This window comes from Nuphar pumila, chromosome 12 (genome assembly GCF_984573655.1).
Source record: "Nuphar pumila chromosome 12, dmNupPumi1.hap1.1, whole genome shotgun sequence".
Classification (NCBI taxonomy): domain Eukaryota; kingdom Viridiplantae; phylum Streptophyta; class Magnoliopsida; order Nymphaeales; family Nymphaeaceae; genus Nuphar; species Nuphar pumila.
This window is the reverse complement of record NC_143260.1, coordinates 90,063,028-90,207,206: the sequence shown is the minus strand read 5'-3', so window position 1 is coordinate 90,207,206 and position 144,179 is coordinate 90,063,028. Positions and strand designations below refer to the sequence as shown.

Sequence of the window (144,179 nt, the reverse complement as noted above, 5' to 3'; positions counted from 1 at the left end):
AATATTGTCAATCAAATAACGATTTGTTGAAGAAGTGCTACAACAGTCATGATATGGGGGCCAAAATGAGAACATTTATAAAATCTGGATACAAGATTCTGTTATTTAATCAAAATAAAATATTAATTGACCATGAAAAAATCTGAAAATTTACAGGGATGAACTAGACACATAAACGAAGAGAACCCGTTTTACAGAATTGAAAAATGATCTTCCATTAGGAAAATAAAATTCAAACAAAATGGATCAAAATCTGAGCCGTTAAAATGACATAGGGTGACAGGGTTATGGTTTTTTACCCAAAACTGGTACTAAAACACCATAGAAATCGCTGAAATTTGGTATGAACAAACTAGATTCAATTTAGAAAATAACCCTTTTTACGGATTGGAAAGATCATCTCTGGTTAGGGAGAAATCACTTCCGCAAGTTGGTCCTGATTCTGCTAAAATCCTGACGGTGCAAAATAACAGGTTTTTAATCTCGATTTTTAAAGTGGGTCAAACAAACTCAGAATGATCTGATTTTTGGTGGAGAGCATGAAGACATATGCATGAAGTTGCAGTAAAATTTTAAAATTAAAATGAGCTCTGGTTACATACAAATCGATAGATCTAAAATGCATAAGAATTCAAAGTATAATCTAGAAAGCAACTGAACATGATGAAAGCAAATTGCACATGCGTGGATGTTCAAACATGAGATCTAATGCCTTAAAATATGAATGGGTAAAAACTTTGAATCAGACTCCACAACTCTTCAAGTTGAATGATGCTACCCACGTTGGGAGGAGCCCCCAGACCCCTCTCCTATAAGGGTAAAAACTCTGAATCAGGATCTACAACTCATTTAGTTGAATGATGCTACCCACGCTGGGATGAACCCCCGGACCCCCCTCCTGTAAGGGCAAAAACTCTAAATCAGGCACATAAGTAGAGAGAGAAGGGAGAGAGAGTGAGAGGGTTGGTGTTCATGGCCTTCTCCAGGAGGAACCCTTTACCTCCCTTGATTTCTTCTCTAGAGAAAGAGAGGGTTTTACAGTGTTTTACGAAGAAGGAAGAAGAAGAAGATGACGATGGAGCAATGTAGGATCGTCTGTTGGATGTGCACAGAAGTAGAGAGAGAAGAGAGAGAGAGTGAGAGGGTTGTTGTTCATGGCCTTCTCCAGGAAGAACTCTTTGTTTCCCTTGATTTCTTCTCTAGAGAGAGAGAGGGTTTTACAGTGTTTTACGGAGAAAGAAAAAGAAGACATGTTTGTCCTTTTTTTGAACAGAAAAAGAAGAAGACTTTGAAGAGTCAACATCATCCTCGACTTTCTGGATGGAGGACATGTTTGTCCTTTTTTTGAACTGTTTGTTTTTTCTTTTTTGAATGAAGGGTATTTTTGTCATTTTCTCAAACCATCACTTTATGAGAAAAATAGCAAGAAAGGGTACTTAAGTCTTTGCAACAACACCAGAGTCCGATGCAAAGTTATGTCAACATACACGGAAATACGAGCCCCATGTGCTTGTATACGTGGTGCTCATTCAAAGCCCCGAACACAGACGTGGGATTCAGTGAATCATCGGGGGCGAACATACACAACCCTCTCGTGTTATATTATTTCCCAAGGTAAATCTCTCGGAACAATAAACAACAAAAAAAGGGAAAAGAAATTTGTTAGCCCTCTGAAACCTAGAAAATGACACAATGGTTAAGGCAAGTCAGGCCCGTCACTACGTCATTCACTCACCAACGATAAAAAAAGGATGACACAAGTGGATGGTTGTTTTGTAAATGACCAGTGATTGATGAAATATCTGGCCACTTGTGTTTTGACTCTTCTAATGTCCATTTCAAATCATAATGCTATTCTGCTTATGCTTAATCAACGCTCCTCTGTTCCTCGGCCATTCAAATTCTTTTCTGCGTGGGCCTCTATTGCTTGTAGGGAAGTGGTGTCTCAGGCATGGTCGATTTGTGTTCCGTCTGGTGTCAAAATTGGCCCATGTTCGTAGACAACTTAAGATTTTGGAGGAGGTCTATAGTTGGGGATCTGTCTAATCGTAAAGATGACATCAATGATGAAATTGCTCAGTTACAAGTCTAAGCGGACATGTGGAATCATGCCGCTATAGAACGAGAAGGTTTGTTACAGGAGGCCCTTGCTGAAATTCTTTGTATTGAGGAAGCCAATTGGCATCAGAAGTCGTGTTATCTGTGGCTGAAGGAGGGAGACAAGAATTCACACTATTTCCATTTCCATGTGTTGGCGAATAAGAACATTCAGCGTAAACATATTGGATGGTTGCAGAGAGAGTTTGGGACGTGTGTCAGATCCGTGACTCTTTTTTGTGAAGCTTCTGAATTTTTCCCTAGCTTTTTACCAAGATTGTCATTGATTTTCAAGGATTTGATGGCCCTATGAACCCTGTTGTGAATGCAAAAGAGAATCGGTTGTTGACGAGGTGAGGAAGTGACTAAAAGAGCGTTTGATCTGGATGGTGACAGCACTCATGTCCCAGATAGCTTTTCAGGTAAGTCCTTTGCATCTTTTGGTCCATTATTAATAAATATTTTTTCTGCAAAAGGAAACTTCTATCTACAGTTGGGTTGCGCGTATAGTTTTTAATCCTAAGGAAGAAGAAAAGCTCATACATTTACTAAATCTCGTACAATTAGAGTATGTTTGATTTGATGAAATGAACAAAAAAGACAAGTGCAACGTTTGTTTTGTTGTGTTGCAAAATGTCCGCTGATTGATAATGATACGTGGACAACTTGAACTGTCATAGATAATGGGTCGGATTACTTCATTTTGGATCGTATCACCCATCATTTTAAATAAAAAACATTTAAAATATAAAATATCAGATCTGATCTAAAAAATAAAAAATGTTTAAAACTGTTCAAAAAAGATATATTAAAATATTTAAAAACATGGTTAATATTTAAAAACCAAATGCTATTAAATAATTTTTTTAGGGGATGCAATAAATTTCTAAAAGAAATCAAGTTGATTACAGAGATTTTTTTTTTTTTACGGAATGAACCCTCCACTCAAAGAAAAATTCAATCTTTTGAAATCTTTCAACAATTCAACAAGAGAAAATTCATGAATGTTCCAAATTCATCAAAACTGAGCAAAAAAGATCAAGCCAAAAACCAACTCTATTTTATACATACTACTATCATACTCAACATAAAACAAACGAGTTCTCATATTTACCCTCAATTCACCCCTTACTAGCAAATCATTTGCTTTGATTTTTGTCTTCATACAGAAGCATGTCCCCTCTTACTAGCAAATCACAACATACTGTGATTTCAGGCCTGCATGGGGATTCAACCTTAGCTCATTTCAATTGTTAAACAATACATTTTTGGTAGAAGGTTATTCGGTGATTTGCATCAAGCTGGAAAAGCTCATTGCCAATATTTCACATGCTAAGCATCTTTATACACCACATTGCATTAGCTATTTGGAAAATACACCAAATTTAATCTCTTAAAAGGATTATTTGCAGAATGCTTCTTATTTCTAGGCAGAAAAAAAATGACAGCAGTACTCCCATTCTGCTAATATATAAATCTTTACAGACTCTAGGTACAACTAACACACAATTATACAAACAATAAAGCCAACCTAATATAATCATCACAACATAATCTCCCTTTTGGCTTCATTTGGACCTTCTCAATCAAAATTTAAAACATAAAAGATAATACATGATGCAAAAGACGGTGCAAGAACATCCAAATGCTTTAGAACAAAGAGGTAACTTTGTATTCTTCTAACATTACAGCCAATTTCAAAGAAGTCATCTCAAAACAAAAATTTGTGATAAAACGGATGAAATTCCTTACAAAAGCAATTGATCGAACAAATGGTGTGCATAGGTAGGTGATAGGTGAAAAAAATTGAAACAATTGAAAAACAAAAACAACCGGTATTTTGCCTTTCGAGTTGGCTTCAAATTTCACCACCAGGGACCTTGCCTTCCAAGTTGGCTTCCATGAACCTGAGCACCCAATTCCAAAACATTAATCAAATCCATTCCTTTCCCCAAAAACACTAAATAAAGGATTCAAAAATGAGCAAATGTCTCATTTAATTTGAGATCAGAAACACACCAATCGGACTTATGGTCGAAATCTATCAGTGTCATGTCGTAGGAGAGATTTTTCTCTTCGAGCATCTACTAGACTCTCTGCCTGAAAGGGTTTGAAATCAACAAACTTTTTAAGTTCTATCAACTCTCTCTCTCTCTCGCTCATTAAGTGGTAGCAAAGGGAGAAGAAGCGTACAGTCAGCACGTTTGGATGAGGAGGAGGACTAGAGGAAAGTGGAGAAGGAGAGGGAGGCCATGCACACCACCGACATCCTCTCTGCATCTTTCACGACGGAGAAGACATGCAGGTGCCCTTTCCTACAATAGAGAGGGTGTGTTCGTCGAGGCAACTTTGTTTTTCAGGACCCTGTTCATTTTGTAACAGAGGTGAGGGTGAAACGAAAATAACACAGGTACATGGACGCGACGAACGACGTTTCACGCGTTCGCTGCATCCAATGTTTGTTAAAAATATATCTTCAGCATCTTTTTGTCTCGCACGACGACGCGGGAGATATTCCATCAAATATACCATTAGGATATATTTTTTTGACAAGGTAGAAAAAGTTAGAAAAAATAAGAGGTATATCTTATCTCATAAGCAAGTGCTATGTATATAACGTGTAAACACTTTAAAAAAACTTAAGGAAAGAAGACTTTGTTTTTCTGTGGACGTAGGCAGTATTGTCGAACCATATATATCGTGTGACTCTCTCTCTTGATTATTTATCATTTTTACTAATCATCGATTGACTTTTAAATTTATTTAGTTTGTTTATGATTTTGCCATTTTTATTATTAATAATATTCACTTTAGGATAACCTTCTTTAGTACTCAATTTTTTTTTGTCATTAAGATAAGTCTTCTCTTCAATTCAGATATTCTTAAAAAGATCATTTAAAGTAATTTTTTTATTTTTATGTTTTAGGTGATTCCTATATTCTTTTCAAAAATCATGTAGTTTTTCAATTATGATTGCAACTTGAAAGGCATCATCAAGATAAATACATTCTCTCTTAATCTTATAAACCAACATTTGCATCTCATGAATTTGATTAAATATAAACATATTGGTTTACAATGAACCTTTTATTTTCAGCATCTTCTTTATTGTACTTGATCTTAAGAGCATTCCACAACTTCTTAGCCGACTCTAAAGAAGAATACATGTTAAACAAGTAATTGGTTAAAGTGTTCAGAATATACCATTTACATCGGTAGTTGTTTGTATGTCATTTTTCTCTCTTTCTTCTATTCTTTTGTCTCAACTTCTCTAACCGCAATAATGAGACCTGACTTTTTGAGGACATAGTCGATGTACAACTCAGACAATAAGAAGAAAAACTCTGATTGTTATCGCTTGAAGTTTGACTTATCAAATCGATCAAACTTATCAAGGTCACGACTTAACAGATTAATGGAGTTGGATGTGAAACCAAAGGCCATATTGAAGCAACTCGAACAATAAAAATAAAACTTTCGAGCTACTGGTTGAAGTTTGACTCATCAAATCGATCGAGCTTCTCAAGGTCATGACTTAACATATTAATGAAGTTGGATGTCAAACCAGAAATTATATTGAAGTTCTAAAATTGTTGAAACAAGTGATGACCATAAACAAGATTTAAAGAAATTGAGATCACAAACCTAAAGATAGGTTCTTAAGACTGCTATCTTTAGAACTTCAATCATTTACTTTATCATTCTAACCAAATGGATGCTTGAAGTGGTGGCATCGAGGGACATTCCTATCACATATTTGGGTATGCCTCTTTTTCTACAAAGAATGCTTGGTAGATATTGTGATGGGTTGGTGTCTAGTACAAGAGGCTATCATAGGGTTGGAGTTGTCGGATGTTATCGAGGGTTGGTCTTTTTTATTCCCATCAAGTCGGTGTTAGCCTCATTTTCATGTATTGGATGTGCTTCATGTTACCTAGATCAGTGTCATAATGAAGCAATTTCTTTGGGATGACTCCTCAAATCATGATCATATTCATCTCATTGCTTGGGATAAAGTTTTTAGGGATAAAGTAACACCATTATCCAAGAGCGGCTATTGATGCAGGATGTCCACCGCAGTCTATTATAATAATGTAACAAATTTGGTTCTCTAGAAAATATCGACAGCATGAATCTTCCAATAAAACAAAATATATTATTTTATGGAAAACCATGAGAAAATACTTTTCATACATAAAACTAAAGAAATATAAACCATATACAATTCTAAAAAAAATATCATAACAATATAAAAAAGGTGTAGTTAATTATCATGTTAATATCAGGATATATAGAAGCATGATAATTGCAAAATGTGCTATTATGATTTATAAAATATCCTTATTTTATGGCATTGGCTTTGTAAACATCACGATAAATGTTTTATATTTCCAAAATATCGCCGATATTATATTGTGAAAGCTTATACCCACCTGTTGGAAGTGACAAGCACACACGTCAACAGAAATCCCTATATCACTTCTGGGTTCAGAGCTTGGATACATTCTAGCTGAGCTGGTCAATAATAGTACTAGACTACTTGGAAACATACATTCTAGCTGTGTTGTGACAACAAGAGTTCTATCTATATTACCTGCAATCACACCTTTCTTGAACGAACCTAGCACATTGAGATGAACTCCTATTATGTTCGTGATGAGTTCCTCCGAGGCACTATTCACTTGCCATATGTTCCTACCGAATACCAGTTGGCGGACTTCTTCACCAAAGCTTTGCCATCGCCTCGCTTTTACTTTCTTCTCAACAAACTCTCGATGATCTCCCCCGTGTGTTTGAGGGAGGGTGTTAAAATATGATTGTATATATATATAGATCATGACACATACACATATATATATACATCTATATATGTCTATGTGTCTATCTACATGTATAAATATATATATTTATATATTTCCTTTGTAATACCCACTAGGGGTAAAATAATCTTTTTACCATTTCACGCCATGTATATTTTTCTCCTTTCTTTTTTCTCTTTTCCTTTTTTCTTTTCTTTTTTCCTTTTTTCTTTCTCCTTTTTCTTTTTTCCTTTTACCTTGGAAAAGCCCCCCTTAGGGATGTTGGAGCCTCCAACAGTCACATTTGTGACTGTTGGAAGGGCTCCAATGTCTCTTAAGAGCCCTTCCAAGGGTCCTCTTCTTGTGCCTATAAATAAAGGGGTTCTCTCCCATTGTATGTAAGCTTCTTTGAAGCCCTCTTGAGTGGAATATATTTTTTCACTTTATTTTGTGTGTTTTTACCACTTTTGTGATTTGTTATATTTTTGCTCATTAGTGGCTACTTGTCTATGTGTGTGTTTTGCTCTCGGAGATATCGCTTCACTCATTTGGCACTTCATTACACCGTCTACATCGCATTTCTCCGTTTCATGGGAGATGATAGTGAGGCCAAGAACTATAGTTACAGTCTAGAGGTTGGAGCTAATGGAAGGAAGATGGTGTGGCAAGATGTTCCTAGAAGCATCAGAGACAACCATAGGAAAGTTAAAGATAGTTATGATGGCTTGATTATACAGAGAAACATGGCTCTTTTCTTCTCGGGTGGCGATAGGAAGGAACTGAAGCTCAGAGTAACAGGTAGGATATGAAAAGAACAGTGAACAACCAATTGCATATTCACATTGGTTATCCTGCTTGTCCCGTGATATGGTCATCTTTATGTAATCTTAACACTGAAAGCAAACTCTATTTTTTCAGGTGACCATATATATATATATATATATATATATATATATATGTTATATGTTTCGTCAATGAAGTGGGACGCATGCGATTCATGCATTTGAACATCAACTTTGTACACAATATTAAAGACTTGTTCTTTTTAATTTTTGTGTGCATCTTAAGTGTCCATGTTGGTAGCAAATGTTTGTTGTTTGAGCAGCATCTCAACTGGGTAAAATTAGCTATTCATGTTCATGTGTGTGTGAGAGTGCATGCATATTCACCTGCATATGTGCGCATATCTGCTGCTTGTGTTGTGGACATGCTACAACTATAAGTTATTTCTGTCAGTCTGTGGTTAACAGATGTTTGTGGTTGTCCTGTTGATAAGTATGGATTGGAAGGCACCTACTCGGGTTGGCTGAGTGGTTTGTGGCCTTGGGAGAAGGTGCTGACCCCTTCATCCCAGGTTGATTCCCACGTGGAGTTTACCCACGGTGAACTTCATCATTATATATATATATATATATATATATATATATATATATATATATATATATATATATATATATATATATATATATATGGATTGGAAAGATTGGCGCTGTTTATAAACCAAAGAAACCACACCCGACACAATGATCTGTTCGCTCTGGTTCAGCCTGTCATACCTATAGTTGTCCCTTCCAGTATGTACCCGACACAAAGATCATTGTGTTGTCACCCTCTGCTAATGTCATAACAGGAAACACAAGTGGAGCAGTGTCTTTCTTGAATCCTAAGAACAAATGCACTGGCACCATACATCAAGTAGTTGCAATCATTGATCCTAAGAAGTAATCAAGTCGCGACCCATTTGATATTGCTCAACTGAAGCAGATGGTTTGGTGACTTGGGATGTGATTTACGTGGTGTTTGAATACCTTGGTTCTGAAATTGGTGATAAAGGTAACTGCGTTGTGTAAGATGTGAATCTAAGAACCTTATTTTGGTGTGCATTTGAGATTCAATGTTTGTTTATTTGCATGGGCCTCATGCCAAATTCAATACGTGAATTCTAAATCTAAGGTATTTATGCATCATGAGCTATGTGATCCAAGCAAAGTATGTCAGTGGACTTTCCGCAAGTCCAATGCACAGTGTGTAGTAGGGACGCAAACGGATTGGATTTCGGATCCCAAAATACGTTGGGAAGTCGGATAGGTTCAGATCCGGGACACCCAATTTTGCAAATTTGGCTTCCTGAATCCGAGATGTTTGCAACCCTAGTGTGTAGCCTTTTTCATTTATTACACGGAAAAACCACACCCTGGGTTGGAAACCTGGCTGTGCTGGTTTTAGCCTGCTGTACATATGGTCGTTGTTTTGGCGTTTTAAAATTCTGGGGGTACAGATCCAGAAGGCCTCATGGTGGCCCGAGAACATGTTATACGGTTTCTTTGTAATTCGGAGGAGGCCACAACAGTTCGGTGGAGGCACCTGTGCTATTGGGTCTCTCGCAAACCAGGGTGAACTCAAGTTATCAGCATCCACAACCTTATGGGGGCGCTGGCTGCTTCTTGGAAGGCAGCTTATCGGAGAAGGAATAGTGCAGATGGACCAGCATTCTCAAGTATGTGGGACCCAACTCGAGAGTCATTTTGAAGAGTGAAAGGGTAGATTTGGTGTCCAAAATCCGCCATCTTTTTTATGTTTAGCTTCTCCCACCACCCCTCCTTCGGAATTATGTAGTATTATGTATAGATTTGACAGGTTTTGTATTAAGGATGGCAGTGGACCGGGGCGGGAGCGGGGGACAAGGTCTCCACTCCCGCCCCGTCTCAAAATCCTGCTCTCCATCTCCACACGGGTTTTGATTTTAACCTCCATCCCCATTTCATGTCCTCCATCCCCCGGTCCAAACGGGGCGAGGCAGGACGAGACCCCATTTCCCCTCAGTCCAGTGCCATCCCTAAAGAAGGATTAGGGATGGGGCAGGGCGGGGCAAGGAGGAGATCGGGGCGATCATTAAAACTATGATGGCAGGTTAAAAGAACAAAAAAAAGGGATTTTCTGTTGATCCACACTAGGATCCATTAAGCATCAGTAAAGGCCAAATGCAGACCAGGACCTGTTTAGTGTTTACAGATTAAGGCTTTATCAAAGCTTAGTTCAAGTCCACTAAGTGATTTCAGCCTCTTTGATTAGGCCTGGATCCACATATATTCCAACCTTCAACAGCTCAGGTCCAATGGAAATAGTGCAAATTCTTTCATTGAGTTGGGCTCATGTTTGGCTGGTAAAGAGCTCGATCAAAGTTGTAAAATAGGCTTGGCAAGCTCGAGCATGAACAACAAATGTTAGGCTCAGCACAACTCGTTTAAACTTATTAATTAATAATCAATGTATTTTATATATATTCTATATCATAGATGAAGTCAGTCCACTGTTTTGCTAAGTTTAAAGTTCAAATCCTAATAAATTTGAAACAACTATTAGTTTGTAAATGAGCCAGTTTGAGCTTTGGCTTAGTAGGCTTGAGGCCCAGATTCTATTATTTTCAACTATGGCAAAATGTATATATTTTGTAAATTGAGAATTGTACAATAGAACAAACAACATTTTGTCAGTTCTGCACTGGATCCAGGTCAGATGAGAATACTGGATAAGGATCCTACTGAAGACATACATGTCTTGTTGGGGACCTGGGCCCACCAAAAGAAACCTAAACGGATCTAGCACATTGATTCACCCCCATTATGGAGAGGGTGAGGCTTATCCTCATCCACCACGAGGCTCTATAAATAGCCCTCACGGTGAGTTTCCCTGTCTCACTGAACAATGAGATTGTGAGATAGTTTGAAAGAGCAAGGAAGAGGAAGGAAGCCGCCGACGGCCACCAGAGGTAAACCCTCCCCCTGTTTTCCTTTTTCCTATTGTCTTTCTGTTTTTTGAGAGCCGACGTATTTGAAATGAGAAGAGGTTGCCGGCGTGTTTGAATAGAAGAGGCTGCCGGCGTGTTTGAATAGAAGAGTCTGGCAACCATGGTTGTTTGAGAGAGAGAGAGAGAGAGAGCGCAACCTGTGGTAAATGTTGCTCCAATAGATTATTGATATTTTTGAATAATATTTGCCTTTCAAAATAGAAGGCACATTGAGGGTCAAACTGTCAAGAAACTTTCACTTTCGCCATAGAAACCTGTGTTCTAGTTCGCATGCCCCCTACCCCCCCAAAAAAGATAAAGCCTGAACTCCATTTTCGGTGATAGGAGCATGTAAGATAAGTGGCGACCCAGTTTCGGAGGATGAGAGAGAGAGAGAGAGTCATTTCTACACATTCACTGTCTTCCATGTAGGGATATGCTCATGGCTCACCTTGGCTTGGCTCATCACGAGCTTGAGCTGAGGTGTCTTCGCTTGACTAATGACGAAAGGGAGCTGGGCTATAACATAAACATTTCAAGCTTGTAGGGATGCAAACAATTTGGATCCAGAACAACTAAATACATGGGGATTCAAATCGGATTCAGATTAGAACAACCATAAATTACAAAACCCCCATCTTGGATCCGACCCATTTGCATACCTAAGCTTGGCTCATTTGCCAGCACTTTCATCTTGAGACGACCAATTCATCATAGCGCTGTCTAAAAGCTATGCTGCTTCAATAGGCCAAGATTGGCTCATTTTACCCATATATGAGTTGATTGCTATAATAGTATTTGAAAAGTGTGAAGTACTCCAAAAGAAATATCTACGATAGAATGGACAGTGCAAGACCAATGTCTAACACTAACTACAAAACAGGCTACCCCAATGGTATTGTGCAATATTGTTTCTCAAAGTGCAATAGAATGGAACTACATGAGCATGAACTGGGACGGTTGGTTCACAAGTTTATTGAAAAATGAAGGCTCTCAAGCAGGTAGTAGTGGCGGACTTTTCGCAGAAAGTTGCTGTGAAACATCACGCATAGTGGGCCGAGTCTTTGGATTCACTTGTATGCACATGAGCGCGAGTGTTGCTGCATGGGTCACTTTCTCTGCAACTTCACCCACTGGGGGCAAAATGCGTTGATCCAAAATATCTCCAAGCCTTAATTCTTGTTGATTTAATATGGATGATATGAGTTCCCCTGGATGATGTCCCATTAAGACCTCAAGTGCCACCACCCCAAAGCTGTAGACATCACATTTCTCCGTTATGCTCATGGTATATGCGATCTCTGCGAAAGCAAACATCATCTTTGATTAATGAATCAATACATTCTTATCAAATTACTTATGCTTCAATTACATTTTGATGATGGCTATCAGTATGAAAACACTGGTTTTAAACCCTACAGCTATTGTTACATGCAAATGCTAAATGGTTAGAACCATGTTTAGTCAAGGCGTGGTTAGGTGATCAGGCCCGACACACAAAACACAGAAAATCCATGTAAATGCAATTTTCTGTGTAAAATACAAACACAGAAAGTTGCTACCAGCGTTAGCGATTTTCTATGTAAAACACAAAACACAACAAATTGCTACATTAATATCGATTTTCTAGACAAAATACTCGAGCCCAATCACTGGATCTGCTCCCTTTCTTAGTCTGTGTGAGCAGATCCAGTGTTTGGGGCAGAACACTTTGTAAGTGTTCTGACTTACCGAGGGGAGCCATGCAGTGGTTGTCCCCTTCCATAAAAAGAGGCGGGGGATGGGGGGGCACTGCACATTTGTGATGCCTGAGCACCCTCCATCTTTCCCATATACCTAGGGGTGTCAACGGGTTGGGTTTACTCAGACCCGACATGGATCAAACCCTATAGGGTCCGGGTATGGTGACAAATAAGAAGACCCAATTAAGATTCTGGTTTGGACCCAATGATCCGATTAATACATGGACCCAGGTATAGTTTGTGAAATTTTATACCAAACCCGGGCCTCACCCAAGTTCCGATTAAGACCTGCAATTTTTCAATGTAAAAATGATAAAAAATATTATTTAGTTCATATCGGGTTCGAGTATGGTTTCTCTTATAGTAGACCCGCTGGGTTCCGACCTGTTACCATACCTGAAAATGTAGTCCAAGTCTGGTTCCACCTGGGTCCAAACCAAACCCGACCCATTGACACCCTTACATATACCCAGTCAGTTGTGGGGCCCAACAACAAAAAGATTAGTAGCTCGGGAATCTGGAAGGGTTGGATTAAATTACTTGATGATTTTCTACAGGCGATCCAGCTTCAAATAGGCAATGGGGGGCTTATATCTTTTTGTTAAGACCTATGGTTTGAGGATATTATTCTTCAAGAGAATTATGAAGCTCTATACCTGGTGCAATGTAGCCATAGGTTCCTGCAGCCCTGGTCCTGTGAGATGTGTCAGTCTTCAACAACCTTGCAATTCCAAAATCAGATATGCAAGGTTCAAAATCTGAGTGGAGCAGAATGTTGTTGCATGAGATGTCACGATGAACGATTGGTTCCAAGTGATCATGGTGCATGTAGGCTAAGGCATGGGAGACACTTTTTATAATATTCACTCTCTTAGCCCAGTCTAATTCCACAGCTCGTTCATCACAACATAACATGCTTGCCAAACTCCCCCTTTCAACGTACTCGTACACCAAAAACATGTTTCTAACATGCCAACAGAATCCATGTAACTTTACTATATTCCGATGACGAATTTCCAACAATGTTCTGATCTCATTTATGAAACTTTCATCTCCTTCAGATTGATCAACTTTCTTAATCGCCAAAGTTTGACCTGTTTCAAGGTTTGCCCTGTAAACCGTTCCAAACCCACCTCTTCCAATGATATACTTGTCCTCGAAATTCTCTGTGGCCTTTATGATATCCTCATAAACAAGTCTTCCATCATAACTCCATATCGAAAACAAGTCCCCACCATTAATCTCTCTTGGGTAGCTTCCTTCTTCTTTCTTAACATGAGCTCTACAACATTTGGCATAAATCCCAATGCAAACAAGCACAAGTGTGCTTGCAACAGGAAAAAGAACTATCTTGAGCACTCGAAGAAATCTTGCTTTCTTTCGATCATTCATGTCTATGAAAGACTTGCAAGGGGGTAAGCCTTGTTTGGCTTCTCCACATAGACCATGGTTTCCTTCAAATGCCTCTGGTGGAGCCTGCAAGAACGCTTTGTTGCTTGGTAGAGGACCTTCGAGGTCATTATACGAGAGATCAACTGACGTCAAACTGACCATTCCATCCAAAGATGAGGGAATTACACCTGAGAGTCTATTATGAGAGAGGTTTAAGTTCATCAGCTTTATTAGTTTCCCGAACTGTGCGGGTATTTGTCCACTAAGTGCATTCCCGCTAAGGTCTAATAAACTTTGTAGAGATGGTAGATTCCCAATTTGAAATGGAATTGTTCCACTTAACTCATTGTGACTCAGATTCACACTGATTAAGTTGGCACAACTTCCAAGTTGTTGTGGTATGTCTCCACTAAGGTTATTCATTGACAAATCAAGCCATTGTAGCATGACTAACCTTCCTATCTCAGGTGGTATTCTCCCAGAAAGTCGGTTGTTGCCAAAGTTCAGCTTATAAAGCGATTTCAATGCGCCTATGTCTGCAGGAATTTCACCATTCAAAAAATTGGAAGAAAGTTGTAGATCCTGTAGCTGAGCCATATGCACAATTGATGATGGAATGATACCAGTTAAATGATTGCTAGAGATATCCAAGTGTGTGAGATTGTGACATCCTCCCCAATCTGCTGACAGCTCACCAAAGAATTGGTTGTCATACAAATCAACATATGCTAGGCTTGGAAGTGCCCCAAAAGCTTTTGTTATGTTATACCTGATTTGGTTCCCATTCAATCTCAGCCTCCATAAGCTTTTGCAATTTGTTAAGCCTCTTGGTCCAAGCCCCGAAAACTTGTTGTTCAAAGCAGAAAATTTATATAGCCGCCCACAATTGCATATTTCTGATGGTATGGATCCTGACAGATGATTATTACTTAATTCAAAAATTTGAAGGTTAAAAAGGTTTCCTATTTCTGGAGGGATGGGTCCATCTAAACTATTTTGTAGAAGGTTCAAAGTCACAAGATTGGACAAGTTTCCTATAGAGGCAGGTATTAGACCTGTCAAAGAGTTAAAAGCTAACTCTAAATCAGTGAGACGCTTCAAGTTTCCTATTTCTGGAGGGATGGGTCCAGTCAAATTGTTGTAATAAAAGTACAAAGTCACAAGATTGGATAAGTTTCCTATAGAGGAAGGTATTAGACCAGTAAGAGAATTACTATATAACGATAAACCAGTGAGACGCTTCAAGTTTCCTATTTCTGGAGGGATGGGTCCAGTCAAATTGTTTTGAAAGAAGGACAAAGTCACAAGATTGGATAAGTTTCCTATAGAGGCAGGTATTAGACCCGTAAGAGAGTTACCAGATAACTCTAAATCAGTGAGACGCTTCAAGTTTCCTATTTCTGGAGGGATGGGTCCAGTCAAATTGTTGTAATAAAAGTACAAAGTCACAAGATTGGATAAGTTTCCTATAGAGGAAGGTATTAGACCAGTAAGAGAATTACTATATAACGATAAACCAGTGAGACGCTTCAAGTTTCCTATTTCTGGAGGGATGGGTCCAGTCAAATTGTTGTAATAAAAGTACAAAGTCACAAGATTGGATAAGTTTCCTATAGAGGAAGGTATTAGACCAGTAAGAGAATTACTATATAACGATAAACCAGTGAGACGCCTCAAGTTTCCTATTTCTGGAGGGATGGGTCCAGTCAAATTGTTGTAATAAAAGTACAAAGTCACAAGATTGGATAAGTTTCCTATAGAGGAAGGTATTAGACCAGTAAGAGAATTACTATATAACGATAAACCAGTGAGACGCTTCAAGTTTCCTATTTCTGGAGGGATGGGTCCAGTCAAATTGTTTTGAAAGAAGGACAAAGTCACAAGATTGGATAAGTTTCCTATAGAGGCAGGTATTAGACCCGTAAGAGAGTTACCAGATAACTCTAAATCAGTGAGACGCTTCAAGTTTCCTATTTCTGGAGGGATGGGTCCAGTCAAATTGTTGTAATAAAAGTACAAAGTCACAAGATTGGATAAGTTTCCTATAGAGGAAGGTATTAGACCAGTAAGAGAATTACTATATAACGATAAACCAGTGAGACGCTTCAAGTTTCCTATTTCTGGAGGGATGGGTCCAGTCAAATTGTTTTGAAAGAAGGACAAAGTCACAAGATTGGATAAGTTTCCTATAGAGGCAGGTATTAGACCCGTAAGAGAGTTACCAGATAACTCTAAATCAGTGAGACGCTTCAAGTTTCCTATTTCTGGAGGGATGGGTCCAGTCAAATTGTTGTAATAAAAGTACAAAGTCACAAGATTGGATAAGTTTCCTATAGAGGAAGGTATTAGACCAGTAAGAGAATTACTATATAACGATAAACCAGTGAGACGCTTCAAGTTTCCTATTTCTGGAGGGATGGGTCCAGTCAAATTGTTTTGAAAGAAGGACAAAGTCACAAGATTGGATAAGTTTCCTATAGAGGCAGGTATTAGACCCGTAAGAGAGTTACCAGATAACTCTAAATCAGTGAGACGCTTCAAGTTTCCTATTTCTGGAGGGATGGGTCCAGTCAAATTGTTGTAATAAAAGTACAAAGTCACAAGATTGGATAAGTTTCCTATAGAGGAAGGTATTAGACCAGTAAGAGAATTACTATATAACGATAAACCAGTGAGACGCTTCAAGTTTCCTATTTCTGGAGGGATGGGTCCAGTCAAATTGTTGTAATAAAAGTACAAAGTCACAAGATTGGATAAGTTTCCTATAGAGGAAGGTATTAGACCAGTAAGAGAATTACTATATAACGATAAACCAGTGAGACGCCTCAAGTTTCCTATTTCTGGAGGGATGGGTCCAGTCAAATTGTTGTAATAAAAGTACAAAGTCACAAGATTGGATAAGTTTCCTATAGAGGAAGGTATTAGACCAGTAAGAGAATTACTATATAACGATAAACCAGTGAGACGCCTCAAGTTTCCTATTTCTGGAGGGATGGGTCCAGTCAAATTGTTGTAATAAAAGTACAAAGTCACAAGATTGGATAAGTTTCCTATAGAGGAAGGTATTAGACCAGTAAGAGAATTACTATATAACGATAAACCAGTGAGACGCTTCAAGTTTCCTATTTCTGGAGGGATGGGTCCAGTCAAATTGTTTTGAAAGAAGGACAAAGTCACAAGATTGGATAAGTTTCCTATAGAGGCAGGTATTAGACCCGTAAGAGAGTTACCAGATAACTCTAAATCAGTGAGACGCTTCAAGTTTCCTATTTCTGGAGGGATGGGTCCAGTCAAATTGTTGTAATAAAAGTACAAAGTCACAAGATTGGATAAGTTTCCTATAGAGGAAGGAATTAGACCAGTAAGAGAATTACTATATAACGATAAACCAGTGAGACGCTTCAAGTTTCCTATTTCTGGAGGGATGGGTCCAGTCAAATTGTTTTGAAAGAAGGACAAAGTCACAAGATTGGATAAGTTTCCTATAGAGGCAGGTATTAGACCCGTAAGAGAGTTACCAGATAACTCTAAATCAGTGAGACGCTTCAAGTTTCCTATTTCTGGAGGGATGGGTCCAGTCAAATTGTTGTAATAAAAGTACAAAGTCACAAGATTGGATAAGTTTCCTATAGAGGAAGGTATTAGACCAGTAAGAGAATTACTATATAACGATAAACCAGTGAGACGCTTCAAGTTTCCTATTTCTGGAGGAATGGGTCCAGTCAAATTGTTTTGAAAGAAGGACAAAGTCACAAGATTGGATAAGTTTCCTATAGAGGCAGGTATTAGACCCGTAAGAGAGTTACCAGATAACTCTAAATCAGTGAGACGCTTCAAGTTTCCTATTTCTGGAGGGATGGGTCCAGTCAAATTGTTGTAATAAAAGTACAAAGTCACAAGATTGGATAAGTTTCCTATAGAGGAAGGTATTAGACCAGTAAGAGAATTACTATATAACGATAAACCAGTGAGACGCTTCAAGTTTCCTATTTCTGGAGGGATGGGTCCAGTCAAATTGTTGTAATAAAAGTACAAAGTCACAAGATTGGACAAGTTTCCTATAGAGGCAGGTATTAGACCAGTAAGAGAATTACTATATAACGATAAACCAGTGAGACGCCTCAAGTTTCCTATTTCTGGAGGGATGGGTCCAGTCAAATTGTTGTAATAAAAGTACAAAGTCACAAGATTGGATAAGTTTCCTATAGAGGAAGGTATTAGACCAGTAAGAGAATTACTATATAACGATAAACCAGTGAGACGCTTCAAGTTTCCTATTTCTGGAGGGATGGGTCCAGTCAAATTGTTTTGAAAGAAGGACAAAGTCACAAGATTGGATAAGTTTCCTATAGAGGCAGGTATTAGACCCGTAAGAGAGTTACCAGATAACTCTAAATCAGTGAGACGCTTCAAGTTTCCTATTTCTGGAGGGATGGGTCCAGTCAAATTGTTGTAATAAAAGTACAAAGTCACAAGATTGGATAAGTTTCCTATAGAGGAAGGTATTAGACCAGTAAGAGAATTACTATATAACGATAAACCAGTGAGACGCTTCAAGTTTCCTATTTCTGGAGGATGGGTCCAGTCAAATTGTTTTGAAAGAAGGACAAAGTCACAAGATTGGATAAGTTTCCTATAGAGGCAGGTATTAGACCCGTAAGAGAGTTACCAGATAACTCTAAATCAGTGAGACGCTTCAAGTTTCCTATTTCTGGAGGGATGGGTCCAGTCAAATTGTTGTAATAAAAGTACAAAGTCACAAGATTGGATAAGTTTCCTATAGAGGAAGGTATTAGACCAGTAAGAGAATTACTATATAACGATAAAACAGTGAGACGCTTCAAGTTTCCTATTTCTGGAGGGATGGGTCCAGTCAAATTGTTTTGAAAGAAGGACAAAGTCACAAGATTGGATAAGTTTCCTATAGAGGCAGGTATTAGACCCGTAAGAGAGTTACCAGATAACTCTAAATCAGTGAGACGCTTCAAGTTTCCTATTTCTGGAGGGATGGGTCCAGTCAAATTGTTGTAATAAAAGTACAAAGTCACAAGATTGGATAAGTTTCCTATAGAGGAAGGTATTAGACCAGTAAGAGAATTACTATATAACGATAAACCAGTGAGACGCTTCAAGTTTCCTATTTCTGGAGGATGGGTCCAGTCAAATTGTTTTGAAAGAAGGACAAAGTCACAAGATTGGATAAGTTTCCTATAGAGGCAGGTATTAGACCCGTAAGAGAGTTACCAGATAACTCTAAATCAGTGAGACGCTTCAAGTTTCCTATTTCTGGAGGGATGGGTCCAGTCAAATTGTTGTAATAAAAGTACAAAGTCACAAGATTGGATAAGTTTCCTATAGAGGCAGGTATTAGACCTGTCAAAGAGTTAAAAGCTAACTGTAAATCAGTGAGACGCTTCAAGTTTCCTATTTCTGGAGGGATGGGTCCAGTCAAATTGTTGTGAGAAAGGTATAATATCTGAAGATTGGATAAGTTTCCTATAGAAGTGTGTATTGTACCGGTAAAAAGGTTATAAGACAATCTTAAATCAGTGAGGGTCTTGAGGTTTCCTATTATAGGTGGGATCAACCCGGTCAAGTTGTTTCTGAAAAGGTGTAGAGTGGTGAGATTTGAAAGTTCTCCAATCAAAGTAGGGATTGTTCCTGTGATTTGATTGCCACTTAGTTGAAGAACAGTGAGATTTTTCCAGCTAGTGAAAAAGGTGGGAAGCAGCTCTCCACCAATCATGTTGTCAGCCATTCGGAGCATAGAAATGTGGGTGAGGTTGGCAAGAGAATGTGGCAGGACACCAGAGAAGTTGTTATTAGACAAGTCGAGGTAGGAGAGACTGGAGAGGCTGCCAATCCCCTCTGGAATCGATCCGGAAAGGTTGTTGCTGCTGAGATTGAAGCCTGTGAGAGTCAAGAAGGCTGAGAAGTTAATGGAATGGAGCGTACCCGTTAGAGTTGTGTTTGAAAGATCGATCTGGACGACGCTCCTTCTATTATCATCACAGACTATACCGAACCAATTACCACATGGGTCACTATTGGTAGAGTTGATGTGCAGGGACCATGAATTCAGGTTGGGATGGTGAGACTTGAGACTGTCCCTGAAATTGATAAGTGCTTCAGCTTGGGCTCGCAGTTGTTGTGGATGACCCACGTCTTTGGACAGCAAGAGAGTCCAATACTGCATAAAGAAAACTACAAGAAAGAACAATTTCGTCCCTCTCTCCATGACTGAGCCACTCAGCAGTGCAAGAATATTTAAACTCGATCTGTGAGTGAGAGTATTAATAGTTGGGGAAGCATTGGTGGGTGGTGCAGATCCATTTGGACCATCATGTGGGTCCATACGAGCCACTCAGCAGTCCCTCTTGTACTTTATTAATTTGGGTCCATACGTGAACTTGTGGCTTACAACTTCCTTGTTGATAAATGACTTTACAACTTCCTAATTAATTAAAAATATGTCATAGTAATTAACGTGAACTATGTGAGGATTTCTAATAACACCTAAAATTTATGTCATAGTAATTAACGTGGATGCAATGTGAAAAATAAGACACGAGGATACATATCTTTCTAATCTTTTAAACAATAAAAACTATTAAATTTTTTATATTTTGAAGTTTAAGAATATTTTTTATTAATTAATTTAAAATATAAAAGTATTGTTGGTTTATACCTATTAAAATTGTCTCACCATATAATTGTGTCTGACTTGTCACACTAAAAATGTCATGCCACTGTATGGCATATCTATCCCAGCGTTACCTGATTAAAATAAGCTGATTATGCGTTACCCACAACTCTATTTACATGTGGGAAACTCGTTGCCCAAACTTGTGGAAAACTTTTAAAAATGCATGGAAAACCAACTTCTCATTGAGTGAGAAACCCGTTTAACTTCACATGGGAATCCTAGCTGCTTACTTTATATATGGGAAACTCATTTCCCTTATCTATGAAACATGTTTTTTGTACATTTTTTGTTTGTTTTCTTAAATAAGATTTTTTTTTAATAAAAGTTAAAATACACATGTTATTCAAAAATTTAATTTTTTTTTTAAAAAAGCTTAATTTTGTACCTATTTCATATTGGATTAAATTTAGAAATTTCATCTAACCACATTATTTGTTCTTATTCATTGGTTCTCTATATATAAACATATCCTGAATTTAAATATTATATTTATGATACTTAATATCTGATTAAAATAAGCTGATTATGCACTCATTTATATAAAATATGACCAACTTTATAGTAGTTTTATAGTTATAATCAATGTAATATTGTTTTAAAAAAAACAAATTTATTAATTCTTATTAGTTATGAAAAATGTTTGTAAAGATGTAAAGTTTTTCAAAACTTTACAATATTCTTGATGCATATTCTCAATATTCTTCATGTACATTCTCAATATTACTCTCTCTCTCTCTCTCTCTCTCTCTCTCTCTCTCTCTCTCTCTCTCTCTCTCTCTCTCTCTCTATATATATATATATATATATATATATATATATATATATATATATATATATATATATATATATATATATATATATATAGGGTTAACATTAATTTGCTCATGTCGACATTACCTACAAATGAGTTTTCTTTTTCGTTTATTTGTTTTTGTTGTTGCTTTTAGTTTAGCAGAGATCTCGGCTCTTATATCATCCGATTACAACGTCTAGGCACAAATTTATGAGCCTTGAAAAATAAAGGGCGTACGATGTGTGATATTTTCTGGGCTCATAAGACGGAAATAATTTTGCTTATTGGAGAGCACCTACAAAAACTGGGAGATGTTGATAGGGTGTTCCCATTAATTTTTCTTATGCCATATTAATTTGTTGAGGTAAATCTAATATAAATCTCTTTTGAGAAAGTATGAGGTAGTGAGACATCGAAAAATAGCTTCAATCCCAAATAAAAAATGTAAGGCTTCTAGATCCTTAACAACAAAGACTTGATTCAAATTCGAAATGAATTACCCAAGTGATATGATATCGTAAGTTTCTAACCCCACTCTTATATATGCAAGAAAATTTCTCCGTAATAGGAGCCCACATGAAAATACTACCCAAATGAGTAGTACCCATGAGGAGAAATTTCAGCATTGGCTTTGGAAAAGTTGACCATCATGTGGGTCCCATATGTATGATCATAGACGTTTGCTCCAATACAATATTTAGAAAGCATTGATGTAAATCAAAGAAAAACACAATCTCTTCGAAGTATATTTAAATTACATGCAGTTACGTTTTTAAACTTTTATACATTAGATCATTTTTTTACAGAGTAGATGTCGAGCTCAAGTCAGTCCCTCTCGCACTTGATTAATTTGGGTCCAGCTGTGGCCTAAAACTTCCAAGTTGATAAAAGGCTTTGCACAAAGAAACAAATCTGTCCAATTACCTTGTCCCATTGTCCAGCCCTATTGGCGAGCACCTACTAAAAGAGTGGGAGATGTAGACAGGGTGTGTTCCCACTAATCTAATATAAATTTCTTTTGAGAAACCATGAGGTTGTGAGACATCTAAAAAATAGCTTTAATCCCATGTAAAAATTGTAAGACTTCCATATCCTTAACAACCAAGGCTTGATTCAAATTCCAAAATAAGTTTCCGACGGGGGGCTCCAATCATCATCTGGTAGGAGCAGTTTGTGCAAGTCACCATGTGATATGATATTGTAAATTCGAACCCCACTCGTATATGCAATGAAGTTTCTCTGTCATAGGGGCTCACATGAAAATACCAACCAAATGAGTTGTCCCTATGGATAGAAATTTCAACACTAGCTTTGGAGAAGTTGACCAGACCATCAGGTCCCATACGATATACATTGCTATAAAACCTGACACCAACTCAAGGAAAATAAGAAAAAAAATGGCTCAAATGGCTTTTCAAGTCAATAAAGTTTGGCTTAAGGAGGTCAAGTCATGATTTCTTGTCTCTTTTTGTTATCACTCCTTGTTCAAATATGGCTGCATTTTCTAGCTGGTGCCCTATTTGCTTCTTACTTTTTGAATGTTCAAGAATCTGTTAAAATTGTGTTAAGAATACGAATCTATTTAATTGGATTTACACTTCAAGATTAAATCTGATTCTACCGCCTAATTAAAGCAATTTGAGTATGCCAAAACCAGATCACTCTCTACTTCATGCACCCCCCTCCCTTTTTAATACTTTATTTATGATACTTAATATCTGATTAGAAGTAAGCTTATTATGCACTTGTTTATATAAAATATGACCAACTTTATAGTAATTTTATAGTTATAATCAATGTAATATTGTATTTTATAAAAATACAAAATTTATAAATTGTTATTAGTTATGACAATGTTAGTAAAGAAGTAAAGTTTTTTAAAACTTAACAATATTCTTCATGGATATTCTCAATATTTGCATCACACACACACACTATATATATAGAGAGAGAGAGAGAGAGATCTATGATTTGACTTAGATTCATAATGATTATAACTTGGTGTTTAATTCAAATTACATACATGATGTATGTGTAATACATTATTTGATTTTTATGTGAAGGTTTATTTGATGAGTATGATAATACACGTAGTGTTGATACAAAACATGCTTATCGTGAGATATGAATGTTTAATGATACTTGTGTTGCACAAGGCTTATTATGTTTTCTTATGCATATCTTTTATGATTAAGAATTTGAATAGTAGCAATTCTTTTGTTAAAGTTCATCATAAGAGCATGATAACTAATAAACATGATGATGGAGCTATAGTCACTCACTAACATACATGTAGAAACATATTATATGGATAATCTCATGACAAATAGCTGTTGAAATTGCCTAATTTATGAATATGGTGTGGTTGGATAAGCAAATGTTCAAATTTAATTAGATCCATATTCAAATCTATGCTTAATTAAATTCAAATAAAATTTGAATTCAAATCAAATTAACATTCACATTAAATTCTAATTTACAATTAGAAAATCCAATTTTTCTTTTACTTTAAATTCAACTTACATGTACACTTTATATTTAAATTTACATTTTAAATGAGGCTATATTTTAAATGGTTAGTTATTTCACATTTATTTTAAATGAGATTCAAGCTTTAATAATTGCAAGATAAACTCTCAATTTATCAATCACACACGGTTAAAATACAAAAATTTATCTTAACAAATTTTTAAATAGCAGAGAAAAATCACAGATAATGGTTTAGCGTGCACACTGTCCTGATCCTTCAATTATGTTTTTCTTGATGCCTTATTTTTTTTCATATCATCAGTTCAATGTATGGGTGATACCATGTCACTCACGCTATTTTATGTTTCCTATCTTTTGTAAGCCTATTGTCGAATATTTTGAATGAGCCAAACCATTGAAGACTTTTAAAGGAGCTCAACGACCATCAACTGCACTATTAAAGCCAAACCATTGAAGACTTACCAAACAGGGCATTACCATCCACTTAGGGCATCAATTGCTCTGAAAAATATTGTGCAACCAATCTAAGTGTCGTGGTGTATGGGATGTCGTCCATCACAAGAACGAACAGCACTAAAAGGACCTCTGACGTATTACAGATAGGGGTGCCCCTGACCTTATCCTCTTTCGTCCTATGTGAGGGTTTTTAATAACACCAAAAATTTATGTCACAGTAACGTGGATGAAAAATAAGACACGAGGATATATATATTTCTAATCTTTTAAACAATAAAAACTATTAAATTTTTTATCCCTAAGGGGTTCTGATTTTTTTAACCCTAACCTGATTTCGCAAACCCAAAATCCCTAAGGGGTTCTGATTTTTTTAACAGAACCCCTATGAAATTATAACCCCAACTTCACTTTCTCAATCGACAGGTTATGTTGTTTTAGGAATTTGAGGAGTAATCCTATAGAGAGAGAGAGAGAGAGAGAGAGAACAACGGATGCAATTGTCGAGGGTGGGGAGGAGCTGCGATTCTGGCGAGGGAGGGTCCAAGGTTGAGTAGAGAGAGAGAGAAGGGGGTGTAAGCAAGAGGGACGGAGAAGACGAGATAGGGAAATCAAGAGCAGGGTCCGATGGGATTTCTTGGGAGGGAACGAAAAGTAAAAAGGGAGGAAACCCCACGCGAATCTAAAAACGGCTTTACGGACGCAAATTTAAGATGCGCCAGTAAAAATATACTTTTACTGGTGGAAATTTGAACTCGACAGTTATACACGATTTTTTATGGCCTAGCACTAGAAAATCTAGTTTTCACTGGCACAATCAACAGTGCACCAGTAAATCGCTAATAATTTGAGTCAAAAATGCAAATTTGAAGAAACGTCCATATTGTGACTTTTGATCAGGTAAACCTGCTTTATCATGAGTGGGAATGGAAGCTGATGGAGCTCCACATATCTTAACTCCTCTTCACCATGCGCTTTACGGGGCGTTTGAATCCTGCTTTGGTGCGTCCTGCAAACACGGAAACAACGCCCGCTGTTGTTCCATGCCTCCCCCACATGAAATTGTGGCAGACGGACAAGCATGAACATAAAAAAAAAAAAAAAACATTAAGTCTTTTTTACCATATATAGTTATGGAAAAACAAAACCTGATTTTCCAAGTTTTGATAACTAAAACAAGCTAAATCAGCTCTCTAGTAAAACCCAATTTGTCAACAACTTGACTTTTAGGTTAAAACCTAGGCCTCTAAAACTCCCAACATATTATAGTAAAACCCAATGTCTCTTTACTTTATCACCCGTTGATCATTTACACAGCCCCGGACATCTGATTATATTTTCTAATTGAAATAAATATTACTATCAAAATTGGCAGACAAACAAATTGAGTAGGTTCAAAGGTGAGTATTATCAAGTCATTAGTTGCATATGCCTTAATTGGAGTCACATTCATTCTCAAAATAAATTAAATTTGAGGTTAACCGTGTGAATGGTTACTCAATCTCAACTGAAAATTCTTTTAAATATTCAATTTGAGTCAAATCCATTACATAAAAAAAAACATTTATGCACATTTATTAATGGGATAGATTTTGATGATATTGAAGACACAGGGCTATTGAGTATAAATCACTCTAGTTTTTATTTTTTATTTTTGTTTAAGATTGGACCTATGGATTTGTTCTATCTTGTATGTTTAATAAAAAATAAGTTTTGAATCATGTGATTGTGATATATAAGTAGGTTTTTTCTAAGGGATTTAAAAACCATTCGCTGCAATAAAATTTCACCATTCAAAAAATATATTTTTAAATTGAAATAAGATGACTATGATTTCCAGCTCAATAGTTCTGTGGCTTTAACCTCAAATACTAACCCTTTATTACTAACTTGTAAGTGGATGGTCATTATGCACAGCTTGAAAGGTGCATTTTCACTTCCCAAATTCAAAGCTCATTAGGGTCTTACCTAGGGGGTGGCAATCGGGTCGGGTTGGCGGGTCAACCCGGTGGGTCAGCAGGTCAGCATACCTCAACCCGAACCCAACCCGTTTATTAAACAGGTTGGTTGTGGCAAACACGAACCCGACCCATTTATTAAATGGGTAACTCGACACGACCTGCCAACCCGTTTAATAAACGGGTTGGGTCGGGTTGGCGGGTTGACCCGCCTGCCTAACCCGTTTATTAAATGGGTCGGGTTCGTGTTAGGAGTATGCCAACCCGTCCCGTTTGCATACCCCTAACACGAACCCGACCCGTTTAATAAACGGGTTAGGCTGGTCGTGTCAGGTTTTGCCACCCCTAGTCTTACCTGCACCTTTTTAAACATTTATAAGATTTGGATTTAATCACAGTAAGAGCCCAAATCCAACTCTAAATTCAATCAGATTCTTAATAAAAGACCAAATCTGACCTACTCACCTATTCCAATGCAAACTTTTTCACCAAACCCAACTAAACAGTTTTTGGATAAATCGAATATCTAATCCAATCCATACCAGCATGCGCATCCTTGTGACAATATCATATTACTGCCTACTTCATTTAGAGTGCTCAGCAAAAGTAAAATTTTAGACCATGCAATCTGACAGCCAATCTCATCTTATCATATGGATTATGGATTACGATGCTTCATTCCTAAGCCAAATAAAACTATGAAACTACGCTTCATTCTCTCTTTTTTTTTTTCTTTCTCCTATATATATATATATATTTATATGGTTAATATTTGCTCATGTCGACATTACCTACAAATGAGTTTTCTTTTTCATTTATTTGTTTTTTTTGTTGCTTTTCATTTAACTAACCTTACAGACGTGATTTAAATGTTTAGTTTAGCGGAGATCTCGGCTCTTAGATCATCCGATTACAATGTCTAGGCACGATTTTATGAGCCTCAAAAAATCAATGTGATATTTTCTGGGCTCATAAGACTGAAATAATTTGGTGCCAGCCTATCAGTGTATTTTATGACCTTCCATATCCTTAACAACAAAGGCTTGACTCAGCAAATTCGAAAATGAGTTTACCAACTGGGGGCAGTATGTGCAAGTCACCACGTGATATGATATTGTAAGTTCGAACCCCACTGGAATATGCAAGAAAATTTCTGTCATGAGGGCCCACATGAAAATACCCATGGGGAGAAATTTCAGCACTGGCTTTGGAGAAAATACCCATCAGGTCCTATACGATATACATTGGTAGAGACACTGACACCAACTCAAGGGAAAAAAGAAAAAAAAAATGGTCACAAGATATATAATGGAAAGATAGGATCGATTTTGACAGAGATGGACAATTGGCTCAAATGGCATTTCAAGTTAATAAGGATTGGCTTGGGCTTAGGGAGGTCAAGTCTTAATCCCTTGTCTCTTTTTGTTATCACTCCTTGTTCATTCGTGATAGCTACCCCAAAATATGGCTGCATTTTCTAGCTGGTGTCCTATTTGCTTCTTACTTTTTCAATGTTCAAGAATCCGTTAAGATTGTGTTAAGAACTTGAATCAACTGCGAATCTTTTTTATTGGATTTACATTTTAAAATTAAATCTGATTCGATCACCTAATTGAATGTGAACGACCCCGCCTGAATAGGTTTTTTCAATCAATTGAATATCTGACCCAAGAATACTAATAGCATCCCTATTCCCAAACCAGATCACTCTCTACTTCATGGACCCCCACCCCTTCCCTTTTAGATAGAAGTACAGTCGATCCTATCGTATTGTTTGCGTTAGTGTCTCACGATAAAGCCAATAAGAAAATGGTGAAACCTGTGGTTTGTGGTTCTCACTCAGCCTATGTCCCAATCATCCTCTTTCTCACACTATGTTAGCGCGGTAACAGGGAAGACTGTGACCTTTTAAGCCATTTTGTTGCAAGAAAATTTCTATATCATAATGGCCCACAAGAAAATACCACTCAAGTGAGTTGTACCCATTAATTATGAGAAATTTTAGCATTCGCTTTGGAGAAGCTGACCAGACCATCGGGTCCTATACGGGATACATTGCTAGTGACACTGACAGCAACTTAAGGAAAAAGAGAAAAAAAAAAAAAAAAGAAAATGGTCACAAGATAATGGAAAGAGAGGCTTGATTTTGACAGAGATGGACAATTGGCTCAAGTGGCTTTTTAAGTTAATAAGGATTGGCCTGGGCTTAGGGAGGTTAAGTAAAGATCCCTTGTCTCTACCCTTTGTTATCACTCTTTAAAGGTTCAAGAATGGCACCCCAAGTATGTGGCTGCATTTTTGTATTTTCTAATTGGTGCCCTATTCGTGCCTTACTTTTTGAATGTTCAAGAATTTGATAAGATTGTATTAAAAATGAATTAACTATAAGTCTATTTAATTGGATTTACATTTTAATATTAAATCTAATGCGACCACTTAATATGAACAGGTTTCATTCAATCAAATATCTCACCCAAACATACTATTGACATTAAAAGATTCAAACACCCCACGAAACACACACAAAAGCACATCAATTAATGTGGTTTTGTTTAATGTGAATCTACATCCACTATCAGAAAACCTCACACACACTCATCATTTTTCATTCATTTCAATACATTTTAACTTATACAAATTGGAGATGTGCAAGTAAAAATATACTTACATATGTGATTTACATGTTTAGTTTAGTGGAGATCTCGGGTCTTAGATCATCCGATTAAACCATCTAGGCACGATTTTATGAGCCTTGAAAAATCAAGGATGCACAATGTGTGATATTTTCTGGGCTCATAAGACTGAAATAATTGGTGCCAGCCTAGCAAAGTATCCCACACGTTGAGATTCCAGTAGGACCTTCATGACCTGTTCGCTTGTCCCCAGTTGATGGTGAAATGTTTCCTGTCAATATCTTTGTCCATCAATATCTCTACAGCCCAGAAAATATCTAGCTAGGATATGGACCCTAATAATAGAGGCAAACATGGCTTTGGATATGGACCCAACTCTAGCTAGGATTATGTGACCTATGCAATTATTTGCTGTTCTTTAGCTTCAATAATTTTAAAAATAAAAAAGGCAATGAACCCAATTTGTTCAACAATCATAACCAACATCAATCCAAAACCACATTTATTAAACCCTTTGTTTAACAAATGTTGGTGGGTTCATACTTCACAAGATGCTCTTGATTATCCAAATTCTTTACATTTATGCCATTGTAGTAACCACCACTTGAGGGCTCAGCCATTAAGACTTGGTTAGATTAGAGAGATCCTAAAACTTTCTCCTCCGTTGGACCCTTACCAGTTATTCAACCACCTATATACCAGTGGGTTTCGAACTTGCAACATCCTATCACATCTAGTGTCTGTTTAGCAAAACTCCGACTAAAAATTTAAATAATGACTCTGATTAACATTATCTCTTTCAGCAATTAAACACTATACAAAACAACGGGCGGGGGGCTCCACGTGGTTGGTAGGAGCTGTGGGTGCAAGTCTCCTTGTGGTGGGACGTTGCAGGTTCAAAACCCAGTGTGGTCAAGTCATGATCCCTTGTCTCTTTTTGTTATTAAGCTTTGTTCATTCATGCTACCCCCAAATATATGGCAGATCACTCTCTACTTCATGGACCCTCCCTTTTAGATAGAAGTACAGTTGATCCTATCCAATAGTTTGTGAAAATATAGGGCAATTGTATGCAGTGGAAACTCGAGTGAAAATACAGGGCAACAAAAGTCAATAGGAAAATGGTGAAACCTGTGGTTTGTGATCCTCACTCGTAAAGCGAGAGCATTTCTATGTAGTAGTCATAGGGACTGGTTGCCACTTTTTAAGCCATTTTCATCCTAGAGCATTTCTATGCTTCAAGTACTAAGGCGTACGCCTCTCACAACACTGGTCCTCCCTGAGAGAGAGAGAGAAAGAGAGTCATTTTACAAGAAGCGGGTAAAAAAATGTTTCATTCATCTTTGTCTCTTTCAAGCCATTTTGATGGAAGAAAATTTTCATATCATAAGGGCCCACAAGATCTGAACCCAGAAATGTTTGATGATTTTGTGACACCTTATCAAAGACTAAGAACAGGTATTTATTTTTATTAGTCTTTTTACAAAAACTTAAGGGCCCACAAGAAAATACCACTCAAGTGAGTTGTACCCATTATGAGAAATTTCAGCATCCACTTTGGAGAAGTTGACCAGACCATCGGGTCCTATACGGGATACATTGCTAGTGACACTGACAGCAACTTGAGGAAAAAAAAAGAAGAAGAAGAAAATGGTCACAAGATAATAAAAAGAGAGGCTTGATTTTGACACAGATGGACAATTGGCTCAAGTGACTTTTTAAGTCAACAAGGTTTGGCTTGGACTTAGGGAGGTCAAGTCAGGATCACTTGTCTCTACCATTTATTATCACTCCTTAAAGGTTCAAGAATGACACCCCAAGTATGTGGCTGCATTTTTGTATTTCCTAACTGGTGCCCTGTTTGCGCCTTACTTTTTGAATGTTCAATAATCTGTTAAGATTGTATTAGAAATGAATTAACTGAGTCTATTAGAAATGAAACAAAACCTGATTTTCCAAGTTTTGATAACTAAAAACAAACTAAATCAGCTCTCTAGTAAAACCCAATTGGTGAATCAAGGTTAAAACCTAGGCCTCGAAAACTCAAGTTTTGCATTGTGTCGTCCAAATGGGGCCTAAAGAGGCTTAAGCCTTTTAAGATAAGTTTCTCATCAAAAAAGCATGATGTAGTCTACCAATTTACAAAGGTTTATGTTCACTTGAAACTAAGGTCCTTTCAGTACAAATTTGAGAGGATGGAATAGTAAATTTACATAGATTCAAACTCTATCTGAATAGATAACTATTGTAACTGCCCATAACTCGTGCTCTGTAAGAAAATAAGCAAATGCTTATTTAGCAAGCACAGATTTTATATCCAATACTATTGATGTGTATTTTGTAAGTGTTTATTTTAAAATATTATTTTATCGTTGAAATCATTTAGGAAAATCACCCATTAAGTAATAATAAACCGACTTTCCACGAATGTGGTGAGTACGGGCCGAATCCACAGGGAACGAGATATATTCAGATTAAAATCTAAAACTTTAATTTATTAACATCATATCTGTTTACAACTATGTTAACATTATAATTCTAATTAAATACCAATCTAAAAAATGAAAATGAACTAAAACAGCTTGCTAAGTCTTCTCCAGATCGCCAGGGGTAATTATGTCTTTTCACCATACATGCATCTGCACTTCGCATTGTAAATACACTTGTAGACCTGTTTTTAACTTATCAGCCTACAACAACGAAAATCAAAAGTCAGTAAATCATCACTAATTAATTCTACGTCACACTATAACTATTCCTGAATTAATTTCTAAATTAAACTACAATTAAAAACAAAGAAAACCAAAACTATCATTTCTAACTAGACAAACAAGTTAAATATACTTTAACTAGCCTAACTATTGTTAGTTTATTACTAAATGTTAGAAAATACTAAAAACTACGTAAAATCCAACAAGTAAGCAAATGATTGCTTTGTCCCTGAATAGTGCAAAATTGGATTCAAACAGGTTTTCGCAAATAGGAAGTATGAAGGGGCAAACAAAGTCTGATTCTAAGCATTTCTCTTTTGTTCTCTTTCTGACAGACTCAAGAGTCTGTCGAATTTTACAGAATTGAAAAAATCATTCGAGAACTCTGAATACAAGCGTTTCAAGTTCGATAAAAAATCTGGAATCGTTTGATCCGAAATCTAAAATCGCGAAAAACCTAATTTTGCAGAATGCTTAAAAGGCAATCCAAATCAACTCAAAACGAGTTGATTTTTGGATTGCACACAGTTAACACACTAATGAATATCATAGAACAATAATTTTGGAAAAACTCAAAAGATTGTCACAGCGTATAACGAGTGTAAATCAGTGCAAAAATCAGGTTTCCACTTCAGTACACTATTCACTTATACTAATCCCAAGAATGCACTGCTACTCAAAACAAATATAATTACAATCATTCACAGCCTAATGCTAACTAACAAACAGAAAATACAACTAACTATGCTAAGAAAACAAAATCTAAATTAACTACCTACTTTATCTGCGAGAAATATACATTAATGCCAAAGTAAAATGCTATGTTAAGCTATGTTAAACTAACCTTCAAATATGAATTAAACTAAGTTAACTTGCTGACATTGCTAACCTACTGTCATTACTTAATGTGAACTAACTAAGTAACCCTGGAAAAGAAAGATTAAATATACAACTAACTATAACATCAAATTAAATATGAACCCTGTAGTAATATTAGATCTGTAGTTAATCTAACTCTAAACAACAATCGTAAAACTAAACTCATATCTTACTGAAATAATCAACTAATTAATGACTAAAACATCTAACTCTAATCCTAACATAACCAAATAACAACTAAAGGACTGGTTACACTATGATGCCTAAATCAAAATAAATATAAATTATATCAAAAGAAAAGAACAAAGTTAATCTAATATAACATTAAACTATTCGGCTGCCTCCTAATTAAGCTCACTAACTAAACAATTAAACACTTCCCTAATTGTTGTTCACACAAACAGAATACACTTAGAACTATTAACCCTATATGGCCTAAATCGGGTGGAGTGCAATTTTCTAAAACAAACAAATACAACACAATAATTTAAACAGAATTAGCAACTCATTAAACACAAAAAGGACATATTTAATTTCTGTTATTTAACCAAACTAAACCTTATACTAAACAGCTTCAACCAGCTGGAAGCAGCCCAACTGTTTGATGTGTAAATTGGGGAAATCGTGAGATTTAAGCAAATCGGCAATTCAAAAAAAAATAAAACTGAAAACAATGGAAATCCTATACACCCTCTATGTGTTGGTCTAAGCACAAACTATTTATACTATGGCTTCAAAACAAGAAAACCAGTCAACAAAATAAACACACAGAAAATCACACGTTGTTTGGGTTTTACACTAAAAGAAAGGGGGAACGAAGACATACCGTGGCCTATTTCGGTAGTCCAAGGAATGGGATGGTAGAGAAGAGGTGGACTCTGCCCAGGGGGTGCCCAATCAGCCCTCAATGGTGCTGTCAAACTCTGCTTTGTGCAGTGAGCTAGAGATGGCAACGGGAAGCATTCCGAGGATGGCGTGAAGGTGATAGTGAAGAGAGCCGGATGAGGGCCGGGCCGGCTAGCCATGGAGGGGCAGACGGCGTCCCTGCCATAGCTGGAATGCTTCCACGACTGCTACAACCTGCACAAGACACATGAGACGTTAGGTTCAGCAATGGGCAAAGAAGGGAAGATGTGGAAGAGGAAAATTGGGAGAAGAGGGGCCGACGACTTCAATGGATGTGTGTGGATGCCATGCTCGACCATGGAGGATGAAGAAGAGGGATGCAGGACGGCTGGGAGAGAAGAAGGAAGAAGAAGAATCGGGTGTGTTAGGGCACGAAATCCCAGGCAAGAGACGGCCCTCTCTTGGGCGTCTCTTTGGTTTTAAACAAAGAGCCCTCTTTCTGGAATTTCCAGAAAGATGATTAAAAAAAGAAGTATTGGCTAGGCCCCTTTTTCAGAGGGGGTTTCTGCAAATATTTTGCAAAAATCGTGAATGGGTAAATGGGTTGGATATGGTGCATTTTGGCCCAGATCCAAGGCCCAGATGGGCCAATTGGATCCATTTTACCCAATTTCGCCCCGAGGTCCGACCTGTTTCACTAAAAAATACAATATCTTTTTCGTTTTAAGTCTGATTTGAACGAATTTTGCACCGTAATTCAATGACATCTATATGCATCTAAGTGTGGGTTCTAAACCTATAAATGATGCATTTATGTAATGAAAATATATTATGATTACACGTATTTTATGCATCATCAACTATTTTGTGGAAAGAATAACAATTTTTAGCATTTTCACCATTTCTCTCTCTCTCTCTCTCTCTCTCTCTCTCTATATATATATATATATATATATATATATATATATATATATATATATATATATATATATATATATATATATATATATATATATATATATATACATATATATATATATATACATGCAGACACATAGACACGTACATTTGTGCCCATCCTAATTAGAATTTTGGCTCTCTCTCTCTCTCTCTCTCTCTATATATATATAGAGAGAGAGAGAGAGAGAGAGAGAAACCACTCCTAAGATCAGTGACCTGGCTATTTACGATCATTGTCCTAGCAGCGTAATATTCTCTGGGCTTACCCCTTGTGCCTAGGGATCACCGTGGTTAGGCTTGCAAAAGGGGTGGTTAACATTTGTTCATGTCGATATTACCCCAAATGAGTTTTATTTTTCATTTATTTAATTTTTTTTTGTTGCTTTTCATGAAACTGACCTTACGGATGTGATTTACATGTTTAGGTTATTGGAGGATGGCTCTTAGATAGTCAGATTATAATGTGTAGGCACAATTTTATGAGCCTTGAAAAATCAACGGTGTACAATGTGTGATATTTTCTTGGCTCATATAATCATATTTTTTCGTTGAAAACACATAATTCAAAAGCCATTTCTTAGCATTTGGACCATGCTGAATTCATCCATGAGGTCTGATTGGGTCAATACGACCTGCACATATGATTTCCAGCTCCTTCTGGTGGCCACCCATTGTGAGCGTCCGTTTCATTGCTGGTAAATGGACTTTGCAAAAGGAAAGAAAGCAGTGTTGACTCGACTTTGGCCCAGAGACCATTCAAAACTAGATCTATAGACTTCAAAAGGATTCGATCCAAAGTCTCAAGACTGACAATGTGTCTGATTTGACACTGTCCTCATTGACCTGGTTTACAAGGGCGATGATTCCGTGAGGAATGGCTCTCTTGGAGGAGTGTTCTAGTGATCTGATTGTCTCCAAATGCTCAAGTTTTTTGAGTTTGCATAGACTAGCATACTTTATTAACAACATGAGAATTGGAGACTAGGGACCGACCTGGCTGGGTTGGCACGACACATTTAGAGGACAGGCTTGACCGGGTCACTGACAGGCCTGCCCTGGTCAAGCCCAACCTGTTGACCAATCGGGTCTGCCCAAGCTTTGTTTGGGCCAGGCTCAGGCCTAATACAAAACCCACAACCCACCCATTAAGCCCATGAGCTAATTCTGTCTGAGTCCAGCCTTGCTGCAAGTAATCGTATCTTCACATCATTTCTCATTTGTTTTATTGAATTCATAGGTTCTTTTAGCCGAGATTTAAAAAATGCAAAAGAATAGTTGGGTTCCAATTAGATAGATGGATCCATGTTTTGAATCACTTATTTGACCTGGTATATATAGGGACGTAGCCCGTTGGCCTGCAGGCTAACCAGGCCTGACTCCACCAGACCCAAGATTTTGCCGGGCTGGGTTTAAGGCCGGTTCAGGTCGAACCTTCTTCCAGAAACTAAGGCCAGTCAGGGCCACAGGCCACCCGGAGACCGCTTGGCCCATTGTCGAGCCCTATTGGAGAGCACCTACAAAGGGAGTGAGAGATGTTCCCACTAATTTTGCTTAGGCCATATTATATTTACTTTGTTGAGGTAAATCTAATATAAATTTCTTTTGAAAAAGCACGAGGTAGTGAAGGCTTCTCAAATTTGAAACGAGTTAAGGCCGTTAAGAGGAAACAAAAGCTGACTTGCGAGCAAGTGGTGGGGGCCCAAATGAATGTCTTTTGTACCATGGGACCCACGTACAGGTCATTGCCACCTGAAAGCCGAGCCTCTCTGGATCAGTCCTTGTCTCGGGCTTCACCCGGTGTTTCAACAACAAACAACTCGGTCCAGGCCCAGGCTTGGTGCTTATGCCTTCACTTGTTGGATTTGGATGTATCCGCATAATGTTCATCGGGTCCTTAACCTGGACTCACTTATGGATGATCAGACCGGTCCTCACATAAACCTTGTTAGAACTTTTATGGACCTTTTGGAACAACAACTAGTGACCCCATTACATGTGTATTCAAGTTCTGGTTTATTACAGATTGATGCTTCATCTCATAAATATTTTTTGCTCAGATGTTCATGCATGTTATATTTACAGAATTGTTGTTTAAGCATTCTGGTTTACCATTTATTTTTTACAGAAAAGGTGTTGAAAGTTGAAAATGACTTTTTAAACAGTAGAAGGTTAAACACAAGGATAAACACAAAAATAATGTTTCATTGTTTAACTGTGTGGGTGATACCTTATCAATCAAGCTATTTCATGTTTCCTATCTTTTGTACTTCATATTTTGAATGAAATATTCTTCTTTAAACAAAAAAACGACAGCAATATTCAACATTATAAAAAAATGTAGTGGATATTGATTTTTGAAAGTTTTTAGAAAGATTTTTGTTTACAAAACTTGCCTTCATTACAAAAAGTGATGGACCCACTCATTGGTATGAGTTAAAACTGTTAATCCTTAAATGACAAGGCATAACTCCACAAAGGTTGAGATTCCTTCTCAAGAATTGCCTTTTCAATGGTATGAGTAGAGGTACTAGTAATAGTACATGAAGTATTAAAATTTTACATGTACGATTTTATTTGAAATACATATTGATATGATTTCAAAAATATCAATATGCATTTCTAATAAACATTAATACGATTTCTAAAAACAATTGGTATGAGTTTCTAACAGATCAACATGAAGTTTATACCTTCAGAAAAATATCTACAAATTATGATAGTTAAACATACATATGTAATCAGTCATTGTTGACCCCAAGTGGGGTTGGCGCAGTGGGGTGGGGCCTTGGCTGCTAGACGAGCAGTCAAAGTTCGATTTTCAAGGGCATCACCCTCTACACAAGCCAACGTGTAGCATTTGCCCTAGGGGCAGGGATCCTAGACTCAGAGTTTTACATTGCCGGCACGCCGACTGTAGGTATGGCAGGCAGAGCCAATGCGACCAGGTCTTCGTGCTGGGTGCAGTTTCTACGGGTTATAAATTAAAAAAAATAATTTTAGTCATTGGTGTGTGTAAATATTTATTTATAAATTATAATATTTAAAATTCTTGATGAAAATAATGTCTTTATAAAGTAAAATTTTTGTTTATATTACAAAAAATGTTATTATAAACCAGATTGATACTCATTTATACAATAAAAGAACCAATTTTTATACAAGACAATACACAGTTCTCAAGTAATCAAGATGAGTTTCTCAAAAAAATTTGGGTTCCTCGAACCAACTTTGATCGTTGGTCTCTGACACCATATCATGCCATGACTCATTGAAAATCAGGATGTGTTCATTCACATTCCTTTAATCTCAGGGTGTGAACATTTCAATACTTGGTTACTCATTAAGAATACGAAGTATTCAAGAAAAGAATGAGCCTTTTACCATCCCAAATCAACACCAAGCACTCTCAATAATTTCTAAAGGGTGTTTTAAAATTTCATTTGATGAAATACATTTTAAAGAATATTTCTAGAAGGTTTTTGGCATTTTCGAGTCTTCTTTAAATGAAATATGGTTTTATCAAACCTTGACCCATAAAATAACATCTTCAACCAATTCCAACCAAATGTAAAGGTCTCTAGCTTTCTAACAAGTCAAAAATCACTTCTATCTGTTATCGGAGAGAAGAGTTCAAGCAAAATCATATTTTTGACAAAAAAAATGACTTATTCAGAAACTAGACCCCACTTTGAGGGTAATTTGACAAATCAAATGGTTGAATTTGGTTATCAGTCTAAAAGAACAATTATATACAAGGATGTTATCTTTTCAAAGAAAGGACCATATTGTATGAAAAAATGCTGCATTTCTAAAAATGCCCTACAATTTACCAAATTCATTGAATAACAATTTTGCAAGTTTCCAATTTTGTATTGACACCTTTACCCCTCATAAGTGCAATTTTTTTATTTTTGCACATCCTGACGCTAAAATAATACACCCATGAAACTCGTCAATAAAATCACATATGAGGTTGTGATATTTCAAAAAAGACTATGAAATTCTAAAAAAATTGTGAAACTTGTGATGAGGTTTGCGTGATCACTTGCAAAAGTTATAATTTACAGAAGTCCGATAATTACAAAATTGCAGACGAGTATCTCAAGGCACACTGCAAAAATCCTTTCAAGTGTTTCAAAAGTTTGTAACTTAAAAAATTTTGAATGAGTATCACACGATGTATTGCGAAGTTTTGAAATATTTGTAAAAGTCCGATATTGAAAATTTTCATATTTGAATCACCCGTATTGTGAAATTACTTTTGCTTGCAAAATTTTGTCCCATTTAAATGATGCTTCACTTCTCAACCCCTTTTGTTTGCATTCAGATGCCCTATTGTAGTGTATTTGTTGATAAGAGCCCTATCAAAGATAGAATATCAACTGATATTGTCCATCTAACCTTACATGATATGACACCACCTAAGAAAGAATGCAAAGATGGTAACCAAGAGTCCAAAACATTTAAACTACAATTGTGGTAAAAGTGTAGTATATAAAAACCATATTGAAATGAATGAAAAAGGATGAGAGAGTGTGTGAGGATCGTGGTTGTGGATTCACATTGAACTAAACCACATTAATTGATGTATTCATTTGTGTTTTCGTGGAGTATTTGAATCTTTTAATGTCAATGGTATGTTTCAGTCTGATATTCGATTGAATGAAACTTGCTCAGAATAAGTGGTTGCATCAGATTTAATATTAAAATGTAAATCCAATTAAATAGACTCATAGTTAATTCATTTTTAATACAATCTTAACAGATTACTGAACATTCAAAAAGTAAGGCGCAAATAGGGCACTAGCTAGTAAATACAAAAATGCAGCCACATACTTGGGGTGTCATTCTTGAACCTTCAAGGAGTGATAACAAAAGGTAGAGACAGAGGATCTTGACTTGACCTCCCTATGCCCAAGCCAATCCTTATTGACTTAAAAAGCCACTTGAGCCAATTGTCCATCTTTGTCAAAATCAAGCCTCTCTTTTCATTATCTTGTGGACATTTTTTTCTAATTTTCCTTAAGTTGTTGTCAATGTCACTAGCAATGTATCCTGTATTGGACCCGATGGTCTGGTTAGCTTCTCCAAAGTGGATGCTGAAACTTCTCCAAATGAGTACAAGTTGCTTAGGTGGTATTTACTTGTGGGCCCTTTTAAGTTTTTGTAAAAAGACTATGATAAAAATAAATACCTGTTCTGAGTCTTTGATAAGGTGCCACAAAATCATCAAACATTTCTGGGTTCAGATTTCATGGGCCCTTATGATATAGAAATTTTCTTGCATCAAAATGGCTCAAAAGAGACAAAGATGAATGGGACATTTTTGTTCCTGCTTCTTGTAAAATGACTTTCCCTCTCTCTCACTTTGAGAGAGAGGACCACAAAACACAGATTTCACAATTTTATTTGGCTTCAGAAATGAAGCATCATAAGCCATATGATATGATAGGATTTTCTATCAGATTGCATGGTCTAAAACATAAAATTTGACTTTTAGATTAACTAAGCTCTATCAATGATCGGCTACGATCTTGGCATAGGGATGCTCAGGCGGGTTTGGATTTGGATTTGGATTTGGATTAGATATTTGATTTATCCAAACTTATTTAGTTGGGTTTGGCGAAAAAGTTTGTGTGTGATTAGGTCAGATTTGGTCTTGTATTACAAATCTGATTAAATTTGGACTTGGAGTAAGGCACCAATGAGGTTTGAATTTGGGATGAGAAAGTGTATTTTCAAGCTGGGTGTAATGAATTTGGTGTTATTGATGTCTCAAAACCATTGAGTTGGAAATCATAGTCTTTTATTTTAATTTAAATTTTTTTTTGAATGGTGAAATTTTAGTGCATTATGGGTGAATGATTTTGGAAGCCCTTAAAAAACCTGCTTATATGTCACAATCACATGATTCAATACTTATTTTTTATTAAACAAACCTTAAATAGCAAATGCATAAGATCCAATCTAAAAATAAAGTGATTTATACTCAATAGTCCCATGTTTTAAATATCACCAAATATTAACCCATCAATAATGTTTTTTTTATGTAGCTGATTTGTCTCAGATTCAATATTTAAATGAATTTTAGTTCAAATTAAGTTACCATACACATAGTTAAACTCAAATTTAATTCATTCTGAGAATGAATCTGACTCCGATTAAGGCATATGCAATTAATGACTTGACAATACACACCTTTGAACATACTCAATTTGTTTGTGTGCCAATTTTGATAACAATACTTATTTCAACTAGAAAATACAATAAGATATTCAAGGATATATAGATGATCAACGGGTTATAAAGTAAAGAGACAAAGATATTAACTTTGTTAAAGACGTAGATTCTGGCTAATACAAATCTGAAGTGGAGATCCAACAATCGGATTCTCAAAAAGATCCAAATCCATAAATGAATGTCCTTGGCACCAAATGCAAGTGCAAAAAAATAGCGAACATATCTCTTTGTGATTCAGTTTCCTAAAATGCTTTCATAATTGTAAGAGATTAGATGATGATTAGATGAAATATGATCTCCTCAAAATATATAAATGATTACATTTCAAATAGTGGAAACTCACCCAAGTATATTAAAGTAAACTCAAGAATGAATTTACATAGAAATCGACCTGCCTATGAATCTATCTAAGAATATCTAAGAATATCTAAAAATATCTAGAAAAGTTGAAAATTGAAAGGAAATGCAAGAAAGAATAGGAAATTAATAAAAACTTGAAAACAAAAAATTATCTAAGAACTCAACTCAACTATGATGATGGACTCTTACTCCTTTGTAGATGCAAAATTCTACAAAGGATTTTATTGAATTTTGGAAGTTTTTACAAAGATTTTTCTTTACAAAACCTCCTTCCATTACAAAAAGTGATGGGCCCACTCGTTGGTATAAGTTAAAACTGTTAAACCTCAAATGACTAGGAGTAACTCCACACAGGTTGAGATTACTCCTCAAGAATTTCCTTTTCAATGGTATTAGTATGATGTACTGATAATGGTATGTGAAGGGTTTAAAAGTTGCCGCTACTATTTTGTTTGAAATACAATGATATAATTTCAAACCTATCTATTTGTGATTCAACTTCTTTAAGTGCTCATTTAATTTTATGATATAAGATGATGATTAAATGAATATGATCTCATTGAAACATGTTGATTCATACTACAAATAATTCAAACTCACCCAAAGATGTTGAGATTTTCTGGTGTGAATTATCATCATGAATTTAGGTAGGGCTAGTAAATGAACCGAGCATCTCATGGCTCAACTCGGTTTGTCTTGTTGACGACTTGTTCATGATTGGGTCATATAGATGGTCAACTGCTCATAAACTATAAATCAGTTGAGCCTGAACATTGGGTGTTTGTCTCGTGTGGGGTTATGATTAAAAAATATATAGTATTTAAGTGCATTAAGTAGTATTACAAAAAGCATGTTTGTCTAGTTGATTGTAGTGTATGGCAAGTTGAAGGTTTGTTGTTCGAAATGCACTGTTTGGCTCATTTACCAGCCCTAAATTTATATTACCATCACCAAACCACGTTAAAATCTTGATGACACCCAAAAATTGATGGATTCCCCAAACCAACTTTGATCATTGGTCCCCGACACCATGTCATGCCCTGACTCATCAAAAATTGGGATGTGTTCATTCACATTCCTTTAGTTTCAGGGTGTGAACCTTTGAATGCTTTGTTATTCATTGAGAATACGAAGTATTCATGAAAAGAATGAGCCTTTTACCATCCCAAATCAACACCAAGCACACTCAATCATTTCTAAAGGGTGTTTTTAAAGTTCTATATGATAAAGTATATTTCAAGGAATATTTTTGGAAGGTTTTCAGCATTTTTGAGTCTTCTTTAAATGAAATCCGGTTTTACCGAACCATGACCCTTGAAATAGCACCTTCAACCAGTTTCAACCAAATTTAGAGGTTTCTAGCCTTTTAATAATCCAAAAATCACTTATGTCTGATGTCAGAATGAAGAGTTACAGACAAAACATATTTTTGGTTTCAAAAATAACTTATTTGGAAAGTAGACCACAATTTTAGGGTAATTTGATAATTCAAATGATTGAATTTAGTTCTAAGTCTAAAAAACTGATTATAAACAAGAATGTTATCTTTCAAATGCACCAAACCTTCATCAAATGGACTTCTAAATCTCCATATATAGGTATTTTCCCGTGATGTGTTGGAACGAGAACAAAATCAATGTGGGTCTTTTACCTTAACCAGGTCCAGATCCAATAAATTGTCACTAGTTGGCCCAACTAGGGATGCTTGAAAATAGACTGGGGCTGAATTGGATCCAAATTGAATCAAACTGGATTCAGATATAATAGATCATAGCCAGTTGGCCCAATTGGTGATGACCTAATTGGGTCTGGATCAAGTTTGGACCTGATCTGACCCAAGAGGCCTAAATCCAGAGAGGGGTCTGTATTGGGCTTACCAATTGGTGTAACTGGTGACCCCTCTCTGGATTTAGGTTTTGAAGACCTTTGTAGGAAAGCCAAGAGGATGGCATGTAGGCCATGTAATCACAGTTGGTGTCACCAGAAAATGTATTGCATATGACAGTTTTAGTCGGTCTCCCCAAGCACATACACATGTTGGCTTCTGAGAACTTCAGTTTATGGTGAAAATTTTGTTGATGGTCATAACCCCGTTGCACTGTATTTTCACTCGCTTCCTCACTACATTGAAATGCTCTAGGATGGGGACATGTTATATGTCCCCCACCCCCCCCACACGCACTATAGCTACAGTGCATGTTCGGGGTCCCGACTGAGCATCGTGTGGGGTTCAATTGGGTGTATGGGGGTGTCGTACACCTACCTGAGGGATATACGACGGTGTATGGCACCCCTCTACACTTGAATGAGCGTCACGAGAAGCTCAGTCGAGACCCCAAACACGCATTGTAGCTACAGTGCATGTTCGAGGGAGAACACGCAAAACCCTCTCAGGATGAAAAATGGCTTAAAAAGTGACAACCAGTCCCTATGACTATGACTTTTGTTGCTCTCGCTTTATGAGTGAGGACCACAAACCACAACAGGTTTCACCATTTTCATGAGATACTATCACAAACTATACGATAGGATCAGTGGCAGACGTTAATTTATCCGATAATAGTGGATGATCTCGTCTATTGTTACAGGCTTCATATATGCGTATATATGTAGGAGAGAGTAACTACAATATGAGAATTGGAAACATGAGAAGGACCGTGTGAACTGGGCATTTCCAAGACTTTTTTTTGGAAATTCAACCATGTAGATGTGTTCAACATGGTCAATTTGCTAGAAATCAGTTGTTGGCTAGTGTATTTTCGATGAAAAAATATGTTTTTTGGGCGCTTGAATATTTATGAAGATTATGTACCATTGATTTTAAAGCCTTAAAAAATCTCATTTATGCATCATACTCGGATGATTAAAGAGTGATCCTTATAAAACCAAACATGTAGATCACATCCATATGGTTAGATTTAAGAGAAAAGAGCAAAAAATCCATAAAAATCGCGGTTCACACGATATTTCTCATCTTTCCAGTTCTCACTCGTTCTGTCCTGTTAGGCCCCTACAAAATCATAGTTTTTCATATTTTTTCTCACATCTTACACCATATATGTGATCTATAGGTTTTGTTTAGTGAAAACCGACTTTTGGATCACCAAAATATTACCTATATACATGTTTCTCTGATGAACCAAAATCAATGGCTATAAAGTTGGTCATATTTTATATAAACTAGTTCATAATCAGCTTACTTCTAATCAGATATTAAGTATCTTAAATAAAGTATTTAAATTCAGGATATGTTTATATACAGAATCAATGAATAAAAAAAATAATGTGGTTAGATGAAATTTTAAAATTTCTAAATTTGATCCAATATGAAATATGTACAAAATTCAGTTTTTTAAAATAAAAAGTTAAAATTTTGAATAACATGTGCATTTCAACTTTTATTAAAAAAGAACATCCTTATTTAACAAAACATACAAAAAAAATTAGTGCAATTGGTGACCCCTCTCTGGATTTAGGTTTTGAAGACCTTTGAAGGAAAGCCAAGATGATGGCATGTAGGCATGTAATCACAGTTGGTGTCACCAGCAAAGGTATGCCATACAGCAGGGTTCTAGTCAGTCTCCCCCATCACATAAGCCTGTTGGCTTCTCAGAACTTTAGTTTTTGGTGAAAATTTTGTGTGAGGACCACAAACCATGGGTCGTTCACATTCAATTAGGTGTTCAAATCAGATTTAATCTTGAAATGTAAATCCAATTAAATAGATTCATAGTTGATTGGCCTTCTTAACACAATCTTAACGGATTCTTGAACATTCAAAAAGTAAGAAGCAAAAAAGGGCACCAGCTACAAAATTCAGCCATATTTGGAGTAGCATGAATGAACAAGGAGTGATAAAAAAAAGAGACAAGGGATCATGACTTGACCTCCCTAAGCCAAAGCCAAACCTTATTGACTTAAAAAGCCATTTGAGCCAATTGTCCATCTCTGTCAAAACCGACCCCCTCTTTCCATTATCTTGTGACCATTTTTTTTTTTTTTGGTCAATGTCTCTAGGAATGTGTATCCTATAGGACCTGATGGTCTGGCCAACTTCTCCATAGCCAGTATTGAAATTTCTTCCCTTGGGTACAATTCATTTGGGTGGTATTTTCATGTCGGCCCCTATGACAGAGAAATTTTGTTGCATATACCAGTGGGGTTCGAACTTACAATATCATATCACGTGGCAACTTGCACAAAGTGTTATGCCCCAAACACTGGATCTGCTCACACAGGCTAAGACAGAGAGCAGATCCAGTGATTGGGCCCGAGTATTTTGTACAGAAAATCGATATGCATGTAGGTATTTTTTGTGTTTTGTATTTTACACAGAAAAACACTAACGCTGGTAGCAATTTTATTTTTTATTTTTGTTTTATATTGTATCCTATGGATTTGTTCTATCAGGTATGTTTAATAAAAAATAAATTTTGAATCATCTGATTGTGATATATAAGTAGGTTTTTTTAAGGGATTCAAAAACCATTCGCCCACATTGCAATAAAATTTCACCATTCAAAAAAATATATATTTTTAAATTGAAATAAGATGACTATGATTTCCAGCTCAATAGTTTTGTGCCTTTAAACCCAAATATTAACCCTTTATTACTAACTTGCAAGTGAACGGTCATTATGCCCAGCTTGAAAGGCGCATTTTCACATCCCAAATTCAAACCTCATTGGTGCCTTACCTTCACCTTTTTAAACATTTATAAGATTTGGATTTAATCACAATAAGAACCCTAATCCAACTCCAAATTCAATCAGATTTCTAATACAAGACCAAATATGACCTACTCACCTAATCCAATGCAAACTTTTTCACCAAACCCAGCTAAACAGTTTTGCATAAATCGAATATCTAATCCAAATCCATACTAGTATGAACATCCCCATGACAATATCAGATTACTGCCTACTTCATTTAGAGAGCTCGGTTAATCCAAAAGTAAAATTTTATGTTTTAGACCATGAAATCTAACAGCAGATCCCATCTTATCATATGGATTATGATGCTTCATTCCTAAGCCAAATAAAACTATGAAACCTGTGTTTTGTGGTCCTTCCTCTAAAAAGTGAGAGAGATGGGAAGTCATTTTACAGAAAAAAGGGAACAAAAATGTCCCAATCATCCTCTTTTTTGCACTATGTTGGCCGGGTAACAGGAAAATGTATCACCTTTTAAACCATTTTGATGCGAGAAAATTTCTATATCATAATGGCCCACAAGAAAATATCACTCAAGCGAGCCTACCATTAGGAGAAATTTCAGCATCTGCTTTGGAGAAGCTGACCAGGCCATCGGGTCCTATAGATATGTTGCTAGTGACACTGACACCAACTCAAGGGAAAAAAATTGAAAATGGTCTCAAGATAATGGAAAGAGAGCCTCAATTTTGACAGAGATGGACAATTGACTCAAGTCAAGACAATAATAAGATAAGCAATTTGGTGTGTTTGTGGCCATCGATGCTTGTATAGTCATCAAAAATCCTGTAATCCAAATGTTAATTCCTACTAAACACAGCACAAAGAGCACATTTATAAGATTGGTTTTACAACATAAAAATTTGAATAGGAAAGGTTTTGCTAAGTCGATTCGAGGTTCAATCGATTGTCGCAAATATATCTTAATATGCTCAAATCCCATCAAAAGTTAAAACGGATTGAAAATTGAAGAGTAATATAACATGCCCCACTGGTTCACTGTCATGCACAAATGGACATGTATTTTAAGAATCCCCTTGAAAACAAATTCAGTCACTGCTTGAATAGATGTAGGAAAAAAAACAGATTGTCGAAGCACGCCTTGAACAATCAAAAGTATGACATGAAGTGGAGAAGTACAATTCATATGCATGTAAACTTCAGTATAAAGGTGGGTATGTAGCTAGTCGATGTAGAACTTGACCTAAAAAATGTTAATATAAAATCTCATGTAGAGATTATATTTACATATAAATCTAGAATATCAGGTGCCTTTAGTCTCCAAAAACATGAACAAGCAAGAATAACATATCATGTTCTCTGTTTTTTTTTTCTTGGTGATGATTGTTCCAGATCCATCTAGTAAATGTTCAAACCAATATCTATTCAGCAACACATTAATGGTGGCGGCAGTGATGAATAACTGATTGGTGATTGTTCCAGGGGCAGATGGAAGCATTCATCACTTGCAAGGTCATCTTCAGCAGGCCCTGTTGGTGGTTGCCTCAATGGAGTGTCAACTATCTTACCCCACCCAAGTTCTGGTTCCAAGCAATATTGCCTTCTAAAACCAACCTGTGGAGAGATTAGTTTTTTGTCAATCATGATCAAAACAAGTCACAAGCTCATCCAGCTATGGAATATGTTGAGTATCAAACTTTTGAAATGATTACCAAACATTCCAAGGATCACTATGAATTCAATAAATATTTGTACATAATCTTCCTCATTCAGTATTTGTGAAGTTCCATTTTTACATTTATAATCGATACCAGAGATCACAAAGTCTTCATATAAGCACCTAACTGCAAACATATGTTCTTAAAGAGAAAAATGTCAAAGGAGAATTTAGGATGTTGGACACACATGGCTAGGAACTTGGCATAATTTGGTCTGATCTGACCATGCCAACTCAGGTACCAGCTCGATCCAAGTGATCATAGACAACTTAGGAGATATGGTGGGCCACATCTCCTATAAAACTGGGGAAGGTGCTTAACTGACTGTGGACTTCCATGGAACAGTCGTTCAATGTCTAGGGATTCTAAACTGGGTGAGAACTCATATCCTGTAATAGATGTAGAACACATTGTTTAAGGGTCAATGCCCCAGGGGCTTGGGCTGGACTTGAATTGCCTAGTAACCAAGCCAAATCAGAATTCAACTTAAACTAGGTGAGATAACTCAGATCAAACTGAGTCTGAAACAAATGATTTCAAAAGACATGAGTAGAAGCTCAGTCATGCAATTCTCAGTGCAGAATCCAAGTTCCAGTGGTCATGCCAACTTAACCCAAACTGGTAATTGTTACTACATTTACATACCTCATTTTGGTACATTTCAGCCCAAGGAATGCACTGAGGTCTATGGAAAGACAATTTCCAGTACTTCCTTTTAAACATCAAAATTTAAGCCTGAGTAATCAAAAGAGGCTCAGCAAATAGACAGATTAAACATAAACTACCAAAATTATAAAGCTTAGAGGTCTACCTTCTTGTCTCATTTTTCTTCTGAAGGTTCTCCATGTCAACCCCTGAAGAGCGGAAATGTTCTCTCTATACTGATTCAAATGGAGACCTGCTTCTAGGTAGTATTTGTGGATTGTGGGGGCACTGAAGTTTTGCTTTCCTAGTTTGAGCCTTTGCAAACTTTTTGCTTTAGTTGATTTGGTTATGATGAAATTGTAGGCACTGACTGACCTCTCCAAGTTTGTAATGTTTGTTAAGGCCTTTTGGACACCTTGGCTTTCTTTCTAGTGAACCTTAAATCCAACTGAACAAAAACAATATATCATCTCTCAGAAAGTAAATGATATGAAATTGAAACAATAATACTGTATTTGACAGATTGTCCAAGCTTGGATAAAACACACCCTCCCGCACAGACAGGACATTGTTCCTGTCAAGAACATATCCATATCCTTGTCCAACGTTTGCTTCAACTGGACAACGACAGTGTGTTCTTTATGTCCTGTGTTTGATTTAGGCATAGCGAACAACTTAGACACATGTAAAATGGGTCGGATATCTTCATTTAGGATTGTATGATCCAATCTGCTCCACCAAATCAGTGTTTGGACAGGTTTGGATTGGATTTTAAACCTAGATATCGATCTCAAACTGGATCCAAATACCCAAAATAAAAATATACCTGTTAGTTCATATATTCATTAAAAAATATACCAATTTTTCATACACTCATTCAAAAATAGGTAGATAGAATCCGATGGATTTGAGGAAGTTGTCAGTCTGCACCCGATCGTGTAAGATTAGCCAAGCCAGGAAACAAGATCTCGGAGTCGGACCCTTGCCCCAGAGCAGGCTCGTCGGAAACTGGTCCACCCCCCGACGGAAGGAGAGCGAGGTAGCCTTCTTTTGACCGGAAAGATCTGTTCGGAGCAAAGATGCGTCCCACGAACTGAGACTGCGAGTCAACATTATCATTATGTAACAGAACCACAGACCAAGCTTGGATCCATAATCGACGAAGCTTTGACATTGTTCGCTGACGCACGCTTGTGGCCCCCACCAATGATTCCACACCTCCGTATTTATCCAGAAGCATGGTTGCACACGGGGACCCAGGTTGGTGTGCAAGTCAGCTCTGCTTCACGACGAGAATCATATTCGTCAGCCTTGGATCCTTGATTCCCAAACCCCCCCTATATAGGGGAAGTCGAAGTGTGTCCCACCTTATGAGGTGGCGTTTGTTGTTGGTACCTCGCCCCGACCACAGGAAGTGGGGAGAGAGAGAGCAACAGATGCACTTGACGCTGAAATGAAATGGGGATCTTCGAAACACGAGCTTAGATTAACAAGGGCAAGTGTCAAGAATGACACTAAAGCATAACCCTTGAAAAGGGTATAACTGGAAAGAAAATAAAAATAAAAATGTATTCTTTATTGATATGAAAAACCAATTGCTTAAGAAGCATTGGAATCAAATACAAGAGGGGTTGCACCCCTTTATATACACAGCTGAAAGAGGACTCAATAGAGCTGTTGGACACAGTCCAACAACTCTATTTAGAGCTGTTGGAATGTGTCAGTCCAACAGCTCTATTGCTAGTCAAGTCTGGACAGGACTTGACTAGCAACAGTCATTCTAGTTCAAACTGAACTAGATGACATAAAGACAAAAAATAAAAATAAAGGAAAAAAATTACAGAAAAGAAAGAAATGAAAAATGTATTTATATATATATAATATAATATTGTTATATATACATATATGTACAGTTTTACATTTTAACACTCCCCCTCAAACTTACGGTACAATGAGCGAAAGTTTGTCTAAGAGAAAGTGAAATCGGGGAGCAGCGAGAGGCTTTGTAAAGAAGTCTGCTAACTGATATTCTGAAGTGACATATGGCAGATCAATTATCCCGTGTAGATATTCCTCTCTGACGTAGTGACAATCCATTTCGATGTGTTTGGTGCGTTCGTGGAATGTTCTGTTACTGGCAATGTAGATCGCACTTTTGTTGTCACAACACATTTGTGAAGCCTTTGTTGCTTCAGCTCCCATGTCAGCAAGCAGTCGTCGGAGCCAAACTACTTCCATGGTCGTGGTTGCCATGGCTCTGTATTCAGCTTCGGTGGATGAGAGAGATACCTTCTGCTGCTTTTTACACCTACACGAGATCAATGATTCCCTTAAAAAGACACAAAAGCCAGTGGTTGAGTGTCTGTTATTGGGATCACCTCCCCAATCAGCATCAGTATATGCAATTAAATCAAGAGAAGAGGAGGAAGATAAGAAAAGTCCTCGTGAAAGAGAGGACTTGATGTATCTGATAATACGCATGACTGCTCCCATATGAACAGAAGTAGGAGCATGTTGAAATTGACTTGCTGTATGAACAGCATGTGCTATATCTGGTCGGGTAATGGATAGATAGGAAAGTGCCTCGACAAGCTGTCTGTAAGGAGTAGGGTCTGCAAGAAGTTCTCCATCATCAATCTTCATTTTAACATTAACAACTTTTGGAGTGTCAACTTTCTTATCATCAGTAATGTCAGACCTGAAAACAATATCAAAAGCAAATTTAGTCTGAGATAATAAATATCCTCTAGGAGAATAAGCAACTTCAATGCCTAAAAAATATCTCAACAAACCCAAATCAGTCATTTCAAAATGAGATTTAAGAAGTGTTTTAATTGTTTCAACTCCCTGTTTATCGCTTCCGGTGATGATCATATCATCCACATAGAGAAGAAGCACAATGATCCCTGCATCAGAATTCTTAATAAACAAAACAGTGTCAGTTAAACAGAATTGAAAACCAATATCAATCATAACACGACTAAACCTATCATACCAAGCTTTTGGTGCTTGTTTAAGTCCATAAAGAGCTTTTTTTAAGCGAAGGACTTTACCCTTAGGAATACTTAGACCAGAAGGGGGTTCTATATATACTTCTTCAACTAGCTTTCCATTTAAAAAAGCATTTTTGACATCCATTTGAAAAATAGACCATTTTTTTATAGAAGCTAAGGCAATTAAGGTTCGGACAGTAGTCATACGAGCCACTAGAGCAAAGGTTTCTTCATAATCAATCCCATATTCTTGGGCATAACCTTTGGCTACTAAACGGGCTTTATATCTTTCAAGAGTACCATCACTCTTGGTTTTAATTTTATAAACCCATCGACATCCTATAGTTTTCTTCCCTGGAGGAAGATCTTGAATATTCCATGTAGAAGCCTTTTCAAGTGCATCTAATTCAGCTTTCATGGCTTCTATCCATTTGATATCATTTTTTGCTTGAAAATATGTGGATGGTTCTTCATATGAGTGAATTAATGCAATAACTGCCCTATATGTGGGTGAGAAAGACTCGTATGATACAAACTTTCCTGGAGGCCTTGAGATTCGGGATGATTGTCTAGTTGGAATGTTAGAATATTTCTCAAGTGCACATGGAGGATTAGACTCTTGTCGCCTGAAATATTGAATACTAGTATCTCTATGAACTTCTTCATTTTCAACATTAAGATCAATAATTCTTTGATCATCATCAAAGTTACAGTCAAGGTCATATTCATCAGATGTTGATGTTAGATCTAGCAAAAAGGAGTACTCAGTGACGTCTTTTAATTTTCTAAAATCAAAGAAGCTCTCCTTTTCAAGAAAGGAAACATTTCTAGACACATATAGTTTATTATTTTTGAAGTCAAAACATCTATAACCATTCTGGTTTTCACCATATCCTAAAAAGGCACAGGGAATCGCACGAGGGAAAAGTTTATCATTTTTGTCAGTAAATATGAAACATTTGCACCTAAATATTCTTAGTCTAGAGTAGTCTGGAGAAATGTTCATAAGTTTTTCAATGGGAGTGATATTCTTAGTAGATGGCATCCTATTAATGAGATAAGTGGCAGTTAAGGCAGCTTCTACCCAAAAGTCTTTCGGGACTTAATTTGCTATTAATAAAGTCCTAGTGGTTTCTATAATATGACGATGTTTTCGTTCTGCCAGTCCATTTTGTTGAGGTGTATAAGGACAAGATCTTTGATGTGTGATGCCATGCAATTTAAGATAATTTTGAAAATCTGTGGATAAAAACTCTCCCCCTGAATCTGTGCGAAAAATAGTAATATCATTTTGAAACTTGTTTTTAACCATATTATGAAAAGTTTGAAAGTATGAAAATACTTCAGACTTATGTTTGAGAAAGTACATCCACGTATGTCGGGAGAAATCATCGACAAAAATAACATAGTAAACAAATCCACCTTTAGAAATTACTGATGCAGGACCCCAAACATCTGAGTGTATTAATTCAAGTGGTCTTGAAGAGAAAAAAGTTCTGTTCTGAAATGGTAATCTTTTCATTTTGCCGAGAATACAATCTTTACAATCAAATGATTTAGAGATGCAAAATTTCCCTAGATTTGGAAAATGTTGGATTTTGGCTATATGTGGGTGACCAAGTCTCTTATGCCACAGTTCCAACTCTATTTTTTGAATATTATAACAAAAAGCTTTCTTCGGCATTTCCAAAAAATCCATGTAATAGAGTCCTCCTTCTCTATGGCCTTCCCCAATCAGCTTGCCTGACTGACGATCCTGTACCCAACAACCATGAGAAAAAAAAATATTATACCCATAATCAGAAATTTGAGATACAAATAAAAGATTTAAATTTAATTTGGGAACATGTCTAATTTCTGGAATAAATTTTTTTTTTGTTTTATAAATTTTTTCAAAATTTCCTATTCCTTCTATTTCAAGAGAAGTCCCATCAGCAATAAAGACCTTTGACACACTTGTTTTATTTTTAACACATTTGGATAGACTTTGATTATTTGGGAACATATGAAAAGATGCACCAAAGTCAAGAAGCCAAGAAATTTTACCTAGATCAGAAAAAGATAAGGTTGTTGCGTCGGTTGAAGCTTCAGATGAGGAAGAGGCACTTTTGATGAGAGGCTGAAGAATCTCCATTAGTTGGGCCAGGGAAACTGGTGCATCCTGATCTTTAGGCTCCGATCCAGCAATTGCAGCTCTTTTTTCTCTCAGCTCCTTAAGTTTGGGACAATGTGGCCTGTAGTGTCTCGGTTCATGACAGTGATGACAAATAACTTTCTTCTTATCATAGTCACCATTTTGTCGGTTAAAGTGAGGAGGCCTATATGATCGAACATGATTCCCTGGTTTAGACACGGCTAAAACGGAATCATCTTCAATTTTTAAAGAACCTTTCCGGAGACGATTTTCTTCCATTGTTAACTCTTCAATAGTTTCAACAATAGAAGGAATTTTTCCCCGGTGAAGTAGGGTCGATTTAGTGGTTTTAAATTCCGGCCTTAATCTAGTGATAAACTAGTAAAAATGTTCAGCATCGAGTTGTTTCTGACGAAGCTCGATGTCTTCGGCACAATGCCATTTTGGTTCTAAAAGGGAAAGTTCTTCCCAAAGTTCGGACAACCCATTATAATATTCACGAATAGTTTTGTCTCCTTGTGTCATCATTCGAACTTTTTCTTGGAGGTTGCACACGTGTGCAATATCTTTAAGGGAATATATATTCTTAAGGTATTCCCATGCCTTATCGGCATGATCAAATTTGGCAAGACTTGAGCATTTTTTAATGTCAACGCTATTGATAAGCCATGACATTATCTTCGCATGAGATATTCTCCATTCTTTCCATTTCTTCTCGTATGAGGCAATAGCCTTGATTTTCTCTTCTTTCGATAGAGGGACCTCTTTATCTCCCTCCTTTTTAGTAAGAGATAACTTAGGTTTCGAATCAGAACCATCCATAATCCCCCATAAGCCTTTTCCCCATATATGGTGCTTCATGATTGAAGCCCATGTTACATAGTTCGTATCGCTTAGTTTCATAGGCATGATGGTGACTTTATCATTGTCATCCATCGATTACAAGGAGAGAAAGAATAGGGATAGAAGAGAAACAAGAAGGAAAATGAAAAAGAAAGAAAAAAAAACAATACAACAAGATGTGAAATCTTCTCCAATGAAGTGATAAAACACTTCTCTTCAAGTGGCGAACACTTTTGCAAACGGGCACGAAAACTGAGGCAGCTTTTCCTCAAGATTTAGTACTTTCACGGCTCTGATACCATGAAATAAAATGGGGATCTTCGAAACACGAGCTTAGATTAACAAGGGCAAGTGTCAAGAATGACACTAAAGCATAACCCTTAAAAAGGGCATAACTGGAAAGAAAATAAAAATAAAAATGTATTCTTTATTGATATGAAAAACCAATTGCTTAAGAAGCATTGGAATCAAATACAAGAGGGGCTGCACCCCTTTATATACACAGCTGAAAGAGGACTCAATAGAGATGTTGGACACAGTCCAACAACTGTATTTAGAGTTGTTGGAATGTGTCAGTCCAACAAGCTCTATTAAGAGTTGTTGGACTGTGTCAGTCCAACAACTCTATTGCTAGTAAGTCTGGACAGGACTTGACTAGCAACAGTCATTCTAGTGCAAACTGAACTAGATGACATAAAGACAAAAAATAAAAATAAAGAAAAAAATTACAGATAAGAAAGAAATGAAAAATGTATTTATATATATATAATAATATAATATTATTATATATACATATATGTACAATTTTACATTTTAACATACGCCAGTGGGGAGAAGCTGCAATTCTTGTGAGGGAGGGTTCAAGGTTGAGTAGAGAGAGAGAAGGGGGTGTAAGTAAGAGGGACGGAGAAGACGAGATAGGGAAATCAAGAGCGGGGTTCGATAGGGTTTCTTGGGAGTGAACGAAAAGGAAAAGGGAGGAAGCCCCCTGCGAATCTAACGGCCTTACTGGCGCACATTTGAGATCAGCTAATGAACTCACGAACTGAGCCCAAGCTTGGTTCTTTTGCGAACCCTAGGTCCAGCGGCCGAGGAGGTCTGGACCCGGTAAAAAAGTTTGTCTCGCACAACCGCACAAGCACTCAGTCGCGGTCCGGACCAAGCCCAGCTCAGTGGGGTTCGCGCCCTCTCATACGTGTGAATCGAGTCATCACACTTACAATTCGGCCCGGCAAACCCCGATTTAAAAACGACGGTTTTTTCCTCGCTCCCTTTCTCTTCTACAAGCGTCGTTTGTGTCCGTAGGGTTAGGGTCTCTGCTTAGCTATTCGTTCACCCGAGTCGACTCCTCAATGAAGGAGGTGTTGTTCTAGGGCCATTTCCCGACGATCTAGGATTACGGCAGAGTTATGGTTTTGAGGTAGCGCAGAGACGAAGATGATGTATGGCGATCAGCGGCAGCAGCAACAACAGCATATGCATTCGCAGCCTCAGCCCGGAGGTGATTTCCACCGAGGCATGCCGATGCGGCCTCCGCTGCCGATGATGCCGCCCATGGTTCACGGGCGGATCCATGCTGATTACATTCACGGCAATGCTCCGCCTTCTTATGACGGTTGGTGTTCTTGGATGATTCTTTCGGTTATATGTTTGTTTCTCTGAATCAATTGGCATCCGAGGGTTTAGGTTTTGAGTTTGTGGTTGCTGATTTCTTGGTTGTGTGTCGAGGGGTGTTTCCGTTACTGTTTGAAATCGGATTTTTATTATGTGAATTGGTTCGATCACGGGGTTTTTAGGATTTTCTTTATGCTGCGTTTTCGAGTCTTAGGTGCTAAAATTGAATGCTTCATGAAAAATTAGACTTGTTTTTGGATTAAGCATCTACGTCGTCCGCAATTTGATATAATTTTCTTGCCCTGTGAACCAAATAAGTATGATGCGTGCGTGTGTGCCTACACACAATCTTCTTTCGTCCTAAACAAAAAAAATTCCAGTGAAATTGGAAAAGACTTGTTTTACTTCAAATCTTCAATTGCCCTTCTCACTCTGGTTTGGTACGTGAGTTGCCTTAAGGTTAATGGCATTGAGTTCTTCTGCACGATTTCATAAAAATCAAGAAGAAGAGTAGCATTGTTAACATGGAGGAAAAATTATCTTTCTTTTCTATAGTATATATGATAAGAGTTCTCATAACGTAGCAACATGGAACCCTGGTTTGAAATCTTTTGTTGTATTTGTACTCATTGCTCATGAACGAAAAACCAAAAATGCTACGGTTCAAACAAAAACAAGAACAAGGAGAGAAAATGAGCTGTTTGGTTGAATCATTTATGAACTCCATATCTATGATGCGGACCCTGCCTGTACTGCTGTATGTATTAGCTACCCCTTGCCCACATCTCCATCTCATGCCCATCATATTTCTCGTCAACCAAATCACCCTTTCAGTCTCCACTCATACGGTGGTAGTGATTTCCTCATTGATGTAACTGACCACTACTTTCTTTCCATTGATGACGACGGTCTTCTCTGATTTGGGTTTGGAGACACTGGTCTAGTAAACATTGTGGGAGTGAGAGACAATTTGGGTTGGAGGTGTATGTAAGAGGGGGAGGGGAGGAGAGAGGTATGGGTTTGATGAGGTGGATGAGGGAGAGGCAGGGGAAGGAGACGCAGAAGGAGAGGAGGGAAGCCAGAAAATCAAGGGTGGACAGTGTGTGTGTGTGTGGGGGGGGGGGTGGGTGGGTGGGGTGGGGGGGGGGGGGTGATTCTTATTAGAAGAGTGGATAACCACATGGATAAGCTCACACCAACTCATCAGTTTGAGATCCAATTCAGGATTGTCCTTAAGAAGTGTCAGTAAAGAAGTGGAATGTAATAATATTGATTCATTCAAAAGAAAATTGATTCAAATGATGTACTTAGGATGAATTCAGCATGTTCAAAATAGTGGGAAGCAACTTTTGAATCATGTTCTTTTGAGAGAAAAAAAAGGATTTTATGCCCTAGGAAAGTATCTCACATTGTAAGACATTGATTTTTTAAGCCTTATAAAATCCTGTCCACGTGTTAATCAGACAATTCAAGAACCAATTTCCACTAAGTGAAATATGTAGATCACATCAGTAAGGTTGGTTTTACTAAAAACAACAAAAAAAATTGAAAAAAAAGCATTTGTAAGTAATGGTGAGGGTAACATACAAAGGCCTATTATATATATTATATTATCGAGCCTTAAAAAACAGTTTTTTTGAGAAAAACAAAGCAGCTCGTTATCAGCTAATGAACTCACGAACTGAGCCCAAGCTAGGCTCGTTTGCGAACCCTAGGTCCAACGGCCGAGGAGGTCTGGACCCGGTAAAAAAGTTGGTCTCGCACAACAGCACAAGCACTCAGTCGCGGTCCGGACCAAGCCCAGCTCAGTGGGGTTCGCGCCCTCTCATACGTGTGAATCGAGTCATCACACGTGCAATTCGGCCCGGCAAACCCCGATTTAAAAACGAGGGTTTTTTCCTCACTCCCTTTCTCTTCTACAAGTGTCGTTTGTGTCCGTAGGGTTAGGGTCTTTGCTTAGCTATTCGTTCACCCGAGTCGACTCCTCAATGAAGGAGGTGTTGTTCTAGGGCCATTTCCCGACGATCTAGGATTACGGCAGAGTTATGGTTTTGAGGTAGCTCCGAGACGAAGATGATGTATGGCGATCAGCAGCAGTAGCAACAGAAACAGCAGCATATGCATTTGCAGCCTTAGCCTGGAGGTGATTTCCACCGAGTTATGCCGATGCGGCCTCCGCTGCCGATGATGCCGCCCATGGTTCACGGGCCGATCCATGCTGATTACATTCACGGCAATGTTCCGCCTTCTTATGATGGTTGGTGTTCTTGGATGATTCTTTCAGTTATATGTTTGTTTCTCTGAATCAATTGGCATCCGAGGGTTTAGGTTTTGAGTTTGTGGTTGTTGGTTTCTTGGTTATGCCGAGGGATGTTTCCGTTACTATTTGAAATCGGATTTTTATTATGTGAATTGGTTCGATCATGGGTTTTTTAGGGTTTCCTTTGTGCTGCGTTTTCGTGTATTAGGTGCTAAAATTGAATGCTTCATGAAAAATTAGACTGGTTTCTGGATTAAGCATCTATGTCGTCCCCAATTTGATGTAATTTTCTTGCCCTGTGAACCAAATAAGTATGATGCGCGCGTGTGTGCCTACACACAATCTTCTTTCTTTCTGAACAAAAAAAATTCCAGTGAAATTGGAAAAGACTTGTTTTACTTCAAATCTTCAATTGCCCTTCCCACGCTGGTTTGGTACGTGAGTTGCCTTGAGGTTAATGGCATTGAGTTCTTCTGCACAATTTTATAAAAATCAAGAAGAAGAGTAGCATTATTAACATGGGGGAGAAATTAGCTTTCTTTTCTATAGTATATATGATAAGAGTTCTCATAACATAGCAACACGGAGCCCTGGTTTGAAATCTTTTGGTGTATTTTTACTTATTGCTCATGAACGAAAAAACAAAAATGCTACGGTTCTAACAAAATCAAGAACAAGGAGAGAAAATGAGGTGTTTGGTTGAATCATTTATGAACTCCATATCTATGATGCAGACCCTGCCTGTACTGTTGTATGTGTTAGCTACCCCTTGCCCACATCTTCATCTCATGCCCATCATATTTCTCGTCAACCAAACCACCCTTGCAGTCTCCACTCATACGGTGGTAGTGATTTTGTCATTGATGTAATGGATCACCACTTTCTTTCCATTGATGACGACGGTCTTATCTGATTTGGGTTTGGAGACACTGGTCTAGTAAACATGGTGGGAGTGAGAGACAATTTGGGTTTGAGGTGTATGTAAGAGGGGGAGGGGAGGAGAGGAGGGAAGCCAGAAAATCAAGGGTGGACAGTGTGTGTGTGTGTGTGTGGGGGGGGAATTCTTATTAGAAGAGTGGATAACCACATGGATAAGCTCACACCAACTCATCAGTTTGAGATCCAATTCAGGATTGTCCTTAGGAGGCGTCAGGAAAGAAGTGGAATGTAATAATATCGATTCATTCAAAAGAAAATTGATTCAAATGTTACTTTTGTAAGAGAGAGAGAGAGGATTTCACATGGTACTTTTGATAAAAAAAATTCAATCTAATTTATTTTACACACTTTGTTCGATGAGAAAATGAATCAGGTTCTACAAGTTCAAACCCATGGGTCTTAATGAATTGTGGAAATTAATAAAAGAAAAAGAGAAAAAAATCAGATTCCAAATGGAGGATTCAAACTCGAAAAGGTCCTTTTTGATTCACAAAGAATGATGGACAAGGGGATTAATCGAGAAAAATCTCTTATTGTAAGATTATAAGATCATGATTTGGTTTGCGTATGTCTGGTAAAAAGAGTAATCTTCTCCTTTGATCATTATAAAAAATGAAAAGTGTTCAATTAGAACACAAAAACATGATTGAATGGGTCCTAGTTACTCTTTGAAATGGAGTGGAAGAAGGGTAGGGATTCTTGAACGACGAAAATGATCCATTCCCTTTGAAATAATTAAATGAGGAGCCGTATGAGGTGAAAATCTCATGTACGGTTCTGCAGAGTGATAGTAAGGGTGACTTATCTATCAACTTTTCCACTATCACCCCCCAAAACTAAACTCTACTTTATGTAAAGTCGCTAGAGTACGATTAACTTCTGGATTTGAAATCATTGCTTATATACCTAGTATTGGACATGATTTGCATGAACATTCTATAGTATTAGTAAGAGGAGGAAGTGCTAAGGTTTTATCTGGTGTGAGATATCACATTGTTCAAGGAACCCTAGATGATGTCAGAGTAAAGGGTGGTCAACAAGGGCGTTCTAATGCGTTGTATCATTTAATAATGCCATGTGAATCACTAGAAACTTGTGAAGTATATAACTAACCTAATAATGAAAGTTTCATAAGGGGATTGGAGCAGGTTACCATGAGACAAAAGATCTTCTCTCTAAAGAGATTCAACCCTATTATGTTAATATGTTTAAGTGGATGTTGAGATGACAGACTTTCTAATTGACAAAGTTATGTGAAACTTGATTGTAGTTGCTAATTGCCCCCTCTTAAGGATTTGTCTTGGTGAATATTGACAACAATAATAAAGTGTCAGGGTCATATAGAGGCTGCTGGACATGTGTCAGGGAGTGTGATGCTTTTTTTGGCATCTATAGGCTGCTGGACATGTGCCAGGGTCATATAGAGGCTGGTGTGCATGTTTTTAGCAGATTTTTAAGGTTGGGTCTACTTATAAGGGGGTGTAGGATATGTGTGTGTGTGTGTGTGTGAGAGAGAGAGAGAGAGAGAGAGAGAGAGAGCACATGTTGATGCGGCCCGTAAGGATTCACCCTCACACACCCTAGGCGCAGGTTCACCTAGCTAGGCCATAGACGCCCATGACTTTGAGTCATTAACTTTTGGTCATCATTTAGCTATTTGGTTTTGGTTATTTTGTCATTTGCTTTATTGGGTTGGATTGTTGGTATAGGATCCAAGGCCCAACATGTGTTGACCCAAATCCAAATAAAGGGCCTCTCTCTATATAAAGACTTTATGAGAGAGCCTAAGGATGCATAAATAAAATATTGGTTCTTTTTGTTAATTAGCTCTGTCTCCCCCTCTCTTTCCTTCTCTCCCTCTTGGAAGTCTCCCTCTCCTTCCCTTTCTATCTTTCTTTCCTTTTCTCCATCTCCCCCTCCTTTCTTTTCTCTCTCTCTTTCTTCCCCCCTTCTCTCCTTTTTCTTTCCTTTCTCTCTCCCCTTAGCTTTGATGTGAAGCCATCTCTCCCTCTCCTTGATGTCTCTCTCTTCTCCTCTCTCTCGTCTCTCCCTCTCTAATGTCTTCCTCTATCCCTCTTTTCTCTCTCACGTCTATCTTGTCTCTTTCTCTCTTTAGCTTTGGTAGCAACCCCCTTCTCTTTGGGTGTTCCCATGAGTGCCATAAGGGTTGCATACGTCCTCAAGACTGCCTAAGCCTACCAGATCTCTGCCTTGCACGTAGAGTGTGTCGGTAACCGGCCCTTGGCCTACCACAACCCGTATTCGTATTGGGCGTTTGATCTGCACCATCTGTGTGTAGGGATCCATCCTATGTAGATTAGACCACCAAGGCATTGGTCCGAGGGCACAATAACTACTTGCCGCCATGCCTTTGCCCCTAAGATGACATGGTTGGTTGAGCATAGAAAATGTGATGAGGGAGAGAGAGTTGGTGACGTGGCTGCAATTATTGAGTGGTGGAACATGTGTACTGCATACAAGAGGTGAGAGTTTGATTTACCAAGTCTATTCTTAAGTATTTGGAGATATGACTTATGGTTTAAAGTTGGTGGGAAGTGATGGTGAGTCTGACTCGTCTATGTTTGTAGTGACAGTTCTTGTGCACGAGACAAGCATGGTGCAATGATGGTCTCTCTTGGCATTTTTTTTGTTGATTATGTTATGCAGGATTAACTATTAGGAAGGATGATTGAGATTGGTCATAAGAAGGGAGACTTGTATTACCTAGATTGGCTGGATGAGTTCACAAAAGAGATCTAGAATTAGTTTAGGAACTACAATTATGAATGAGTCGGTATTCTATAAGTCATATTTCTCACTCTAGAATGTCAGGAGAGACCTCATCATTGCGCCATGCATATCTCTGTAATGAAATGGTGGTCTTCAACAAATGCACGAATAACTCACAAACAAGTGTCTATTGGAGACACTATAAGCATGACCCTTGAAAGGGTATAAATGGAAGAACACTTGAAAAATAAATAATACTTTATTCAAGAACAAAATGCTTAAGAAGCATAGTTATTTACATTGAAGGGGTTCACCCCTATATATACAAAAAAGTGGAAGAGAGAGGAGAGCTCATTTTGAGCTCTCCAAAAGAGACGTTGGACTCTCTTATTATAGATGTTGGACTACAGTCCAACATTTATCTGCAACAGCTATTTGCACAGTCAAGTTCTAACAGGAACTTGTCTGAATCAAATATCTAGTTTCTATTAAACTAGATGCTAAAAAAGAAAATAAAGAAAAATAGAAAATAAAATAATAAAAGAAAATATAATAATATTAAATAATATATATATATATATATATTACAGTTTACATTTTAACACTCCCCCTCAAACTTACGGTACAATGAGCGAAAGTTTGTCTAAGAGGAAGTGAAATCTGGGAGCAGCGAGAGGCTTGGTGAAGAGGTCTGCTAATTGATATTCTGATGTAACATATGGCAGATCAATGGTTCCATGTAAGTATTCCTCTCTGACATAGTGACAATCCATCTCAATGTGTTTAGTGCGCTCATGGAATGTCCGATTGCTTGCAATGTAGATCGCACTTTTGTTGTCACAACACATCTTTGAAGTTTGCGTTGCTTTAGCTCTCATATCCGCTAGCAAGCGTCTGAGCCAAACAACCTCCATAGTGGTGGTTGCCATGGCTCTGCATTCAACTTTGGTGGAGGAAAGAGAGACTTTCTGCTGCTTCTTGCACCTCCACAAAATTAAGGCTTCACCTAGGAACACAAAAAACCCAGTAGTTGAGTGTCTATTATTGGGATCACCTCCCCAGTCAGCATCAGTATATGCAATTAAATTTAATGGAGATGAAGCAGGCAAGAAGAGTCCTCGTGAAAAATAGGATTTTAAGTATCTAATAATACGCAAAATTGCTCCCATATGCACGGAGGTGGGAGCATGCTGAAACTGACTGGCTGTATGAACCACATGAGTTATATCTGGCCTAGTAATGGAAAGATAAAAAAGAGCTCCAACCAGCTGTCTATACGGAGTAGGATCATCAAGAAGTTCTCCATCATCAATTTTCATTTTAACATTGACAACTTCTGGAGTGTCTACTTTCTTATCATCTGTAATTCCAGACTTGGAAACGATATCAAGAGCAAATTTAGATTGAGATATCAAATACCCCCGAGGGGAATAAGCAACTTCAATGCCTAAAAAATATCTTAATAAACCTAAGTCAGTCATTTCAAAGTGAGTTTTAAGAAGAGATTTGATATTTGCAACTCCCTGTTTGTCGCCTCCAGTGATGATCATATCGTCCACATAGAGAAGAAGAATAATGATGCCTGCATCAGATTTCTTAACAAACAAAGCAGTGTCAGTTAAACAAGGTTGAAAACCAATATCAAGCATAACATGACTAAATCGGTTATACCAGGCTTTTGGAGCCTGTTTAAGACCATAACGAGCTTTTTCTAGATGAAGAGCTTTACCCTTAGGGATACTAATACCAGGTGGGGCTTCCATGTATACTTCTTCAACGAGATTCCCATTTAGGAAAGCATTTTTGACATCTAATTAAAAGATAGGCCATGTTCTAATGGAGGCCAAGGCTATTAAAGTTCTAACAGTGGTCATACGGGCCACAGGAGCAAATGTTTCTTCATAATCGATGCCATACTCTTGGGCATATCCTTTTGCTACTAAACGGGCCTTATATCTTTCCAGGATCCCATCACTTTTGGTTTTGACTTTGTATACCCACCTACAACCTATAGGTTTCTTATCTGGAGGGATATCTTGGATCGTCCAAGTATTGGCCTTTTCTAGTGCATCTAATTCTATTTTCATGGCTTCTATCCATTCTATATGATTTTTGGCTTGAGAATAGGATGATGGTTCAACATATGATTGTATTAATGTAATGGCGGCCCTATACGTGGGTGAAAAAGATTCATAAGACACAATTTTTTCTGGAGGTCTAGAGATTCTAGACGTTCTTCTAGGTGAGACTTCAGAGTATTTTTGTAATGCACATGGAAGATTTTGCTCTCTACGTCTTGAATATTGTAGACTAACATCCTTATGGATTTGCTCTTCATTATCATCATTTTCAACAACAATAGGACTTTGATCATTGTCAAGGTCACATCTAACATCACATTCATTGGATTTTGAAGTTGGATCAATTAAAAACGAGTATTCAGTGACATCCTTGGATTTTTCAAATTCAAAGAAGCTTTCTTTTTTAAAAAAAGAAACATTTCTTGACACATATAATTTGTCATTTTGAAAATCGAAACACCTGTAGCCTTTTTTATTATCAGCATATCCTAAAAAGGCACATGGGATTGCACGAGGAGAGAGTTTGTCATTTTTGTTGGTGAAAATAAAACATTTGCATCCAAAGACTCTTAATCTAGAATAATCTGGAGTTAAATTAACAAGCTTTTCTATTGGAGTTGTATTCTTTAATGAGGAAGATGGCATCCTATTAATGAGGTAGGTGACAGTTAGGACCGCTTCAGCCCAAAAACTTTTTGGAACTTGATTTGCAATTAGCAATGTCCTGGTAGTTTCCATAATGTGCCGATGTTTGCGTTCGGCTAGGTCATTCTGCTGTGGAGTGTGTGGACATGATCTTTGATGTGTAATATCATGTAAATTGAGATAGTCCTTGAATTCGTTGGACATAAACTCTCCCCCTGAATCAGTGCGAAAAACAGAAATATCATTTTGAAACTTATTTTTAACCATTTTATGAAATATTTGGAAGTTAGCAAAGACATCAGATTTATGTTTAAGAAAATAAATCCAAGTATGTCTAGAAAAGTCATCAACAAAAATGACATAATATATATAACCACCTTTGGAAATAACTGGTGCGGGGCCCCAAACATCCGAATGTATTAACTCAAGTGGTCGTGAGGAAACAAAAGTTCTACTAAGAAATGATAACCTTTTCATTTTGCCAAGAATGCAGTCTTTAAAAAAAAATTTCAAAATTACAAAATTTTTCCAAACTTGGAAAATATTGAATTTTAGACATATGAAGATGGCCAAGTCTTTTGTGCCATAAATCCAATTCTAATTTATGAATATTATAACAAAATTCATTCTTGGGTAATTCCAAAAAGTCCATGTAATAGAGTCCTCCTTCTCTATGGCCTTCCCCAATCAGCTTCCCTGACTGACGATCCTGTACCCAACAACCATGAGAAGAGAATGAGATATTACATCCATAATCAGATATTTGCGAGACAGATAAGAGATTCAAATTAAGTTTAGGGATATATCTAACTTCTGGGATAATTTTTTTTTTGGATTTTTGAAGATTTTCAAAACATCCTATTCCTTTTACTTCAAGAGGTGTCATCGGCTGTAAAAACCTTTGACACACTTGAGTTATTTTTAAGACATTCGGATAGACTATTAACATTTGGGGTCATGTGAAAAGAAGCACAAAAATCTAAAAGCCAAGGAAAGTTACCTGGACCGAAGAAAGATGCAACTGCCGCTCCAGTTGAGGCTTCGGTTGAGGAGGATACCCCTTTGAGAAGAGGTTGAAGGATTTCCATCAGTTGAGCCATAGACACAGATGCATCTTGATCTTTTGACTCGGATTCAACAGATGCAACTCTTTTTTCTTCTCTTCTTTTTAACTTTGGATATTGAGGCCTATAGTGCCCCGATTCATGACAATGATGACAAATAACTTTTCTTTTATCAAAGTCGCTGTTTTGCCTTCCAAAATGAGGCGGCTTGTAAGTACGAGTATGATTCTCCGGTCTAGATACAATTAAAACTGAGTTATCATCAACTTTTGGAGTACTTTTTCTAAGTCTATTTTCCTCCATAGTGAGCTCTTCTATAGTATCAACAATAGAAGGAATTTTTCCACGATATAATAGGGCCGATTTGGTGGATTCAAACTTCGGCCTTAGACCATTCACAAATTGATAGAAATGTTCCATATCGAGTTGCTTTTGGCGAAGCTCGATATCTTCGGCACAATGCCATTTTGGCTCAAGAAGAGCCAACTCTTCCCAAAGTTCGGACAACTCATTATAATATTCTCAAATAGTTTTATCTTTTTGAGTCATTGTCCGAACTTTGTCTTGTAAATTGCATACATGTGCAATATCTTTAAGGGAATACATGTTTTTGGGGTATTCTCAAGCCTTATCGGCATGCTCAAACTTAGCTAGACTAGAGCATTTTTTAATGTCTATGCTATTGATGAGCCATGACATAATTTTTGCATGCCCTATCCTCTACTCTTTCCATTTCTTTTCATAAGTGGCTAACGCCTTACTCTTCTCTTCTTCTGTTAGAGGAACCTCTTTATCACCCTCTTTCTTGGTAAGAGATAGTTTAGGTTCCAAATCAGAACCATCCACTATACCCCATAAACCTTTTCCCCAAATGTGGTGCTTCATAATCGAAGCCCACATTACATTGTTAGTATCATTTAGTTTCATAGGAATGATGGTGATCTTATCATTGTCATTCATCTTTTACAAGGGTAAGAGAGGAATAAATAAGAGGAGAGAGAGAGAAAAATAAAAAGAAAAGAAAAAGAGTAGACAAGGGAACAAGAGAGGATACAAAACCAAAAATTTTTGTAGCACAAGTTTGCCTTTCTTCAAACAAATCTTCTTGAGCCAAGAACAAGGTGATGAAACACCTTTTGTAAATGTGGCACGAAAATCGAGGCGGAAGCACTTCAAGATCTAAGGATTTCGTAGCTTTGATACCATGTAATGAAATGGTGGTCTTCAACAAATGCACGAATAATTCACAAACAAGTGTCTATTGGAGACACTACAAGCATGACCCTTGAAAGGGTATAAAAGGAAGAACACTTTAAAAATAAATAATACTTTATTCAAGAACAAAATGCTTAAGAAGCATAGTGATTTACATTGAAGGGGTTCACCCCTATATATACAAAAAAGTGGAAGAGAGAGGAGAGCTCATTTTGAGCTCTCCAAAAGAGTCAACGTCTCTTATTATAGCTCTTGGACTACAGTCCAATAGCATTTATTATAGCTGTTGGACTACAGTCCAATAGCTATTTGCACAGTCAAGTTCCAAGAGGAACTTGACTGAATCAAATATCTAGTTTCTATTGAACTAGATGCTAAAAAAGAAAATAAAGAAAATAATAAAAGAAAATATAATAATATTAAATTATATATATATATATATTACAATTTACATTTTAACAGTCTCATGAGAATTGCCACTAAAGACATAGATGAGTTATACTCATTCTCACTTCCCAACAACTTTAAACAATAGACCCTATCTTCAAATACTCAAGAGTAGGCTTGGTGAATCAAACTCTTACCTCTTGCATGCAATCGACATGTCCCACCATACACCAGTTGCAGCCACATAACCAACTCTCTCTCCTTCATCTCATTTTCCATCCTCAACCGACCAGAAGAATGTGAAGAACCCAAAGTATGCACACACCATCCGATTTCAAAGCACATGCCCTATCTGCATACACTCAATAACTTTTTTGTCTTAGACACATAGCACAAATGACTTGGATCCACCACTTCATCTTTGCATGCCAATACAAACTTCTCCCCTCTTTTATGCATTCCACGTATGACAACTCTCTCTACACAACCCAAGAAAACCTACCACTACACTCCTCTCTCTCTCTCATGACTATGGTCCGTATGATACACATGAGTACATGGCCACTGTACCCAACATGTTGCACATCAATATGTATGGTGCAAGTGAATCAAACCATCCTCATGTGACCATCCATAAGATGTGTATGGTGGATCTCTCTCTCTCTGCATGTGGATCACACAACCGTCAATGTGTATGGTGCAAGTGAATCAAACCATCCTCATGTGACCATCCATAAGATGTGTATGGTGGATCTCTCTCTCTCTCTCTCACTCTGCATGTGGATCACACAACCATCCTGTAACCATCCATGGGATGTGTATGGTGCATGTGTTTCAACATGTGTATGTAGCACACCTTTCCAAAACGGACATCCTTCACTACAATGCATGTGATGCATATCAGCACATGACCATTGTATCCAACATCAACATCTAGCACATCGATCTGTATGGGGCAGCACATCAATGTGTATGGTTCTAGTGAATCAAACCATCCTCATGTGACCATCCATAAGATGTGTATGGTGGATCTCTCTCTCTCTGCATGTGAATCACACAACCCTCATGTAACCATCCATGGGATGTCTATGGTGCATGTGTTTCGACATGTGCATGTAGCACACCTTTCCAAAATGGACATTCTTCACTACAGTGCATGTGATGCATCAACACATGAGCATTGTATCTAACATCTAGCACATTGACGTGTATGGGGCATCACATGGACGTGTACGGTGTATTTGAAGCACACCATCCTATGTTGGATGTGTTTCAACATGTGCATCTCTCTCTCAGCACATGACCACTGTACCCAACATCTTGCACGTTGATGTGTATAGTGCATGTGAAGCACCAGCCTATGGTGGATGTGTTTCAATATATTTTTCTTCTCTCTGCATCTGAATGACACGACCCTCGTGTGACCATCCATGCGTTGTGTATTGTGTATGCGTTTTGGCGTGTGCATGTATGCAACACTCTCCTTCTCTCTCATATCCTACACCCCACATGCCGCATCTTATAAGTAGACCCAACCCTAAAATCTGTTAAAGAACATGGCGAGCCTCATCTGACCATCAATGGGATGTCTATGGGTGTTTTAGGCAATTCTCTCTCTCTCTCTCTCTCTCTATATATATATATATATCCTACACCCCTATGTCACATAGACACAATAACTAGGTAGTCGACATGGGTACTGGTACCAGACGCATCACGGGTACGTGCTGGTCCGGGTTGGGTCCAACCGTGACCCAAACAAAAAAAAACTGATGTGGGATTAAGAAAAAGAAGAAGAAACGGATGAGAAGGAAAGGAAGAAGAGGAAGAAAAAAAAGAGAAGAAGAAAGAGAGAGAGAGCAAACCCTCTTCAACTTCTTCCTTCTTCTTCCAATATGCCCGAGAGAGAGAGGGGGGGGGGGGGAGAGAGAGGAAGTGTACCTCTTAGGGCGGGCCTCTTCTTCTTCTTCCTCTGAGAGAGAGAGGGGAAAGGCCCTGTGCGAGTGAGAGCAAAAAAAGGGTAAGGCACCTTAGACCTTCCCCTTTTAAAAAGAGTGGAAAGAGTGAAAACTAGAGAGAGTTCATAGACAATTGGTTATAATGAAAGCTTGAAAAATATTCAATATTCAATTGGTCATAATGAAAGCTTGAAAAATAGTCTAGAGAAAACTAGAAAGATAAACAATGTATTTGGAGAAATCTAGAAAATCTAAGGGCCAGGTTATCGCTTCCCATGGATCAAACCAGAATATAACATGGGTCCTGCTTAACATAGGTTAGAGAGAGTTCCACCAGACCTACTGGCTAGTAGGACAAATGGAACAGCATCCCTTGACCTGCAACTGCTAGCACATTCAACCCAAGAGGGCCAATAATTCCTCCATTAGCCACAGATCTCATCTTTCCTTTTACCATGCATTTTTTTCTTGACTTGTCATTTCTGAGTCAACCCTTATGGAAACTCAGAATAGAAACTAGATGTGACTTAAAAAAAATTCCCCGGCTATTTGTTTGTTTCAGTTCCCTAAAACAAATAATTTTTTACTTATCGAGAATTGGTCTATCTCTCAAGGATCATCATTCTTTGCAAGCTGCTACTTTCATTTGGACACGAGGATGTTAAAATGTTAATCGTAATACATATATATTATTTAATATTATTATTATATTTTTCTTTTTATTATTTTCCTTTATTTTCTTTTTTAGCATCTAGTTCAATAGGAACTAGATATTTGATCCAGTCAAGTTCCTGTTGGAACTTGACTTTGCCGTTACGTCTCTTTTGGAGAGCTCAAAATGAGCTCTCCTCTCTCTTCCACTTTTTTGTATATATAGGGGTGAACCCCTTCAATGTAAATAACAATGCTTCTTAAGCATTTTGTGCATGAATAAAGTATTATTTATTTTTCAAGTGTTCTTCCTTTTATACCCTTTCAAGGGTCATGCTTGTAGTGTCTCCAATAGACACTTGTTTGTGAGTTATTCGTGCATTTGTTGAAGACCACCATTTCATTACATGGTATCAGAGTTAGAAGTGCTTCCACCTCGATTTTCGTGCCACATTTACAAGAGGTGTTTCATCACCTTGTTATTGGTTCAAAAAGATTTGTTTGAAGAAAGGCGGACTTGTGCTAGAAAAAATTTGGTTACGTATCCTCTCTCTTATTCCCTTGTCTATTCTTTTTTTCCCTCTCCCCTCCTATTTTTTGTCTCTTACCCTTGTAAAAGATATATGACAATGATAAGATCACCATCATTCCTATGAAGCTAAATGATACTAACTATGTAATGTGGGCTTCGATTACGAAGCACCACATTTGAGGAAAAGGTTTATGTGGTATAGTGGATGGTTCCGATTCGGAACCTAAACTATTTCTTACCAATAAAGAGGGTGATAAAGAGGTTTCTCTAACGGAGGAAAAGAAGAATAAGGCGTTAGCCACTTATGAAAAGAAATGGAAAGAATGGAGGATAGGGCATGCAAAAATTATGTCATGGCTCATCAATAGTGTAGACATTAAAAAATGCTCTAGTCTAGCTAAGTTTGAGCATGCAGATAAGGCTTGGGAATACCTCAAAAACATGTATTATCTTAAAGATATTGCACATGTGTGCAATTTACAAGACAAAGTCCGAACAATGACTAAAAAAGATAAACCATTCGAGAATATTATAATGAATTGTCCAAACTTTGGGAAGAGTTGGCTCTTTTTGAGCCTAAATGGCATTGTACCCAAGATATCGAGCTTCGCTAAAAGCAACTTGATATGGAACATTTCTATCAATTTGTGAATGGTCTAAGGCCGGAGTTTGAATCCACCAAATCGGCCCTTTTACATCGTGAAAAAATTTCTTCTACTGTTGATACTATAGAAGAGCTCACTACGAAGGAAAATAGACTTAGAAAAAATACTCCCAAAGTTGATGATGACTCAATTTTAGCTGTGTCTAGACTGGAGAATCATACTCGTACTTACAAGCTCTCTCATTTTGAAAGGCAAAATTGTGACTTTGATAAAAGAAAAGTCATTTGTCATCATTGTCATGAATCGGGGCACTATAGGCTTCAATGTCCAAAGTTAAAAAAGAAGAGAAAAAAAAAAGTTGCATCTGTTGAATCCGAGTCAAAAGATCAAGATGCACGTGAATCTATGGCTCAACTGATGGAAATTCTTCAACCTCTTCTCAAAGGAGTATCCTCCTCAACTAAAGCCTCAACTGTAGCGATTGTTGTATCTTTCTCTGGTCCAAGTAACTTTCTTTGGTTTTTAGATTTTGGTGCTTCTTTTCACATGACCCCAAATGTTAATAGTCTATTCGAATGTCTTAAAAATAACTCAAGTGTGTCAAAGGTTTTTACAGCCGACGGCACATCTCTTGAAGTAAAATGAACAGGATGTTTTGAAAATCTTCAAAAATCCAAAATATCAATCTTTTCTCCTTTGATATATCAATCTCTAGATCATAGTTTTTTTTTGGAGAGATCTCTAGATCATAGTTACCAAGAAGCGAATTGGATATGGGAAGCGATGTGGGAAGCAGAAGCAGGGAAGCGTGTGGGAAGTGAAAAAAGGAAACATGAAGGAAATGAGGGAGAAACAAGTGTGGGAAGTGAGGGGGTAACAAGTGCAATAGGGAATCAATTTGAGAAGCAAGTGTGAAGTGCACTTCCCACAAACGAGAAGCGAGTTTCCCCCATGCTTCCCCTTTTGGGGGAAGGGTGGTGCTTCCCACTTCGGAAGTGTGGCGCTTCCCCTTTCAGCAGCGTTCTTCCCCCTTAGGGAGGCGCTTCAAGTAACTATGCTCTAGATTTTCTAGCTACATGATTGCAAAACTATACATATGACATGGTCTAAGAAATTTATTTCCATTATTTCAACTGATTTTATTCAACATTAATTGCCATGTTGGGGAAATGCAGGAAGCTCCAAATATGATTAGGTATAACCACCATTTATTTCTCTGCCATATCCTCTTCTATTGTCTTCTTCTATAACATTCTGTAAATTTTGAGTCATGACTAACTGTTTCCAACAAATAAGTTACCATATGATTGTTGCTGCTAGGAGAAGCAGATGTTAATTCTTTATACGAGGTAAAGTTTTATGATGCGATTATGGGCTATATTATAATGAAGGTTGGGCAGGAAGACATAGTAACAATGGTAACAAAAATCTGATATTGTAGTTGGCACTCTTTTGAAATGTACAAGAATTTTGTTTGAACCACTTACTTCCCATTATATCATTATAAGCGGATAAAAAATTGTTTTTCACCAAATATTTAGTTATTTTATTATTCTTCATTTGATGATATAGATTTTTTTGTTGATGATGCATTATGCTAACTTGGGACTCTTAGGCGTAAGTTCAGAAGATCATCCACTTGTGACGATATTTTAGTTCATAATTATCCACCCAATCAAACTCCTGATTACATTCTTAGTTTTCACGAAGTATTCTACATGCTGCTCAAGGAAATTTTTGTGAACTATTTGCTTTTTGTTGCATTTGTTGTTTGACCAAACTGTTTGCTACGAAAATTTAACTTCTACTACATAAGAAGTCATTTTGGAGATGATACTTTTATCATGTTGCCTTTGGTCGAAACCTTTGGAAGGTCACCGTCGTAGAAAATAATCAAATGTGTTGATTGTTGGATCTAGTGTCTTGGCAAGTATATTCCCTTCATCTCTAGGTGTAAAGGAGTTGGATTGGATTCAAGAAATTTGGAAAGTTCAATCATCCTCCCATTGATATAGAAAGATTCTTTACTAATGCACAATAGCCTTCTAATCACTTACAAAATCATGCTTTATTGCATCTTACAGACACATTCCAATAGAAAATTTTAAGGAATACCTTGTTTTTCCTCAAAAAACCTCTAAAATATTATTTTTCCCTTTAAAAAACTCCCTTAAATAGAAGAAAAGAAAGATTTAACTCAAAAAATATTATGAAATACTGAAAGAACTAAATATTTTGCTTATATATATATGAAAAAAGTACGTATCTTTATTATTTATTTTTAATAAATTAAAAAGCCCACTCGAGTCACATGTGGCCAATCCGATACCAGGTTCGAGAATGCCAACTATGATGTACAAAATCTCCAATAGAAATCCAAAAAAACATTAAGAAATTCCTACATTTCCTTAATATGTAGATCTAAGTCTTCAATACATGAACTGGTAGCGCCAAATCAACTTGCCATGGCCCAATTCTGAAGTCATTGTGAAATCTGAGATGCCTCATTGAAAGGAGGGGGTCATCTGTTGAGTTTTGTTATGGAAATTGAATTTAAAATGCGATGAAGGGAACTGGTTATTGTTGTGGTTTCTATGGTGTGAAGAGAATGAAAGACGAATTGTACAAAACATGGTACATCATGTCTGACTTGGTTGAAAAGTCTAAAAAAAAAATTGCTAATGTTATTATTATTTTTCATATTTGTGGTTTCCTTTTATAGATTCCTACTCTCTCATCTGGTAACACAGCTAAACTATTTTCTTCGCCCTTATCTCATCCAGCCTGGTAACTGTAGTTAATAAATCAATCGGCTCTTCAATGCTCTCTTGCCATATCTCTGTATTTGACAACTAAAAGTTGCTAGAGCCCATCTGTGTGGCTGCTCAAAGTTTCTATTGCATGATTTCTTGGATATATAGATAAAATAACTAAAGAATAGAACTGAAAAACATGGCCTACATGGAACTTATATGGTGAAAATAGGGGTTGGGCATCAGCTGAAACTTTCAACGGAGTTCAGGAGCATTGCATATGGACAAAGGGACATGGGCTATTTTCCCATGGTATTTTGTCTTTTTATCTGGTTTCCTTATATCTGAAAAGATGTAAATGTGCATTATTGCAACTGGTTGTGGCCAGAGATAGCAATGTGCCCTATTGCTAGTGGTAGAATACCATGGAACATGCAGCTGACTTGTATGTTGTAGTTGGCTGACGGCAAACTTTATTCTGAATGTCCCATGATTTCTTAATTTATATATCCATGCATATGGACGTCTTTGGATTAATTTTTGAAGATAAGCATGCTGAGTATATACTTCTGTATAGCTTCTTTGAACTTACGCGTTATTGCATTAGCTCATGCTAAGAGGTTGGTGCTTTTGTGCAGACATGGAATTCCAACCATGATGGACATCCGTCCGGGTGGCATGGCCCTCCCTCCAAACATTAGCCTTCTTCCTGGCGGCCTTCCACCTCATTCACGTCGATCAACACCTTAAATAGTCGCTATGAAGACGTGGCTCAAATTTAATTTTAGATAGCCAATGACAGAAGCAAGAGCTGATCTTAGCTATGGGGAGGGCTTTTGTATTTGGTCTTTTTATCATTCATGTATAACTTGTACTTCGGCTTTCTTTTTTCCTTTTGTTTTCATTTGTAACATAACTGGTCCGATAGAGCTGGTCAATTTTAACAATCGGATGTCCAGTTCGAATATCGTTGGGGGCTTACCCCAGCTTGTCTGTACAATCCAAAAAAGGATTTTTATTTTTAAGTACTTTGTGGATATCCAGTATAATTTTCTTCTTTCCATCGTTAGAAACTCTTCTTCATGGGCTACTGAACTGGCGTATTATTGCTGATCAAATGACTGGAATTCACCTACGAGGGCTCTGCTTGTCTGGTAGGAGCAGCTAGTGCACGTCACCTTGTGTTGGGACGTTGCAGGTTCAAAATCCAATGGTATAGTTGTATAATTGGTTGGAGTCTGCCTAACCCCAGCTTGCCTTTCAAAAAGAAAATGACAAATTCGTATGAAAAATTTGTAGGTTTCCTTCCACTGTGGGATGAGTTCAAGACTTTGGAATGCTGTGCCTGACCCTGGTTTTTGGGTGGTCGGTTCAAGCACATTTTGTGCTTCAGTAAGTTGAGTTCAATATATGTGAAAGCTTGGATTATGGATACTGGGCATGATTGCATAGCCCACTTCCATCATCCTCGTGACTCGTATAAATGGAACCTTGGCTCATGCCTTTGGTTGCCTTTTGATTGGTTTTGTTGCAGACAAATGAATCATCTCTGATATCAAATATGTTAGTGTAGTGGTATGCTTGTTTATATGTGATGAACATAGATATCTTGCAGACAAATGAATCATGTTATTCATAAAACAAAAAGTCCCAACTTTTGATCGGATCGTATAACAGAAACGGCCTTTCTGAGCAACTCTGCTTAAAAGAAGAGGCCACATGCATTTACATGTCCCCTATAGATTTAACCATACATCTGGAGCCAAATCTCTAGCATCGTTTTTTGTAAGGACATCTCATGACCCATCTTTTCAAAAACGTTGCAAATAGGGTCCCAAGTGATTTTTTTATTTTATTTATAACCCGGAAAAACTTCACTCAAAACCGCAACCTGCACGAAGACCTGGCTGCGCTAGCTCAGCCTGCCATACCTTACGGTCATTGTGCCAGCAGTGTAAAACTGAGGCTAGGACCCTGCCCCCAAAGCCTATGCTAAGTGTTAGCTTGCGCAGAGGGGTGATAGCCATGGGAATCGAACCTTGACTGCCCATCTAGCAGCCAAAGCCCCACCCGACTAGGCCAACCCCCTTGGGGCGGTCCCAAGTGATTAAATCAGGTTAACCATGAGAATTGCATACTAACAAAAGCTAAACATACTTTTCCAAAAGCAAGGTTAAAAAGATACTTTAATATGTAAACTAACCATGGCACATGTCCAGCAGCCTATAGATGCCAAAAAAAGCATCACACTCCCTGACACATGTCCAGCAGCCTCTATATGACCCTGACACTTTATTATTGTTGTCAATATTCACCAAGACAAATCCTTAAGAGGGGGCAATTAGCAACTACAATCGAGTTTCACGTAACTTTGTCAATTAGAAAGTCTGTCATCTCAACATCCACTTAAGCATATTAACATAATAGGGTTGAATCTCTTTAGAGAGAAGATCTTTTGTCTCATGGTAACCTGCTCCAATCCCCTTATGAAACTTTCATTATTAGGTTAGTTATATACTTCACAAGTTTTTAGTGATTCACATGGCATTATTAAATGATACAAGGCATTAGAATGCCCTTGTTGACTACCCTTTACTCCGACATCATCTAGGGTTCCTTGAACAATGTGATATCTCACACCAGATAAAACCTTAGCACTTCCTCCTCTTACTAATACTATAGAATGTTCATGCAAATTATGTCCAATACTAGGTACATAAGCAATGATTTCAAATCCAGAAGTTAATCGTACTCTAGCGACCTTACATAAAGTAGAGTTTAGTTTTGGGGGGTGATAGTGGAAAAGTTGATAGATAAGTCACCCTTACTATCACTCTGCAGAACCGTACATGAGATTTTCACCTCATACGGCTCCTCATTTAATTATTTCAAAGGGAATGAATCATTTTCGTTGTTCAAGAATCTCTACCTTTCTTCCACTCCATTTCAAAAAGTAACTAGGACCAATTCAATCATGTTTTTGAGTTCTAATTGAACACTTTTCATTTTTTATAATGATCAAAGGAGAAGATTACTCTTTTTACCAGACATATGCAAACCAAATCATGATCTTATAATCTTATAATCTTACAATAAGAGATTTTTCTCGATTAATCCCCTTGTCCATCATTCTTTGTGAATCAAAAAGGACCTTTTCGAGTTTAAATCCTCCACTTGGAATCTGATTTTTTTCTTTTATTAATTTCCACAATTCATTGAGACCCATGGGTTTGAACTTGTAGAACCTGATTCATTTTCTCATCGAACAAAGTGTGTAAAATAAATTAGATTGATTTTTTTTATCAAAAGTACCATGTGAAATCCTCTCTCTCTCTCTCTCTCTCTCTCTCTCTCTCTCTCTCTCGCGCGCGCGCGCGCGCGTGTGCGCACACACACACAAGTACAACATTTGAATCAATTTTCTTTTGAATGAATCAATATTATTACATTCCACTTCTTTCCTGACACCTCCTAAGGACAATCCTGAATTGGATCTCAAACTGATGAGTTGGTGTGAGCTTATCCATGTGGTTATCCACTCTTCTAATAAGAATCCCCCCCCCCCCCCCCCCCCCCAAACACACACACACACACACTGTCCACCCTTGATTTTCTGGCTTCCCTCCTCTCCTCCTGCTTCTCCTTCCCCTACCTCTCCCTCATCCACCTCATCAAACCCATAACTCTCTCCTCCCCTCCCCCTCTTACATACACCTCCAACCCAAATTGTCTCTCACTCCCACCATGTTTACTAGACCAGTGTCTCCAAACCCAAATCAGATAAGACCGTCGTCATCAATGGAAAGAAAGTGGTGATCAATTACATCAATGACAAAATCACTACCACCGTATGAGTGGAGACTGCAAGGGTGGTTTGGTTGACGAGAAATATGATGGGCATGAGATGAAGATGTGGGCAAGGGGTAGCTAACACATACAACAGTACATGCAGGGTCTGCATCATAGATATGGAGTTCATAAATGATTCAACCAAACACCTCATTTTCTCTCCTTGTTCTTGTTTTTGTTTGAACCGTAGCATTTTTGGTTTTTCGTTCATGAGCAATAAGTAAAAATACACCAAAAGGTTTGAAACCAGGGCTCCGTGTTGCTATGTTATGAGAACTCTTATCATATATACTATAGAAAGAAAGCTAATTTCTCCCCCATGTTAATAATGCTACTCTTCTTCTTGATTTTTATAAAATTGTGCAGAAGAACTCAATGCCATTAACCTCAAGGCAAGTCACGTACCAAACCAGCGTGGGAAGGGCAATTGAAGATTTGAAGTAAAACAAGTCTTTTCCAATTTCAATGGAATTTTTTTTGTTCAGAAAGAAAGAAAATTGTGTGTGTAGGCACACACGCACGCATCATACTTATTTGGTTCACAGGGCAAGAAAATTACATCAAATTGAGGACGACATAGATGCTTAATCCAGAAACCAGTCTAATTTTTCATGAAGCATTCAATTTTAGCACCTAAGACTCGAAAACGCAGCACAAAGGAAATCCTAAAAACCCCGTGATCGAACCAATTCACATAATAAAAATCCGATTTCAAACAGTAACGAAAACACCCCTCGACATACATAACCAAGAAACCAGCAACCACAAACTCAAAACCTAAACCCTCGGATGACAATTGATTCAGAGAAACAAACATATAACCGAAAGAATCATCCAAGAACACCAACCGTCATAAGAAGGCTGAGCATTGTCGTGCAAGTAATCAGCATGTATCGGCCTGTGAACCATGGGCGGCATCATCGGCATAACTCGGTGGAAATCACCTCCGGGCTGAGGCTGCGAATGCATATGCTGCTGTTGCTGCTGCCGCCGCTGATCGCCATACATCATATTCGTCTCTGCACTACCTCAAAACCATAACTCTGCCGTAATCCTAGATCGTCGGGAAATGGCCCTAGAACAACACCTCCTTCATTGAGGAGTCGACTCGGGTGAACGAATAGCTAAGCAGAGACCTCCTACGGACACAAACGACGCTTGTAGAAGAGAAAGGGAGTGAGGAAAAAACCGTCGTTTTTAAATCGGGGTTTGCCAGGCCGAATTGCAGGTGTGATGACTCAATTCACACGTATGAGCGGGTGCGAACCCCACTGAGCTGGGCTTGGTCCGGACCGCGACTGAGTGCTTGTGCGGTTGTGCGAGACCAACTTTTTTACCGGGTCCAGACCTCATCGTTCACTGGACCTAGGGTTCGCAAAAGAACCAAACTTGGGCTCAGTTCATGAGTTCATTAGCTGATCACGAGACCAACTTTTTATTTTATTTTTAAATTCTAACCATAATGTGATATATGTACTTGATTTTATAGGGATCAACTATTGAAGCATTCAAATCTGACGCATGGGTGGGTTTTATAATGTTCTAAAAATAAAGGTTCCAGTCCAGGTTCCAAATATCATTTTTCATTAAAAACACACGATCAAGGTGTGGATTGCCAGTAAATCGTCTATGCCTAAAACATTTATGGGGTCAAAACAAGGAAAAAGCTAAAAAAACTATTTAACATGTTAATTTAGCATTGATGTATTACCCATATATATATATATATATATATATATATATATATATATATATATATATGTGTGTGTGTGTGTGTGTGTGTGTGTGTGTGTGTCATGTAAAACGAATCAAGCTAAGTCGAGCATGCCATGTTCATGCTCGACTCATTTTACCTAAGCCAAATTGCTCGTAGCCCAGCTCACCGAGCTCAAATTCTGAGCAAATCTGAGCTAAACAATGAACTTCTCATCTTGTTTACAAGGCGCTAAGACCACAATGTAGTCATTATTTATTTATTTTCTTCCTCACATGACGAAACTGCACCTAGAATTGAATGCTTGTCTTAGTCTGCCTTAACCAATAAAGTAAAACTCTAGGGGCACTGTATATAACTGTTTAGTTATACACTGCTGGTCCCAAGCCCGGATAAAGGAGGAGGGTTGCGGTAGGCCTGTGACAGCCAGCACAAAAACTTAGTCATACCCTATGAATATGAACCAATATGAGAATTTCGTTGGGGCGTTCCCTACTGAGCGACGTGCTGTACTCTATAGGCCCGGAGGCAGTGATAAATGGGCAAGGGTTGCTAGGTCGTCGCCCGGAAGCGACGTGTCACACCGGTGCCCGGGTGTGGTGTCAAATAGGCAAGGGTTCCCTCACTTTGTTGGACGGGTGGGGGTAAAGAAGTTAGTCTAAGACCATAAAATTAGGTTAGCCACTTGGAACATAGGGTCTTTAACTGATAAGTTGGTAGAGTTAGTAGATGTTATGTGTAGGAGAAAGATTGATATTTTATGTCTACAAGAGACTAAATGGGTAGGTGAGAAAGCAAAAGTGATAGAACCTTGGGGATATAAGATTTGGTATACAGGAATAAATAGGAATATGAATGGAGTAGGGATTGTTATGAGTTATGAGTTTATAGATAATGTAGTTGAGGTCCGTAGGAAGGGTGATAGGATTTTACTTATTAAATTAGTATTAGGTACAAATATTATTAATATTATTAGTGTTTATGTACCTCAAGTAGGTTTAGATGATTCCACTAAGCGTCAATTTTGGGAAGATTTAGATGGAGTAGTACAAGGGATATCTTATGGAGAAAGGTTTTTCATCGGCGGTGACCTTAATGGGCATGTAGGCATTAGTAGGGATGGATTTGAGAGTATCCATATTTGAGAGTATCCATGGAGGCTATGGTATAGGAGAAAGAAACGATAGTGGAGAAAGGATTTTAGATTTTGGTTTTTCCTATGATATGATCTTAGCAAACACTTGGTTTAGGAAGAGGGAACCTCACCTAGTAACATTTAAAAGTGGGGTTAATACGAGTCAGATAGATTTTTTTCTACTTAGAAAGAGAGATAGGGTTTGTTGCATCGATTGTAAGGTTATACCGGGAGAAAGTGTAGCTACACAACATAGAGTCTTAATTTTAGATCTTAGAATTAGACAATGCCGCAAAAGGGATAGACATAGGATAGATCCTAGAATTAAGTGGTGGGCACTGAAAGGAGCTAAACAAAGAATGTTTGTAGAGCGGGTAGTTAAGGAAGTTGATTAGTGTCTCAAGGAGGATTCAGAATCTATGTGGAATAAGATAGCGGGTGGCATGATAAAGGTGGCTAAGGAGGTATTGGGTGAGTCTAAAGGCGGTGCACCGCTAGGTAAGGATACATCGTGGTGGAACGAGGATGTCAAATTAGCTATTAAGGTTAAAAGAGAGTGTTATATAAATCTAAGTAAAAGTCGTGATAATGAGAATTTGGAGAAGTATATGATAGCAAAGAAGAAAGCTAAAAATGTAGTTCGGAACGCGAGGGATAAGGTATATAAGGAGGTTTATGACAAGATGGATACCAAAGAGGGTGAAAAGGATATTTATAGGATTGCAAAAATGAGAGATAGGAAATCGAGGGATCTGGATATGGTTAGATGTATCAAAGATGAAACGCAAAGGGTTTTAGTCAAAGATGAGAAGATTAAGGAGAGATGAAAAGATTATTTTCATAAGCTATTTAATGAAAGTCATGCTCAGGATCTTGGAGACTTTTCCATTCCTTTTCATGAGATGAATCGTGACTTCATGCGCAAGATTCAAAAGAAAGAAATTGCAGAGGCTTTGAAGAAAATGAAATCAAGAAGGGCAGTTGGCCCAGATGGTATACCTATTGAGGCTTGGAAATGCTTAGGAGAGAAAGGTTTAGAATGGTTGACAAATCTTTTTAACAAGATTTGACGGACAAATAAGATGCCTAATGAGTGGAGGAAGAGTACTTTGGTGCCTCTATATAAGAATAAGGGTGATATACAAAATTGCACAAACTATCGTGGAATAAAACTCATGAGTCATACTATGAAACTTTGGGAGAGGGTAATTGAGTCTAGGTTGAGGAAGATTGTCATGATATCGGAGAATCAATTTGGTTTTATGCTTGAAAGATCTACTATAGAAGCTATACATCTTCTTAGACAACTTATTGAGAGAAATAGAGAGAGGAACAAAGATTTGCATATGGTTTTTATTGATTTGGAGAAGGCTTACGATAGAGTACTTAGGGACGTTCTCTGGTGAACAATGTTGAAGAAATGTGTTTCTCTCAAGTACATTAGTATAATTAAAGATATGTATGAAGGAGTAGTAACCAATGTCCGCACTTGTGGAGGGTTGAGGAAGATTGTCATGATATCGGAGAATCAATTTGGTTTTATGCTTGAAAGATCTACTATAGAAGCTATACATCTTCTTAGACAACTTATTGAGAGAAATAGAGAGAGGAACAAAGATTTGCATATGGTTTTTATTGATTTGGAGAAGGCTTACGATAGAGTACTTAGGGACGTTCTCTGGTGAACAATGTTGAAGAAATGTGTTTCTCTCAAGTACATTAGTATAATTAAAGATATGTATGAAGGAGTAGTAACCAATGTCCGCACTTGTGGAGGGGTGACAACCAATTTTCCTATAACGGTTGGGTTTCATCAAGGATTTGCTTTAAGTCCTTTCCTATTTGCTATAGTGATGGATGAGCTTACAAGATCAATTCAAGAAAATGTGCCGTGGTGTATGTTGTTTGCTGATGATATTGTTTTGATTGATGAGTCTAGAGCTGGGGTTAATGCTAAGTTAGAATTATGGAGACAGACATTGGAAGCAAGAGGTTTTAAGTTGAGTAAGAGTAAGACAGAATACATGGAATGTTGATTTAGTAAGCAACGAAATAGAGATGGGAGTGTAGTGAAGCTTGGTGAGCAAGAAATACCGGTGGATGATTCTTTCAAATATTTGGGATCTATCATTCAAAAGTATGGAGAAATTGATGGAGATGTAAATCATAGGATAAAGGTTGGGTGGATGAAATGGAAGAGTGCAACTGGAGTGTTGTGCGATCGTAGAATGCCATTGCGGTTGAAGGGAAAGTTTTATAGGGCGACTATTAGGCCCGCTTTACTATATGGTACGAAATATTGGGCTGCCAAGAGACATCATATTCAAAAAATGAGTGTAGCTGAGATGCGTATGCTGAGATGGATGTGTGGAAATACAATAAAAGATAAGATTCAGAACGAGGAGATACGTAAGAAGGTAGGCGTTGCACCCATTGAAAATAAGATGAGAGAGAATCGTTTACGGTGGTTTGGACATATTCGGCGAAGGCCTAATGATGCTCCAGTTAGAAGGATGGAGAAATGGGAAAATATATTAGTTAAAAGAGGTCGGGGTAGGCCTAGGAAGACATGGATGGAGGTGATAGGAAAGGATATCAATGCTTTGAACCTCACTGAGGATATGGCATTGGATAGAAATGAATGGAGGAGAAGGATTCATGTGGAAGACCCAAGATGATTTTCTTTGTTGGTTCATATCGCCGACCATAATTGTTTTGGGATGAAAGCGTAGTTGTTGTTGTTTGTTATTTGCACTCCCCTTAACCCCCAACCCCAAGGAGGCTCCAACTTCACTTTGTGGAAGGAATCATTCACATAGAGACTTAAACTTTGAGTAGGAGCAAATCTTCTTAATGCTGAGCCTGTTTGCTAGATGAGCTAATACAGAGTCAATATGGCTGCTCTGTTTGCTTAGCACACTGCTAGACCACATGGTTGATCTACGAGTCCCATGTCGACTTACGATATCACCTAATCTTGTTTTATGTTTGGGCACCCATACAAAATGTTTTTTTTTATAAATTTTACTTGGAGAAACTGCCCCAGGCATGGAGACCTAGCCACCCTTAATGTTTTTGTAGTGTTATTCTTTTTGTGATTTTTCATAAAACTAACCCTTAATGCTTTTGTAGTTTTTTGTCGTATCTTTGTGTTTCGTTTGTTTATTTTTGCAGAAAAGTATTTAGACATGTGGTGAGCCCTCAAATATACCCTCGAAGAGCCCTCTGAGATCCCTAAAAAGTCTCATCAAAAAGCCCTTCAGGCCCCTCAAAGAGCCCTTAGGAAAACCACATATCTAATGAAAACCAATAATAAAAGAATGGAACTAAAGACTCGAAGCACTGAAGACTTTTTCTCTTATTTTTAGATTAAGATTTTAATTATTAATTCATTGGATCTATAATAAAATCATTTATTTTTATTTGTTTAAGCCCTTTGCAGGAGCAACACTCTTAGTGTATTTATTTAATTAATTGATTTTTATTTTCAAGGCAATAAAGAGTAGCTTAGTTATTTGTGGAATACAAAGTATTTTTCTCATTCTCTGAGTTCAACCTAGACTTCACCACTAGTGCGAACCAGTTTTATTTTTTTGTGTCTAACTTTTACATTGTTTTTACATAAAAATATTGTTTTAAAAACCGTTTTCCAAGACTCACACCACCATCTATAGCCCATAAAGATCTAAAACTTAAGAGTTTGTTCAGATGAAAATTTTATGTAATTTTGCAGAAGAAACTGATTCCAAAAATAAGAAGTCTCTGATGTTCTATTAAACATTTGACCTCAACTAAATGATTAACCTAAAAACTCACTTATATGGCACACAAAAAATGCAAAATTCTTGTCCAAATCAAGGAAAAAATAATGAATAAAAAAAATCAAAACTACTAAATATCTAACCAAAGGTCGCATCCTTTTCAGTGACCTATACTTTAGTACTTACAACAGACTCTAATGTCAATAAGAATTCATAAAAACAAAAAATTGCATGTACATGCACATATACACAATTCAAAAAAAAATTGGAGCATAAATATCTTACAGAATTGGCATTCCCTTGTGAAAAAACCCCCAGCTTTACAGCTTCTAATTTGCTACTCCCTTTGTTTTTCTGTCTCATCATTTTTCACAGTTGAGTTGATTATACCAGCAATTGTTCCAGGCAAATCAGAACCATATATATGCCCCATTTTTACCCGCTTTGTCTCTAAATATCTCCGGTTTTCTTCTGTTATGGGTGAGATAACAGGGACACGCCCCACAATAGCCAAGCCATAACCTTTCAGACCAATGAATTTGGACGGGTTGTTTGTCATCAATCGCATTGTGCGTATTCCAAGTTCCCTTAAAATCTGCAACACCAACTGTCTCATTGAGCCCAACAACAGGCTTTTTAATTTGAACAAAGAAACACATCAAACATAAAAAGCATAAATCATAGCTACCATGGTCAGTCCTCATAATGAGAGATTGTTAGAAGAACTAAACAGAATTTTATATTCAAATGCCAACTAAAAAGATGTAAGCATAAATGCATATGTGGGGACATCCACACATACGTGCACATGCAAGCATACACATCCACACCCAGAAGTGCATACAGAACATTACTATCATGGTTAGCTAGATAGGAAACTTCAGACACAGGCGATGATTGGCAGGACATGTCACTAAATGCAGAAACGAGAAATTATAATGAACTAATATCTTTGTTGGGAAAATATGCCTTTTGACCTTAATGAAGACTTGATCAAATTCTAGAAGGGGAGTAAAGCAAGAAGCCTTGAACTGAAGTGGATTAGAATAGGCTAACAGTCTTAGAGGTTTAAAAAAAAACATACTGAAATGTGCTAAGTGCAAATCTAGTTGTTCTTTGACATACGGTTTTAACCTTGATAAATTCAGCGATATCATGTTCTCTGGCTCCTAATATCATGACCGTCCCACCACAATTGCTTTCTCCAAAATCTATTAGATGCACTCCATTAAATCATCATTGTAGGTGCTCCTGGAGCCTCTCTAACATGTTGCAGACTACTAAGCTGTAAGTTTGCTGAGAGTTTGTAGGGACTCCTACAGATAATTAATAGTAATTTATTTGTCTTGTATCAACAAACCATGCTCTTCCTCAACTTGTTTCTACTTCTTCAGCATAGCATTTCTACACTTCATACAACCTCACAAAATCACAAATATAGAAACATATGAAGCCTTTTTTTTTCTAGGCCAAGGCAAAACCCTGCATCAGGACAGCACATTGGCTGGCCTCAATTAGTAAAATCCTTGAGGTGCCCCCTGTCCACTGGAGAGTACACCCAGCTTCAACCTTGCCTCCTGTGGGTTTCAAACTGTGGTGTTTTTGTGTCAGGAAACAAACATCGGTCACTGCTAAGCATGAAGGCAGAGCTCTTGCGGCAAGGCATTTTAACCATAAAAGTAAATGAAATTTGGTTGTACATGGAAGGTTAATAGTGGTAAGGGGTATTCTTGTTATTAAATACTTATAAATGGGCATTTTTTACACTTTGTTTCTGGTGGTACAGTTGCATTTTATACTGCTTGTAATGGGTATTTTGGCCATTTTTTGTATGCTTGTGTTACTGTGTAATGAAATCAAAGATAGAATTCCTTTTCTCATGTTCAAGACTCCTCTTCCTCTTCATTTTCCTCTATTTCTTCTCCTCCTTTTCTCAAGTACTTTATATGTTGTCTAAACGTGGCATCAGAGCAGCTATAAGCTGGGATCTTACAGTCAAGCAAGGTTATATAATACCGACCTAGCTTTGGTCATGAACCTAGGCCGGCTACTAGGTTTAGGCAGGTGCATAGGGGCATTGTGGGTATTATGTAAAGCCTTAAGGGCATTTGGAAAGGGATCTAAGGGTTAGGTAGGTAGGCATTTTGGTCTTTTTACATCATTTCTGGAGCTATAAAGAGTGACTCTTTCATACTTGTAATTCATTCCTTGTTTCCAATACAATTTGACTCATTGTGAGATTTGGACTCATCTAGTTTTGCTGGTTGAGATTTGGCTTCCAACTACTTGTAGTTGAGAGATTCTCCTTCCCAAATCATCCAACCACCTCTCCAACCTTCCCCTAACCCCCTTCCTATGTCACATAGACCACGCCTGGGAGGTCGTCGTACCAGTGTCGACATGGAGGTGGGTACCGGTCGTAGTGCAGATACACTGCAGGTCAGGTCCCTCACTGCACCGGGTTGGGTATGCGTTAAAACCTTGGTTTGACCAAGGTCAAAGGGGCGGGGCCATTTGCGGGGCCATTTTGGTCTCGCCCCGCCCCGCCCCCACCCCCTCCCTCTCTTTGTCTGCTCTCCCGATGCCCTAGACCCTCTCTCTCATCTCTCTATTTGCCTCTCTCTCATCTCTCCCTCTCTCGATTCCCCATCTCGTTTCCGCCCCCCCCTCTCTCTCTCATCTTCCCCGTCTCGTTTCCCCCCTTTCTCTCTATATCTCGCCTTCTTCCTTTATCTTTCTATCTCGTCTTTTCCCTTTCTCTCTATATCTCTCTCGCAACACTCCAGCGAACTCCGACAGACCTTTGACACTCCAGTGACCTCCGACGACTGAAGGAGCTCACCTCGCGACACTCCAGCAACCTCCGGCGAACAACGAAGAGGTAGGAACATCTCTTGGCAACTGATATAGGGTGTTTTCAGCTTATGTTTTCATACATTTGGTTTAGTTGGTTGTTAAATAATTGTTAAATGTTAAATTAACTTATGTTGTTATCTTGTTAGAAAAATGGATTTTGAATTTTTGAATATATATATATATATCACTGTGTCCCTATACACATTTTTTGGAACTGTCGTGTAGTAACCTCTGTACCCGTACCAACACCGCACCCATACCTGTACCCATGTGACATAGCCCCCTTCCTTCTTCACTAGTCTCCCTCTTTCTCCTTTCCTCTTCCCTATTTTTTACACCATAGCCAACCTCCCTTGAACCCCAACACCTTAGCCGATCTCCACACTTGCCCTTTCACCATCATCTTTCCCATTGATCCTTGATCCCTCTACTTGGTTTCCATTGGAGGGTATCATTATAAAGGAGGCAAATCCCATGATACCATACTGAGTAATGAGAATTCAATCAAGGAATATGAGACTATAAAAAAAGCCATTGCTATGTTGGAAAAGAAGATTGAAGAACTGGAACTAAGAAGAGGTGACCAGCTGCCTGCCATACACATATCCACCGCTCCATCTTCTTTGTATCATGCACAAACAGGTAGTGAGGCCTCGGTGCATCTTGCTTAGACCTGTTTATATATATATATATATATATATATATATATATATATATATATATATATATATATATATATATATATATATTGTAACCCTATCAAGGGTATTTTGGTCTTTTCTTTGTAAAAGGCGTCAGCCCATTAGGTGCGGACAACCTTCTTTACTTTTTGTTTTTTTATAATTTTTGTTTTTTTACTGTTCAGCCAGCTCCAATATAATATGACAGTTGGGAGTAGCCCAATAGCCATAGGCTGCCCCCTTTAGCCTCTTGTATTATTTCATCTCTTTTTTAAGAGAGTTTTTTAGCCTCTTGTATTATTTCATCTCTTTTTTAAGAGAGTTTTTTATGCAATATACTTTCTCATCTGACCCTGACCCTTGTGTGGGTGGTGTGATTATTATTCAAGTGTTTTCACTTGATTGAGGTGTGTATTGCATATTCATTGGATTCGATCGACTTCATTACATGGTATTAGAGCTTGGGTGTTTCAAAAGCTGTTTTTAGAGAAGATCATGACAATATCAAAAGGAGGATCGTGAGCTTGGCAAAATATAACAAATAACGAATTGTTGCATCGAGAAGCGAACCACTTCGGAAAAAGTATTTATTTTCTTTCTCGTTCTCTCTTTCTTTTTTTTCTCTCTCTATCCACTTGTAAATGGAGAATGAGAGGGAGGTAATAGTCTTCGTTCCCATACACCTAAATGACACAAACTATGTGATGTGGGCATTCATAGTAAAACATAAAATATGAAAAAAGAAACTTTGGAGATTGGTTGACGGCACCGAAAATGAGCATAAACTCATTCTTACAAAAATCGAGAATGGAAAAAAAGTTGCGCTTCAAGGACAGGAAATGGTTAAAGCCATTTTCAACTATGAGAAAAGATGAAAGGAATGGAGGATGGGTCATTCCAAAATTATTGGATGGTTTATCAATAGTATGGACATCCACAAGTGTTCTAGTTTAATGAAGTTTGACTTCGCTAGTGATGCATGAAAATACCTTAAAGACATGTATATTCTTAAGGATATCGCACATATATGTAACGTCCAAAACAAAGTAAAGACCATGACTCAAGAAGAGATGAGCATAAGAGAATACTACAATGCACTCTCTCTCCTTTGGGATGAATTGGCTCTTCTTGAACCAAAGTGGCATTGCCCACAAGATGTTGAACTCCGCGAAAATCAAATCAAAGCAGAGCATTTCTATCAATTCATAAATGGGCTTAAGCCCGAATTTGAAGGAACTGGATTCACTCTTCTTCATAGAGGAGGGGTCCCTTCTATAGTTGAAACTTTTGAAGAATTAACGATGGAAGAAAATAGATTGAAAAAATTATCCGCTTCTAAAGATGAAGAATCCGTGATTGCTATATCAAAGCCTGAAAATTATATCAAGAGCTATAGACCACCTCATTTTTTAAGAAATGAGAATAGTAGAAATCCCAACAACTATGAAAAAAAGAGTGATCATGATTTTTAAAAGTGTGAAAAAATTATTTGTTAACATTATTATGAACCGGGACATATCAAACATTTTTGTCCCAAAAGAAAGGAGGATCATAAAGAAGACAAAAGAGTTGTTTTGGTTGAAAGGACTGAAATGGACGACTCGTAATGCATCAACTCGCTCTCTTACCTCAACTAATAGAGGCACTACAACCTATGCTTAAAGCTCAAGCTACTTCTTATTCGGGAGTGGTCATATCTACAAGTGACAACCATGGTAAGACCTCTTGGATCCTAGACTTCGGTGCTTCATTTCATATGACTCCTAATGAGTCCATATTGACCAAATGCAAGTTTAATACAAATGATTACTGCCGATGGCACATCTTTGAAAATTAAAAGTTTTGGTATTTATCAAAAAATACCTATCTTTCACATACCAAACATTAGAGTAGTACCAAAATTAAATTTAAATCTTTTATCGGTTGGGTTACATCAAGGATATGCTTTAAGCCCTTTCCTATTTGCTATAGTGATGGATGAGCTTACGAGATCAATTCAAGAAAATGTGCCGTGGTGTATGTTGTTTGCTGATGATATTGTTTTGATTGATGAGTCTAGAGCTGGGGTTAATGCTAAGTTAGAATTATGGAGACAGACATTGGAAGCAAGAGGTTTTAAGTTGAGTAAGAGTAAGACAGAATACATGGAATGTCGATTTAGTAAGCAACGAAGTAGTAATGGGAGTGTAGTGAAGCTTGGTGAGCAAGAAATACCGGTGGATGATTCTTTCAAATATTTGGGATCTATCATTCAAAAGTATGGAGAAATTGATGGAGATGTAAATCATAGGATAAATGTTGGGTGGATGAAATGGAAGAGTGCAACTGGAGTGTTGTGCGATCGTAGAATGCCATTGCGGTTGAAGGGAAAGTTTTATAGGACGACTATTAGGCCCGCTTTACTATATAGTACGGAATGTTGGGCTGCCAAGAGACATCATATTCAAAAAATGAGTGTAGCTGAGATGCGTATGCTGAGATGGATGTGTGGAAATACAATAAAAGATAAGATTCGGAACGAGGAGATACGTAAGAAGGTAGGCGTTGCACCCATTGAAAATAAGATGAGAGAGAATCGTTTACGGTGGTTTGGACATATTCGACGAAGGCCTAATGATGCTCCAGTTAGAAGGGTGGAGAAATGGGAAAATATATTAGTTAAAAGAGGTCGGGGTAGGCCTAGGAAGACATGGATGGAGGTGATAAGAAAGGATATGAATGCTTTGAACCTCACCGAGGACATGGCATTGGATAGAAATGAATGGAGGAGAAGGATTTATGTGGAAGACCCATAATGATTTTCTTTGTTGGTTCATATCGTCGACCCCAATTGTTTTGGGATGAAGGCGTAGTTGTTGTTGTTGTTGTTGTATCAGTTTTTCAAATTGTGGATTATGATTACAAAATAGTTTTTTCATCTAATGATTGTCTAATACAGGATCTACAGTCCGATAAGCCGATTGGAAGAGGCCATAGAAGAGGAAATTTCTATGTCATGGACAATCTTGAATTACCAAAACAACTTTTTTGTAATTTTGTAGAAAAGAAAGATATAGAAATTTGGTACAAAAGACTAGGACACCCTAGTGTGACCAAATTATAATTGTTTCCATTTCTTTCAAATTGTAAAGAAAAAAAATTTGTATGTGAAGACTGCATTATTGACAAAATGAAGTCTTTATCTTTTGGATCAAGGCACCTTATAGCTAAGAATCAATTTGAATTAGTGCATTCGGATGTATGGAGATTGACTCTGGTTGTGTCCAAATGAGGTGTTTCCTATTATGTTGTGTTTGTAGACGATTATAGTAGACACTCTTGGATATTCTTTCTAAAACATAAATCGAAAGTATTTGATTGTTTTAAAAGATTTCATAGTTATATAAAGAATCAATTTAAAACCAATAATCTTTAGAACTGATTTCGGGGGAGAATTTGTGTCAAAAGAGTTTGAAAATTATCTTGACCTAACTGGGATTGTTCACCAAAAATCGTGTTCATACAATCCTCAACAAAATGAACTTGCCGAAAGGAAGCACCGACACATTATTGAGACCACTAGAACACTTCTAGTATCTAGAAATGTTCCAAAAGATTTTTAGGCCGAAGTCGCCCTTACGGCAGTCTATTTGATAAATAGAATGCCTTCAAAAAATATTGAAAATGTCTCTCCTATTGAAAAACTTTGTCAAATGTATCCTGGTTACAAAAGGTTAAGGGCCTTCGGGTGCAAGTGTTTTGTTCTTACCAACAAGAATGATAAACTCTCTCCTAAAGCAATTCTGTGTGTTTTTAGGCTATGTCGAGAACCAAAAAGGATATAAGTGTTATGACATTGAAAGAAATAAATTGTATGTTTCTCGAAATGTTACATTCCTTGAAAATGAAAATGGTTTTAGCAAAGAAAAAATCCAAGAGAGTTGTGATTATTCGTTCCTCTTTGACCTATTCAATGATAAGTGTGAAAATATTCATGAAAGTGAAGATATTCATGAGGCAAATGAGAATATGAGAAGGAATCTTGATGATACAGATCTATCTCACAATAATTTATAAACCTATGTTCGACGTACCGAAGGTCACCCACCATGTGCCCTAGAAAAATACTCTCAAAACCAAGAAGAATATTCTTCTAGCCTTAGAAATCTATAAGAATTTCAAAAGCTCCTAATAGATTTGTATTATATGATTCCTTTGAACCAATGTATAGATCGTGTCTAATGGTCATTCACTCGTGTTTTGAACTTCAATCATACCATGAGGTTAAACATCATCAAGAATGGGTTAAGGCCATGAACGATGAGTTAGAAGCATTAGAAAGAGCAAAAACTTGGAAAATTCAAACATTACCTAAAGGAAGAAAAACTATAAGATGCAGATGGGTATACATGGTAAAAACAAAGTACGATGGAATATTAGAAAGATATAAAACTAGGTTAGTGGCTAAATGATACAATCAAGAATATATGATAGATTATGATGAGATGTTTGCCTCAGTCGCTCGAATGACCACTGTTAGAATTCTCGTTGCTATAGCATCGATTAGAAAATGGCCTATATTTTAAATGGATGTTAAAAATGCATTTTTAAATGGTAATCTAGATGAAGAGGTGTACATAGATCCTCCACCAGGCTTGACTTTAGCACATGAGAAAACTCTTCGGTTACGTAAGGCCTTATATGGCTTGAAACAAGCCCCCAAAGCTTGATATGGTAGGTTTAGTAATGTGATGACACAACTTCATTTTAAATCTTGCTTTACTGACACTGCATTGTTTGTTAAGCCTTCTAATGCAGGAATGATGATCTTACTTCTTTACGTAGATGATATGATAATCATAAGAGATGATTAGCAGTGAGTTAATCATATCAAAGATGTGCTTAAAGCCAACTTTGATATGACAGATCTTGATTTTTTTATGATACTTTATTGGAATAGAAATTGCTTACTCACATCGTGGTTATTTTTTGTCACAGACTAAATATGCAGCGGAGATCATTTAAAGATCAGGACTCTCAAATGAAAAATTGATCGATACTACGGAAGTCATAAATGCCAAAATGAAGAAAGATGATAGAGAGCTCTTGCAAGATCCAACGCCCTACAGACAAATGATTAGAGCTTTGTCTTATCTTTCTATTACACGTCCTGATATATCTCATGTTATTCATTCTGCTATTCAATTACAACATGCTCTCACTACAATGCATATGAGCGTTGTAATGAGAATTGTTAGATATATTAAAAAATCTATTAATCTTGGCTTGTTTTTATCATCATTATCCTTACTAGAAGTCATTGCATATTCTCATTCTGATTGGAGAGGGGATGTCAATGATAGATGCTCAACCACTGGTTTATGTGTATTTATAGGTGACTCTCTAATTTCATGACGATGCAAAAAGCAGCATAAGGTGTCACTCTCTTCCACTGAAGCTGAGTATCGTGCCATGGCGACAACTACGGCCGAGTTAGTGTTGTTAAATTATGTAATCAACCATGTAACTCAATATTATATATTATATATATATAAGGTAATACATATACATATATATGATATATGTATATGTATCTACTCTATTATATATATAAAATATATATCTTTTATTATTAGTCGTAGGGGTAGTTTAGTCATTTCACTATTTTACACATATTCATTTTCTTGAATATGTTTTGTATTTTCTTTTTGTAAATTCTTTTTTCTTTTCTTAATTTTTTTTTGTATTTAATGCATTGTACTTTGCCTTTGGGGGACAACACTAGTCGTTGGACCCCTCCAACAGTCATATTTGTGATTGTTGGAGGGGCTCCAATGACTAGGTGTGGAGCCCCTCCAAGGCCCATTCAATGCTTTATAAATATGGGCTGCTCCTCTTGTATTTGTTAAGGGTTTTGGGACTATAGCCCAACCTTTTTTTGATGCTTATGAATCTTATGAGTGCATTTGCACATTTGTGAGTTTGTGTGTTGTGCATAAGTGTTTCAAGTGTTCTTGTTGTGCGTATGTGCACATATTTGTTTCCAAGAATAGTGTACTTTTGATTGTAGTATCTTGTTGAAGATACTTTCACATGGTATCAGAGCCTTGTTTGAAGGAGGATCGTGCGTTTCTTCTCTTTTGAGTGCCTCGAAAAACGTGCCTTCAAACTATTGGAGTTTGGAGTGGATCATCTCCTTTGGGCAACGTTTTAGAAGCCTCTTTTGTCAAGAAAGAGTTGAAAAGCCTTTGAGGTACGTGTTGTTTCTCATAGTCTCTCCTCTCTAATGGGTGAAAAAGACTTTGATTTCTCTTTTGGGTTCAAACTCAATGGGTTCAACTATCATGTTTGGGCCGGTAACATAGAAGCTCACATCAAAGGAAAAGGGCTTTGGGGATATGTCCAAGGCTCGATTCTCGAACTGGAACCCAAGATAACTTCAATAGAAGGAGATATAAAGATTCTTGAAGGAGATGAAAGAACCAAGGCCCTTGAAGAATATACAAAAAAGCATGAACAATGGGAAATGAGAAATTTTAAAATCCTCTCTTGGATATTTTCATCCGTAGAAACGAGAATCAATGCAAATATCATAAAATTCAAGAAGGCTTCTCAAGCATGGGAATATCTTGAGAAGATGTATACTTCTAGGGATTTATCTTATAAATACTATCTCCAAAAGAGAGCGCTAACGCTTCAACAAGGAGAAATGTCTATTAGAGAGTACTTTGTCGAGCTCTCTTATATTTGGGATGAGCTTGTTATGCTCGAACCCAAATGGAGTGGTGAAGCCATAGAGCTTCGTCACAAACAATTGGAAGAAGATAGATTTTTCAATTTCTTGAATGAGCTTAGGCCCGAATTCGAACAAATCCGCTCTTCTCTTTTATCCGCCTTTTCTTCTTCCTCTCTCAAAGATGTATTAACTAAAGTAAGTGGGGAAGAAACTCGGATGGGTATAAACAAGAATAACCCAAGTGTTTTAGCCACACCTTCCAATAATGAAGATAATGAAGGTGTAAATGTCGTTTCAAGATCGGGGAACAACTTAAAGACATACAAGCCTCCTCATTTCAAAAATCAAAATCCAAGTGGACAAGGAGGAAGAAGGGACTATAGCAAGCTTAATTGCTACTTTTACGAAGAACCGGGGCACATCAAACCCATGTGTCCAAAGTTAAAGAAGCTTTTTGCCATGGCTACTACATCTCAAGGCCCATCATCTTCAAATGAAGCTCTTTCTTTTCAACAAATCGTAGAAGCTCTTCAACCCCTTCTAAAAGGGGCCACTTCTGGTGCGGCCATGTCAACTCCTCTCCTCCCGGTATGACTTCTTGGCTTTTGGATTCAGGTGCTTCTTCTCATATGACTCCAAGTTTTAATTCTTTTTTCGAGTATACAAAAAAATCCCTTCCATCCTTTGTTTCAACCACGGATGGAACGTCTCTTGAAGTAAAATGAATGGTTAACTTTGAAAAAACAAGGATTTTTTATTCCAAAAATTAGATTTATAACCAAATTAAACTTAAATTTACTTTCTGTTTCTCAACTCTCGGATCATGGGTGTGATATAAAATTCTCATCTAACAAATGTTGGATACAGGATCGCCAGTCCGGGAGATTGATTGGGGAAGGCTCTAGGAAGGGTGATCTTTACTATGTTGATTCCTTTCAAGTTCCCAAGAATCCTTTTTGTAATGTTGTTCAAAAAGATATTAATGTGTGGCACAAAAGACTTGGACATCCAAATATTGTAAAAAATTCTCATTTGCCTTTTATCAAAAGTTTATGCAAAAGTGATTTCACTTGTAATGATTGTATACTTGAGAAAATGAAAAAATTACCTTTCCTTCAAAGATCTATGTTTACAACTAGACCGTTTAAAATTGTTCATTCTGATGTATGGGGTCTGACACCAGTTTTATCAAAAGGTAGCTTTGCTTATTATGTTATTTTTGTTGACGATTATACGAGATATTGTTGAATTTATTTTTTTAAACACAAATATGAAGTTTTTTCAACTTTTAAAACCTATCATATGATGATTAAGAATCAGAATCTCAAAATTTTTAGAATTGACTCAGGTGGAGAATACATTTTAAATGATTTCAAAAACTACCTTGAAAATTATGGTATTCTTCACCAAAGATCGTACCCAAAAACCCCGCAATAGAATGGGTTAGCCGAAAGAAAACATAAACATATAATAGAGACAACCCGAACTTTGTTGGTCTCTCAAAACATCCCAAAAGGTTTTTGGGCTGAAGTTGCTCTTGCATCTGTCTATCTGATAAATCGGCTACCCTCTAAAAATTTGAACAATATCTCGCCTTTTGAAAAGTTGTATATTAAAAAACCTGACTACAGTCGATTAAGAATATTTGGTTGTAAATGCTTTGTTCTTACTGATAAGAACGATAAGATCTCACCTAAAGCAATTCCCTGTGCTTTTCTTGGATATTCTAAAACCCAAAGGGGGTTTCGTTGTTATGATATCAAGAATGATAAGTTGTATGTTTCCAGAAATGTGAGTTTTCTGGAAAATGTTAATGGTTTTGAAAAAGGTGAATGCCTTGAAGATAACATGGATTATTCTTTCCTATTTGAAATGTTAGCTCATGATGATGTCAATGAGAATAGTGATGATGACTCTGTTCCTAATGACATCAATGAGAATGAAGATAGTTCCCCTCCTCTTCCCTTGGTACCTCAACATAGTAATGAAGAAGGTTTAAGAGAACCCATAACATATACCCATAGAGATAAAAGTAATTTCAGGAGTGCTATTGAAAAATACAATGAACCTAGTAGTTCTAACTCAGCAAATGATGATCTACGAAGAACTGAGAGAAGTAGAAGAGTACCCTCTAGGTTTGTCTCATTTGATTCTTTTTCACCCAGATATAGGGCTTGTCTTAGTGCTATCCACTCTTACTTTGAACCAAGGAATTTTGAGGAAGCTAAAAAATGTATAGAATGGCAAGATGCTATATAAAATGAACTCACTTCTCTTAGGACAGCAGAGACATGGGAATTCCAAACTCTACCTACTGGAAAGAAAACCATAGGCTCGTTGGATATTTAAGGTTAAGACTAAGAGCGATGGATCTCTGAAAAGATACAAAGCTCGCTTAGTAGCTAAAGGGTATAGTCAAGAGTATGGAATTGACTATGAAGAAACTTTTGCGCCCGTTGCCCGAATGGTAAGTGTCCGATGTCTCATTTCTATTGCATCTATCAACAAATGGAGCATCTATCAAATGGATGTTAAGAATGCTTTTCTGAATGGTGATTTGAATGAAGAGGTTTACATGGATGCTCCACTTGGAATGGAGATTCCCAAAGGGAAGGTGCTTCACCTTAGAAAAGCTCTTTATGGCTTAAAACAAGCTCCTAAGGCTTGGTATGATAGGTTTATCTCCGTAATGTTAGAAAATGGTTTTTCATCTTGCTTTACTGATATTGCTTTATTCGTTAAAAAGACTAATGCAAGGATTGTTATTTTGCTTCTATATGTGGATGATATGCTTATAACTAGAAGTGATTCTAAAGGGGTTAAAAGCATAAAATCAATTTTAAATGATAAGTTTGAAATGTCTGACCTGGGTTTTCTAACTTATTTTTTGGGTATTGAAATAGCTTACTCCCATAGAGGGTATTTTGTCTCAAACTAAGCTTTTATATGAGATTATTGACTGGTCAGGTATTACTGATGATAAGGTTTGTGAAACTCATGCTATAGTAGGAGCTAAAATGAAGATTGATGATGGTGTTCCTCTCTCCGATCCTACTCCCTACAGACAGCTTGTAGGATCGTTGATGTATCTGAGTATTACCAGACCATATATCTCACATGCAGTTCATGCAGCAAGCCAGTTTTAGCATGCATCAACCTTCGTCCACATGAGTGTCGTCTTATGGGTTGTAAGATACATAAAGGGTACTTTAAATAAGGGAGTTTTCTTGTCCTCTTCCTCTGATTTAAAATTAATTGCATATACTGATTCTGACTAGGGAGGTGGCCCAAATAACCGTCACTCCACCACTGGCTTCTGTGTGTTTTTAGGTGATTCACTGATTTCATGGAGATGTAAAAAGCAGCAGAAAGTATCCCTGTTCTTCACTGAAGCTGAGTATCATGTCATGACCACTACTACCATGGAGATTGTGTGGATCTATCAGCTTTTGGAAGATATGGGAATTGTCATAAAAGGACCCACCAAGCTATGCTGCGATAACAAAAGTTGTATCTACATTGTAAAAAATCATACTTTTTACGAGCGGACCAAGCACATCGAGATGGACTGTCACTATGTTCGTGAAGCTTATCTGAAAGGAAGTCATTGATCTTCCATATGTAACTTCAAAATATCAGTTGACAGATTTATTCACCAAAGCATTGTGTGCTCCGCGGTTCAACTTTCTTCTTGGCAAACTTTCGGTCATCCTGCTCTAAGTTTGAGGGGGGTGTTAAATTATGTAATCAATCATGTAACCCAATATTATATATTTTATATATAAGGTAATACATATACATATATATGATATATGTATATGTATCTACTCTATTATATATAAAATATATATCTTCTATTATTAGTCGTAGGGGTAGTTTAGTCATTTCACTATTTTACACATATTTATTTTCTTGAATGTCTTATATTTTCTTTTTGCAAATTCTTTTTTCTTTTCTTAATTTCTTTTTTGTATTTAATGCATTGTACTTTGCCTTGGGGTGACAACACTAGTTGTTGGACCCCTCCAATGGTCACATTTGTGACCGTTGGAGGGGCTCCAACGACTAGGTGTGGAGCCCCTCCAAGGCCCATTCAATGCCCTATAAACATGGGCTGCTCCTCTTGTATTTGTTAAGGGTTTTGGGACTATAGCCCAACCTTTTTTTGATGCTTATGAATCTTATGAGTGCATTTGCACATTTGTGAGTTTGTGTGTTGTGCATTAAGTGTTCTTGTTGTGCGTATGTGCACGTATTCGTTTTCAAGAATAGTGTAATTTTGATTGTAGTATCTTGTTGAAGTTACTTTCACAAGTGTGGCTAAGACAAACTTCTCGAAGACTTGTGAGTTCATATTGTTGAACCTTCAAGATTATGTTGTGACAACAAGAGCGTTGTATACATTGCAAGCAATCATACCTTTCATGAGAGGACGAAATATATTGAGATGGATTGCCACTACGTTCGTGAAGAATTTTTGAGAAAGACCATCACATTGTCCTATGTTCCGTCTGAAGCGCTTTCGTCTCCAAGATTTTACTTCTTACTTGGCAAACTCTCGGTTGTTCCACCATGAGTTTGGGGGGTGTTAATATATATATTGTAACCAAAATACCTAGCAAGGGTATTTTGGTCTTTTTTCTGTAATAGGCGTCAGCCCCTAATGGGCTGACAACCTTTTTCACCTTTTTTACTTTTTTTTTTTATAAATTTTGTTTTTTACTGTTGGGCCAGCTCCAATATAGCTGTTGGAGCTGCTCCCAACAGTCATAAATATGACCATTGGGAGCAGCCCAACAGCCATATTAGCTGCCCCCTTTAACCTCTTGTATTATAAATAGGCCTCATGGCCTTTGTATTATTGCATCTATTTTTTCAAGAGAGTTTTCTATGCAATATACTTTCTCATTTGACCCTTGTGTGGGTGGGGTGATTATTCAATCAAGTGTTCTCACTTGATTGAGGTGTGTGTTCTTGCATATTCATCGGATTCGATCCACTTCATTACAAGACCTTGGGTTACAGATTTTGGAGCCATTAACTACGACTGGTGCAAAAGAACTGCTCTCTAACTATTCAACCAGTCTATTTAAATCAAATACTAAAACTTGCTGATGGTTCCTTTACTTCCATTCTTGGTAGTGGAAGTATTCTCACTCCAGTTTTCCTTTCAAAAAGTCTATCTTGAATGTTCCCTCATTTCCTGCCAACCTTCTCTCTGTAAGCTTACTGACCAAGGACCTCAATCGTTGTGTAATAGTTTATTCTTCTTATTGTGTTTTTCAGGATCTAAAGCTGGAGAGGATATTTGGTTGTGGATGTGAGGAGAATGGGCTGCACATACCTGAAGATCCGGGTTATGATGTCCAGTTTTTAAACACCTACTAGAGATGAATTTAAACTTCCTTAGCATTATAGACTATGGCATCTTCATGTTTCTAAGTTGTGCCTTTTGTATCCCAAAGTTGTCAAAACTGGAGAATTTTGTTTTAAAATGTGGTGTATGTCAAAGAGAAAAAGCATGTAGAACTTTGTTTCTAATGTTGAATCCAGAAGTCCCGTTTCTTTTTTTTTTAATGAAAAGAAGTTAAATATTTTATTAAAACGTGTAAAAAAGTAATGCAGCACAGTGACAAGGTAACACAAAGTTAAACAGCAAATATTCAATAGCATTCCATGTAAGAGCCTATCCAAGAAGTTCCGTTCTTTTTTAATTAGTACCTTCCACTGTGATTTTGTCTCGATCAAGTTGGAGAATAACAACTGCCTTCTATGGTAAATCTCAGTTGAATCCATTATATATCAAATTTGCTTAATAAACCAACACGAATTTCGCATTGAACCTTGTTGTTCAAGCGTAAAGGCAAATACCAACCATATTTCATAAAGTTTTTGGCATCCCAGTATATTTTCACCTACTTGTGCACATATGCCAGCACTTCAAAAAGAGCATTTTCTTACCCTCTTTGCATAACTAAGAATTTGTGAAGGCCAAGGTACTGGTTGTGGACATCCCTAAAAAGATCACGTAAAGAGAGAAAAGATGTTATTGCTTCATGGCAGATGCTAGCAGCAACAAATGGTACCAACACAAGTTGGGTAATTGTTCTCTTCTACATAAGATATAAGATACGCATTATCCACAATTTTTTTGTATTATTCAACAAATGTTTGCTATTGGAATTCAATTACCCGAATGTCCAAACATATCATTTACAATTTGTATAAAGTATGTTTCATTTATTGCCTTTCAAAAAATGTATGTTTCATTTACATTGTATGTTTCATTTAGAGTTGTCTATCAGAAACATTGGCATTTCTCATCAAAATTCACTTCGAACTACAGTACCATATAAAAAAAATAAAAACCATCCCAAATATTTGCCAAGCTTGCACAACCTAAGACTCAACTCATTTGCTTGCCCCTTCAAATCATCCTTTCACCAAATCCTTTTCAATTTATTGTCCATGAAACTTATACGACCTTAAGCTTTCTCCCCTAAATCTTCTCAACATTTTCCAAATGTAAAATCTCAACCACAGTTGTTGCTTCTTTCTCCTTAGCCCCTGGAGCTTTATGAACTTCTTGTTCCATTTCCAGAAGTGTTTTATGAGATGCAGCAGGTTTTTTTTGCATGATTGTAGCAGAGGTCTCTAAAGCATGGCCACCTTCCATTCCTAAACAAGTAGTGGCACTCTCCTGATACTTATGAAAATCATAGGCCCAGTTACTATGTCCCAACTCTCTTTTACTCTCTTCTCCTTGATTTTCCTACCTGTCCACTTATCTAATACGTCCTTCACACTCTCTGCATTCTGCCATTTCGTCTAAAAGAAAGTGGCCACTCTCCTCAACGATTGTTTAACCCACTGGCAACGTATGAATAGGTGGTCTCTATCCTCCTCTTCCTTTTTACAAAATTCACACCTGCTCGTAAATTGAAACCCTAGATTTTTCAGGCGGGATTGTGTGAGACATCTATTTTCTAAGGCAAATCTAAGAGTGATAGCCGCTTTTGGCGGAGCTTTCTTATGCCAAACCTTTTTTAGAGTCTTATCCATTTGCTCTTTCTTCCTGATTAGGTTCTGTGCACTCTTCATTGAGAACCCCTCCTTAGCCTTCCATAGGACTGCATCCTTCCTCTTCGGGCACCATTTATGCTCCTCCACCTATCTCATGATTTGGGGTAGCAAATGGGCTCTGGTATCTGCCAGTTTTAGCTACGGCCGGGATTTCAAATCGGAACCACCGACTTCACCTCGAGCTTCATCGGGTAACCTGGTTTCCATGGGTTCGTAACCAAAGTGCGTCCTGCCACCCTCCACGCTCTCTTGCGCGTTATAAAGCATAGTTGTTCCTTGGAACTCACCGAAATGAAGAGACACCCCATCCCTGTATATAGAGAACGTGCCAGATGCGCCTGCCCATAGCCGTTTCAGGCCTTCAATGACAAATTCATACGCCATAGTTTTTTCTGCGAGGCCTTCCGGAAACCTTGCTATGATTGTTCTTTCCATCGGCTTTAGCATTTGCGAGTAGTGCATTGCTGGAATCCTAACGCATGGTAGAGTTGTTGGGGTTGCCTTCGTCATAGCCAAGGTCGGCATCTGCAGGACTTTGGACCTTGGTTATCAAAGTGTGACTGGGCCTAGGTGCAGGTGTCCTAGGCACTAGTTTCCTAGGTAAGTTCCTAGGCGCTCTATCCAAACTAGGCAATGCCTAGACAGTTACCACCTAGGCATCATCTAGTGTTCAAGAGATCTTTCTTTTTTTTACACTTAAAAGTGTTTAAAAAAGAAAAGTTGGTCTTTTAAACCAGACAACCCTAGCCCCCTCTGAACCTTCATCATCATCTTCTTCTTCTTCTTTTCTTTCTTGTCCTAGTTCTTTTTCTCATCCTCCTCCTTTCTTGTTCCTTCTTTCTGTTCCTCCTCTTCTTAATCATAGTGGTGTTAGTTAATTGATTATAATGTTATAACCTTTTTTTTGCATTTTTCCTAGGTGGCATCTAGCCATTTAAGAACTTGGTGCCCATGCAACACCTAGCACTTTTGATTAAATAGGTTGGTTGAAAAAAGAAGACTGAAATTGAAACATTGTGTTTCTAAAGCAAAAGCAAAGGGAGATATTTTGTAATAATAACAGGAAGAAGGAAAGTCCTGTGTATAAGCCAATGGAATGGAGTCAGTTACAGATAGGGTCACACCACGTTGCTTTAGACTCTTAAGAAATCTGCAGAACGGGGGGAAAATGGCCTGGGAAATAAACTTTGTCCTTCATTAAATTGAGATGTAAGATAACTGGTGGAAGGAGAACTGCAATCACCAGGTATGAATTTGGTTGCAGCCAGTGGCGTAGCTAGGATTCATGTGAGGGGGGGGAGCAAACAGGGGTGTAGCAAAAAAAAAAAAATTTGGTGTGATTGTCGGGGGCAGCGCCCCTGAATTTTTTTTTGAGATAAAATAAAAAATGTCTACAATTATTAATAAAAAATCTATTTCATATGGACAAATCAAACTATTTGCTGCAGTCAGGGCTGGGCTGGGCTAGGACTGGGCTCAAAAAATGGATAAAAATCTATTTCATATGGAATCAGGGCTGGGCTAGGACTGGGCTTTTAAAAAAAAAAATTAACTGTATCGTATCATAACCTGTATCGTTCGGGCCCAAAATAAGATAAGTATTGTATCGTATAGCATAAAATCATAAATTTTGATAAAAAAAACTTAAAAAATCTAAAAAAATTAGCAAAAATTCTAAAAAATCATAACATACAAAACAATGATGAAATGTACAAAATGCAACTAAAAAGACTAGGCGGACTAGTTAGTACCTCCAATTAAAAAGGTTTAAAAAATACATAAAATATGTAAACAAACTTCTAAAATTAATAACAAACATGTATACAACATAAAATCAACCAACAATAAGCAATAGACAAAGCAAAATATGTCATCAAACACTATAAAGCAATTATACTAAATAACCTTCTCAAAAAATTTAAGAATAAATAAACAATTGAATAAACAATACAACTAACAATGTGAATGAACAATATACAAAAAATAAAATCATGTATGCAAACAAATTAACAACAATAGGCATAAAATAAGCAATAGACAAATAAGAAGAAGAAATGAACAATTGAATAAACAAACTATGCAACCGATAACCTGGTCAGAAAAATTAAGAATAAATGAACAACTGGATAATCAAGCCATAAAACTAACAATGTGTGAATAAACAATATACAAAAAATAAAATAATGTATACAAAATAATTAACAACAATAGACTTGTAAGAAGAAAAAATAAAAAATTAAATAAACAAACCATGCAACTGATAACTGGCAATGTGAATAAAAGGAAACTACATAATTTAAACACAATTAAAGTTTTAACAATATTAAATTTACATCCAAGTCATACTAAAATGTCATAAGTCATAACTAAACTACTAAGATTTTTTATTTTTTTTGATAATCAAGCTAGGGTTAGGCATATGCCACATACCCCTACCAATTCATTGAATTAAAAGTATACAAAATCACCCATTCATTACTGGGTGCCAATAAGAGGGGTGGTCCTTCCAAGAATGGTTAATACCACCACTAGCTAATCTAGCAAGATCTCTAACCAAAAAATCAGATTTACATTGAGCAAAAATAACTATCACTCTATCAAGGCTATACATGCCCATAAGATGGGTGGGGATGCCCAAGTTGGACCCCCTCCCTTCTAGAGCTCGACGTAGGCCGCCATCCAGGTAAGCCTACCCTATCTCTAACATTATGTTTCTAGTTAAGTTGGAGATTTCTAAAATCTTTTCCCAAGCCCCCCATTCCTTGTCTTGCAAGTTCCCTTGCAAGGTAAGGCATTCCGCTCTTACGAGGGCACCGGGTGGGTTGAGTTTTCAAAGATTTGCAAAACTGACTCCCTCACTTCATATATAATGTCATTGACCATTTCTAGAAGGGATTTTGCCTTGGCCTCAAAGATTGATTCATTTCTCTCTTTCTATATCTTCCATACCACCACATGGAGTCATTGTATATCATCCATACTTTTGCAGTATTGTCATGCAAGATCATCTCTATCACATGAACGTGAAGACGGAATCGAAAGATCTAAAATAACATATAACCAATTAATCACCAAATAAAAATATAGGCGTATAAATATTCGACAAGTTTACATACACATAATGAACTTAAGTCCTAGCAGTACGAATGTCGACAACTGTGACATTCGCTTACTCGACTAAATGTTGAGGAGTCATAGCAATACAAATGTTGGGTTGCGCCCCAGGGGTAGTCATAGGCGGAAAAAAACTCCTAATAGAGCATTTAGCTTTACCTCTTTTCGAAGAACTTCCTCCTCCTCCTCTTCTTTTTGTCCTCACGACAACACTACTACTAGCACCAACTATACCTTTTCCCAAAAAAAAACTCAATAAGAAGCAAAGAATAGAGATTTGTTTGCATTAACCAACTTTCTTGAGTGGTAAAAGGATAGAAATGCACTCTTACTAAAGAAAATCGCAAAAGCCCTCTCCCTTGCGCATGGATCGGCCCTCAAATCGCTCTCACAACTCCTAAGGTGTGTGGGTTCCCCTCTAATGGCAAATAAGGGAGTCAGCTCTCAAAAGGTCTTTAGAACCCAAAATAAAAAAAATAACACTTTTGGCCTTTTTAAAGTGTGCCAAAGGTATATTGTACAATACAGCATGTATCATACGATACGGTACGATACACGGGTGTATTATATGATACACCCGATATGGATATGATACATACTCGTATCACGATACGCGTGTGTATCATATTGTTTTCTCTTACAATACATATTGTACCATATCGTACGATACACTACAATACTTATAACACTAGTGTCAACGATGCACAATCCAAGTTTGTGCACATAAGATGGATTTCATCCCCAAGCACGAATTTGCAATATTAAACACTATTTTTGGAATATTCTAAGTAAAATAAAATCAAACCCTTTAGGAACTTCTCATACACATAAGGATATCATGAAAGCGCTATGGTATTTTCTTGGAAATTTCCAAGTTGAGAACTTTAGCTTTTGTACCATCTTTGTGAATGTAGATGTATGGTTGTCTGGTAGAAGTTAGTTAAGAATTAGTTTCTCAATTTTAGTTTCTCAATTTTAGTTTCATTAGTTATGATTTCCTTGACTTTTCCCTAAATTTGAGGAACTCTTCCCCAATTATTACCTTTGGTTTTCATATTTCTCTGAATTTTATTCATTTTCTCATTTTTTAGGTTATAAATTCTTTTTTGTTTTCCCTAAAACTTTGAATTTCTTCTGATCCTAAGATCAAATATTTCATCCAACAAACCTGTTGCAGTTATGTACTTAATGTAATAAGATCATATCATTATAGCTTTCCCTAAAACTTTGAATTTCTTCTGATCCTAAGATCAAATATTTCATCCAACAAACCTCTTGCAGTTATGTATTTAATGTAATAAGATCATATCATTATGTACTTAAATATATATTTCTTTCTTTTATTCTTTATTCTTTCTTTTCAACAGTCAACTAGAGGCTGATTGGACCAGCCGTTAGAGATGGTCTGACGGCTAGCAGTTTTAGCCGTAAGAGTTGATCTAACGGCTAGCAGTTCTAGCCACTAGACCTAGTCTAACGGTTAGTGGGTCTTCTTCTTCCCTCTCTTTACTCTCTCGTCCCTCCTCTCTCTTGCATATAAATAGGGGTGTTCCCCTTCATTTGTTATTATGCTTCTTGCATATTGTTCTTAATAAAATATTTATTTTTTACATTGTCTTCTTTGTGTGAGCCCTTAGTGGCATTTGTGATTATGCGCTTAGTAGCATTTGTGAGTTTGTCCTTAGTGGCATTTGTGCTTGTTCACTTTGGACTCTTTGGTGGACACTTTGTTTGTACTTGAAAGCTTTTTTTCTCTCTTTACATGGTATCATATCCATAATACTCTTGGCTTTTGGAGATTGATCATCACGTGTTTGTGAAAAGCCTCCCAAGTGTTCGTGTATTTGGGGTGTGTTCGTGGTGGCTTGAGTGAGTGTGTTCATCTACACCTACCTCTCTTTCACTTTTTTTCTCTTTTTCTCTTTCTTTCTTCTCCTTTCTCTTTCTTTTTTCCTCTATTCTCTTTTGTAAAAATGGAGGACAAGGAGAGTATTATTGTTGTCCCCATTAAGCTAAATGATATTAATTATATAATGTGGTCTTCAATTATGAAGAATCATATATGGGGCAAAGGTTTTTGGAGATTAGTGGATGGGTCCGATTTAAAACCTAAGCTTCTTCTCACTAAAGTGAAGAATAGAAAGGACGTAGCTCTACAAAGTGACGAGAGAACCAAAGATATCGCCAACTATGAGAGAAAATGAAAGGAATGGAGAATGGGTCATGCGAAAATTATGTCATGGTTCATTAATAGTGTAGACATAAAGAAGTATTCTAGTGTAGCTAAATTTGAGCACGCCAATGACACATGGGAATACCTCAAAATATATATTTCCTAAACGATATTGCACATGTATGCAACCTTCAAGATAAAATAAAAACCATGACATAAATGGATATGAGCATAAGGGAATACTACAATTTCTTATGAACTTTAAGAGGAATTGTCTCTCCTTGAACCCAAGTGGTATTGCCCCTTAGACATTGAGCTCTGACAAAAGCAAGTTGATGCGGAGCATTTTTATTAATTTATAAATGGTTTTCAACCCGAATTTGAGACCACCAAATTGACTCTCTTTCATAGAGGAAAAATTCCCTCTATTGTTGATACTATTGAGGAGCTAAGTATGGGGGAGAATAGATTCAAAAGATGCACTTTCAAGAATGAAGATGATTCGGTCTTAGCCATTTTTAGGCCAAAAAATTACACCCACACATACAAACCACCTCGCTTCGGGAGACAAGGAAATAAGTATGACAACAAGAAGAAAATCACTTGTCACTACTGCCATGAACCAGGACACATTAAGCCTTTTTGTCCCAAATTAAAAAGGAGATAAGAGAAAAAGGTGACTTTGGTTGGTCCACCTCAAGAGACTAACGATATAAGCAACTCAAAAGACACATCCATTGAAAGCATGTCCTTGTCTCAATTGGTGGAAGCACTTCAACCTTTTCTTAAAGGGCCATCTTCCTTAACTGGAGCGACAGTCTCATCCTTCTTTGATCCCGGTAAGTCTCCTTGGCTTCTTGATTCCCGTGCTTCATTTAATATGACCCCCAATATTGATATTTTGTCTTAATGTCATACTAACTCAACTATGTCTAATTGATGCAGAGCAGAATCGACCCAAATCCACACAGCTTGACCCAGGCAGGGAATTGGACCTGCACGATAGGATTGAGGATCTGACCCACGTCGTTGATCCAACCCATATCATGGTACCAAGACGCAGGGATGATGTACCCCTGCGTACCTACTCTAGACGAGCATAGGTCCGAATGTCACAGATCCAGTAGCAACATGAAGACAACGCGGGTCACGATTCGGGTCCACGACTGGACCCGAGACCTGGGTCTACTAGCAATCTTTAAAAACCCTCTTCTAGGGTTGCGTGGGGCAGAGAATCTTGAACATTGCAACAACCTTCTATTTTTTTCTGTCAGCAGTTTTTCTTTTGGCTTTCACTCCTTTCTATTGTTTGTCTTTATTTCATTTATGTTCATCCTATTGTGGATTGAGATTCATATTAGAATAAAAGCAAGTGCCATTGTTTTCGGTGGGCATTCTTCTTATTTTTTGCACATCGCACGACCGTGAGAGTCATGCCATCGTCTTTCGCAACCAAGTGCATCGAAGCCGATTCCCTCACTGCATCAAGTGGTATCAGAGCACCAACTCTCCTTCATCAACGGCATGGCGCAAGAAGCGAGGAACAATCCTACAAGCGGGAAAGAGTGAGAGATAACCGGCAACGAGGACCCGATGATGCAGATGATTGATATGGTGACAAAGATCTAGGAAAGTACGCTGCACGTAAGCAAGGACGTAGCCGGCATGTCAAAACATATGGATGGGATAGAAGGTCTGCTTGTCGCCCTTGAGTCATCGGTGGATCAACGCGCAACGTCAATGAAAAGCACATGAGTAGAGCTAGATGATGGCGCAGCTGATCGTGTGAATGCAATACGTGCGAAAACAGTCCAACCGATGCACCCTCAGTCGGTCTGCGCCACTGTCTCGCAACTGGTACCCCCTCTCCATCCAGGTTCGGTAACGGTTGTGACTCACACATCCGGTACCCTCCAGCTGAACCAGGAGATCACGACAAGACACCCCCACATCGTGGGTGCGTTACCGCCTTGGTCTCAAGCCACGGGGGCTACATCGTAGGCCAGACCGGGTCTGCAGGACCCCAGCGTCACGCTGGGTCCAGCCACAGGCCTGGGTTCGTGGCCTCGAGCCATGGTGGCTGCATCGCAGGCCGGAACGAGTCTGTAGGACCCCAACGTCACTCTGGGTCCTGCCATAGGCCTGGGTTCGTCAGCCTGACCCGGGAAGGACCCCACTTTCCCTCCTGAGCCAGTGCGTGCAGGCCCCGTGGCAGCATACCCGCAAGCGGGAGCGGGGGGACCCCTGTGGATGGGTTTGAACCCAAGAGGGTCCGGAATGGACTTTGTGACAGTGGAACCCAGACCCGGATCTCAAAGACCATCCTTTGGGTCCCAGGGAGCGGGTCCGAGTCTCAAAGCCCCATACCTGACTTACCTAGTTGGGTTCGGTTCGCGGTTCGCCCTGAATCATACCCAACCCACTACTTTTGAGCCCCAAAACAGATCCAATATTGATCCAAACCCATATCAGACCCAGGCGGAGCTCCAGTTTGAATTTAAGCCAGGTCAAAACCAAACTCATCTTGTTATGGATCAAGGATCGAGTTCAAACCAGGCTTTCTCATACCACAACTCGATCCATGATCCTACCTATCTCATTATGGGTTGGATGAATGACTTAGGTTGTGACCTGATCCAGATCCAATCGGTGAATCATCCCAGTATTACACCAACCAAACCCAATACTCGTACCAGACCCAATTTGTTAACCCATCCCCAATCCAGAACCCAATACCATACCCGACCCAGTACCTTTACCCTAACCCAACCCATAACCCAAACCCAAACCCATATTATCTCGTTTCTACCCACCTAGAGCCTGAGACCTGACCAACCTGTCCACCTTTAGTAGGACCTCCTGTCATACCCGTGCCACAACGCCGGCCACAGATGGTTCCCACCCACAGGCAAGCCCGACCAAGGCAGTTTCCAGCAGCCGCCATGCAGATTCAGTAAGGACCGGTGCGACTTGAGCGCCGACCACACATCATGGGAGTTCGTCAGCACCAACCTCCATGCGAGCAATACTGTGAAGATGGTGATAAAGCAGTGTTGGATGATGACGCTTTCTGGAACAAGTATCTTGTAGGAATGGCGGAGACTCGTCAACAGAGAGCACCAGAGCACCCCTCCACTTACGGGGTGAAGCTAGACCTTCCGGAGTTTGCAGGATAATTTGATGTGGAGCAGTTCTTCGATTGGGCCTATGTCGTACAATTTTTCTTCGACTACCACATTGTAGCTGAGTACCGTCGTGTCACTCTAGCATCCACCCGGTTGAGAGGCCTAATGCAAACATGGTGGGTTGAGTTGCAGAGATCGAGGGAGCGGTAGGGACTAGAGCACATACACGCATGGGAGGAGATGCAGAGGTTGATGCAGTCCAAGTTCGTGCCGTCAGACCATGTCGAGAGAGCCTACAAGGAGTACCTGACCTTGCGTCAAGGCACCCGTACTGTGGCAGAGTACATTGCTGAGTTTCATCGTCTATCCCTGTGAGTGCAAATCGAGGAGACTACTCGCAAGCAGGTCACGAGTTATATTTTTGCTCTCTGTCCTGCTATTTTTGATGATTTCAGTTGTGTCACAGTCGAGTCATTAGATCAGGCAAGCAGTTATGCCATGAATATGGAAGAAAAGTTGAAAAGGAGGTAGGAATATAAAGTATCCCACAGTGACCATTCCAGTCGACCCAAGTCGAGTTTCCCAACCAGGGGGCGAGCTCCCCTAGGAAGGAAGACTCAAAATCCACCCCTAGAGTAGACCCTAGCCAACCTGACCAGTCTGAACCCGCATACCATACCAGATCCAAAGCCAAGCCTAGTGAGTCTACCATCTGTTGCTTTAGGTGTCAAGAGTTAGGACATGTCGTGTTCAAGTGCCCCACAACAAGCAAGAATGCCCATTTCATTGAGGGTATTATTGAGTCAGCATCTTATAGTGAGACTGAGGGTGAGTCGTTGGGTGAAGGAGATAATGAGAAGGAGGTCGTAGAGTTTGACGGCAACATCAAAAATTTGTTGTCTATCCATCATGTTTTGACCGCACCTCGAGAGTCGACCCCCACAAAATGGTTGCAGAATAACATTTTTAGAACCTGATACAACTGTGAGGGGCATGCATGTGATGTTATAATTGATACTGGGGCATGTGAGAATATGGTGTCCGAGAGTGTCGTGTCCACCCTAAACCTGAAAACTGAGAAATTGTCTCAACCATTCAAGATGGCATGGTTCAAAAGAGGAAATAAGTTTCCCATCACCCAACGTTGTCTAGTTCGGTTCTCCATGGGGGAGCATTACCACGATGAGGTGTGGTGTGATGTATCCTCTATGAGTGTGTGTCACATTCTTTTAGGACGTCCCTGGCAGTTTGATTGCAAGACCATTCACGATGGTCGTAGGAATACGTACTCATTTATTTTTAAGGGTCATAAAATAATTTTTCTCCCTATCAAGGAGATCGGTTTTCCCACTATGGATAAGCCTGAGCGAGTTCTCCGGCTCGCGGGCCTATCTTACCAAACTTTCTTGAGCCATTATTGGGAGGATGGTTATTATTATGCCCTAGTGGTAAGCCGTCTATAAGTACGTCATTGCTAGTTCCCGTAGACATCACGCTCCTTGTTGAGGAGTTTCACGACATTATGCCAGACGACCTTCCTGATGGTCTACCTTCGATAAGGGTGGTGCAGTATGCCATTGATTTTGTCCCGGGGTCGAGTCTCCCTAACTTCCCCGCGTATTGCATAAACCCATCCGAGCATGCCGAGTTGTTGAGGCAGGTTCAGGAGTTACTGCAAAAGGGTTTTATTCATGAGAGTGTGAGCCCTTGCGCAGTACCCGCCCTACTCACTCCTAAGAAAGATGGGTCCATGCGCATGTGTGTTGACAGTAGAGCAATAAATCGCATCACTGTCAAATATCGTTTTCTCATTCTTCGTTTGGATGATATGTTTGATATGTTAGCCGGTGCCTCTATTTTCTCCAAAATTGATTTGAAAAGTGGGTACCACCAAATTCGTATCCGAGAGGGGGATGAGTGGAAAATGACATTTAAGACACGTGATGGATTGTATGAGTGGTTAGTCATGCCCTTGCGGTTATCAAATGCCCCGAGTACCTTCATGAACATGATGACCCAAGTATTGTGTCCTTGTATAGGGAAGTTTGTCGTTGTCTATTTTGATGACTTTTTTATTTATAGCTCATCTTTTTCTGATCATTTGAATCATTTGCGTCAGGTCTTAGAGATTTTAAGGAGGGAAAAGTGTATGTCAATGCAAAAAAGTGTGAGTTTATGACATCAAGTGTTGTATTTTTGGGTTTTATTGTGTCATCTGATGGAGTTAAGGCAGATCCCGCCAAAGTCTGTGCGATTGTAGAATGGCTTACCCCAAAGACTATAGGAGAGATCTGTAGTTTCCATGGGTTAGCCACTTTCTACCGTCGTTTTGTGAGAAACTTCCGCACCCTCATGGCCCTTATCACGGAATGCCTAAAGGGTACTAGTTTCCATTGGACGTCTATTGCGGGAAAGGCCTTCACGCTCATCAAAGAGAAAATGACTAGTGCCCCTGTCTTAGGCATTCCTGATTTTAGTGCAGTTTTTGAGGTTGAGTGTGATGCCTCTAAAGTGGAAATTGGTGCAGTCTTGAGTCAGAACCGTAGGCCCATTGCTTTTTTTAGTAAAAAGCTAACTCAGGCCAGGTGTCAGTACTCCACTTATGATGTCGAGTTCTATATCGTTGTACAAGCCCTTCGTTATTAGAGGCATTATCTCATTTATAAGAAGTTTGTTTTGTACACGAATCATGAGGCATTGAAGTATCTGAATAGTCAAAAGAAGTTGAGTGCTAGACATGCCAAGTGGGTCAGCTTCTTGCAAGAGTACACCTTCACTATTCGTCATTAGTCCAGTACTCTGGACAAGGTAGTTGGCGTACTTAGCAGGAAGAATAGTCATTTGATGACTATGTCTGTGCAGGTCATTGGGTTCGAGCAATGCAAGGAGTTGTACCCGACGGACCCTAATTTCCAGCAGGTCTAGGAAGGGTGCCTCTTCCCTGATAGCACAGCTGACCCACAGCTCAGCATACATAACGGTCACCTCTTTCAAGGTAATAAGTTATATGTGTCTGTGTTCTCTCTTAGACTTCAATTGATTTCCGAGTTACATGAAGGAGGACTAGCTGGGCATTTTGGACATGATAAGACGTTCGCTCTGTTAGATGAACACTACTTTTGGCCTAAAATACGCAACGATGTTGTCAAGTTTGTTCAAAGTTGTTGAGTATGTCAAGTGTCCAAGGGTCGATGTCAGAATAGTGGTTTGTATACTCCGTTGCCCATCCTTGAACGGCCTTGGGAACATGTGTTCATGGATTTTATTGTGGGTCTTCCCAGAACCTCGCATCGTTTTGATTCCATCTTAGTTGTGATTGATCGATTTTCCAAGATGTTTATTTTTGTCCCGTGTAAGAGAACCACTGACGCCTCGTTAGTAGCCTCATACTACTTCAAGGATGTGGCCCGCTTTCATGGTCTGCCTCACACGATCACCTCAGATCGTGACACATGCTTTATGAGCCATTTTTTAAAATCGTTATGGGCCTTATTGAAAACCAAGCTCCAGTTCAGCAGTGCATACCACCCACAACCCGATGGCCAAACTGAAGTCATGAACCGCACCCTAGGGAACTTGCTAAGGAGTCTAGTTGGGGAAAATGTCAAAACATGGGACCTAGTCTTGCCGCAAGCCAAGTTCGCCTATAACAGTTCCATCAATCGGTCCACGGGCAAGTCTCCTTTTCAAGTGGTTTATGGTCGGTTACCCACCCATGTAGTAGATCTAGCACTTGTATTCAGTCTCCCATACCTAGCCCCAGACGCATTTGATGCCATTGAGTACATGCGCGATATCCACAGACAGGTCTGAGCCAAACTTGTTGAAAGTTATGAAGCCTACAAAGCTTTCGTAGACCAAGGTCGTCGAAATGTCCAGTTTCAAGTCGGTCAGTTAGTATGGGTTTACCTACGTCCTGAGCATTTTCAGTGGGTACTTATGGCAAGTTGAGTCCTAAGAAATGTGGCCCTTTCAAGATTCTTCGACGATTGGGTCTGAATGCTTACCTCCTTGAATTGCCCAAAGATTGGCATATTTCGTTTGTCTTCAATGTGTTTAATCTATATGTGTATTGTAGAGACAACAATTCGTCTGTGCCAACTTCTTCCCAATCAAAGGAGAATGATGCAAAGCAGGATCGACCCAGATCCACACAGCCTGACCTAGGCAGGGGACCAGACCTGCACGATGGGATCAAGGATCGGACCCACATCGTGGATCCGACCCAGATCACGGTACCAAGACGCAGGGATGATGTACCCCTGCATACCTACTCCAAACGATCACAGGTCTGGACGTCACAGATCCAGCAGCAGCATGAAGACGATGCGGGTCACGAATCTGGTCCACGACTGGACCCGAGACCCGGATCCACTAGGAGTCTTTAAAAAACCCTCTTCTAGGGTTGCATGGGGCAAAGAATCTTGAACATTGCAGCATCCTTCTTCTATTTTTTTCTGTCAGCAGTTTTCCTTTTGGATTTTACTCTTTTCTATTGTTTGTCTTTATTTCGTTTATGTTCGTCCTTTTGTCGATTGAGATTCATATTGGAATAAAAGAAAGTGCCATTGTTTTCGGTGGGCATTCTTCTTATTTTCTGCACATCACACGACCGTGAGAGTCATGCCATCGTCTTTCGCAACCAAGTGCATCGAAGTCGATTCTCTCGATGCATCACTAATGTCTTTATAGTAGATGGTATATCTCTTAAGATAAAAGAAATAAGAAAATTTGAAAGTAATGTTCAAAACTCTATATATCTCTAAATTAAATTTAAATCTTTTGTTTGTTTCTCAAATATCGGACTATGAATGCAATGTCTCATTCTCATCTGATAGTTGTTTAGTGCATGATCGTCAGTCAGGAAAGCTGATTGGGGAACGACATAAAGAATGAAGCCTCTATTATATGGATTTTTTTAAAATACCCAAGAGTACATTTTTTGTAATGCTTAGAAATTGAATTTGGATTTGTGGCACAAAACACTTGATCCTCCAACTGTATCTAAAATTTAATACTTTCCAAATTTGAAAAAAAATTATAATATTGAAAAATTTACTCATAAAGTTTGTATCTTTGGTAAAATGAAGAAATTACCATTTCAAGAAATAACTTTTGTTTTTATTAGACCGCTTGAGTTATCATATTCGGATGTTTGGTGTCTAGCATCAGTTATATCAAAATGTGGATATATATATTATGCTATATTCATGAATGATTTTTCTAGGTATACTTGGATCTATTTCCTTAGACATAAGTCAAAGGTTTTCTTACATTTTCAGATCTTTCACAACTTGGTAAAAAATAAGTTTGAAAATGATATTTCTACCTTTCGTTTTGATTCACAGGGAGAGTTTCTATCAAAAGAATTTAAAGATTACATCGACTTGCATGGCATTACATACCAAAGATCTTGTTCACACACAACACAAAAAAATGGTTTATCTGAAAGAAAACACAGACAAATTATGGAAACCACAAGAACCTTACTTATAGCAAGCCAAATACCAAAAGTTTTTTGGGTCAAATCCACTTTAAATGTTGTATACCTCATCAATAGAATGCCATATTCATCTTTACAAAAAGTATGTTGAAAAAATCTTCAAGTTTGTCCCTGATTATTCCAAATTAAGAGTCTTTGAATGCAAATGTTTTATTTTTTACTAACAAAACAACAAACTTTCTCCTTATGACATTCTTTGTGCCTCTTTTGGGTATACAAATAATAAAAAAGGTTATAGGTGTTTTGATTTTAAAAACAAAAAATTATATATTTCAAGAAATGATACTTCTTAGAAAATGAAAGTTTCTTTGATTTTGAAAAGTTTAAGGAAGTAACCGAGTATTCCTTTTTGTTAGATTTTCTTTCAAAGCATGATATTGATGCTTGTGATTGTCAATTTGATCTTGATAATGAAAATGAATTAAGAAATGATGTGATTAAAAATGGTATGATTAGTGCAAAGAAACCAAATGGTGACAAAAATTACTTGCGATACTCTAGACGTAGTGTTCCTAAACCACCATATGCACTTGAAAAATATTCTAATATTGAAAATCAACATGAAATGCAATCTAGATCATCTAGAACATCCAAGCCACCAGAAAAGTTTGTGTCTTATAAATCTTTTTCATCCAAGTACACAAGGCATTGATTGTGTTGATTAATTCTTATGTAGAACCTTCAACCTAGGCCCAAACCAAAGGGCATTCTGAGTGGGTATAAACCATGAGGATAGAGTTAGAAGCTTTAGTGAAAGTCAATACTTGGACACTTCAAGATATTCTATAAGACAAGAAACCTATAGGTTATAGGTGGGTATACAAGGTGAAAATCAAAAGTGATGGGACCCTAGAAAGGTATAAAGCCAGATTAGTTGCTAAGGGATATTTCCAAGAATATAGTATAAAATCTAGATTATAAGAAAACCTTTGCTCCTATCGCTAGGATAATCATCGTTTGGACCTTAGTATTTGTAGCCTCCAATAGAAATTGGCCTATATACCAAATGTATATCAAAAATGTCTTTCTTAATGGAAATTTAGTTGAAGAACACCTACTAATGTGAACATTGTCAAGAGAAAAGTTATTCATTTAAACAAGGCACTTTATGATCTAAAACAAACACCAAAAGCATGGTATGACAAGTTTAGTAAGGTTATGCTTGATATTGGTTTTATATCTTGTTTGACTGACACAACATTATTTGTTAAGAAAACCAATATATGTATTATTATCCTCTTGTATGTGGATGACGTGATCATCACCGGAAAAGTATATCTCTGATTTTATAGAGGTACAAGAAGCATCAGAAAGTCTCTATTTCATTAATGAAAGTTGAATACCGAGTTATGACTACTACCACAATTGAGGTGGTCTGACTAAGGAGACTGCTGGCAGACATGAGAATTCAAGTAACAGGAGCTTTGAAAATGTGTTGTGACAACAAAAGTGTGATCTATATTGCCAACAACCGTACGTTTCACGAGCACACCAAACATATCGAGATAGATTGTTACTATGTACAAGAGAAGTGTCTACAAGGCAATATTGATATGCCCTATGTTACATCACAACACCAATTGAAAAAATTCTTCACCAAACCTCTCTCCGCTCCTAGGTTTCACTTCCTTTTAGGCAAACTTTCGGTCATTATACCTTAAGTTTGAGGGAGAGTGTTAAAATATATAAATATATACATGTATATATATTATATCATGTATATGTGTTGTTTATACATCCATATGTACGTGTATATATATATATATTTCTTTCTTTCATTCTTCATTGTTTTTTTAATGTTTTATTTTTTTGTAACAGTCAACTATAGGCTAACTGGACTAGCCGTTAGAGCTGTCTAACGGGTAGTGGGTCTTCTTCTTCCCTCTGTTTACTCTCTAATGCCTCCTTCCTCTCTTGTATATAAATAGGTGTGTTCCCCCTCATTTGTTCTTAAGCTTCTTGCATATTTTTCTTAATAAAATATTATTTTTTACATTGTCTTCTTTCTATAAGCTCTTAGTAGCATTTGTGAGTGTGCCCTTAGTGGCATTTGTGCTTGTTCACTTCAGACTCTTTGGTGGACACTTTGTTCTTGTTTGAAGGCTCTTTTCCCTATGAGTGCAAGAAAACATTCAACTTCAGAGTGTCAGCAAATACTAAGTTGAAATACAGTAAGCACCCCATGAGAGGACCTAAGTCGGACAATGGTTAATAGCACAACTAGCAATAGACCAGATGATCACCAGACTTGATCTGATAAATATTTACCTGTGCACCAATTCCATACTCACGAGAGTCAACAGATAGCCCAAGCTCCAGATTAGCTTCAACAGTATCATGCCCTTGGTCCTGTAGATTATATGCACGGAGTTTGTGAGTCAAGCCAATACCTCTACCCTCATGACCACGGAGATAAACAACCACTCCTCTACCGGACTTCTCAATTAGTTGCATAGCTAAGGCTAACTGATTACCACAGTCACATCGAGCAGATCCAAAAATGTCACCAGTCAAACATTCTGAGTGAACCCTTACTAGGACATCTTGCCCATCCCCAATATCTCCCTTCACAACAGCAATATGTTCGGTTCCATCTAGTTTTGAATGGTAACAATAAGCCTGAAAGAAGCCCCATTTTGTAGGCAACCTTGAAACTACAGTTCTCTCAACTAGTTTCTCCCGCTTCCTTCTATACCTGCAGGAAAAGAATGTAAGAAACTTATTGTTTACTCCATTCATATGATAAGCAAGGAAGAAGAAGGATTGTATTGTAACTTAACAAGTTCTTAGGGATACGGCAATATTAGTACTCTTAATTCTCAGTTATTCTGACATAGTTTACATTGAATCATGGATGGCGAGAGCAATTTTGGCAAAGTTTCTAGGGGAAATGTGTAAGGCTGGTGAAGAAAACTTGTGCTTTCTGATTTTTGTGGTATACTTGGTCTCTATTAGTGGGCTTGTGAGAGTAGAAAACCAAAATTGCCTCCTCAAAGGAGAGATCAGAAGGAATAAATAGACAATAAAAAAAAATGGTTGAATTCATAGGTATAACCATATGAAGATATTAAAATGATTTATGCACCAAAAGAGAAATCAGTTTCCCATGTTCAGCATGAGACTAAATAAGGAACCGTGCAATGTAATACAACCAAAGCCATGATGCTTATTTTAGTCAAGTTTTTATACCCATAAGTTGAGCAAAAAATTTTCATCTTAATTATAAAAAAAGAGCAAGGATTAAAATTTTAAAGGTTTTATAGAAAAGTAACCTAATCAATTTTTTTGTGCCACCACTCACCTAATTTCTTGGAAGTAAAAAGGTTTACCATTACATAAATAGCCAATGGAGAAATTGGAACACGGAAATCATAAATTAATCTCTTTATACCACTGAAAAGGAAACATGTTTGTGATCAAGTGAAATAGCCATCATAAATGTGGAAAATATTCTTTGGATTGCATTCATGTAAAAAATCTCTTATATATTTAAAATTTCTTGAAAAGCTGCCAAGATTATCTGCCTTAAGAACTTCTTATCTAACTGAAATATATGCATACAACAAAGTAAAATTCTGATTACTTTTCTTAACATAACCTGGCAGAGACAATGCCAGGATCCAACAATCATCAGTCACTAATCTCCAGAACAAATAAGCTAGCCTCACTGCTAACAAGGGTGTAAAGCAGTTTCTCATAATTATCAATGACCACATAACCTGAACTAAGAAAATACAAATACTGTTCTGAATTATGGTTACTGAGAAAGAATAGCTCGTCTGCAATCTGTTCATAACACATCTAACTGACAACTACAGTCACCCGAACAGTGCTTAAGGTTGCCACTTGCCAGTGAAAGTAACAGTGTTAACACCCAGTAGTAGGTCTAGGTTGGTGACTTTATGGTTCTTCTATTATGTAGTGGCTAGTTTATTTTGCTTACTGTTACTAATGATGACTCCTCTGTGTATGGCATGCTTTTGATCATGGTGAAAGAGTTTTACTGAGCAAGTTACAGAAGAGCTCGTGGGTTATAAATAGATGAAGAAAATAGATTACAAACGAATACGTGCTTTTTGTTTTTCACCATCTGTTAACCACAAGGTCAGTGTTGCTTTTGCTTTTTCCCAGCTTGCTTCTAGGAAAAAAAACAGTGCTGTCCCTTTTATACAATAGAGATTTTCTTGCCTTACCTTCACAGTAAGCAAAGGGCAGCTAAATGTTCTCTACTAATTTTATATACTCTAGATTTACAGTTGAAGATATACCATTTTGTTGTTGAGAAAAGGAACTGTCTGCAGGAACTATTTTCTTGCTAACATGAGAACCCAGAATACAAATACCTATCAACTCACCTGATCAAATCAGTAAGCGAGATGATCGGTAAGCCATGCTTTTCTGCCATCTCCTTTAGCTTGGGTAAAGGGACCATTGAGCCATCATCAGGATCTATGATACCAGAAAGCACCGAAACTGGCCTTAGCCCTGCAAGTTTTACTAAATCGACTGAAGCCTCAGTATGACCAGCTCTTTTTAGGACACCACCAATTTGATATTTCAGGGGAAATACATGCCCTGGTTTCCTGAAGTCTTCTGGCTTAGAATCAGGGGATGCAAGTGCCAAAATTGTTTTGGCTCGGTCTGATGCTGAAACACCAGTAGATGTACCAGCTTTCACATCCTAATAAACAAGAAGCAAGTGAAAGCACTATTCAAGTGATTCTTTATGCAGTAATGGATACTTAAAAGCTTTTAGACTAAAAGCACAAGAAAAGAAATGATGGGGATGGAAAAGCACCAGCAAGAGTCCCATACCACTGATACTGTGAAAGCTGTAGATGTTTCATTTTCACTAGCGTTTAACATCAAAGGGAGCCTTAACCTCTGTAAATTCTCTTCCTGCATGCCCACACAAACAAGCCCAGACCCATGCCTAATCATAAATGCCAAAGTTTGAGTACTAACAAGAGATGCTGCCATGACAAGATCCCCTTCATTCTGTCTATCTTCATCATCTACAGCAATCACAAACTATCAAATAAAAAAAGACGAGTTTAGAGGATATTCAAAATTGCCTATCTTAAGTATCACAGCATCATTGGCGTCAAGAGAAATTAAGACATGTCAATCTGATCTTTTTTTTTTACTTCTTTGACTTCATTCATTTGTCAAGTAAAGAAAAACATGCAAAAGCATGAAATCACAAATTAAGTGAAATTATAAAGCTTGCATCTGCTACCACCCATTACACTCTTAAGAAATTAAACAACAGAGATCAACCAAACTCCATACACCAAAATGCTTGGCTCATTACCCACCTTCCCTTCTCGGATCGCGGCAATCGCTTGATCAATCGACGAGAACCCTTCGGTGGGGCAATCAGGGTCCCCCTCAGCGTCACTGACGAAAAAATCAGCCGTCTCAGGGGTGATTTCCGCAGTTAAAGTCCCAAAGGGGGCACCATTAGATTCATTAAATGCATCAAGAACCGACCCATGTCCCTTCACCATGTTGGTCTCTGAAGAACCCTCATCAACCCAATTCCCACCCTCACTCCCACCCACTGCCCGGCGTGCAAAACTCAACCTCCCTCTCCTCTTTAACGAAATTCCCTCACTCTGCACAGAAGCAAGGAAGGTGTGGTACCTGCCTCAATGCATTAACACAACAGCCTCAAAAGCAGCTATGATAAAAATCAACAATGAATAAACTACCTCCAAAATTTGTAGTCACTATTTATCAAGAAAAAAAACAAGTGGGGAATGAAAAAACGGACCAATCACTAGAATAGCAAACTTGTATTACCTGGTGATAATCGTTACTTGTGGCAGAAAAGGATGGTGAAGCAGAGATAGGTCCATGGTTGAAGACAACTGGGGACAGTTCAGTGATACAAAGCAGTAAGCAGAGTAGAGAAGAAGGGCAGGAGTGTGATTGCATGAGGCAACGAGGAGGTGCTTTCACTTGCATGAAGAAGAGGAAGAAGAAGAAGCAGCCTCAGGTTTTAGATGTTGCTCCAACTGGCAACGAGGATCACTAACGTACACTCAACAGAGACTGCATGGATAAGAGAAAGTAACGGGTACGTTTGGTTGTGTTTTTCAAAAATAAAAATATGTGCAACCAAACGGACCCTTGGTTCATTCTAAAGTTTTTTAAACCTGTCTAAAAAGCTCAAATCTTGATTGAGCTATTGAGTCAATACATATGGACCACTTGCTTAGATGTGGATATTCCTGATTTTAAATGATAGTTTAGGGTTTGTTGGAGTTTATATGTTGGGATGCACATAACTTGGGATGTTCTTTCATAGTCAAGAACCTTCATTTTTACTCACTACGTTTTATGGTCCATATACTTTAGAACAAAAAGATTTGTTTTGGGCAGAACTAGAATTAAAATACCTCGAGACTTGATTCCAAGGACTTCCAATTTTTGGTGCATGGGAGGAGATTTCAATGCCCTACTGAGAGTGAAAGACCAACATATTCTTAAACTATTCAAGGAGCATGCATCACTTTTTTTCTTTCATGGTCATTGGGCAGTTATCAGACCTTCCCATGTAAAGATCCAAATATACTTGGTCCATTAAACATGATCCAATTATACTTCACCTATGCTCTAGGCATTTCATGATATGACAGCCTTCACGGACCTCATTTCAATTTCTGATCAAGCGCCTATACGGTTGTCTTGGGCGAAGAAGAGGCATTCTAAAAGCTTGAGATTTCATATAGAACATTGGTGGTTGACGATTCCTGAGCTTCATGATAAGATGGATGAATGGTAAAATATAGTGCCCAATACGGCAAGATGTATTGCATAACTTATCATTGCAAAACTCTTTTTTGTGCATAGTAAATTGATAGAATGGAATAAGGAGAGGCATGCAATGAAATTTCATAAATTGAATGGTTGGAAATGCCAACTTCAAGCCATTCAGGAAAATAAGGAAAGCGTAAATGATGTTGTAGAGGCATTGGAATTGAGAGAAGCTCGAGAAGCTTTGGTTAAATTTTTAAATGAATGGAGATTATGAAAAAATATAAAATGGAAACAAAGAGCAAAAGTGCATTGCTTACATGTGGAGGAGGCAAACATATGTGTGCTTCCACTTAAAGGAGAAGGAACCATATCTCAACTTTGAAGATTGAGGGGCAGCAATGGAAGGGTCCCAATATTCTTGTGAAAGCTATGGAATTCTTCCTAAATTGCTTCTCCAAATCAATGGGGGTTGCAGTTCGGGATGGTTTGGAAGCAACTTTCAACATGGAGAAGATTAAAAAAGCGGTATAGGCTCTACCCAATGGTAAGTCTCTGAGCTTAGATGGTTTTCCTATTGAGTTCTTCAAAGAAAATTGAGTGTGTCAAATTTGATTTTCTTATGATGAATGACTTTCATGATAATGCCATCATTTTGAGCATTTTGAGTCGTTCTGTTAGGCCCAAAACTTTTTCCGCAGAGTTTTGCCTTGTAATAGCCTACCAAAAGCCCTAAGTGCCTCACAAGAGCCTATCGGCCTTGTAACCCTTCGTATAGATTTGCATACCTGTAATTTTGCATTTTTCTTAATAAGAATGTGGTGCGTAGCACTATTATATATTTTTTGCATTCAATGAATTGATTGTTTTTAAATGTTTCTCTCTCCCCCTTTATTATTTCATCTATCTACTCTCTCTCTCCGCTCTATGTGATTGTTGCCTCCTTGTAATTGTGTGTATGCATGAAATACTGCCTCTGCATTTGTAGCTTTAAAAAAGATTCGCTATGTTTGCTTTTGAAACTTGCTAAGACTTGTTGGGTCAAGGTTCGTCTAACGTCGCACGGGCCTTTGAAGTTTAGCCCGTGACAAGTGATACCAGAGCTTACTTCACCCTGGGCAAGGTGAAGTCCGTCGAGACTCGTTTGACTAAGCGACAATCATTGATCATGACTTCTGAAGATTCTGGTGTGGTGATACCATCGAAGCCAAAAAAAAGAAAGGAAAGGAGACTGAGATGTCCACCACCGAAGAAGCCTAAGAAACTCCTTCGGCAGAATCCACCAAGTTGGAAAAATTGGTGAAAAGACTCCTGCAAGATACGTAGGAGATGAAAGATATAGTGTTTAAAACCTCTATCAGCTATCAAAAGCTCGATAACAAGCTCAAGATTGCAAATAAAGACCTCCCAAGGAAGAGTCATGTTGCTCGAAGACAGAGTATACTCAATCATTACCAGATTTGACACCATGAGGGATTAAGGGTTAAGGATGGAACAGAAGAACCAGACTTTGGAGCACAAAATCCTAACTCTAGAACATCAGCCAATTATCGGCGATAATGGTGGAGTTAAGACGTCGACCATGAAAGTGTTGTAGGATCGATGCAACGAGCACTAGAGGGGGGTGAATAGTGCTTTTAATCTTCGTCTTTGAAATTTGAAGGAATTTGAATACTACAAAACAATCACACACAAAGAACATAAGAATTTTATCCTGGTTCGGTCTTCCAGACCTATATTCAGTCTCCAAGCAAAATCCGCTTGAGATTTTCACTATGACACTTGTGTCACCACAAGATCAAACAGACCAAAATTGGTCTCACTTTCAGCAACAACCCTGTTGAAAACAAACTTCTTCTTTAAACTAAGGAGACTTTGTCTTTTTACAAAAAAAATTGAAACAACCAACTTATAATCAACCTACGAGCCTTTCTTATGAATGCAAATGGAGTCAAATAGGCTTCTAAGGTTGCTGAAATACTTAACTCACAATTTTACTAACTCACGAAAAGAATTGGAGTGAAAAACCAGAGTGAAAATACTCAGTGAGTGAGAAAATGAATACTTGAATGAATAGGAGTGAAAAACAAGGAATTTAATCTTTCAAATCAATGTAATTCGATTCAATTTAATTGTTTTGAGTGTAGATCACACTCTTATTTATAGATGAGGAATTTTATACGTTGAAGTTACGAAAGGGTATCAAAACAGTCAGTTTTGAATGATCAAATCGTTTGAAAAACTGAAAAGATGCACCTTTTAAAAGTTTCAAAACATGGCTATATTAGTCGACTAGAATAGTTATTAGTCGATTGAAATCAAATATTAGCAGACTGACAAACTTCTGTTTTAAACTCTGATAAATGATTGATTTCAAAGCTTTCAACCTTTTTCATAAAAGGTTTCAAGTCCATGATTTTGGGGCGTTACAATTAAAGTCAGTCGATTACTATGTCTAGCAGAATAAATTTAAATTCTGGTTTTTGAAACTTAGTCGACTAAAGAAAAGTTAGTCGACTGATGAAAATCATCAATAGACTAAAAAACACTTTCAGTTGACTCCTGCTTAAATTTTGCAAAAATTGAACATTCTGGTCGGTCAACTAAGAGTCCATTAGTCGACTAATCAGAAAGTTGATATTTTGCTTTAAAAAATTGGAACAAAAAATCGGTCGACTGATGAGTCTACTGGTCGACTGATAAACCTGAAAATGTGGGTAAAGAGATTTCTAAAATGATTTTCGCCAAGGGTTCTTTTAGAAAAAAATTTCTTAAGTATTTTTAGGTGAAATTCAAGTAAGATATGCAATCAAAGTAAGGCTCTTACAAGAATCTAAGAGTTTTAAAGAGATTTACATTTACACAATTGTCTTCACAGATTTTTCAATGAATTCTTCAATTCTTTTCATCTTTCTTCATTGCCTTAGCTGAAATTCAGTTGTTCTAGTTGTTCATCAACAAAATCTTGTACTTGAATTATCGTGTATAGCTTTCTTGTCTTAACAATCTCTCTCTTTTTGATGATGACAAACTAGTCATAGATAAAGCATTGATAAATAGATAGAGAATTTACTCCCCCTATCAATATGCTTTCAAAACATAAGAAGTTAGCATAATATCAACATTGTTAACACATATTGTTTTGCTTCTCATGCATATTGGTGTTCTTCTCCCCCTTTGTCATGATCAAAAGGAGTAGCTGGAGTCAAAGTATCAAAAAAAATATAGAGACAAGTTCAAAATATTACAACCCAAAAATGTTATCAAAGCAATATCAGTAAACAAAGTTCAAGAAAAGTGTTGTTTGAGCATCTTCTTAATTTCAGCTATATCAGACTGAATAGATGAAAGTTGTTGAGTAACATCTTCACGAAATATATGTTGTTGAAGTTTCAAGGCTTCAATGCATTTCAAAATTTCATCGTCATATTTTTCAGCAGAGAATCTCTTCCTTTTGCCTTGAGATGGAGGTGATATAAGAGATGGTGATGGTTCAAGAGATATGGGAGATCCACAGGATGAAAGTACTAGATAGAAAAGTTTCATTCGTTTAAGAACAATTTCATCAAAGATTTTCTTTTGAGTAACAGACTTTTCAGTATCCAGAGGCATTTTGAAATATTTAAATATTTGAGTAAGGATTAAGCCATATGGAAGAAAAGGTTTTTTATTTCATAAAGTAGTAAAGAAGACATGTGCCCAGTTTGCAGATATATTTTCAAATAAGACATATAGAGCAATAGAAAGATTAGTGGGAAAATAATCAAAAGATCCTGTCTTTGGAAGAACATTGTGAGCAAGAATTCTTCCTGCAATTCGTGCGCGATGTTGAAGATTAGTATTTTGAAAAGGAGAAAAATGAGGGGCGCCTGAAAGTAGTATTTGGTCAAAAATCTTTTCATCCTCAAGTTCAATGGAATTAAAAAGAGTGTCAGAAGATGGAACATTAAGAATCTGTCCAAGAAGTTTGTAATCAAATTCAATTTCAACATCTCTAACGAGAGAGGAAAGAAAACCGGTATCGTGATATATTTACAAATTTGTGTAAAACAAATGGATCAATAAAGGATAATAATCACAATCGGAAGAAGCATAAAAAAGATATGAAATCCATGTAAACAATGCCTTGAGATTATATCGTTCATAGACATGAAAAAGAACATTTCGATCGGGTAAAATTGAAAGGGTAGATATAGATCCAAACCTATCATACAAAAGAGAATTTCAAAGAAGGCTAAGAGAGAATCCAAGTTGAGCCTTGGTTGTGGGTGTGGATGAGAAAGGGGAAGCATGTCTGGAGGCGATTTTCTGATGAGGCATCATCGTCAAGAAAGGGGCAAAGAAACTGGAACCTGTCAAAGATGGTGTTGTCGCAGGGAGTGACGAGACGCTATGAGGAACGGAATGGATGTCGGTGTCCGGCGCTGCAGTGATGTCGTCCGGCGAGTGGAAGAGGGATGTCGATTCACTGAGGATTTTTAGAAAAGAGGGAAAAAGGGCAGTTACTGTAGAGGAGAGGGAGAGAGAGAGAAACACGATGGGGGCTTTTGAAAGAAAAGGGTCGATTGCCCTTTGTTTTTAAAACAAGTAAGTTATCAGTTCCATTAAAAAAAAAAATAACCAACTACCAATCGACTAACTGTCAAATGTCAGTCGACTAAAAAGTTCAGTTTTGAAAATTTTCAAGTAAAACAAAGATTTCAAAAACAAATTATAAGTCTAATAATGAGTAAATGCCTAGTTCTCTTCTAATTCTCATAAAATCTTCATTTTTGAGTGGTTTAGTAAAGATGTCAGCATGTTGTGCATTTGTGGGTATAAAATTTAAAGAAATATCACCTTTTAAAACATGATCTCGTAAAAAATGATGTCTTACTTCAATATGCTTAGTTCTTGAGTATTTAACAGAATTTTTTGAAAGATTTATAGCACTAGTGTTATCACAATAAATTGTTGTTGTCGAGTAATTCAAACTAAAATCTCTTAAAGTTTGCTTCATTCATAGTACTTGTGAACATACTAAACAAGCTGCTATATATTCTACTTCAGTAGTTGAGAGTGATACTGAATTTTGCTTTTTACTAAATCAAGAGACTATGAAATATCATAAGAAGTGACAAGTTTCACTAGTACCCTTGCAATCAGACTTGCTTTCAGTAAAATCTGCATCACTATATGAAACTAAATCAAAGGAAGATGATATCGTGTAAAACAAACCAAAGTCTGAAGTATCTTTCAAGTATCGAAGAATTTGTTTTACAACAATTAAGTGAGATTCCTTCGAATTAGCTTAAAATATAGCACACATACAAACATTAAACATTATATCAGGTCGACTAGCAGTTAAGTATAATAGAGATCCAATTATACTTCTGTAGAGCTTAGTATCTACAGTTTTACCATTTTCATCTTTGTCAAGAGAGGTAGTTGTGCTTATAGGATTTCTTCTTGATTTAGAAGAGTCCATGCCAAATCTTTTAAGAAGTTATTTTGTATACTTGGCTTGGTTGATAAAGATTCCTTCTTCAGTTTGTTTTATTTGAAGTCCAAGAAAGTAATTCAATTCACCCATCAAGCTCATTTCAAACTCTTCTTGCATAGCTTTAGCAAAATCTTTGCAAAGAGAATCAATAGTAGAACCAAATATTATATCATCAACATAAATTTGCACAATAAGAATATCTGGTTTTATACTTTTAATAAATAGAGTGAAGTCTACCCGACCTATGAAAAAACCAAATTTTTCTAGAAAAATTTGTAGTCTTTCATACCATGATCTTGGTGCTTGTTTGAGTCCGTACAAAGCTCTTTTTAATTTGTAGACTCTTTCTGGGTATTTCTCATCTTCAAAGCCTGGAGGTTGTTCTATATAAACTTCTTCATTGATGTATTCATTCAAAAATGCACTCTTAACATCAATTTGGTATAACTTAAAATTCATATAGCTAGCAAAAGCAAGCATCATTCGAATTGAATCCAATCGAGCCACTAGTGCAATGGTTTTATCAAAATCTATGCCTTCTTCTTAGTTATAGTCTTGTGCTGCTAGCCTTGCTTTGTTTCAAATGACTTCACTGTTCTCATCTAACTTGTTCCGGAAGACACATCTTATTTCGATTATCGAATGATCCTTTGGTCTATCAACTAGATCTCATACATCATTTTGAGTGAATTGGTTAAGTTCTTCAGACATGCCAAAAGCCAAAATTCATCATCAAAAGCTTCATTGATATTCTTTGGTTTTATTTTTGATATAAAAGCAAAATTTGTAATATATTCTTCCAATTGCCTTCTAGTTTGGATACCACTCTTTATTTCTCTAATAATCTGCTCATGTGGATGATTAGGAAGTTCTTTCCAAACCAGTGGAAGATTTTGATGATTGTTTTTTTGTGAAGTGCTTTCTATCAAAGGTTTTTCTTGAAGTATGACTTCTTCTCCTTCACTTAGATGTATAACTTGCTCACAATTCTCATCAAATACAATATGTAAAAATTCTTCAATGCAAGAAGTTCTTTTATTAAAAACATGACAAGCTTTGCTTCTAGAAGAATATCCAATAAATATTGCTTCGACTGGTTTTAAATCAAACTTATCAAGACTATCTTTGGTATTTAACAAGAAACATTTACTATAAAAAAATTTGAAATATGAGATCTTTGGTATACAATCATAATACAATTCAAAACATGTTTTAAGTAAAAATGGTCAAATAAGAACTTGATTTAAAACATAACATGTTGTATCTACTACTTCAGCCCAAAAGTATTTTGGTAAATTTTTATCTTGAAGCATGTTTCTAGCACATTATTGCAATGTTCTATTTTTTCTTTCAACAACTCCATTTTGGGGAGCTGCTCTAGAAAAAGAAAAGTTTTGAGATATTTCATGTAAATCACGGAACTTTAGAAAAGATTCATTTTCAAATTCTCCTCTATGATCACTACGAATATTAATAATAGATGTAGATTTTTTATTTGTAATTCTTCTACAGAGTTTAAAAAATTCAGAAAAAACATCATTTTTGCTTTTCAGAAAAATCACCCAAGTAAAACGAGAATAATCATTTACTATAACAAAAGCATATTTACTACCATTCAAACTTTGAATTCTAGATGGTCCAAATAGATCTAAATGCAAAATATTGAGAGGACAATTTATTGAAATTATATCTTTTGTTTTGAAAGAACTCTTGATTTGTTTACCCATTTGGCAAGCATCACATAAATGATTTTTTTATATGATATTTTAGATAGGCCTCTAATAAGATCATTCTTGGATAACTTAGAAATTAATTTGAAGTTAACATGTCCAAGTCTCTTGTGCCATAACCATTGAATTTTATTTGAAGCAATAAGACATTTTTCATTGAAAGTGGGTAACTCATCAAGATAAAGTTTATATACATTGTTCTTTTTTTTCCTTTAAAGATGATCTTTTTAGAACAAGAATCAGAAATTAAGCATAAATCAAGTTCAAAAGAAATGAGAAAACCTTTGTCGCATAACTGACTAATAGATAACAAATTATGCATTAATCCATCTACTAAAAGAACATTTTCTATCAAGGAAAATTTTGAATTACCAATATTACCAATACCGATTATTTTTCCCTTACTATTGTCACCAAAGATGACGGTTCCTCCATGTAAACACCCAAAATTTTTACCCTCATCCAGTACTTACATTTCATGTGTCATTGCATATCATTGCATGCATTCGGCATACCATTTCATTGCACTACATAGCATTGCATGTCATTGCATCTCATTTTCGAGATCTAGCACTCCTGTTTTTCAAAACATTCAATCCAGATTTGAGTTTTAAAGATTTCTTTCAAAATCAATTTCAAAACCTGGGTTTTTAGTCAACATTCTATCATTTTCTAACCCCAGGACCTCATATTTCAAAATATTTTGTTAGAAAACAATCTGGATTCATTTCAAACTCAATTTCAATTGATTTCAATTCTCAGATGAGACCCATTTAGGTGGTGTCACTTCTGGATTCCTTTACTTGTCAAAAATCTCCAAAAATTTCAGAGTCCTAGTTGGATCAGGACTCTTTTTCCAGAGTCCAGTCGGATCAGAACTCTACTTTTCACTACCTTTTTACCTGCTTTCGGAGAAAACCTTTCAAAATCTTCTGTTTTGGCCAAAATTTCAGAGTCCTAGTTGGATCAGGACTCTTTTTCCAGAGTCCAGTCGGATCAGGACTCTTCTTCGGAGTTTCAATTAGATTGGGACTCTAATCTTTTACAGCTATTTTATCTATTTCAATCAAATCTTTTAAAATCTTTCAAAATGAGTCAGAAACTCAGAGTTTCAGTTAAAACAGGACTCTGTTCAGAGAGTCCTAGTTGGATCAGGACTTTGATTCTGATTTCAATTTTGAGAAAATCTTTCAGAAATCTTTCAATCTACCAAAACTATTACACTTTTACCAAAGAATTTCAAAATTCTGAGGTTTTATCTCAGAGTCCTGATCAAATCAGGACTCTACCCCAGAGTCCTGATCGAAGTAGGACTCTATCCAAAATTGATTTTCTCACTTCATTTTCACTAGTTTTCAAAAAGCTTTGCCCAAATTTCATCATTTGTTAATCAGAAAACTAAAATTCTTAGAGTTCTGATCGAATCAGGACTCTTTCTCAGAGTCCTAATCAGATCAGGACTCTGAACCAAAACTTCAATTTCATCCTGCTTTAACTATTTTTCAAAATCCTCCCATTTGTTTTCTCAAGAAAATCCAAAAATCTGAGAGTCCTAGTTCAATCAAGACTCTGTCCTCAGAGTCTCAGTTGAATCAGAACTCTATTTTATTCCAGTATTCGTTATTGTTTTCACTGTTTTGACAAGTTCTTTCATTTGTTTTTCAGAAAATACCAAAAAAAATCTAGAGTTTCAGTCCGATCAGAACTCTGTCCCAGAGTCCTAGTCCAGTCAGGAGTCTGTTTTTATTTCATTTTTATTGTTTTCAAAATTTAGGTCATTTTACAGAGTTCAGTTAATTCAGGACTCTATTTTAGAGGTCGGTCGAGTTAGGAGTCTACCCCTGACTGTGTTTTTTTGACTTATTTCGTCAGTTTTTGATAAAATCTTTCAAAAACTCTTCCATTTGAATTCTAAAATCTCAGAATCCTAAGAGTTCAGGACTCTAACTCAGAGTTCCAGTTCGCTTGATACCCTATTTTCAAAGATCTTGAATTTCAAATACTGATTTTAACCCCTTTTCAAAACCATTTTCAGTGTTTATTTCAAAATTCTTCAAAACTCGATGTGGGCCCACTCAGTTGGCACCATATTCAGAGGAGTTATGACTTGGTTAGAACCCTATGCCATTTCAAAAATTCTAATTTTAAGATTGCTTTTGAAAATCCTTTTGAAAACTCCTTCAATTTCAAGTTTTAAAATCATTTTTTAAAAAACTCAAGTAGGGCCCACTCGGGGTGGCGCCATATTCGAGTAAGTCGGGGCTAGACTAGGGTTAGTTAGTGTCTTAGTTAGTGTTAGGGGTTTAGAAGAGTTAATATCATTTTGAAAACCCATTTTGAAGTTTAGTTTTTAAAACTAGTGTTTTTAAAGGTTTTTAAAAAACCAAATGTGGAAGATGCCAAGTGGCATCACATTTGGACTTTCTAGGGTTTAATTAAAGGTTAATTAAGGATTAATTAGAGTCTCACCTAGGCTATAATTCTCCAAAAAATCATTGCCCCCTTTATTGGATTTATTAGAAAGAGTTCTAAAAAAATAAAACTCCTTATTTAACCCTAATTAAGGAGGTTTTGAAAACCTATAAATAGGGGTCTTTTCTCTCTCAAATTTTCGTGGGTTCTCTCTCCTCTCCAGCATCTCCACCTTCTTCCATTGCAGCTGCAAGCACCAAGGTAATATTTTTAATATTTTTTTAGTTTTATTCAATACTTTTTCATGTTTTAAATCAATTTTAGCCATTGGTGCCATCCCCTTCATGGATTAAACCATGGATTCAAGTCCAAGAACCTCAAGAGAGGTTCAAGAAAGTGATCTAACTCTGTTTCATGGTGTTTACAGGGATTCTAATCCATTAGAATCGATTTTAGCATTATCTTTTGCATTATTAACCAATAAAATACATGATTTACCCTTGTAATGGGTTAAATCTATGTTTTAAAGGTAATATTGAATTTCAGCCATTGATTCCCTGCTTTTATTTTATTTTCATGGTTTATTCATGTTTGTTTTACGTTCTATAGCATAGAAATAATTTTTATTTACTGTTTTATGGTTTATTTTATTGTTTTCATTAGTTAATGCATATTTTCTCAAGTTTCTTAGATTTCTGTGTGTGTTTTAGTTTAGAACAGAAAAGAGCATGTTGTTTTGGATTGAAATATGTGTTGTTAATTTATGATTTTTTACATGTAATGCATGCATATGTTATTGATCTACTGTAAAAAAATCAGAGTTTTTGGACTTCGGGAACCCTGTCAGAAAAATCAGACATCAAATCGGGTTTTTAAAACTTTAAAATCATTGTTAAAATCAAGAGGGTAACTTACTGTTATGATATTTTTCTCATCCTATATCAGATTTTAGATCTGTAAAGTGATATGGATTCATGTTAATTAGATATATCTACTGTAAAATTTTCAGAATTTTTTATTACTGTTTAGTATTTTTCTTATGTCAGAGACTCTGATTTTCAATTTAAAACTCGTTAGGGTTTTTCAAAACCCTAATCAGACTTGTATTGTTTATAAATCCCAAACTACAGATCCGATTCATTATCTGTAAAAAGTGAGTATTATTATTTTTCTGTCAACTGTTTACTGTTAAAATCTCAGATATTTTGAATGAGCACTGCTATTTATCCCGGAATTTTCAATTGAAAGTATCAGTTAAGACCAAAGTTAAAATCAATATATTCAAGTCCGGATTGTCGGATAGGGATCTCCCTGGTTTTAAAAGCTTTTTCAGATATGTAAAAAGGAAAAGTTTTGTTTTTTTGTCTATTTGTTTTCTGTAAAATTTTATAAATTTTCATGGAGGTTTGACCCCTGGTTCAGGTCTTGGACTGAGACTGGTTGGTGAGCTAGGTCAAAAATAGCATATTTTTAGGGTTTAATGCGATTTTCGGATTAATTTAATGCCAAAAAAATATTTTTATAATTCTAATTTTATATTAGGGTTATCACAAGTGCAAGTACCAATTTTGAGGATTTTTAGAATCCGTTTGATGCTTGAATGGCTTGAATTGCAAAACAGGGCACCCGAAGAATTCCAAAACACTGCAAAAATCATAAAATTTGTGATATTCTTGGATTTTCGTGTATAAGCATATATTTTTAGGGTTTAATCATATTTATAATCATATTAGGATGCTTTAGGTTTAATTTGATGCTCATTTGATTTCATTTAGTGCATAAAACCTAAGTTTTACCAAAATATTTTCTAAAAACCCTGATTTCAAGGCCATAGTCTTGCTATCGGGGGCAATTTGGTCATTTGACCTCAATTTCGAAATCCCTAACCCTAATTTTCATATTTTTAATCATGTCATATCATATTTGGTTTGATATTTTTTCATTTGAATTTTAAAAACTTGCATTTTATCAAATATCTTTCTGAAAACCCTAATTTCAAGGCCATAGTTTTGTTATTAGGGGTATTTTGGTCATTTTGACCCCAATTTCGAAATTTCATATCTTATCTTCCTTATTTATTCAATCTTATTTCATATTTTATCAATTTTTATTTAAGGGAATCATGGCAAAAAGGCTTATATCTAGCAAAATCCAGTAATTTCTAGATATTACTGGATAAGCCTAAAAAAGCCAACATATATTCACTAACCAAGCTTTCTAGTTTTGCAGGTACATTGAAGATTTTATTTTTCATGTATTTAAATTTGAATAGTGATGTAAATTAAATGTAAACTTTGGAATAAGAATTTAAATTCCTGCATAGATTAGGATTTGCATTTCATATAGTTTAAACTTTGATATATAACTGTCATGTATGCCAATTCATGCACATTTTCATAAATTTACTATGGTCTACACGAATGCACATACACTAGCTTTTATGAAGTTTATAAACTTGGTGGAATTTGTATTTATGGCCATAGTCAGAATATGAATGATACCCAGATTTATGATCTTCACATTAGTCACATTCAGCCTACACTCTTAGGCTAACTTCAAAATGCACTGCATTTCTCAAAAATACAAAAAGATTTTCTCAATTCCTCAAATCCATATTCATTCATTTCATTCATTTGCCAATTCCAATTCAAATCTCAATTCAAAGAAGTTCATTTTCTCAAAATCCTCTAAGTCTTATTCAAAAATCGATTTTCTCAAAATATTGATTTGCCAATGATATTTCAAGTATTTTCCAAGTTCCAAATTCGATTTTTTCTAAGTTATATTTTCAATTTCAAAGTTTGAATTCAAAGAAATCGAGTTTTTTCAAAGTTATTTCACATTTCTCAAAATCGATTTTCACAAAATCTCTAGATTCTTCAGAAATCGATTTTCACTTTCTCAAATACAGTATCTCAACCTTGATTCATGATTTTCAAAGAGTTTATTTTCCAATTATTTTCAATATTCAAAGCAAACATCATGTTTTCAAATATGCATTTTTAGAAAATTCATAGCACATGCCTGATTCTATGTGCATTTAGAAATTAGAATATGATTTAGACAAGTTAAATAGAGCAGAGCAGTAGATTGATCCTTGGTTCGATTACCCCTGTTAAAGGTGGCAGGAACGGTCGAACCTTGTACCGACAGGCGAGTCCCATTCTACGGAATTTTCCCGCATTGTAAAACGGAGGCGAGTTATTTTCAAAATCTTTTTCAAAGGTCAGTTTGACTCGCAAAAAGTAAAAATTTTGCGATGATAACACTCCATCCTAACTTTGAAGGGTGAAAAGTAACTCTGGCCTTCCAGTCATATGTTTGGAACAGCCGTTGTCCAAGATTCACTTGTTCCTTATTTTGTGTATCGAGTCTTCTTGTGCTACAAAGCACATGTTGGTGACTTCTTTATTTGATTCTTCATCGAAAGAAGAGTCACTTTCATCCCAACTTGCTTGAAATGCCTTTTTCTTCTTAAATTGGTTCTTAGGCTTGATTTTGAGAAGAAGAGAATTTCTTTTGATATATCCAGCCTTTTTGCAGTTGAAACACTTGACTTTATCAAGATTTAATGGTTCAATTTTTTTTTGCCTTTCTTTGGAATCTCCCTTTTTTTATGAATCTTTTGAATTGCCTAGTGATAAGGGCAATATCTTCATCTTTATCTGAATCTTCAGAGTCTAAAGTGACTTTGAATGCAAGAGATTTATTCTTTGGTTCTTCTTCTTGTCTATCTTGAAGTTGAACTTCATATGTCGTCAAATTACCAACTAAATCTTCAAGAGAAAGGGTGTTTAAATCATTGGCTTCCTCTATTGTTGTGGTCTTTCTCTCTCATTCAGGAGATAAATACCTCAGGATTTTTTTAACTAAATTCACTTACGAATATTCTTTTCCAAGGGATTTGAGAGTATTAGTAATATTGGTCATTCTAGTTATCATGTCAGAAATTGACTCATTTTGCTTCATTTTAAATAGCTCAAATTTATGAACTAAAAACACAATTTTAGATTTCTTTACCTTTGATGTACCTTCATGAGTCACGAAAAGAGTATGTCAAATTTCATTTGTAGTAGAATATTTAGAGATATGATTGAACTCTACTTTGTCAATGTCATAATATAGCGCATTCATAGCTTTGGCGTTGAGTGAAGCAGTCTTCTTTGCTTCATCGGTTCATAGGCTGAAATCAGTTGATGATGCTTGGTACTTTTCTTAAATGACTCTCTAAATTTCAAGATTCATGGATTATAGGAATATTGTTATTCTTACTTTCCAATAGTCATAGTTTTTTCTGTCAAAGAGAGGAGGACAAATTGAGGAACATCCTTTTTTGTGTTGAAAGACGATGTTGTTGCCATGCTAGATGATGATAAGATCAAAAGATAGCAAACCTTGCTCTGATACCAAATAAAAGTATTGTAGGATCAATGCAGCGAGCACTAGAGGTGGGTGAATAGTGCTTTTAATCTTCGTCTTTGAAATTTGAAGGAATTTGAATACTACAAAGCAATCACACACAAAGAACACAAGAATTTTATCCTAGTTCGATCTTCCAGACATACATCTCGTCTCCAAGCAAAACTCGCTTGAGATTTTCACTATCACACTTGTGTCACCACAAGATCAAACAGACCAAAACTGGTGTTACTTTCAGCTACAACCCTGCTGAAAGTAAACTTCTCCTTTAAACCAAGGAGACTGTCATTTTATAAAAAAATTGAAATAACCAACTTACAATCAACCTATGAGCCTTTCTTATGAATGCAAATAGAGTTGAATAGGCTTCTAAGGCTGCTGAAATACTCAACCCACAATTTCACTAACTCACAGAAAGAATTAGAGTGAAACTACTCAATAGTGAGAAAATGAATACTTGAATGAATATGAGTGAAAAACAAAGAATTTGATCTTTCAAATCAATGTAATTCGGTTCAATTCAATTGTTTTGATTCTAGATCACATTCTTATTTATAGCTGAGGAATTCCATATGTTGGAGGTACAAATAGGTGTCAAAACAGTCAGTTTTGAATGGTCAAATTGTTTGAAAAAATGAAAAGATGTACCTTTTAAAAGTTTCAGAAAATGGCTATGTTAGTCGACTGGAATAGTTATTAGTCGATTGAAATCAATTATTAGCAGACTGACAGTTAAAGTCAGTCAACTACTGTGTCTACTCGAACAAATTTAAATTTTGGTTTTTGAAACTTAGTAGACTAAAGAAAAGTTAGTCGACTGATGAAAATCATCAGTAGACTGAAAAACACTTTCAATCGACTCCTGCTAAAATTTTCAGAAATCGAACATTCTGGACGGTCGACTAAGAGATGATTAGTCGACTAATCATAAAGTTGATGTTTTGCTTTGAAAAACTGGCATGAAAAATTGGTCGACTGATGAGGCTATTGGTTGACTGATAAACCTGAAAATGTGGGTAAAGAACTTTTTAAAATGAATTTCGACAAGGGTTCTTTTAGAAAAGTTTTTCTTAAGTATTTTTAGGTGAAATGCAAGTAAGATATGCAATCAAAGTAAGGCTCTTACAAGAATCTAAGACTTTTAAAGAGATTTACATTTGGACACTTGTCTTCATAGATTTTTCAACGAATTCTTCAATTCTTTTCATATTTTTTTAATGCCTTAGCTAAAATTTAGTTGTTCCAATTGTTCATCATCAAGATCTTGTACTTGAATTGTTGTGTATGGCTTCCTTGTCTTAACAGATATGATCATCGCAAAATTTTTCCTCTCGTAATATTCTTTCTCTTCCTTCTCTTTTCCTTTCTGACCTCTATTTCCTCCTTTTTGAAGGGAGAAAAATAAAAGACAGAAAGAAAGAGAGAAGAAAAAAGAAGAGAAAATGAGAGAAGAAGAATTCTTTTGCGGGGTCTCACTTGACCTTAATTTTGAAAATATTTAAGAAAATAACTTGCCTTCGTTTTGAAATATTTGCGAGAAAACTGGGAGACGGTATCCGCTCGTCGGTACGAGGTTCGATCGTTCCTGGCGCCTTTACCAGGGGTAATCGAACCAAGGGTCGAATTCATGCCTTTTGCTTTGCTAAAATATTATCTAAGAATTTATCCTAAGTCTAAATGCACAAAGAATCATGCTTGTGCAAATGTAAGGATGTATGTTCTTTCGAAAATGATTTTGGAAATTTCCCAAGTGTTTCTAAGATGAATCTGATGATAGAGTGAAGAAATGGTTTTTACCTTTAGAACTTAAAATTTAAAGTTCTAAGTTTTTGGAATAATCAGAGCTTGAGAAAATAAATCTGGATCTTAAGAGGATTGGTTTTTGAAGTTGAAATAAAAGGAGAAGAAAGGAAAATTCGAAGTCATAAATGGACTTTGAATTAGGATTTTGAATCAGGATAGAGCTGTAATTTGAATTTTAATTGTAAAGCTTGAAATTAAAATAAGATTTGAGAAATCAAAATAGAATTGAGGAATAGAATTGATTTTTTGGATTCAAGGTAAACTTGGAATGGAATTCAGATTCGGAGATAGAATTTTGATTTGAAATTTGGAGTTCAGAATGGAATTTTGAATCAAAAGTTTGGATTCTAAATAGAGTTGAAATCCAAGATGAACTGAATTCTGGATTTGGGATCCTAAGGGGAATTGGATCTAAAATATGAGATCCAGGATGGAATTGGATCCGAAATTTTGAATGGAATTCGGATCTGAAGTCTGAGATCCGAAATGGAAGTGAATTCTGGATCCTAAATGGAATTTGGATCTGAAGTCTGAGATCCAAAGTGGAATTGGATTCTGGATCCTAAAATGAGTTTTGGATCTGAAGTCTGAGATCCAAGATGAAGTTGGGTTCTGGACCCTAAAATGAGTTTTGGATCTAAAATCTGAGATCCAAGATGAGATTGGTTTCTAGATCCTAGAATGGATTTTGGATCTGAAGTCTGAGATCCAAGATGAAGTTGGATTCTGGATCCTAAATGGAATTTGGATCTGAAGTCTGAGATTCAAAAATGGATATTGTACTTGGAAATCTGGATCCAAGTTGGGATTAGGATCTAACTTTGGATTTGGATTCTGAAAAGTCCAAATAGGACCTTTAAAGGTGGATCTGGGTTTTGAAAACCCTGATTGAATTTTAAAATTTAAGAAGAGTCAAGTTTTGAGATTTCAAATCAATCTCAAACTTCGATTTTGATTTTGAAGATGAGGAAAATAAACTTGATTTTGAAACAGAAGATGGTTTCAAAGTCAAATTGAACTTTAAAGTTTGGATTTTGAATTGGAATTTGAATAAAAAATGATTTGGAAATTTCGAAGTCAAATTGGACTTTTGAAATGGAATTTTTGATTTTTTTTTTTGAAATGAGATAGAATTGAGTTTGAATCTATAAATGAGATTTGATCTGAGAAATGGAAGAACCACTTGGAATTTTGAGAAAAGAATTTTGAAAATATGATGCAATTCTATCCTAAATGATGAATGAATTTAAGGAATTTGAAATTGGATTTTGAAAATCATATTTCATTCTTTAAATGAATTAAAAACGAGATTGAAGATATAATATATATCTGACTACGGTCATTGAATGTATTATATAATAATCACATTTAAATTCAAGTGAAGAAAAATATATTTTTGGTGCTTTTATAGAATTTAAAATGAAATTAACTCTCAATATACCCTGACTATGGCCATTGGTATATATATTGAATTAATTTTAAATCAAATTCTGATAAAAGAGGAAAATATTTACAGAAAATATGATGATTTTTTAAAAGGATCCAGTGTGGATCCAGTGTTATTTTATAAAAGATAAAAATACTAAGTCTTGTTTACATCTTGACTATGGCCATTGATGTAAATCATCAACTTAGGATTAATTACCTCTTACGAAATGGTGCACGTGCCATTCGTGTTGCCATTTGTGAGAATTTGAGAAATAAAGGCAAAATGCATGAAAACAAGCAATTCATGATATTTACAATGCTCATTTATTCTATCTAAAACAAGGAATGTAAATTCTCATTAAGATCCTAACTTATTACAAGTTTTGAAAATTCAAATCTCAAGTGATGTTATTCTCCTCATATTCCCTACAAAACAACTGGATTAACATGAAAATGGAAAAAAATGGCATATATCATATGGATATCTAAAGAAAAAAAAATTGTTCATATACCAAGATATGAATGATGGAAAGATAGAGGGAATGATATATATGCTTATACATATATATATATATATATATATATATATATATATATATATATATATATATACATGTATATGTTATATATATAGTTATGTATATATATACATATATATGTAGATATATATGGCATGAGGAAGGAGATGAGCTAAGGGGCTGTAGGTAGTAGAGCTGGATGACATGTGTAACAGGGAATGAGCTTGCAACAATATAACGACTGATAGGTGGTAAATGAAATTCCAAAAAATAACCAGATATCTAAGGGTATGCTAATGATTCATTTTGCTATAATGTAGATCAGGATATACTACTGAGACATGTGCTTTTATGGATTTGGAAATGACATAGTGGTGAGAGGGCTACTGTTATACATATTGCATGGAATGAATGGCACTGAGGGACAGTGGGTAAAAAATGATGTACATGTGTTGTACAAGTGCAAGTGCATGGGTATACGAGAGGGAAGTGAAGATGTGGAGTATTATGGTGGTGGATGCTGTCAGGTAGTGACAGCAAGGTTGTAGTGAATGGACCATGTAGATGAGTGGCAGCATACAACTGCTGAGAGTTGCGTATGTGCTGGGAGGGGGTGACAGAATACGCTGATGTTGCTGCAAACAATACTGTAGCAGCATGACGGTGGACCTATGAAGGTATATGAGGAGACATGAGTGTGTGTTTTATGCAATGAGTATGAACATGGTGTTGTGATGAAGGGTAGGTATAGTTAATTTAGGAGGCAGAAAGTGCAGTGAGGGCTGTGTAGGTGCAGAAATTAACGACAGAGAAAAGGGGCTATGCTTAATGAATGCTTGGTGAATCCGAAACGAGATCAGTGATACAATAGAACTCGTTTATTGCATCTGAAGTGAACCAGCATTTACTCACTGAACTTTGGAGAGTACACCTCCTCATTTAAGATTCCAAACAACCACTCACATGACATTGAAGCCAGCAGCATTTCAGACTTGAGTTTAGACTTCACACATTAGGCCAATTTCACCCCTGGTTACAGCTAGCCGACTCAACAAATCAATATTAGAAATCAGATATTCAAAGCAAATCGATTTTGCTTGTTGGTATTACAGCAGATGAAGGGGTCGTCATGCAATCAGAATTCTGCAAAGGCTCACAGTCAAATATTTCCTGAATAGCAGCATGCACATTATCTTCATCTGACAGAAGAACTTCAGACTCAGAATCAGAAGTAATGTTGAGTTATGAGTACCCAATGTAAGCCAAGAGGTCTTGCCTATGTTTTGCAACAAAGCTAGCTCTTGATGAACAAGATGGTCTTTCGCTCTTCTCACTCGTGTGATACTCACACGTTACAGAACAAGAGGGAGGATTCTCAGACATATCGAATTTACTTCCAATTAAACTAATACTGAGTAACCTGCTTGTGTTCAAATCAGTCTCTATGAGCCTGCCACCACAGGCACAGCATCTCATGCCCTTTGAATGTAATGCAGGAGCATGATTTGAAGCATCAGCTGGTGATTCTTCAAGAGGGGCATCCATTTCATAGTCTGGACGAATGTCTAGTTTTTCAAGAGGTTCATTAAGACAGAAATGGTGGTTGTCTATTGCAGAACATCCGAAATCCATTCTCAGTTTCCCAACAACCTATGCATTTCAGAATTTGGCTTCTTCTCTGTTGCAAAGGGAACAAGACAATTCTTGCACATCCCATGCACACATGAAGGCTCCTTGTGAATTTGACAATATGTTAACGAGTAGATTTCCAACTCATGGGCCTGGCTTATCAATTCTCTATAGAAACCGAATGCCTTATTCCCTAAGATGTGGTCAAGCCTCGAGCACAACCAACATGGGTTTTGCAAACCAGAAAAACTTTGCAAAAAAAATTTGTGTCATATAGGAGAGCACAACATTGACAAATAACAGAAGGGAGCTTGAAATTAGTGATGACAGGAAACACTAAAAAAAAAGGGAATCAAGTTTCCTGTAACCACTGGCATGACAACAAATACAAAAGATTTACATTGAGATAGGGGAAGCTCAATAAGCATTATCATGATATACGAAACTGAAACTGAAATAAAACATAAAAGAGCATTACATGAGTTATACGAGTCATACAGGAGACGAAATAAAACATAAAAGAGAATTCTTGTATTGAGCAGGAGATTTCAAAGGTTCTAAAGCATTGAATGGATATATTGCTTCATCCATTAAATGGATCAAATCACGACTGGAACTGAAACTCAAATAGCTCCAACGATCTCCCCAAACTATAGTTTGCAAAATCAAGTCACGGATATTCATTTGAATCTGGACAATACAGAAGCTCCTTATCGATTTCCAGGATGAATACTTTTAAACATTGATTAAATCGCTGGATCTGATGGGCCATATTCAGATCGGATTAATGTGAGTTTGATTAGTATGTATTAGGACAGAGATCATTACCGAACATTAGCAGAAATGATCGATTTGTAGGTCCCTCTTTTTTTTCTTTTCTTTTTCATTTACCACATGTAACAATATAAAAAAACAGAAAGAAAAACTTAGAGTGTGTAATACCCATAAATTTTAGGCATTTATTTAAACATATTATAATATATATATATATATATATATATATATATATATATATATATATATATATATATTATTACAATGTGATTTGGGCCCGGGATCCAAGTCGCGGATCCGGGACCCATAAAGGGGTTTTTCGAATAAATTTACCTCATAAATTTGATCTATATGTATAAGTACAATAATTTTTATTTAATTAAATAATTCGGAGAATAATTACTTAATAGGGGTGCGTAGATGGGTATGGGATCCATATACCGGATCCATATACCTATATATATATTTTAATATATATATATATATGAGTATAATCATAAATAAATAAATAATATTTTAATTTTTAAAAACTTATCCGAGGATCCACAGTTGGATCCATTCGGATCCAACTTGTGGATCCATGTCGATTGGGGCCGGGTTACGGGTCTCGGGTCCACACCCGAGTCGTGCCCCTGTAGCAGCCCTTTTAAAAGAAAAGGGCAACCCGATAAGGGTTGCCCGATAATGCTGGAGCCGAAAAAAAAGAAAGGGCGGGGCGTTAAAAATAGGAATTGTGCCTAGGGAACGATTCTTGTTTTCAAGAATCGCAAGAAAGGGGCAGGGGGAGGGGTTACGCAGGGCGTAACCGACCCCGTCCCTCTCGGCGAGAGGGGAGGAGGTTAGCCGATAAAGGGGCAGTGGAGAGGGGGCTCTTGCCCTTTTCACTCAGTCTCTCTCGTCTCCCTCGTTTCTCTCTCTCTCTCTCTCTCTCTCGTGTGGGCGTGCAGCGGAGGGCTGAAGGTCGCCGGAAGGCTGCAGCCACCAGCAGCCACCCGCAGCCACGGTAGGTACCCCTGTCACAGCAGCAACGAGGGACGTCTTCAGCCGACCCTTCTCTCGCAACGGTTGAACCTGCCGATCGTCGAAGATTTTCGCCAAAGAGGTACGGGTCTCTCCTTTGATTTGAATAGGAAAAGGGAGCATAGATCCGTATTCTATGTAATATTCTAGTAAAGCCAAGGAGAAGGGGTGAAATCTGTATGGTTGTTTTAATATCCATGGCTAAGCTAACGTATGTTCTTGAAGTTAGGTATATTTGAGCAGGTTTTTACATATATACATATATATGTATGGCTGCCTATGTACATGTATATACAGGTAGTTACATAGGTATGACAAGCAGCCGACCTAGTGTGTTAACATTTTTAAATGATTTGTCAACAAGATTTAATGCTAGGATTAAGTTAGAAATCATGTTTTCTTTTGGATTCATATAAAATGGTGTATTAAAATGCATGTTTGGGTTATTCTTATGTGAAATCGTGACTTCAAAATCCGCATACCATGTCCTGCTGATGGGTCTTCTAGCACCCGATTTCGGATTTCGGCTTTGTTGAGCATATTATCTCAAGAGCATGATTTCGGCCATAGGTGTGTTGTGTATGCATATTTAAGTTGCTCATATACATTTCAGCCTTCGTTTATATCAATACTCTGATATTGCTATTGTAAGAAAAAAAAATTATTTTCGGAACCTTGTGGGTTGGTTGTTGGGCCAATTGAATTTTGCCTGGCGTACCAGGTCCTGCCAGGCATGGGTGGGGTCTGGTCGGGCTAGACAAGACCTAGCAGGGTGCTCGATGGGCCCCTGGGAGCCCAGTCGAGAGGCTCAGCTGGGCATGCCAGACCTTGTTGGGCCCATTCCAGTCTGCGGCCAGATTTTTGGCAGCCCCTGACAGGTCGACCTGGGTGCAGCTGAGTACTCGACTGGGCATGGATTTATAGAAGGAAAATATTATATTCAGATTATTTTCAGTGTGCTTTAGCAGTAGACAGACCCAGCCGACTAGGTTCGGCTGGGCCAGTTGCCTGTAACTGGATGTAAGTTCTGCAAAGGAAAAAGTTTTGTTTTTAGTATGAAATATAAATTTGTGAAACAAGGGTTTACAGATTCAAAGAAAGACTTGTCTGACAGGTGGGTGCCTGTTGGGTTTCGGTTGGAGCGAGGTTGAACCCTAGTCAATTAAGTCAGCAAAGCTTGAATAGCCAATTTCAAGAAAAATCTTATA

The 144,179-nt window shown here is 37.1% G+C and overlaps 2 protein-coding genes and 1 long non-coding RNA gene across 4 annotated transcripts; all 3 read right to left on the bottom strand.

The window, feature by feature from the left end:
- Positions 1 to 3,592: 3,592 nt before the first annotated feature.
- On the bottom strand, positions 3,593 to 4,532 carry LOC149821169 (uncharacterized). Its single transcript, XR_016426391.1, has 3 exons — positions 4,291 to 4,532; positions 4,117 to 4,197; positions 3,593 to 4,004 (listed from the first exon to the last, which is right to left on the bottom strand). It is a non-coding gene; the product is annotated as an uncharacterized LOC149821169 (long non-coding RNA).
- A 6,067-nt stretch (positions 4,533 to 10,599) lies between these two features.
- On the bottom strand, positions 10,600 to 14,647 carry LOC149821168 (MDIS1-interacting receptor like kinase 2-like). The gene is made up of 4 exons (XM_089982638.1): positions 14,587 to 14,647; positions 14,441 to 14,497; positions 13,082 to 14,353; positions 10,600 to 11,984 (listed from the first exon to the last, which is right to left on the bottom strand). Exons 1-4 carry the CDS (start codon positions 14,600 to 14,602, stop codon positions 11,677 to 11,679), a joined length of 1,653 nt encoding a protein of 550 aa, XP_089838764.1. The 5' UTR covers positions 14,603 to 14,647; the 3' UTR covers positions 10,600 to 11,676.
- Positions 14,648 to 46,625: 31,978 nt separating this feature from the next.
- On the bottom strand, positions 46,626 to 121,013 carry LOC149821167 (putative monofunctional riboflavin biosynthesis protein RIBA 3, chloroplastic). 2 transcript variants are annotated; one of them, XR_016426480.1, is made up of 7 exons: positions 120,800 to 121,012; positions 120,313 to 120,640; positions 119,810 to 120,025; positions 119,350 to 119,675; positions 117,263 to 117,689; positions 84,031 to 84,340; positions 46,626 to 47,133 (listed from the first exon to the last, which is right to left on the bottom strand). XR_016426480.1 is itself a non-coding variant. In XM_089982639.1 (6 exons), exons 1-6 carry the CDS (start codon positions 120,853 to 120,855, stop codon positions 84,083 to 84,085), a joined length of 1,611 nt encoding a protein of 536 aa, XP_089838765.1. In that variant the 5' UTR covers positions 120,856 to 121,013; the 3' UTR covers positions 83,804 to 84,082. The 2 variants fall into 2 exon arrangements, 1 of the variants encoding a protein (XP_089838765.1); XM_089982639.1 differs by lacking the exon at positions 46,626 to 47,133 and having other exon boundaries at positions 83,804 to 84,340; positions 120,800 to 121,013.
- Positions 121,014 to 144,179: the final 23,166 nt, after the last annotated feature.

Coding starts and splice junctions, on each gene's coding strand:
- LOC149821168 (XM_089982638.1), bottom strand. Junction 14,354..14,440: donor CTCTAGCAATCATTTAACTG/GTATCATTCCAT, acceptor AAATTCCTGCAG/ACATAGGCGCATTGAAATCG. Junction 11,985..13,081: donor CTATGGCTACATTGCACCAG/GTATAGAGCTTC, acceptor TTGCTTTCGCAG/AGATCGCATATACCATGAGC.
- LOC149821167 (XM_089982639.1), bottom strand. CDS start 120,855: ATGGACCTATCTCTGCTTCACCATCCTTTTCTGCCACAAGTAACGATT. Junction 117,690..119,349: donor TCGCTTACTGATTTGATCAG/GTGAGTTGATAG, acceptor CTTTTCCTGCAG/GTATAGAAGGAAGCGGGAGA. Junction 84,341..117,262: donor AGTATGGAATTGGTGCACAG/GTAAATATTTAT, acceptor TTGGTGTTGCAG/ATTTTAAGGGAACTTGGAAT.